Below are 144179 nucleotides of genomic sequence, written 5' to 3' on the forward strand. Positions count from 1 at the left end.
TGGTTATGGCAAAAAGTACAAAATATTATTTGTTTTTTTCAAAGTTGTCGCTCTTTTTATATATATATATATATATATATATATATATATATATATATATATATATATATATATATATATATATATATATATATATATATATATATATACACACACACACACACACACACACACACACACACACACACACACACACACACACACGTGATCAAATACCTCTAAAAGAAAGCTCTATTTGTGGGGGGGGGAAGACGTCAATTTTGTTTGGGTACAACATCGCACGGTCGCGCAACTGTCAATTAAAGTGCCGAATCGCAAAAAATGGCCTGGTCATTGAGCAGCCAAATCTTCCGGGGGTGAAGTGGCTAAACATTTGATAAGTTTTCTATTTTCTATTGTGAATAAAATACGGGTGTATGAGATTTACAGATCGCTGCATTCTGTTTTCATGTCGACTTTACACAGCGCCCCAAACTTTTATGGGGTTGTATACACACACACATTCTTTAACATCTCCAATCATTTGGAATGAACGAATTCAGGGTCACAGCTGTCCCTGCAATCCCGACCAGGGCGATGTAGATACTCTTCCCATTGATGAATTCCATTAGGGATATTAGACGGTCATGCATGTTTGGTGAATTTGTGATGGTCTAATAACTACTGTACATGTTTATAAACTATTAAAAAAAATAAAGAAAAATAAAAATCCTGGGCACATGTGCACTTCAATGGTTTAGTAGAAGGACTTTATTTAAAACTCTTAAGAATACAGCTCAGTTTTAGCAGCTTTTTAGGACTCATTTTTTTTCAAAAGTTAAGACACGGTAAAGACAGACATGGTAAAAGGAAAAAAAAATAAAAATAAAATTTAAAACAGTACAGTAAAATGAAAATATAAAGTAGAGTATTGATTCAGTTTGGAATTCCAGACACATTAAAGTGGTTTTCAAAGGATAATTTTTTTTTTTTTTTACCTTAAAGCGGAGTTCCACCCAAAAATGGACCTTACGCTTTAAGTGATGGTGACCCCGACGTGCCAGTTTTGGCATGCAATTTTTTTTTTTTGGGGATACCCTCTTTTTTTGCGTCATCCAGCTCCCACTTCCTCCTGGGGCTCCACGGCGCCGGAAAGAATTTCACCTCTCCCTGTAATCTTCTGGGACAAGTCAAAGGTCCCAGAAGATTGCCTCTGCCGTTCACAGCGCGCAGAGTGGCTCGCACACGCGCAGTTACAAATTTCCGGCGCTGTGGAGAGGAGCGGGACCGTGAGCGGTGGGACAGGTGAGTGTCTGATTGTTAAAAGTCTCCACTTTTTGTAGCTGCCGACTTTTAAATGGGTAGAACTCCACTTTAATGCAGTCCCTGCATTAAGGAACGACACACTCCACTGCTACTCTGTAGATCCAACGTGGTCTCACCTGTGGCACCTCTGCACCCCTCCACCCACAGGAGACTCCTGCTGCCGTCAGTTAAATCCTGTGAAGATGGAGTGGGAGGGGGGGTGTAGTTGAGCGGCGCTGTCTGTTTCTAGGGACACACACTGCCCGGCTCAGGAATGCCCCCGCATGGATCCACCTCAGCACACGGCTTGCTGAGGGGGCACTTGGAGGAGGAGAGAGCATTGCTCCGAGCAGGTAAGCATGTTTATTATTTTAATTCAGAAATATTTTTGGCCTTTAGAATCACTTTAAATACATTTTTCCAAATTAGAATTTTTTGTTTGCACTTTATGCTGATGAAGGAGTGGAGAATGCCAGTGGGGGACTCCAGAAGAGGAGGATCCAGACTGCCCTCTATACAATACCTTGCAAACTGATCACGCCAGCATGGATTTTCTTCCTCGCATGGCAGGATTTACAGGGGCATAGCATGGGTTGGCAGCGTCCAGGACAAGGCAAGAAAAAGTCCTAACCTGTGGACTTTTGAGGGAGGGAGAGAAGAGGAGAGGGAGAGAAGAGGAGAGGAAGAGGAGAGGGAGAGAAGAGGAGAGGGAGAGGGAGAGAAGAGGAGAGGGAGAGAAGAGGAGAGGGAGAGGGAGAGAAGACAGAAGGGGTGGATAGAGGGCGATTAGCAGTGCAGGTCGGTAATGGGGACTCACCTCAGTATTGGGGGTATCCAATGCAGCTCTACACCCTGGGGATCAGATTCCTCTCCATACTCCCCCCATTTTTGAGGTTTGTCACTTTACAAGGAAGACTGACAAATTATGAGGTCAATCCGATGAAAAGAAAAGATTACATTTAGAAACATCCACATGGACACATACGTCAAACATTTTAGGGTAACGGACACTAGTAAGGGGGTGTATTTATAATAAAATTGTGCTATTCGTACTTTCAAACTGCATGTACATCTGTGCAAATAGTGGCAAAAAAAAAAAGCGAACGTTATCAGAAACGCACAATTATAGTAAAAAAGCATTTACTTCCTAAAATCATCAGCACCATCTAGTGCCCATAATGTGGCATTTCCCCCGATTGAGCCTTTTATGAAACATTTAACTACTTCCCAACCGGGGCACGCCGATGTACGTCGGCAGAATGGCATGGGCAGGCAAATTGGCGTTCAGGTATGTCCATTTGCATTTGCCGCCCTGCCATCGCGTGCCGGTCGGTACCCCCGTGAGTCCGGTTTTGGGTCCCACGGACTTGATCGCCGCAGGGATACCCGCGATCGTCTCATGGGGAGATGCCGATGTAAATAGCATCTCCCCGTTCTGCCTAGCAACAAGTGACTCTGATCTCTGCTCCATGTGATTGGAGCAGAGATCAATGTTCACTAAAACACAGCCCAGCCCCCCACAGTTAGTAACACGTCCCTAGGAACACTTAACTCCTACACTGTCACCCCCTGGTTAACTCCTTCACTGCCAGTGTCATTTACACAGGAATCGGTGCATTTAAATAGCACTGATTGCTGTATAAATGACAATGGTCCCAAAAATGTGTCAAAAATGTCCAATGTGTCCGGCATAATGTCTCAGTCAAAATAAATAAAAATCGCTGATCACCGCCATTAGTAAAAAAAAAATAAAAATTATTAACAAAAATGCCATTAAACTATCCCATATTTTGTAAACACTATAAATTTTGCACAAACCAAATCAATAATCGCATTTTTTTTTTACCAAAAATATGTAAAAGAATACGTATCGGCCTAAACTGAGGTTAAAAAAAAAATTTTATTTTTTTTTTTTAGATATTTTTGGGGATATTCATTATAACAAAAAGTAGAAAATAATGTGTTTTTTTCAAAATTGTCGCTCTACTTTTGTTTATAGCGCAAAAAAATAAAAACCGCAGGGGTGATAAAATACCACCAAAAGAAAGCTCTATTTGTGAGAAAAAAGAGACGTCAATTTTATTTGAGAGCCACGTCGCATGACCGCGCAATTGTCAGTTAAAGCGACGCAGTGCCGAATCCCAAAAAGTGGTCTGGTCTTAAACCAGCAAAATGGTCCGGGGCTGAAAGTGGTTAATCTGGAGAGAAAATAAAACAAACTTTTGTTTTTGCTCCCATTCAATTGTACACATAGTTTCAAAGGATGAATAGCTCCGTGAATTATTTTTTTTTTTTATATACATATAAAAATAAACCCCTTAGTGTGAATTTTCCTTTAATGGACAGTCCTTGAACCCTGTGAGGTAGGCTTGCAGTGAACTGTCCTGACAATAGGATCCATATCCAATACAGGTGGTATATTCCGGGCACATCACAAGGCCAGCATGGCCCGTACAGAACAGTAACAATAAGGCAGTAAACGGCTCCTCAGCACCAAACGTCCTGTACATAGCGCTTCTGATCTCTTAGCGAGGCCAGCGTCTTCATCGCCTCTAATTTGTCCACACCAAGCTCCGCACATATAATGTTCATTAATGTATCATTGACGTCTCTGGCCATATTTTTTGCATCTCTGAAAGATAAAAAACAAAAACAAAGAAATGATCACAATCTATTAGTCACAAAGATAAATATATTATAGATATTTCTTGTCAATCATTTTATTTGAGGTTTTTCGAGGTGTCAAAAAGTGTTTTTTTTTTGTTTTTTTTTAACTAATTGTCATAATGCAACACGCTGTATACTCACCCGCACACATAAAGGATTCCATTTAATTCAGTCAGTAATTTAATTATTTCTTTGGAATAAATCTTCAGATAGTCCTGAACATATTTCGGGTGATTCTCCTCTGTACCACCGGGTGCCTCTCTTGAGAAGCTGACCTTTAGATGCGTTAAAGTGCCATTTTCAACAAAACTGCTCAGTTCCTCTCTAAACCACAGGGAGAGAAAAATGTTGAAATATCTCAGACACTTGCTTTACCATCTTTTTTTATTTTATTTATTTATTTTTTTGCGGATCCTCCATGAAAAATGAAAGGTCTACTTTCCTGACAGCCCCTCATTGCCCAAACAGTAAAAGAAAAAAAAAAAAAGAAAAAATGATATATAGATTATAATATTATATATATATATATATATATATATATATATATATATATATATATATATACATACATACACACACACACACACACACACACACACACACACACACACACACACACACACACACACACACACACACACACACACACACACACACACAAATAAAAATAAATAAAATACTTAAAGAGGGATTCCACCTACAAAAAAAATATTAAATGCCAGCAGCTATAAATACTACAGCTGCTGACATTTAATAAATGGACACTCACCTGTCCCGGGGTCCAGCGATGCCAGCAGCCGAGGCCAATCGATCGCTCGGCTCTCGGCTGCTGCCGCCACCATTCTAGGTGAGGGAATCAGGAAGTGAAGCGAATCGGCTTCACTTCCCGGTTCCCTACTGCGCATGCGCGAGTCGCGCAGCACAATAGGAATTGTCCGCGCTGTCACTGGGACCCGTGTGTGTCCCAGCAGACAGCGCGGCAGGGCAGGAAATGGCATAGACTCCCACGGGAGTCTATGCCCGGAAGTGGGTGAAAATACCTGTCTTTGACAGGTATCTCCACCCCCCTCCCCCCTGAAAGGTGCTAATTGTGACACGAGAGGGGGGGGGGAGGGTTATGATCAGCGGAAGTTCCACTTTAGGGTGGAACCCCGCTTTAATTTCGGCTTCCAGGAGGCAAGCGTGACATTATGCACTTACCACTGCCTGCTGGGATAGCTGGTCAATGAAAAATCCCATGGGGATGCACCCCAGTCCATTCTTGCTGGATTCTAAGTGCCCTGAAGGCATCAGTGAGGTGAGGTCAATACAAAACAAGTGGCCGCTGCCCCCACCTATAACTGGCCTTTGCAGCAAGGAGCACTGGAAGGGCAATGTATGTCAAATAAAATAAAAAAAAACTAAGAAATTTCCAAGCTCAACTTACCGACTAGCCAAATTGACCTGTCTAAACCAGGGTTACATCTACATATATTTTCAAATACATGCGTAAGTTACAGAGCCCCATCAAGGCACCCCCATTTTCTCTAGTCCCCAACTCTAACTTCTAAGAGTCTCCACAGGGGGCGCACATACATTTTAACGGATAGGCAGAGGGCAGGTGAAGCCCACCCCTCCTTCAATGACGGATTAAGAGCATCATGGGCCCTGGTGATGAGGATTTTGGAGGGCCGTTTTTAAGGTTAATAAATAAAATTAAACACTATTTTTTTTTAAAATTAAAACAAATTAGCGTATTTATCGGCGTATAAAGCGCACTTTTTTCCCCCCTTAAAATCATGGGAAAATCGTGGGTGTGTGTTATACGCCGATCTCCCGCTGATTCTCAAGAAACGGAGCCGAGATACAGAAGGCCGTGTACTTCGGCTAGTTTTGGCTCCTCTCGCAGTCCCGCCCACCTCCACTGATTGTGAGAGGAGCCGAGACTAGCCGAAGTACACTCGGCTTTCTGTATGTTGTCGGTGCTCGCTCCTCTCCGCTCAGTCGGCACCAATTTTAAATCTAGAAATGTTGCAAAGGCACTGGGCAAGGCTGCAAAGGCACTGGGCAAGGCTGCGTTGATAGGCATTTAAATGTTTTTTTCCTTAATATTCCCTCCTAAACTTGGGGTGCATGTTATATAGCGATAAATACGGTAGGTATTTTAACCACTTAAGGACCAAGCCCCCAAACATTATACTTTTTTTTTCTCTAACACCCTAGAGAATAAAATGGCGGTCGTTGTCACACTGTATTTGCGCAGAGGTCTTATAAGCGCACTTTTTTTGGGGAAAAAACTACACAAGTAAATTGATACCCAACATGTCACACTTCAAAATGGCACCCACTCGTGGAATGGCGACAAACTTTTACCCTTAAAAAAAATCTTCATAGGCAACGTTTAAAAAAAATTCTACAGGTTGCATGTTTTAAGTTACAGAGGAGGTCTAGGGCTAGAATTATTGCTCACCGTGATACCGTGTGGTTTGAACACCATTTTCATATGCGGGTGCTAGTCACATATGCGCTCGCTTCTGCGCGCGAGCTCGTCAGGAAGGGGTACGTTTAAAAAAAATATATAAAAATTATATTCTAAATTATATATATATATATATATATATATTTTTTTTTTTTTTCTTATTTATTTTACCTTTTTAATTTACATTTTTACACAGTTTAAAAAAATAAAATAAAATTGTGTTACTTTTATTCCTATTACAAGAAATGTAAACATCATTGTCAAAAAGACCTCAGATCTTATATTTACATTAAAATGCAATAAAAATAATAAATAATAATAATTTTGTCATTAAAAAAAAATAAATAAAAAATAAAAAAAATGACCCTTTAAGAGCTATGGGCGGAAGTGACGTTTTGACGTCGCGTCCACACCCTGCAATAATATGGAGATGGGTGGGCCCCATCTTCCCCTCACTCGTCTCCATACCCAGGCAGGGGACAGACGCGATCCCCTCCACCGCTGCCAACGATCCCGGTAAACTGCTTATGAACACTCCACTCTATGTGCAAGAACCTGTGTGCATGAGCCCAAATTTTCTGTATACTTTCTTTACATTTTTTTTTAATATTTGTTGCAATTCTTATTTTTTTACAATTTCACGGTATTATTATTTTTTTCCACAATGCTTTTTTGGGGGGGGGGGGGGGGGGGAGTGGACGGTGTCAGTAGTTTTTTACAATTTCATTTTTTATTTTTTCAAAATGAATTTGGGGCTGGGTTTCTGGCAGTGAACGGCATCAGTGGGGCAATGGCAGAGCCCAAATGGTCAGTCCAACCCTGCTGGGCCTATACTAAAAAGGTAGGGGCTTGGAGCTACGTTAATCTGGCCCTGCCCTCAAAGTTGCCCTGAACACCCAGCACACAGCACTAGGCAAAGGTCGTAGACTGGTTGGTAAGTTGAGCTTGAAAATTTCTTTGGTTTTATTCAGCAGGTGTGGGGGGAAAAAAAAAACACCTTGGTTCTGGCTTTCAGGAAGTGCGGGTGACCTCACGTCACCCGCACCTCCTGAAAGGCAGAACCAAGATTCTTTTTTTTTTTTGTTAGCTCTTTATTGATAAAGTTTTATTTGTAGCTTGATTATTTGGACGGAGGGGAAGGAGCTGTCAGGGAAGTGCAAATTCCATTTGCATAGAAGGTCCGTTTTAAGTCAAAACAGAACTTGCATTAAAAAGGTCAAGGTCTTCCTTTTACATCCTCCAGAATCCTGGACCTGACAAGGGGATGCTCCAGCACAGCAGAGGTGCGTCTTCTTGTTGGGATTTGGGATCTTCAGCTTTTCCAGGATCTCACCCAAATAAAAGACCTTCTATTTCCACCCAGGCCCAGAGCTACAGCACTCGTTTTTTGGACGGCCTCCATTCATACCATCATATATGTTTTATTATTCAATGTGGAGGGCACAATCTCTTAATAATGGACGTGCTAGCTTCTTGAGGAAGCAAAGTCATCTTTCCCCAAGTGGGACAATGTGACAGTGTGTCTGCAAAGGGTCCACCCCACCCTCCAACCCCCTTGTACTTCCTATACTCCCTTGCTCCTCCACATGTCATGTGACAAGTGCTCTAGCTTAGTGATTGGCTGCACGGTCACGGGAGAGCAGGTCACATAGAAGTGCCGGCTGCAGAGGAGCTGCAATAAAGCCCAAGAAAGGAAGAGTATAAGAGGTTTGGGTCGGCACGGGGGTTGGGTGTGTGTGTGTGGGGGGGGGGGGGTTCTCTGCAGAAACACTGACACTCTGCCCTGCATGGAAAAGGTGACATTGTCTCTAACCACTTAAACCCCGGACCATTTTCCAGCTAAAGGACCAGACCCCTTTTTGGGATTCGGCACTGCGTCGCTTTAACTGACAATTGCGCGGTGGTGCGACGTGGCTCCCAAACAAAATTGGCGTCCTTTTTTCCCCACAAATAGAGCTTTCTTTTGGTGGTATTTGATGACCTCTGCAGTTTTTATTTTTTGCGCTATAAACAAAAAAAAAAAAAAAAAAAAAAAAAAAAAAAAAAGCAATTTACTACCTTTTTGCTATAATACATATTCCCCCAAAAAATATCTAAAAAAAAAAAAAAAAAAAAAAAAAAAAAAATTTTTTTTTTCCCTCCGTTTCAGGCGATACATATTCTTCTACATTTTTTACCAAAAATATTGCAATAAGCGTTTATCAATTGGTTTGCGCAATAGTTATAGCATCTACAAAATAGGGGATAGATTTATGGTATTTTTTTTTTTTTTTTTATTAACTAGTAAAGGTGGCAATCAGCGATTTTTATTTTGACTGACATTACGGTGGACACGTCAGACAATTTTGCTGCTATTTTGGGACCGTTTACCTTTATACAGCAATCAGTGCAATTCAAAATGCATTGATTACTGTGTAAATGTGACTGGCAGTGAAGGGATTAACCAGGAGCGGGAGCTGCAGGGGTTAAGTGTGTCCTAAGGATGTGTTCTAACTGTGGGGGGGGGGGGGGGGGCTATGTGTGACACTACACTGATCACCGCCCCCGATTACAGGGAGCTGTGATCAGTGTCCTGTCACTAGGCAGAATGGGGAGATGTTCGTTTACATCAGAATTTCCCTGTCCTTCCTCTCCGTGAGACGATCGCGGGTATCCCCGTGGACATCGGGTCCACGGGACCTGCGGTCGGACTCACGGAGATCACATAACATAACGTAATTTCGCGCAGCGGAGCCAACCTGCCGCACTAAAACTGCGGCGGGTGGTACGCAACTGGTTAAGAAACTTGCACCGCAATGAAGAATAAAATAAATTATGGTATAATAGCACGTGAACGTTAAACATGGAAGTCGCCCCCAAAAATATGCGTTGTAGCTCTGAGCCAGGAGTGACTGAAACTTGAGTCACTCTCCTTCATACCCCCTCTGTGGCACGGGGGTTCAAAAACATAGGACTATTGCTGCAGGACTGAGACACACTCAGAGATCCTCTGTGGCGCCATCACATACAATGCAGAACCAGCAGTCCTGTATTGTAGGCTGCCGAGGGCCAAACCCACAATGTGGAGTATCAGAGAAGAGGAGAGTGCAGACTGCAGGGGGAGAGAGGAATAAGGCAAGTAAAATGGCTCTTTAATGGTATCCTAGACCAGTGGGGTCTTCAAACTGTGGCCACTTGCTTGTCTTTATCCAACTCTTGGGGCACCATTCCTCCCACTGACACCAATAAAGGGTCACTCTTCCTTTCACGAACACCAACCAGTGGGGCATAAATACTTCCACCGACACCAGCAATAGAGCACTTTTCCTTCAAATTACATGAAAGCTGAGACATTAGTCATCCCACTGACACCAACGGTGGGGCACTATTCCTTCAACTGACGGTGGGGCACTATTCCTTCAACTGACGGTGGGGCACTATTCCTTCAACTGACACATCAACGGTGGGGCACTATTCCTTCAACTGACACATCAACGGTGGGGCACTATTCCTTCAACTGACGCATCAACGGTGGGGCACTATTCCTTCAACTGACGCATCAACGGTGGGGCACTATTCCTTCAACTGACGCATCAACGGTGGGGCACTATTCCTTCAACTGACACATCAACGGTGGGGCACTATTCCTTCAACTGACATCAACGGTGGGGCACTATTCCTTCAACTGACACATCAACGGTGGGGCACTATTCCTTCAACTGACGGTGGGGCACTATTCCTTCAACTGACGATGGGGCACTATTCCTTCAACTGACGGTGGGGCACTATTCCTTCAACTGACGGTGGGGCACTATTCCTTCAACTGACGGTGGGGCACTATTCCTTCAACTGACGGTGGGGCACTATTCCTTCAACTGACGGTGGGGCACTATTCCTTCAACTGACGGTGGGGCACTATTCCTTCAACTGACGGTGGGGCACTATTCCTTCAACTGACGGTGGGGCACTATTCCTTCAACTGACGGTGGGGCACTATTCCTTCAACTGACGGTGGGGCACTATTCCTTCAACTGAAGGTGGGGCACTATTCCTTCAACTGAAGGTGGGGCACTATTCCTTCAACTGACGGTGGGGCACTATTCCTTCAACTGACGGTGGGGCACTATTCCTTCAACTGACGGTGGGGCACTATTCCTTCAACTGACGGTGGGGCACTATTCCTTCAACTGACGGTGGGGCACTATTCCTTCAACTGACGGTGGGGCACTATTCCTTCAACTGACTGTGGGACACTATTCCTTCAACTGACGGTGGGGCACTATTCCTTCAACTGACGGTGGGGCACTATTCCTTCAACTGACGGTGGGGCACTATTCCTTCAACTGACGGTGGGGCACTATTCCTTCAACTGACACATCAACAGTGGGGCACTATTCCTTCAACTGACACCAATGATGGGGCACTTACCCTCCCAATGACACCAACAGCTAGGTATAATTGCTTCCACTGATACCAACAAAGGGTCATTATTCCTCCCACTAATACCCATGATGAGGCACTATTCCTCTTCCAACTGACCACAGGCACCATGTAAATTTTACTCCCACTGACCACCAAGCTTAGGGCACTGATTACTCCCACTGACCCCCTAAAGTCTAAAGTCTAAAGAGCAGTAAGCTGGCTTTTTTGTTTAGAAAATCTGGGGACCCCTACACTAGCAAAAAATATAACCTTTGCAGTTCTAGGGGAGCCCCACTACAAAGCTAGTCCTGGAAACCACCCCCAGTACAGCTTTTATATGCAGTCTATGGGGCAGGAGGTTTAGAGGCGTCATTAAAAAAATAAAAATAAACTGGACAAACTGAACAGACGGTCATCAACATAAGAAAATGAATGCTGCAACAATTTACCGAAACAGATAATCTTTCTCATGACTGCGACAACCAAAGAACAGCCAGGACTCTCCAAACGGCCCGTCCCCGTTCTGCTGCCGGAGTTTCTCTCTGTGTGAAGACAATGGGACGAATTAAACAGGATCAACAGAAAACAAATGGTGTGCTGTAGGGCAGAGTGATCAATTTTACAAAACTTTTTCTGCATTTTTCTTTATTTTTTTGACCCCAACAGTTGTGTTTTTACTTTCTCTAAACCACTGACAGACATATGAAAGATTTATTTCTCACAGGCATATACTGTACACCAATCAGCCATAACATTAGGACCACCCACCATGGACTCCACTAGACCTCAGAAGGTACGCTTTGTTATCTGGCACCAAGCTGTCAGCAGATCCTTTAAGTCCTGCAAATTGGGAGGCGGAGAATCCATGGATCTGACTCGTTTTTTCCAGAACATCCCACAGATGCTGATTGGATTGAGAATTGGAGGAGAAATTGGAAGCCAAGTCAACACCCTGAACTCACTGTGGTCCTTAAACCATGGCCACCACGTGCCCATTGCAGGTGCTTTTGGCTGTAGACATGGGTCAGCATGGGCACCCTGACCGGTCTGCAGCTACACAGCCCCATACACAACAAACTGATGCTCAGTGTGTTCTGACAACTTTCTATTAGAACCAGTGTTCACTTTTTCAGCAATGAGCCTTCCTTCCCCTTGCCCATCAATAAGCCACCCCACTCACCTCCATCAAGGAGCCTCCCCCTTCCTCTCCCCCCCCCCAACAATAAGCCCCCCCCACCTCCACCAATGAGCCGTCCCTCCCAACCTCTATCAATGAGCCGTCCCTCCCAACCTCAATCAATGAGCCTTGGCCGCCCAAGACTGTCTTTGGTTGGCCGATTCTCCTTCATTGGCCCATTTTTGGTTGGTCCTGACAATTTATTCAGCCCTTTAGGCCCGGTTCACACCGCTGCGGGGGGAGATCCGGATGTGATTCGCACAGCAAATTACATCCGATCTCCGTAGCGATGCGAGTTCAGCCATACAGATAGTATGGCTGAATTTGCAGCGCTCCCACAGCAAACTCGCACGGGACCCTTTTTTGGGTCCGCAACAGAATCGGATCGCATGGGGGTTCACACCATGCGATCCGATTCCTGTGCGAGTCGGCAGATCGCACTGCGATATGCCGACGGATCTGGGGGTGTCATTAACATAACATTGACACTCCCAGCCGTCCGCATAGGGCAGTGTGAACTGCCGGCGGGAGGTGTGCGATGCGGGAAAACGCCGCGGATTCGCGGCGTTCCCGCATCGCTATAGTGTGAACCCGGCCTTATGGTGTTCATTTACATCAATCCCTGCCCCCAAGGAGATTATGATCTAAGGTCCCTAGCTTGGAAGGATGCATACAAATACTAGCCACTTAAAGTGGAGGGCCACCCTGAAAAAAAAAATACATTAAAAATTAGAAAAAAATAAAAAAATTTTTTTTTTTTTAACTTACCAGAAATGCCTGTTGCTAGGCACATCGTCCTAATCTGCCTCTTCCTCCTCCGCGGAGATCTTCTGTCTACTCTCCTCCGTGCGGCGCCTTCTGGGTAATGGGTCGCGCTGTGTTCTGGGAACTGCGTGTCCCAGAACACAGCGCATCCCATTCACAAAGCGCTGCGCGACTCGCGCATGCGCAGTAGGAAACGGGCAGTGAAGCCGCAAGGCTCCACTGCCTGTTTCCCTTAGCCAAAATGGCGGCGTCGGGAACCAAGAGCCGAGGGATGGGTCAGCCTTGGGCGGCCGACATCGCGGGCGCCCTGGACAGGTAAGTGTGCTTATTAAAAGTCAGCAGCTACAGTGTTTGCAGCTACTGACTTTTAATTTATTTATTTTTTTTAAACCGGCCCTCCTCTTTAAAGACCAGGCCGATTCCGACAAGATTGTTTACAAGTAAAAAAAACAGCATTTTTTGCTAGAAGATGAGTTAGAACCCCCACATTTTAATTTTTATTTTATTTTTTTTAAGCAGAGACCCTAGGGAATAAAATGGTGGTCAATGCAATTTTATGCCACACGGTATATGCCCAGCGTTTTTTGGTAAAAAAATAAATAAATAAAAAAAATTTAACTTTAAAGCGAAGTTCCACCCAAAAGTGGAACTTCCGCTTATTCGTCTCCTCCCCCCACTTCGGTACCACATTTGGCACCTTTCAGGGGGGAGGGGGGGAACGGGGACCCGTTTCTGACAGGTCCCCTTCCCCACTTCCGGAGATGGTGAAGCTCAGATACCCCCCCCCCACCTGCTGGGCCAATTAGAAAGTGCAGCACGCTTCACGCATGCGCAGTAGGGTTCCCTTACCGGCAATGGATTCCTCCCCAGCCTGACTGTCCCTGGCCTACCCACTTTCATTCATTGCATTTCAGTTCCTTTAAATAGGTAGGGTCAGCATCACATATGGGCAATTTGTATGCAAATACCAATGAAAACCCACTCCCCCAGACTGACACCCACCCATTAACGTATTTTAATATTTGCATAACTCCTCCCACTGCTTGCATCAGGACTAATGGCTCTTGAGAGTACTGGGGCAGGGTGCTGTGATGTGTTCAGGAAGCTATGTACAGCACCCTGCTGGTCCCTCCCACCAACCAAGACCTGCCTGCACTGCATGGAGAAACACAGAGACCAAGCCATGCCATCACTTGGTCTAAAACAAAATATGTAATTTAAATTAAGGCTTTATTTCATAAATTTCTTTAGCATATTGATGAAATGGGGTAAAAGATGAATCAAGGAAGGTAGAGTATTAGCAAACTGACCAAGTTTTAAGCAAAAATTTGCATGTAGCACCCTCTAGTTTGCTAGAAGTGTAGTGGTTAGGTTTTGTTAGGATAGGCAGATTTACAGGCTTGGCTGGGTGTGTTTTGATCTGGGTTGGGAATGACTCAGAGCAGAGCTGGTGACTCACAGACAGCGTCACCAAGACCTCCCAATTCTTTCCAGAGCCTTCTAGAATATTCCAGAAAGGGAAGAGGGGAGGAGCGGTGAAGCTGCTTGGGGTGTTCCAAGGAGCCTTGACCAATCCCCAACTTGGATTGGCAGGGTGCAGGCCTCCTTAACCACTTTCAGACCGGACCAATTTGCTGGTCAAAGACCAGACCACTTTTTGCGATTCGGCACTGCGTCGCTTTAACTGACAATTGCGCGGTCGTGCGACGTGGCTCTCAAACAAAATTAACGTCCTTTTTTTCCCACAAATAGAGCTTTCTTTTGGTGGTATTTGATCACCCCTGCGGTTTTTATTTTTTGCGCTATAAACAAAAATAGAGCGACAATTTTGAAAAAAACGCATTATTTTTTACTTTTTGTTATAATAAATATCCCCCAAAAATATATAAAAAAACATTTTTTTCCCTCAATTTAGGCCGATACGTATTCTTCTACATATTTTTGGTAAAAAAAAATCGCAATAAGCGATTATTGATTGGTTTGCGCAAAAGTTATAGCGTTTACAAAATAGGGATAGTTTTATAGCATTTTTATTAATAATTTTTTATTATTTTTTTTTTTTACTAGTAATGGCGGCGATCTGCGATTTTTATTGTGACTGCGACATTGTCGGGGACCCATCGGACATTTTTGACACATTTTTGGGACCATTGTCATTTATACAGTAATCACTGCTATATAAATGCAGTGATTCCTGTGTAAATGACACTGGCAGTGAAAGGGTTAACCTGTGGGTGGCAGTGTAGGGGTTAAGTGTTCCTAGGGGAGTGTTACTAACTGTGGGGGGGTTGGGCTTTCATTTAGTGTACACTGATCTCTGCTCCAATCACATGGAGCAGAGATCAGCGTCACTAGTTGCTAGGCAGAATGAGCAAATGTTGTTTATACAGCATTTGCTCACTTCCGCCGCTCCGTGAGACGATCGCGGGGATGCCCGCGGCGATCGAGTCCGCGGGTCCCGCGACCGGACTCACGGGGGTCCCGACCAGCGCGGGAGCGCGCCGCCGGCGGCGCGCTCCCGACGGCACGGCGGCAGCGAATATTGGACGTACATGTACGCCAATATGCCTGCCCGTGCCATGCTGTCGACGTACATCGTCGTGCGCTGGTCGGGAAGTGGTTAAATACCCAGGGTCAGCCAAGCTGGGGGAGGAGTTGTTCGGTGTGGAAGCTCGATATCCAAGTTTGTTTCCCTCAAAAATACAAAAACAAAGTGCAAGGACTGTCTTATGCCTCTGGATGCTCGAAAATTGTGTGCCTGGCTGGGCAGGGTGACAGGCGGACTACAATACTCAGCAGCCCTTACAGGGGTACCGCTATAAGCATTTGGAATTTTCTACACTTACCTGTGCTGTAAAAATCCAATAAACGGTGCAAGTCCAGTTCCTGGCCCCACCATCACAATAGGGATGGATGTATCAGAGGGCAAATGGAAAGAGGAAGAGGAAGACGGTCGGCTGAAAATGCAGATCTGAAACATAATAAAAACGAGAATAACCAAAAATGTACATAAAAAAGGAGAAGTCATCCTATCAGCTACAGACTCCCCAGAGATGTCCAATTCATCTGTCCCAGGTGGGTTCCTATGGAGATGGGAGGTCCCTGGTATTATACCCGCCTCAATGTAAAATCATAATTGGCATCAAAGTAACAACTGCATATCATTATATATTGTACAGGAGGACGCACCCAGAACATTAGAATGCTCAGAGTGTCATTTACCTTAGAGCCCGGGGAAAGGGGTGTTATACACTGATCAGCCATAATATTATGGCCACCCTTCAAATACTGGGTAGGTGTTCCCCTCTCTGCCACCAAAACAGCCCTGGCCCATCCAGCCATGGACTCCACTAGACCTCTCAAATTATGCTGCGGCGTTTGGTATCAAGCCATCAGTACCAGATCCTTTAAGTCACAAGGTGGGGCCTCCATGGATTAGACATGTTTTCTCAGCACATCCCACAGATTGCTTGATAGGTTGTGATCTGGAGAATGTGAAGGCCAAATCAACACCTCATACTAATTGTGTTCTTCCATCCATTCTTGAATTCATCAGACCAGGCCACCTTCTTCCATTGCTCCATGGTCCAGTTCTGAGGCTCACATACCCATTGTAGATGCTTTTGGCTGTGGACACGGGTCAGTACGGGTACTCAGACCAGACTGCGGCTACACAGCCCCATACACAACAAACTGCGATGCTCTGTGCTCCGACACCTTTCTAGCAGAACCGGCATTCACTTTTTTCAGCAATATGAGCTCCAGTAGCTCTTCTATTGGATGGGACTACACGGGACAGCCTTCCCTCCCCACACCTCCACCAACGAGCCTTCCCTCCCCACACCTCCACCAACAAGCCTTCCCTCCCCCCACACCTCCACCAACGAGCCTTCCCTCCCCCCACACCTCCACCAACGAGCCTTCCCTCCCCACACCTCCACCAACGAGCCTTCCCTCCCCACACCTCCAACGAGCCTTCCCTCCCCACACCTCCACCAATGAGCCTTCCCTCCCCACACCTCCACCAACGAGCCTTCCCTCCCCACACCTCCACCAACGAGCCTTCCCTCCCCACACCTCCACCAACGAGCCTTCCCCCCCACACCTCCATTAACGAGCCTTCCTTCCCCACACCTCCATCAACGAGCCTTGGCCACCCATGACCCTGTCGTCATTTTGTTGGTTTTCCTTCCTTGGCCCACTTTTGGTCGTTACTGACCAATGCAGACCGGGAACATCCCCGAAAGAGTTGCAGTTTTGGAGTTGCTTTGACCCAGTTGTCTAGACATTACAATTTGGTCCCTGTCAAAATCCCTCAAATCCTTACACTTGCTTCTGCTTTCAACACATCAACTTCATGGACAACATGTTCACTTTCTGTTGAATATATCCCACCCACTTTCTTTTTTTTTTTTTTTTTTTTTTTGGTGGAGAATGCGGGCAACGATCCATCCCACCCACTTTCAGGTGCTATTGTAACAAGATAATCAATGTTATTACCTTTACCTCTCAGTGGTCATAATGTTATGACTGATCGGTAAAAGCTGAAATTGCCTCAACAACCTTCCTGATGAAACCCCTTTTAACCCCAGGTCCCAACAGCAGCTGCATAGGCTGCTGTGGCTATTGTTACACCACCGGGTCTGATGGATAATGAGATATGCAGCGTTGTTTTCGCTCACAGGTCACAAAAAGTGGAGTTCTGCATAGAGGACATACCTGAGGTGTGGCAGGGTCCTCGCTGGAATTCTGCATTGTAGATAGTTTGGCGAGCCAGCCGGTGCACACTCCTCTTCTGGGCACCGGTCTTTCTACACAAGGTGCAAACTCCACAATGTTGAAAACAAAATGCAGTTTTCCAGGATGAAATAATCTGGAGCTGGAAGATAGAAGAAGAGTTGGGCTAAGGTATAGGGAGAAGAGGCAGCCATCTTGGGTGCTTCAGCAAGAGGAAGGAACAAAGGAAAGAATCTGAAAACCCAACTAATTCAAAGCTTATGGGAAGGGGGGGGGAGGGGCACACTTTGTCTTTGATGCTAATATGACCTCTTCCCAGCACTGGTCACAATAATTAACAATATTCTTGCATGTAATAGCCAACATTTTCTTCTCATTCTGAACAGTAAATAAGGGGGACACCAGGAATCGGGCTCTGGACAACATGTGTTATAGTGCCCAATCAGAGTGGCATCATCTGGGGGGTAGAGGATGTTGGTGGCAGGTAAGCAGTAACAAAATTGTTGGCACCACAATGGGAAAGTGGTACCAGGTCAAATCTAGGTTCGGATACAGTCAGTCTTTCAACTAGGGTTCCTCCAGAGATTTCTTAAACAATGAACAAGACTCTCAGATAAATAACCACTGACACCAAATGATTCATTCAGCTATCTGTAAGGGGGAATTATTCCCACTGACCACTGTAAGCCGTTGTACACAAGGTCAGAGATTCTGACGGAATGTGTCCTATGGGACCGGTTTGTTGGATATTCAGACTGTGTATGGTCTGCATCGGACTGTTTCCGTCGGAATATCCGACGGACCAAGTTTTCCAACTTGCCAGTAAAATTTTCAGACAAAATGCTCCTATCGGACATACTCCAATCATGTGTAGCCTATTCCGACGGACAAAGTGCCACGCATGCTCAGATCAAATTCCTAGACCAAAGCTATTGGCTACCAGCCTGAACGTAGTCCCGTTGTAACGAAATAACATCACGTTATGTACAATCGGATTTTCCGCCAATTTAGTCCGGACCTTTTCTGGAATTAATCCGTCGGAATTACTCCGACGGATTTGGTTGTCGGAATCTCCGACTGTGTGTACAAGGGTTTAGAGGCATTCTTCCTTCTGACTTCCAATGTAAGGAGCATTCTTCCTACTGACCACCAACGTAAGGAGCATTCTTCCTACTGACCACCAATGTAAGGAGCATTCTTCCTTCAGACCTCCAATGTAAGGGACATTCTTCCTACTGATCACTAATGTAAGGAGCATTCTTCCTACTGACCACCAATGTAATAGGGTCCTTCTCATCTGACAACCAGTGCAGGGCACTACACTGACCACCAATGCAGGAGGGTCCATCCCCACTGACCACAAAGCTAAAAATCCCTTCTCCAAAGCGCTACCACTCTCAACATGTTTCACTCATTAGACTTTCTTCAGTAGATTGGTGGTGCAGCTTTATATACACATGTCTGAATAATGCATGTATCCTATATTCTGGATGTATTAATGTTCTCTTTATGTCTTATTTTGTAAAATAATAAAATGAATTTTTTTTAGATTTGTATTTTGGAATGTCCTGACCTAATCAGTTCGATACACACCCCCCCCCCCCCCCCCTTCCTTCCTTCGAGTAAATTTATGTGGGATGTGGTTGTTAGAAAAGATTTAAATGTTTATTGTGTGACTGTTAAAAAAAAACAAAAAAACACAAAACAAACAATAACCCTAAAGGGCCGGTTCACACTGGGGGCGATGCGAGGCGACACGACTTGCCTCGCCACGACCTGACAAGTCGCCCCCGTTCTGTACAATGGAACCGTTCTGAGAGGAGCGACTCGAGTCGCTCCGACTCAGAAAAAAGGTTCCTGTACTACTTTTGGGCGACCTCGGGGCGACTTGCATTGACTTCTATACAGAAGTCATTTGCAAGTCGCCGCTGAGGTCGCGGCAGGTCGCGGCGAGGCAAGTCGGTGTCGCCTCGCATCGCCCCCTGTGTGAACCGGCCCTGAGACACCATACTGTATCGTTTTGTTTTAACTAACTCCATAGTAAGTTGTAGGATGATTAGGCTTAACCATATATGGTAGCATAAGATTGTACAGGAAACCCCAATTAGCCAAAATAAAGTATCACCGTGTACCAGGCACACTATCTATGTTTCCTCAGCCAATAGAAGCGTAGAGGCTGTATTATTGTAGATATTAGGAGGGGCAATATACATTCCTTTTTGTGAGTTTTACTAGATCTTGTGCCCTGTAAGCTTCATCCTTTTGTGTGACACATCAGAAATAAATGGTCTGCTTCTCAATACACCTGGAGTTTGACTGGTCACAAGAGAAGAATATTCCTAACATTTTTGGTCCTTCGATGCCGCAAACAACTTGTTGGTTTTCAGATGGCCCCGACAAAACTTCGGTGAGTATTGGACTTTGAAGCTCACTGAGAATTAAAAGTCCCCCGACTCAACATTAGTGGTGAAATAGGGGCGGGGCCTAAGATCCGGATCCACTGTCTGTTTTCGAACTTGCGTGATCCAGTCCTCTGGTGTTTATGAGGTAAGATAATTTAAATTATTCTTAATTCTTTCTAAGTCTTTTCTGTTTGATTCTGGTTCAATGTGTTGTAATTGCCGACATTGGTATGGATTGTATAATATCTAGATGATCCAGTGCTCGTAGACAGACACTTAGGGACTTTGTTTAAGGTAAAAAATTACGTCACCCACTGTCCAGGACAGATAAAAAAAAAAAAGATTTGAGGTATACCGAACGTCAGAGGTTGTTTGCCTGACGCCGGAGGTTGAATGCCCGACGATTTAAGCGCCATTTAGTTAAGTGATCTAGAAAGATCGCAAGGCTAACTTTTTTCTGTGTGTTTACTTTCTCCTTTCTCATGTTTAACCTTTCTGTTGATGTTGCAAGCTCATTGAACAACAGTACTGCAGAGATACGTTTTTTTCTGATTCTCCCTATAGTGTGGGGAGTGCTGACGTTTATATTCTTCTTGTATTCCTTTTGTAACCGTGAACCGAGGGTCACTATCCCAGTGTTTTATAGGTTAATGAGAGACCCGACTAACGCTGACAATGGGGGATAGTCTCTGTAAAGGAATGTCTTGTGCTTGTTTATGCTGCTGCTGTATCCCTAATGTGCCATTAGAAGGAGATAAGAAATCATTCTTCATGTTATGTTCTGTGTGTCTGTAAAACTTGCAAGTTAGACACTGGACTCGCTCTCCCCCTCCCCCTCCCCCTCGTATTGTAGCCTGCTTGCCTATCAGTGAGATTGGGAGCTGGCAGAGAAGCAGGAAACGTTGCAAAAGCTTAAAGAGATACTTGGTTGAATTGTCTTATGGCTTCACTCTGTAGGGCTGGATTTGCGCCTGTGCATTTTTGGTGCTTTTGCGTTTTGCGCTACAGTCCATTTAACATGGTTTCCTGTGGGATGCATTATGTGGTGCGAAACTGCAGGATGCGGGGGGCGCTGGGGGTGCATGGGTGTGAATCCAGCCTATGGCAGCCAACACCTTGCTAGTCAATGTATTAAGCAGGTAAATATGTAAAATACCTGGTGGCATTGCACTATGGCCTATGGGGACTGGACTGGAGCCGGCGTCTTGGATTACGGCACCGTCTCAGGTACCACTGGACAACTTTGTCTGGGAGACCGTGCTACATCTGGGCTGCCTGCTCGGGGACAACCCTCGGCTCGACTCATAGGAATCAAACGGTTGGAGATGCAACTTCAGGTAAAGGTGATCCAATAGTAATATCACTGATGGGTTTAGCAAGAGAGAATTAGACCAGACGCAAGTTTTATCCAAATGTTTAAAAAATATTTGAGAAGCAGAAAAATAGCCAAGTATGGTTGAGAGAAAATAAATAAATGTGTGAGAAATTATCACAGGGGAGGAAAGTCTGCAGTTTTCCCTCACCCCCTCCCTGTAAGGGAGAGAATTGCTCCTCAAATTCCTGTGTGAAAGATTGTGTCTGTAAAAAAGTTAAAGTGGGGTACCCCCTAAAAAAAAAAAAAAAAATTAAAAGTCAGCAGCTACAAATACTGCAGCTGCTGGCTTTTAATAATCGGACACTTACCTGTCCCAGGGTCCAGCGATGCGGGGGAACGAAGCCCCCCCTCGTTCCCCGCTCCGCTCGCGGCGCCGTCATGCATACTGTGGGCACCCAGCTGTGGCTTCACAGCCGGGCACCCACTGCGCATGCGCGAGCGGCGCAGGGCGCTGTGATACGCCGTACAGTCACCTGGGACACGTGACAGGTCCCAGGTGAATGTGCGGCGCGAGGGGAAGTGATGTCACCAGCCCGGGCAACGAAGAAGGCAGACTACGAGGGACCCCCTAGCAACCGGTATTTAGAGGTGAGTAAAATTTTTTTTTTTTGCCAATTATTTTTTTTTTCTTTTTTTTACGAATTTTAAGCCGCTTTAAATTTTTTGGTGGCAACACCACTTTAACTCTTGACCAGCTATGACAATACAGAAGGGTTATATTGTAAATATTGAAAAAAAAAAAAAAAAAGTACACACGGATAACACCAGGTTGCTTTATTATTTTAGCATGCCATGGTGTTAAAGGAAGCACATGGCAGAAACTGTTGATGGTTTGGAGGTAGATGGGAGACATGAAGGTGGATTGCACCGTCGAGTGAATAGAATGTTGTAGAATTATTATCAGGTGGCTTGATGAATGTGAGAAAAGAAAAGGCTGAGGATGTTTTGATTACTTTAAATGTTTCCAGTCCAGAGACAGTATGTGACCGAGTGCTAATTTTACTGCCATAAGGAAACGAGGATTTGAATGGGCTTTGCTAAGAGAAGTGTGCAGTAGTATTGCCCAGAGAGAGGAGAGAAGGGAATACAACAGACTTGATGCCCTTATAGCACAAAAATGATGGTCAAGAAGGTGTTTCTCGGAAACAAGAAAATGTAGATTGCCTGACAGAGGTAGCAGAAGAGAGGGAGATGATGATGGGTGGCTAGTAGGGCAGCATTAACCCTTTGAGCACACAGAGGTTAAATTGTGCATCTGTAAAAATATTAGGACTTTCGGTGGGAAAGAAAGTCTGAATAATAGTCTTAAAGTAAATATTTCTTGGATGTGTTACTTTTAGAATTCACAGACTTTCAACTGTGACGTGTTAATGATGCAATGCTGTTTATATTTGGGTACATTTATAAAAGTTAAAAGGCTAAGTTCTGGATCAGAATATTAAAGAGGGATTCCACCTACAAAAAAAATATTAAAAGCCAGCAGCTATAAATACTACAGCTGCTGACTTTTAATAAATGGACACTAACCTGTCCCGGGGTCCAGCGATGCCGGCAGCCGAGGCCGATCGATCGCTTGGCTCTCGGCTGCTGCAGTCACCATTCTAGGTGAGGGAATCAGGAAGTGAAGCGAATCGGCTTCACTTCCCGGTTCCCTACTGCGCATGCGCGAGACGCGCATCGCAATAGGAGTTGTCCGCGCTGTCTCTGGGACCCGTGTGTGTCCCAGCAGACAGCGCAGCAGGACAGGAAGAGGCATAGACTCCCACGGGAGTCTATGCCCGGAAGTGGGTGTAAATATCTGTCTTTGACAGGTATCTCCACCCCCTCCCCCCTGAAAGGTGCCAATTGTGACACCGGAGGGGGGGAGGGTTCCGATCAGCGGAAGTTCCACTTTAGGGTGGAACCCCGCTTTAAATATTAATTAAAAAGAAAGAAAGTTCTGTTTTGAAACCCTGTGGATTTCACTTGGGACCAGAGAATAAGGGGATCTATACAAAAGGGGGTTCAAGTTTTCTTAAATTCTGCTAAAATATTGGGGGTCTGAGGAAAAATATTCAGAGATGTGTGTAATGTATATATATATATATATATATATATATATATATATATATATATATATATATATATATATATATATATATATTTTTTTTTTTTTTTTTTTTTTTTATTTTGATAAATGAAAGAATATTGTTTTTGTTTTTAACAACTTCAAGGTAAGGAAGGCGCTTGGTAGTTTGATCTGTGATCATGTGCGCATTCATGCTAGATAAAGAGTATCCATTTTCCCAGCCCCAATTTAAAGTGGTTTGGTACCTAAAAATGAAAGTTCATGTTATTAAAATCAACAGATAGCATACTTACCTAAACGAACCCTGAAAAAAAAAAATATTATTTACTTACCTTTTATTTCTGATGTTTCAGCTGACTTCCGGGTTGTCCTCCCGTGGGAGTAGGTGTGGCTATCGTCCTCGCAATGGTCCCTGGGAAATTTCCCAAGAATTTAGACGTCATCATATACCAGGAAGTAAATGCCTGTGGGCTTCAGACGCCCACAGTTAAAATGGAAAACGCTAGAGCAGGTTTTTATAAGTCATCCTGAGGAAAAGATTTGTCGCGCCGGGGGTCAAATAAACGCCGGACGTGGATGCCAATCGAAGGTAGTACTCGCCCACCAGTGAGACAGGTAAGAAAAAAAAAAAAAAAAAAGCGGAATCCCGCTTTAAGTGCTGATATGACACCCCCTCCTTCTACACAACTGAAGAATGAGGCAAGTTCCTTTTTATGGGGTGGGTGTCTACTGATTACATGAATGAGTACAAAATTGAACCTTTAGGAGGCATTTTAGAGTTTAGAACATTAAATGAAGGTATGAAATAATGTAAACTACACAGTCCTTAGAGACAAAGACAAATGATGTCCTTCCTGGGTATGACAAATTTTTGTAGAGCCTGGATTCCCAGGTATTCCATGCTGACGGCCCCATTGGTTCAGGCAATACATGGGAGCCCTATGGCCCCCCAGGGTGCTATAAAATGGAGTGAGGAAACAGACGGCTTTTACTGACCTAAAATAAGTCCTTTCTAGTTCATCAGTACTAGCCTTACCAACCAACGACAAACCTTTCGAACAAACAGTAGACTAAAAGGAAGGTCACATGACATCAGTACTTACACAGTCACAGGGTGGGCACCAGAGGCCCATTGCTTACTACTCTACAAAATTAGACAGTGTAACTAGAGCACTTCCACCCTGTGTACAGGTAGTGGTAGCTACAGCTGAAGCAGTTAAGGCCTCGGCATCTATAGTGCTATATCACTCGCTGACACTTAAAGTACCACATGCAGTATCTGTTATCCTTTTACAACAAAAGATATCCCATTTGAGCTCAGCACGACAATACTTTTGATACCTCACCTAACAATACAGAGATGTACTACATTAAACCTGTACACACCAATACCACTTCCTTGTGATGAGCATAAACATGACTGTACTGTTGCCATCACTGAAAAGGTACTGCCACAAAGTGATTTGAAAGATGTACCGTTATCTAATCCTGACATGACACTTTTTTTGTTGATGGCTCCAGTATGAAAAATCCAGATGGCACACATGCAGCTGGATATGCAGTAGCAACACAGGATGAGATTTTGGAAGCTAGGACATTATCAAAACATTATTCAGCACAAGTAGCAGAAGTTGTAGCGCTGACAAGAGCATGCATACTATCAGAAGGAAAATCCTTAACCATATACACTGACCGTCGATATGCCTTTTCAACAGTACATGTTTTTGCACAACAATGGAAAAACAGGGGGATGGTCACCTCCAGTGGTAAACCAATTTCACATACGGACTTCATTCTAGAATTCCTAGATACAATACAGTTACCAAAAGAGTTTGTAATCTGCAAATGTCAAGCACACACACAAAATATACAGACCACATCTCAAAGGGAAATAAAAGGGCAGATGAGGCAGCCAAAATAGCGGCACAAGAAACACAAATAATGACAGAACGAGAAATCCATAGAGATAGATCATACAGTCCTAACTGATATGTAGCAGAATGCACCCCCCGGGGAGAAACAATATTGGAAAACAAAAGGTTGTACAATAATAGATAACATCTACATGTCACCTGATTGAAGAACAGTATTGTCAAAATCCCTATTTAGGTATGCAGCAGTATTGACACATGGAGTAACTCGTGTCAAACAGGGGGATGGCTGAGATGTTTATTTAAAGGTATGTACAGTCTATGTAAGGCGGGAGGAAGTTGTCATTATACCCTCTTCCTGATTGTGCTTGTTTTTGCAATTAAAATGTGAGAGTCTTTACTGCTTTTTAATAAATTTACCTGCCGTTTTTTAACTACTACACTATGGAAGTCTCCTGTTTCTCTCTCTCCCCCTCCTCTCTCTTATTTTGAGCCACACACTGTGAAATAGAAGTGAAGATCCATTTCACCTATTCTGGAAGCTGGGACTGGCCCTCTAGTGGCGGAATTGTATCATTACATCCCTCCTTTGGATTTCCTGATGGCTATTATTTATTATTTATGAATGAAATAAGAGAATCCTGGAGTTTGTTTGATTTGCTTATTCACTTTGTTTAAAGGTGAGAGTTCTGGGAGCCTTGAGTAGCGGACATTTTATTATTGTTCTATCATTAAACCTTTTTTCCATTTTTTATATATTTTTTATATATTATTATGCGTGCTGTTTTTTGGACTATATTTTTTTTCACGGCATTGTATGTATGCACATATTTATATTATTTTGAATTTGTGTATTTTATTTGAGTGGCACGATTTGCGCAGGACCCACCCCTTTATATTCATGTACAGTCTATGGCTTCACTAACTACTAAAAAAATAAACTTTTTGCTCTCAATGCATTATATGTTCAAGATACAATGCTCAGGGAGGCATAAGACCCCAAAAAGAGAAGTTCCCTACACCACAATATCCATTCCAACACATTTGCATGGATTTTATTGAATTAGACAAATGTGAAAGGAAGAAATATTGTTTGATAACCAGACACCCTGACCAAGTGGGTGGAGATATTCCCGACAGAAGTGAAGATGCACAAACAGTGATAATGGACCCCATTTTGTAAATAAAACTATACAACATTTGACAGAAGTGATGAGAATTAAAGTGAAATACCATTGTGCCTATCATCCCCAATCAGCTGGATTGGTGGAAAGACATAATGGCATTCTAAAAAGCAAACGGAGAAAAGCTATGGAAGAAACGGGTAAAAATTAGATGTACTGCCTACTAGTAGCTGTGACCAGTATGCATATCACACCCACAAAAGAAGGTTTAAGCACATTTGAAATGATACATGGAAGGCCATATAAGATACCCTTAGGCCGCGTACACACGGGCGGACTGTTCGCCCAACCTTGTCCGCTGAACAGTGTTTGGGCGGACAGTCCGCTCGTGTGTGGGTTTTCAGCGGACAGTTTCAGCGGACAGTTGGACGGACAAGGTCTTTCGGAAATTCCGAAAAACTGTCCGCTGAAACTGTGTTTGAGCGAACAGTCCGCCCGTGTGTGGGCCTGTCCGCTGTACTTTCGAAATGAGCGGACTGTTCCCGCTCGGAAAGTCCGCCCATTTCGAGCGCGTGTACAGGTAGGCGGGGCCCGCGAAGGAAACGTCGCGGGCTCCGCCGCCTGGAATGGGCTTAAAGGGGAACCCCAACGCCGAAAAAAATCGGCGTGGGGGTCCCCCCCAAGTCCACACCAGACCCTTGTCCGAGCACGCTACCCGGCCAGCCAGGAAAGGGGGGCGAGCGAGCGCGCCCCCCCTCCTGAGCCGTACCAGGCCGCGTGCCCTCAACATGGGGGGGTGCCTTGGGGAAGGGGGGGGCCGCGCGGCCCCCCCACCCCAAAGCACCTTGTCCCCATGTTGATGAGGACAAGGGCCTCTTCCCGACAACCCTGGCCGTTGGTTGTCGGGGTCTGCGGGCGGGGGGCTTATCGGAATCCGGGAGCCCCCTTTAAGAAGGGGGCCCCCGGATACCGGCCCCCCACCCTATGTGAATGAGTATGGGGTACAATGTACCCCTACCCATTCACCTGTGAAATAAAGTACAATAAAACACACAACACAGAGAAAAAGTATTTTATTGCACAGCCGGGGGTCTTCCGTCTTCGGGGGTCTTCTCGCCGGACTCCTCCGCTATGTGTGTGTAGCTCTTTTGCCAGCGGAGGAGTCCGGCTTTCTTCCTCCCCGCCGCCGGCCTCTTCTCCCGACTTCGGGGGTCTTGTCCCCCTCTTCGGTTCTTCTGCCGGGCCACCGCGCCTGGTCCGGTGGCCCGGTCTTCTGTCGCCGTCTTCCGTTCTTCTGTCGCCGCCTTCGGTTCTTCTGCCGGGCCACCGCGCCTTCTTGTAGCTCTTTTACAGGCGGTGGCCCGGTCTTCTGTCGCCGCTGTCGCCGCTGTCGCCTTCCGTTCTTCTTCTTGTTCTTCTTGTTCTTCTCCAGGAGATGTTGACACGTCGCTCCCTCCGGCCGGAATGCCAGAGCCGCCCTGCGCTGTGACTTATATAGTGACAATGGGGCGGGGTCACATGGTATATGTCACATGGGTTGGTCACATGGTGACCCCGCCCCCTTACGATGTCATAGTCCCCATGTGACATCAACCCATGTGACCAACCCATGTGACATATACCATGTGACATATACCATGTGACCCCGCCCCATTGTCACTATATAAGTGACCGCAGAGCGCGTCCCTGGCATTCCGGCCGGAGAGCTCGTCGAGTCAACATCTCCAGGAGAAGGAGAAGAAGAAGAACAAGAACAAGAAGAAGAACGGAAGGCGACAGCGGCGACAGAAGACCGGGCCACCGCCTGTAAAAGAGCTACAAGAAGGCGCGGTGGCCCGGCAGAAGAACCGAAGGCGGCGACAGAAGAACGGAAGACGGCGACAGAAGACCGGGCCACCGGACCAGGCGCGGTGGCCCGGCAGAAGAACCGAAGAGGGGGACAAGACCCCCGAAGTCGGGAGAAGAGGCCGGCGGCGGGGAGGAAGAAAGCCGGACTCCTCCGCTGGCAAAAGAGCTACACACACATAGCGGAGGAGTCCGGCGAGAAGACCCCCGAAGACGGAAGACCCCCGGCTGTGCAATAAAATACTTTTTCTCTGTGTTGTGTGTTTTATTGTACTTTATTTCACAGGTGAATGGGTAGGGGTACATTGTACCCCATACTCATTCACATAGGGTGGGGGGCCGGTATCCGGGGGCCCCCTTCTTAAAGGGGGCTCCCGGATTCCGATAAGCCCCCCGCCCGCAGACCCCGACAACCAACGGCCAGGGTTGTCGGGAAGAGGCCCTTGTCCTCATCAACATGGGGACAAGGTGCTTTGGGGTGGGGGGGCCGCGCGGCCCCCCCTTCCCCAAGGCACCCCCCATGTTGAGGGCACGCGGCCTGGTACGGCTCAGGAGGGGGGGCGCGCTCGCTCGCCCCCCTTTCCTGGCCGGCCGGGTAGCGTGCTCGGACAAGGGTCTGGTGTGGACTTGGGGGGGACCCCCACGCCGATTTTTTTCGGCGTTGGGGTTCCCCTTTAAGCCCATTCCAGGCGGCGGAGCCCGCGACGTCTCCTTCGCGGGCCCCGCCTACCTGTACACGCGCTTGAAATGGGCGGATTTGCCTCCTCCTTACGTGGGCGAGTCCGTTCATTTCAAAAGTTGAGCGAACTGTTTGCCCAACCTTGTTCGTCAAACAGTCCGCTCGTGTGTGGGCAAGTCCGCTCATGCAAATTTTGAGCGGACTGTTTGACAAACTGTTTGCCGAACAAGGTTGGGCGAACAGTCCGCGCGTGTGTACGCGGCCTTACAATCAAATGAAACACCTACTGAGCAGAATACTAGCAGAATACATGTCTAGGTTGTTAAGACAAAGACGTACTAATGATTTTGTCCTAGAAGAACCAAATCAAGAAGAAAAGGTGCATGTGGGAGATTGGGTCTTAACAAAAAGTAATAAGAAAAAGGCAGTGGTACTCCCCCAGGTGAGATGGTCCTTTCAAAGTCCTCTTAACTACCCCTACTGCGATAAGGATTGCAGAGATGTCTACCTGGATTCACCAGTCCCATTACAAAAAGGTTTTACAGGCAGAATAGGGCCAGTTGGCTACAAGAGGTTCAGAAAATTTGGCTACAAAGGGAGGTCTCACACAAGGTGGGACTTGTCTCAAACCGGTGAAGTCTCCCTCCCCTTCCCGCTGGAACTCTGTAGCTGGTTAGGATGAAAGGGACAGTAAACTACCCTTGTGTTACTGGTGACTCTTGGAGAGGCATCCATAAAAGGGGTTATATGTTATGGAAGAACAGAGGAACCTTTGGATTGGGAAAGAACAGGAAAAGCATTAAATCTAACCTTTATAGAGGGAATAACTATCACTATACTGGTAGACTTCTGTCAGATTGCAGATTGTGGGGATACAACTGGGGCTAGAGGACTTCTATGTGCAGATAAATATATCTGCTGGCTCTGGAATAGGGCAGGATGTCAAACATGGGATCAGGCCCTGTGGACCACAGCGCATCAAGATTGGGGGTATAATCAACCAGGGGCTAAAAAGAGTGGAAAAAAGGAAAGACTCATAATTACAAAAGCGGCCAACTCCCCCTGCATACATAGTAAGAACTGTAACCAACTATTAACATTAAAAGGAGCCGAGGAAGGAAGATCAGCGGTTGTGTGCTATGGGAGCATGGGTGTCAGGAACTGACCCCTCAGGCAAATTTTTCCTTGAGGTATTGCCAACTAATAAAACTAGACAACAGGAAAAGGTAGACTCAGAAGGGAAAGAAGAAGGCCATACTAAATAGAAGTTCTGAGTAAAACTATAAGATTTACTAACCTAACAATAGAAGATGCCATAGCTTTGGAGACAGGCTACCAAGAAAAAAAAATGAGTGGTTAGAATGGTTGAGGTACATGGTTAAAACTTAAAAAAAAAAAAAAAAAAAAAAAAAGGGAAAGCTGTTTAGTGTATGCCGGAGCCAGAACACATTTAGCAACAGTTCCTTTTCCTCTAGATCACAATACAGATCCAGAAGGTTTCAAATGTATGTTGCAATTATATAATAAGAGCTATGAACCTGAAACTAATTCTACCTGTCACACATTGAGTTTGTTGTTTCCCCCAGTACAGAGACCTCAGATACCTCCAGCGGTTACCGCTTATCCGGGGAACTTTACTTATTTTGCACTCCCAGGGAACCGTAGCGCGGTGGATCTTGGGTCACTACCTGATGACTACTGTGTGGCGAGGATTAACACGGACAATGGTGACTGGGTTGGACATGACATTCAGAGAGCTGATGTCTGGTGGATGTGTGGGGATAAGAAACTGTGAGCTGGGCTACCAGCCAATGCCCAAGGGGATTGCACTATGGTCGAGCTGGCTATGCCCCTGAGAATACTGTCAGAACACCCGTGGACTAAGAGTATCGGAGGGACACCTCTCCCATGGGGTTATTTGACTCTCAGATCTACATAAATGAGATTGGGGTTCCTTGCGGGGTGCCGGATGAGTTTAAGGCCAGGAATAAGGTGACAGCAGGTTTTGAGTCTCTTCTCTGGTGGGTGACTATAGATAAAAAAAAAAAAAAAAAAAAAAAAACACACACACACACACACACACACACACACACACGAGGGTCCTTCCTCCACTGACCACCAATCTAAGGAGCCCTTCTCAATAGATTCCAGTCTATAATGACCACCAGTTCAAGAGGGTCCTTTCTCACGGACCACAAATCTAGGAGGGCCTTCTCCATGGACCACCAGTGTAAGGGGGCACTAAACTGACCACCAATGCAAGAGGGCCCTTTCCTTCGGACCACAAATCTAAGAAGCCCTTCTTCATGGCACACCAAAGAGAAAGGCCACTACAATGAACGCAAATGCAAGAGGGACCTTTCCTTCTGACTACAAATCTAAGAAGCCCTTCTTCATGGCTCCCCAAAGAAAAAGGCCATTACAATGAACGCAAATGCAAGAGGGACCTTCCTCCACTGACCACCAATCTAAAAAGCCTATTTCCAAGGACCACTTTCATTGTCGTATAGAGCAGGTTGTCAAATATGGCAAGTACATTGCTTATTCTACTATTTATTCTTATTTATTAGAGGTCGACCGATATGGGTTTTTCTCTGGCCGATGCCGATGCTGATATTTAGAAATCATGGCGGCCGATAGCCGATATATGATGCCGATATGTTAGGCCGATTTTATTTTATTTATTTATTTTTAATCCCCCTTGATCTAACACACCTTTCCTACTGGGGCATTTTTCAGGTGCTTTTGGGCTAAAAATAGCGCCTGTAAAGTGCCTGCAAAATGGCTCCCCTGCAGTCTATGTGAAAGACAGAGTGCTTTCACACTGAGGCGATGCGCTGGCAGGATCTTAAAAAAAAAAAAAGTCCTGCAAGCAGCACGTTTGGAGTGGTGTATATCGCTCCTCCACCACTCCTGCCCATTGATATGAATGGGCACCACTGCCGAAGCGCATGCAATGCGATTTGGCAGCGGTGCTTCATGGGCGCATTTAACCTCTTCCTTGGCCGCTAGCTGGGTTATATGTGCCCCACTAGCAGCCAAATAGCACCGCTAAAATTATGGTAAAGAGCCGCTAAAACTTGCGTTTTACCATCAACGTCTGCCCGCTCCAGTGTGAAAGCAGCCTTCATAAGTGATACAGAAAATTTCTTACACTTAAAGCGGAGGTCCACCCTAAAATGGACCTTCCGCTCATCGGAACCCTCCCCCCCTCCGGCGCCACAATTGGCACCTTTCAGGGGGGAGGGGGGTGCAGTTACCTGGATAATCCAGGTAACTGCACCCACTTCCGGGCTAGCTCTCTGCGGAAAGGGGCGTACATTACGCCCCCTTCCGCAAGTGCCCGCCCCCTTCCGCAAGTGCCCCGCTGCCTGCTGGGAAACACACAGATCCCAGAGGCAGCGGGGACCGTCCTCATTGCGCAGCGCGGCTCACGCATGCGCAGTAGGGAACCGGGAAATTAAGCCAAAAGGCTCCATTTCCTGATTCCCATACCCAAGATGGCGGCGGCGGCAGCACTCGAGTGTCGATCTAGAGATCGGCTTCGGGTGCCGACATCGCGGGCGCGCTGGACAGGTAAGTGTCATTATTTTAAGAGTCAGCAGCTGCAGTATTTGTAGCTGCTGGCTTTTAAAAAAAAAAAAAAAATGCGGAGTCCCGGCAGACTCCCGCTTAAAACATTTATTAAACAAAACAAACCTCCAATCAGTTTACTTGTATGTATGATTTAGATTTAAAAAAAAACAAAAAACCTATATATTAAATAAAAACGGGTAGTCAAAACTTTTGGACAAAAAAAAAAAAAAAAAAAAAAAATGGGCTAACTTTACTGTTTTTATTTTATTTTTTAAATGGTGTATTTTTTTCCCAAAAAAATGCATTTGAAAGACCTCTGTGCAAATGCCGTGTGACATAAAATATTGCAACAACCGCTATTTTATTCCCTAGGATCTCTGCTAAAAAAATATATATATTTTTTGGGGGGTCTAAGTGATTTTCTGGCAGAAAATACAGGATTTTTACTTGTAAGCAACAAGTGTCAGAAAAGATTTAGTCTTTAAATGGTTAAACTGAGAACTTCTACACACAGAGATGAGTTCATTCATTGAAGTGTAAACATTGTATCATTTAGTTCTTTTCTTGGCAGTCTGCCCAGAGAGGAGGAAAGTGTTGCTATGACGACTCAGCAACTCACACTGACTTCTTACAGAACTCATTTCAAAGTCCCTGTAGAATTGGCTTTTTATTAACACAATCAGCCGATGCCGATTATTTAAAAAACGGCAAATATCGGCCGATATATCGGTCGACCTCTATTATTTATTATTATATCTGCAACATACTGATCACAGTGATGGATTCTGAGCTGTAGATAGAATTATTAACCGGGGATCCTGAGATCAGAAAGTCAATTAAAGGGTTCCTCCGTATTAAAAAGGTTGAGAAAACCTAATAACGTTATCAGGTTCATGGAATGGTCTTTTTTCTAAGTTTTTACTTTCAAATGACAGCTTTATTTTTTTATAAAATGTGACCGTAATAGTGGAATCAAACGAAACATTCAAAGACAGACAGGGAAAGCAGCAGAAGACAATATGATTTTACTCGCTGTAAAGATGCACGGCGCACTTCTCACCTGGCAGCTGAGTACGGCCGGGCCTGTAGCTTAGGAAGATGTTCTAGGAGAAAACCAAAAAATAAAATAAATCAAACCTATGAATAGTCAAGGAAATCCAACATGTTCTACTATTTCAAATGGAGATTCCTACAAACCCCTTATCTGGCCGCCACGGACAACTTCGGTTCCGCTAATGATCAGGAACCAATCAGAGTTGTCCCTGACCTTGGGAGCACTAAGTAAGCTATGACATAGCGATCACATGCAAGCTAAAGCCTTCATTCAAAAAATAACAATTTTAACTTCCTGAAGCAACTACAGCCTGTAGATGTCAGAGTGCCTGTGTTTAATATGGTAATTGTAGGATATGGATATAGTGTTAAAAAAATAACACTATAAAAAAAGGTTTTAATAATGTCTAGATTTTGTACACATTTCTATACACTACATTTTTGTCCACTTGTCAGCCTGTGGTAGAAAAAAAATAAAAAATAAAATAAAATCCACAGCAAGGATTTCATTAAAAGAATGTAACAAAAGAAATCCTTGTAGGTCTTATTTGTAACAAAGTTAAAGCAGTAGTAAAGTCTTTTTATCCCTTGTATGGGCGGCTGACCATCCACTTTTTCTCCCCTATATGGGCAGCTTTTTAATACCGTGTACTAAGTGAGATTATTGTAAAGTATCTATATTTATGAATACTTAGTGCTTTCAGTCTATACTATTTTGCTTCAAATAAACTTTCTCTAATCATTCATGCATTACACCACACGCCTTCCTTTTATGTTTTCTACACATTACCGTTTCAAGATTTTTTATAATTGACTGTTGTGCATGGACAGGAAGAGCTTGCACATTATGTAATGGAAGGTGAAGTTGCTTATAGTTTGTGGAGAGGAGTCTGTACAACTGAAAGACTGAAGGGAAGGTTGGAGTTCAGCCTTAAACTCAGTAAAGCAAGCAAAGACCGTGTATCCCAGTACTCTCCATATAACAATTCCTACAAGTCATCATCACTGAATGGGGGCTTTGAGGCTTCTGCCTTTTTTTTGGGATAACACAGGACACGTACCTATCAGTAACTCTATTGGAGGCCTGCAGCTTGGAAAGACGTTGAGGAGGTCAAGGATGCCAACTGAGAGATCCCGGACGAAGTGGTTATAATCCGATCCACCTTGCTTGCTACACAGTTCTTGGAGCCTTCGCCGCTCCCCGGCATCAGAGGTGTGCTCAACCAAAGCTCGGATCATGGCCTGCAGAATACAAAAGAAGAATCCGATAAGAAATCTGAGGATCTCCCTAAACATGGGAGGAGGGCCAACAGAACTGCAGAAAAACCCGCAAGGGGCACCCTGCGTCATTCCTTGGTATTGCACACAGCGGTTCAGTAAGATGGTCACAAAGTAAACCCAACTGTGATCAGACAGCTATTCCCAGCCACATAAATTATACAAGAGCAAAATAGTTTCACATTCAAAATTGTGTAAAGTTAAATATCTGCGCTAACCCAATAGTAACAGGTAATGACGAAACAGGTGCTGCTGCTTAACCACTTACAGACCGGACCATTTTGCTGGTCAAAGACCAGACCACTTTTTGCGATTCGGCACTGCGTCGCTTTAACTGACAATTGCGCGGTCGTGCGACGTGGCTCCCAAACAAAATTGACGTCCTTTTTTTCCTACAAATAGAGCTTTCTTTTGGTGGTATTTGATCACCCCTGCGGTTTTTATTTTTTGCGCTATAAACAAAAATAGAGCGACAATTTTGAAAAAAAACGCATCATTTTTTACTTTTTTTGTTATAATAAATATCCCCCAAAAATATATAAAAAACATTTTTTTCCCCTCAGTTTAGGCCGATACGTATTCTTCTACATATTTTTGGTAAAAAAAAAAAAAAAACAAACAAAAAAAAAAAAAAAAAATCGCAATAAGCGATTATTGATTGGTTTGCGCAAAAGTTATAGCGTTTACAAAATAGGGATAGTTTTATAGCATTTTTATTAATAATTTTTTATTATTTTTTTTTTTTACTAGTAATGGCAGCGATCAGCGATTTTTATTATGACTGCGACATTGTGGGGGACCCATCGGACATTTTTGACACATTTTTGGAACCATTGTCATTTATACAGTAATCACTGCTCTATAAATGCAGTAATTCCTGTGTAAATGACACTGGCAGTGAAGGGGTTAACCAGTGGGTGGCAGTGTAGGGGTTAAGTGTTCCTAGGGGTGTGTTACTAACTGTGGGGGGGTTGGGCTTTCATTTAGTGAACACTGATCTCTGCTCCAATCACATGGAGCAGAGATCAGCGTCACTAGTTGCTAGGCAGAATGGAGAAATGCTGTTTATACGGCGACCGGACTCACGGACTCACGGAGGTCCCGACCAGCATGGGAGCGCACCGCCGGCGGCGCGCTCCCGATGGCAGGGCGGCATTGAAGATTGGACATACATGTACGCCAATATGCCTGCCTGTGCCATTCTGTCAACGTACATCGTTGTGCGCTGGTCGGGAACCGGTTAAGATAGCCTGAATGATCAGCTAATGGTAAATGTATATAAGAAAAAAAAAGCACGCATCCAATATTAAATATAGCCTTGATAAAAAATAAATAAATATAAATAAAAAAGGTGAAAATTGCAAACTCAATCAATAATTGATCGAATAATGTTGAAAAAATGACCAAAAAAAGAAAAAGAAAAAAAAAAAATCAAATTTTGCGCCAAAGAGTGCAAATTGATAAATGGATACAGTATGTTCACCCGGTGCTCCTGCTCACACAGAAATCAATCAGCGCCGCTTACCAGAACGGTTGAATCGCAAGTTCTAGAGATCGTACACGCTCACACAAGAATCAGCCAGCAGGGATAATCTCCTCCTCGGGCTCCTTCAAGGGAAAGATCATCTCCAGTGCAGCGGGTTGTCCAGGTTTATGAAAGTCTCAGAGACGCGAAACAACCTTCTCCAGGTGATCTCCAACATCATAGGATAAAAAGGAAGAGGCTTTATGGTGTAGTATTCCAAAAATATTTATTAAAAAGAGCCCCCAGTCCCAGTCGATGTCTTGTATATGGAAACGCGTTGGGCGGAGCAGTATTCCTTGAAGTCACCACGTACCAGCCTGCTGTTTTGAGCCGCGGCTCTGATTTTTCACTTTCTACCGTTACCTTGGATGTAAGTGCTACATTTATTTATTTTTTATAAATATTTTTGGAATATTACACCATGAAGCCTCTTCCTTTGATGTTGGAGATTACCTGGAGATGGTTGTTTCGTGTCTGAGACTTTCACATAACCGGACAGCTGCTGTCAAAAAATAACTGTTGATCCTGCCAGAAATCCAGTGCTATCCTGTGCTCTAAACCTTTATTTTAAGCAGCCCTGACCAGCTCTGTGGACTACAGAAGACCCCCAACTCATCTTATGGAGAGGAGGAGAGGGTGCGGTGTCCAAAGTTCTGAAACACTTCCTGTCCCTGGGTGACAACATTGCCTCTTCCATTGAAACGGTGAGTGAGCTTTGTCACCTTAGAAGTTAAAACAGAAAACTAAGGCAGCCACCACATATAAGGAAGCTTCAATATAAGAAATGTTCTTGCTTTTTCAATATGCTTAAGAGAAAGCTGCGTACCTTCTTGGGAGTCGCTCTTATTTCGAGGCACCACGTCAGCATAAACTCCACAGAACATTTCTCTGGAATATAATTCGGTATGGAGGCGCCTAATGGGAAAAAAAAAGAGAAAAGAAATAAAATATTGCTATTAATCTGGAGGACAGTGTGCAAAAAAAAAAAAAAAAAAAGCAGGATGTTTTTGTTTTTTTCACTTCCTTTGTAGCAAACTTTGTTGAAGCACTGAGGATGTGTTCATTGAAACCCTCAAATCCTGAGTAGATCCAAAGACACAAAACGCTGAAGTTAAATGCGACGCTCAGTCTGAATCAGTGGTGGCTGGTGCTCAAAATTTCGCTGGGGACTTGAAACGGACAGCTGGATAACTTCCACCAGTGCCCTGGGGACACGTTTTTGACCTCATCTCGTGTGTGAGTCATTGGATGTCCCCAGGGCCCTGTCGGGAAGTTATCCAGCTATCCGGTTAAAGCCCCCGACAGAAGGGCCACCCAGCCAGTAACCCCCACCCCCAGGGGAGACCAGCGGTGATCACCCAGCCAGCAACCCCCACCCACGGGGGAGACCAGCGGTGATCACCCAGCCAGTAACCCCCACCCCCAGGGGAGACCAGCGGTAATCACCCAGCTAGCAACCCCCACCCCCAGGGGAGACCAGCGGTGATCACCCAGCCAGTAACCCCCACCCCCAGGGGAGACCAGCGGTAATCACCCAGCTAGCAACCCCCACCCCCAGGGGAGACCAGCGGTGATCACCCAGCCAGCAACCCCCACCCCCAGGGGAGACCAGCGGTGATCACCCAGCCAGCAACCCCCACCCCCAGGGGAGACCAGCGGTGATCACCCAGCCAGCAACCCCCACCCCCAGGGGAGACCAGCGGTGATCACCCAGCCAGCAACCCCCACCCCCAGGGGAGACCAGCGGTGATCACCCAGCCAGCAACCCCCACCCCCAGGGGAGACCAGCGGTGATCACCCAGCCAGCAACCCCCACCCCCAAGGGAGACCAGCGGTGATCACCCAGGCAGCAACCCCCACCCCCGGGGGAGACCAGCGGTGATCACCCAGCCAGCAACCCCCACCCCCGGGGGAGACCAGCGGTGATCACCCAGCCAGCAACCCCCACCCCCGGGGGAGACCAGCGGTGATCACCCAGCCAGCAACCCCCACCCCCGGAGGAGACCAGCGGTGATCACCCAGCCAGCAACCCCCACCCCCGGGGGAGACCAGCGGGGATCACCCAGCCAGCAACCCCCACCCCCGGAGGAGACCAGCGGGGATCACCCAGCCAGCAACCCCCACCCCCGGAGGAGACCAGCGGTGATCACCCAGCCAGCAACCCCCACCCCCGGGGGAGACCAGCGGTGATCACCCAGCCAGCAACCCCCACCCCCGGGGGAGACCAGCGGTGATCACCCAGCCAGCAACCCCCACCCCCGGGGGAGACCAGCGGTGATCACCCAGCCAGCAAACCCCCACCCCCGGGGGAGACCAGCGGTGATCACCCAGCCAGCAACCCCCATCCCCGGAGGAGACCAGCGGTGATCACCCAGCCAGCAACCCCCACCCCCGGAGGAGACCAGCGGTGATCACCCAGCCAGCAACCCCCACCCCCGGGGAAGACCAGCGGTGATCACCCAGCCAGCAACCCCCACCCCCGGGGGAGACCAGCGGTGATCACCCAGCCAGCAACCCCCACCCCCGAGGGAGACCAGTGGTGGCAAGAGTCCTAAGACTCCCTGGCCAATTGGGGCTTCCTGTGTCAATAGCGAATAGTCATTCGGTATTGCCACACAAGTGGGTGTGCTTGGGGTGCAGAGCCCACCCTTTTTTGAAGCCTATTAGAGCCTCAGGCTGTAATCACATGCTTCCAAAAAATAAATAAAAACACCCCCCCCCCGTTGGAATCCATGGTCTAGCACCCTTTATGCAGATCAGGGGGCAGGACGAACGGATGGGGGGGCGGAGCCCCCTTATGAAGCGTCCCCCACTGGTCTGACTAGTCTAGGTCTATATATGACAGGTCCACTTCATGCCACATCATATTATACTTAAAGCGGTTGTAAACCCGCTGAAGTTTTTTTTTTTCCTGACCTGCAAAGGAAAAAGGCATAATGAGCTAGTATGGAGGTAGTATGGAGTATACTAGCTCATTAAAAAAATACTTACCTTAGAACGAGGCCCCAACATCTGGCCCGATCCACGCCGAGGGAGCTGACATGTTCCCTCGGCGTTACTCAGGGGTATCGCGGCTCCGGCCACTCCCACACGGGAGATTTCTTTCTGGACTTTCAGCCGAGAATCCCCTGTGCACATGCACCGCTGCAGTCAGTGTCGCATTGCGAGGGGAATATCTCCTAAAACCGTACAGGTTTAGGAGATTTTTTTTTTACCTACAGGTAAGTCTTATTATAGGCTTTCCTGTAGGTAAAAGTCATAAAAATGACTATACAACCATTTTAAGCCTTGATAAAAAGAAAGTTTACACTGCTCATCATTCAATAAAATATCCTCCTGGACCCTTGGTGTGGCTCCCTTCCTACGTTTTACACATCTGGATCCTTCTCAGGACTCCCTCCCTTGTTCCGGGGGGGGCGACAGTGTCACACGGGAGCAGCCTCATCAACACCATTCAGCTTAGTTAAGGGGACCCACACTCACTTTTTTTAAATAAAGAGCTGCATTCCAACTCCAAGATATGAAACAAGGAAGTGAGGGAAATCCCCTTAGACCCCTGGTGCCTAACCTGTGGCCCTTTGGTATCTGATGTGCGGCCCTCGGACCCCAGCAGTCTGTAGTGGGGACATTGATGAGGGTAATTGCATTGATCTCTACCAGCCTCATGAAACATCGTCCCAGTTTTGTATTGTCTTCTGCAGCATCTCCCCACCAACAATCCTGTCCTCACTCTCTGACCCTCATCTCCTCTATTGGGTCTGCAGTCTCTGACACGCCTCTCCAGCATTAAATGTTAGACATGTGCACTGCCAAAAAATTAGTTTGTTTTAGTTATATTTGTTTTGTTTTTTGTTTCCCGTTTCGGGTCATTCATTATGATAAAATTTCAGATAATTCAAAAGAGCAATCATTTACCATCATCACCAAGTGAAAACAAAAGAAAATCCCCAAATTTTAGGTTGTCCCCAGAAGAGGAATAGAGGGGAAATCTTCAAATGGGGACACCAATTCTAGTGACAACCAGGGATTTCCTCACTTTCCTGGATTTCCCCTCACTTCCTGTTTTGTACATGGGACAGGAAGTGAAGGGAAATCTCCCCAATGGGAAAAAAAAAAAAAAAAAAAAATCAATGATAGTCTATCAAAAAAAAAAAAAAAATGCAAAAAAAAAAAAAAAAAAAAAATTGCCTTTAGTTCTAGATTACTGTCCACACGACACAACCGCGTCCTCCTGTTCGCAGAGTATCTCACCTCTTTTCTTTGTTCCAGATTTAACAGTCAAGCAGGTCTGATATTTCCTCTTCTCGGCCAGTCCAATTTTATTAATGAGATCGCTCACCTCTTCGGGGGGATTCGGGCAAATAACACAGAAGGCATCGCCTGGCTGGAGGTCCATATCTGTATGCTGCAAAGAAAATGCCGTCCAAGATTTAAGCAGATAACTCAACCTGTAATATTTGTACCGGCAGCAGCCCAGAATTAAGCCCGTACACACATGCCGAATGCCGGGCAACACCGGCCAGTTCAATAACAGCTGGCCAACATTCAACCAGTATGTATGGCAGCCGTCCCGACAGAACCTGGGGGGCCGCCCCCCTGTCATTATTACCTATAAACGTTAGTGTCAATGGCTATTGTGTGCATTTAGGAATGCATCCAGTGATCATATCCCCCCTTATGTATTTATATATGGTGATAACATCCCCCCTTATGTATATTCTCCTCTTCTCAAGAGTGAATACATTCAGTTCCTCTAATCTTCCCTCACAGTTGAGCTCCTCCATGCCTCTTATCAGTTTGGTTGCCCTTCTCTGCACTTTCTCCAGTTCCCCGATATCCTTTTTGAGAACTGGTGCACAAAACTGAACTGCATATTCCAGATGAGGTCTTACTAATGATTTGTACAGGGGGGCAAAATGATATCTCTCTCTCTCTGGAGTCCATACCTCTCCTAATACAGGAAAGGACTTTGCTCACGTTGGAAATTGCAGCTTGCCATTTCATGCTATTATTGAGCTTACGATCTACCAAAACCCCCAGATCCTTCTCCACTATGGATCCCCCCAGTTGTACTCCCCCTAGTATGTATGATGCATATTCTTAGCCCCCAAGTGCATAACTTTACATTTATCAACATTAAACCTCATCTGCCCCATAGTTGCCCAATTAGGCAGAGCATTGAGGTTGGCTTGCAAATTGGAGACATCCTGCAAGGACGTTATTCCACTGCATAGCTTGGCGTCATCTGCAAAGAAATCCCAGAGCTTATATAGTTTATAAATATATTAAAAAGTAAGGGTCCCAGCACTGAACCTTGGGGTACACCACTGATAACCTTAGAACCTTCAGAGTAAGAATAATTAACCACGACTCTCTGAATTCTGTCTTTTAGCCAGTTTTCTATCCATTTACAAACCGATATTTCCAAACCTGTAGACTTTACCTTACACATAAGCTGTGTGTGGGGAACTGTATCGAACGATTTTACAAAATCCAAGTATACCACGTCCACCGCCACCCCTCTGTCCAAGTATACCACCACCCCTCTGTCCAAGTATACCATGTCCACCGCCACCCCTCTGTCCAAGTATATCACATCCACCACCACCACCCCTCTGTCCAAGTATACCACATCCTGAGTCAAGCATTTGCGTCCATAGACGCAGAATGTAGGACTCACCCAGACCTTGCGTCATTGGATTTGATTGATAGCCTAACAGCCATTGGCTCCCGCTGCTGTCAATCTATCCAATCAAGAGCCGAGAACCCCCGGGCAGAGAGTTATAGCACATCTCTGCCGAGGGATCGAAGGGGGTCAGGTGAGTAAAACTGGGTGGCCGGTTAATGTCAGACGTTTTTCCTATGCATTAAGGTGAAAAAACACGGGGGTTTACAACACCTTTAAACAGATCTATAGTTACTTGGTAAAGACTTTGACCCCTTTTTAAATATAGGCACAGCATTGGCCCTATGCCAATCCAGTGGTACTATATCTCGTCATTAAAGAGAAACAATGGCTTAGAACAGAGTTCAGCTCTTTGAGAACCCTTGGGTGTAAGCCATTTGGTCCAGGTGCTTTGATCTTGTGGATTTCATTTGTATGATAAAACCAGCAAATAAACTACATCTGTACCATTAAGACATTTTATCTCCTCGCATAATGTATCTTCTGTGATTTGTTAAAAAGTAAGGGCCCCAACACATGCTGTCTGTTGCTTAGAATATTTATTTATTTGTAAAGCAAAAACGCATCTATGTGGCCTTTTATTACACTATATTCAGGAAGATACTGAAGAGTTTAACATCTAACAGGTTTATGGTTACTTGGTAAAGACTGACAAAATAAATTTAAAAAAGGCAAATAGTGGCGCTAAATGTTGTAATAAACAAGAGAAAGTAAATTACACAACCAAAGAGTGGTATAGTGCAAACAACAATAATAAAGAGTCGCCCATATGTTGTAAAAACGGTGATGTTAAATGGTATATCCGTGATAGATATTCAGTTCACAGACTGATCTGACACCACGTGAACAGCAACGTGTCTCCATTACCCCAGTCGGATTTAAACTCACCAGCATGAGTTGCCTCACACTCTTGTGTTTTGGCAACAGCAGTGAACCCCTCGGGGTTTATGGATATCACTCATGTGGGTCAGTACAGTAGGAGGAAAAGCCATCCCTGCATTTACAGTTTTTAAAAGGATTTCTGTAAAAATGTACAAAGGATGTGATAAGCAAGGATTTTCTAGGATCAGAAAACCCGTCTGAAAGCACCACCCAAGCATCGATAGGAAAAGACAGCTTTCGGAGTCCCACATTCGGAGCAGAACACGCAGTTAGAACTCAGCCCCTGTAGACCGGGACCACAAAAGGGTCCCCCTTAGAAATAATCTGAAGAAGTTTCATGAAGCGTTCCTGCCTTCACCGGATGGTCTGAGAGACATATTTATTGATGAAGTAGAACCCCGGAACACAGCACTGTGCGGCACAGTGGTGTAGTGGTTAGCACTCTCACCTAGCAGTAAGAAGGGTCGCTGGTTCAAATCCCAACCACGACACTACCTGCCTGGAGTTTGCATGTTCTCCCTGTGCCTGCGTGGGTTTCCTCCGGGTACTCCGGTTTCCTCCCACAATCCAAAGACATGCAGGTAGGTAAATTGGCTTCTGTTCAAAATTGGCCCTAGGAATTGGGGACCTTGGATTGTGGGCTCCTTGAGGGTAGGGACCAACATGAGTGTGCAATGTACAGGGATGGGGACAATTGTAGACACTCACAGGTTGAACTGGATGGACTGGTGTCTTTATTCAACCTAACTAACTATGAAACTATGAAGCACTGAATGGTGATGTGGTGGTTGTAAAGCTGCTCCCTCAGGATAAATGGAAGCAGATACCTTGGAATGTTTGATGGAATGTCCATAAACCCTGAGAGGTTCACTGCTGTTTATGCCAAAAACACGAGTGTGGGAGGCAACTAGTGCTGGTGAGTTAATTCCCCAGTTGGATGTCCGATTACAATCCGATTGTAAAATCTACCATCAACCTTGTAGTGCAAGGGCCCGCCTGATTTGATATAAATTTCATGCATTTTTGGTTTTGTCCTCATATTATATAGTTTAGTTTTGGAAAATCTAAAAGCAGATTGTATTGTGCATGGCCAACTTTACAGAGGTCCCCCACCTCACTTCCTGTCATGGTGACAACAGTTTCAAAAGACAAGTGAGGGAAATGTGCAAGAGTGAGACACAGATGGAAATAAAAAAGGAAGTCTTTCCTTTAAAGCGGGGTTCCAACCTAAAGTGGAACTTCCGCTGATCTGAACCCTCCCCCCCTCCGGTGTCACAATTGGCACCTTTCAGGGGGGAGGGGGGTGCAGATACCTGTCAAAGACAGGTATTTACACCCACTTCCGGGCATAGACTCCCACGGGAGTCTATGCCTCTTCCTGCCCCTGCGCGCTGTCTGCTGGGACACACACGGGTCCCAGAGACAGCGCGAACAATTCCTATTGCGCTGCGCGACTCACGCATGCGCAGTAGGTAACCAGGAAGTGAAGCCGCAGCGCTTCACTTCCTGATTCCCTCACCTAGAATGGTAGCGGCAGCAGCCGAGAGCCGAGCGATCGATCCGTCTCGGCTGCCAGCATCGCTGGACCCCGGGACAGGTGAGTGTCCATTTATTAAAAGTCAGCAGCTGCAGTATTTGTAGCTGCTGGCTTTTAATATTTTTTTCCACAGTGCAGTCCCGCTTTAATCTACAAAAAAAAAAAAAAATGTATATAGAGATGGGTGTTCTGTTTTTATTATCTTCTATGACCCCCCAGGGAAGATTTTCCCTCACTTCCTGTGCCAGTAATACCCTGGCATACAATGGGACGTCTCAACATGCCCCATATCCAGATGTTTAAAGAGGACAAAATTCTGTCCCTGCACTATAGTCTGCATTAGACGTTGAACGATTGATCGTTACTGATCATTGTAAGATAAAAGAATAATAAACTCACCGCTATGTCCAGCTCCAGCATCAAAGCGGTCTTCACAGCGCCCTCTGCAGTCAGACGCTTCGTCTGAGTGATCGGAACTCTGTAAACAGTTTCACCCGGATAAAGCGAGGAGAGATCAGCTTCCTGCAATCAGAGCAAATAGTACATCATCCTATGGTGGGATCACATGTACAGAAAACACGGAGGAAGCTCAACACAAGTGAAAAACAAACATAAAACATCCATTGCAATAGAAAAAATAAATATGATATCTGGGGGGTCAAAGAGTCCTCACATCTCATATTTACACTAAAAACGCAAAAAAAAAAAAAAAAATGGCCCTTTAAGAGCCATGGGCGGAAGTGACGTTTTGACGTCACCCCTCCCTGCAATGACTTGGAGATGGATGGGGTCCGCAAAGACGCAGCGGGAGGGGGCGGCCTCTCCCGCCTCCGATAAAAGTGATCTTGCGGCGAATCTGCCCCAGAGACCACTTTTATCTTGTAGCGGACCGCCGGCTGAATAAGAGGATACCGGGGTTATGGTAGCTAGCTGCTGCCATAACAATGATATCCTCCTTCAAAGTAAGGATGTATATTGTTTTCGGCGGTCCGGAAGCGGTTAAGTAACCTTTAGGCCTAAATTGATTTTTTTATTTATTTTTTTTAAATGTGTGCATAAAATTTTTCTGCTAAAGTTTTTTTTGAAAGCTGTAGCCCGAAAAGAAAGAAATTTAACTTGAAAAACAGTAAATTCCCCACGTCGCATGTCTGTGACAGAGCCATGTTCGCTTGACCAGCCATTTGTCAAATCAGCGTGCAAGTGGGCGTGGTCAAACAGCACATTGGCCACAGCCCATACTGAAAAAAAATTTCTGTGTTCTAGATCTGTGCTGTTTGCCATGGTTGGTGAGGCCCAGCCAGGATGGTTGTCAAAAATATGGCAGAGATGAAGGTTAGACAGCTGAAGATTCAGGAAGCACACACCCAGAAACCCTTTGAGGAGCACTCTGAAATCTGGCTGCGGTGAAATAATTGGAGAACTACCTTTGAGGTGTGTACACACCTCCACTTATAGAGCATGTAAACCCCGAATCTATTGTTTTGTAAGATTGGCATCATAATTCATTGTATAGAGTTAAGGCATAGTCTATGTTTTATTACGCGTTTCAGATCACAATTTAGGGTGTAACATGAAACCATCCCCAAAACCCAACTCCCCTTTATCTAAATCATGGGGTACTATGTATGAAAGAATCCTCCCCCCACCCCCCCAACTGTGTGAGTAGCTCCGCCCATACAGCCAATTATCCAGGCCACCGATGTTTTAACAACAATTGCCATTGCGGCAAATGGGACTTGCGATAGCAGCAAAACCTCCTTCCTAACCACTCTGGAGTTCAGGCATGGACTGCAAGTAAACATTGATGGAGCTTTGTGCATTGCACCTGATGCGCTGATCACTGTTGCAATGCTCTGCAGGCCTCAATGTAAAGAATTTAGTAAATGCACATTATGGTGTTATATCAGCATTGGAGCATTTACAAAAAAGGTGGATTAGGTCTTCGAGCAAATCCCTGTTTTGCAAAATTTCTTACTTTGGGATCCAACCAGTAACAGCACAATGCTAAAAAGCCACTATAAAGGCTATAAATGCCTCCTGCAATTAGCTCAGTGCTGCCTGCCTGCCATACACTCCCTTCCTCTTCATCCTTTAAGCTGTCTATCAGGTCTGCAGAAGGTGTGCGTGCACAGAACCAAAATCAAGGAGCTTACATAAGCTGACAATGTTGCTGCTAATTACAGAGCAGCAGTTTAGCACTCTCAGCCTGAAACAGGAAGTGCTGTTACTGGCAGAGTCTCCCGGTGGGTCAAGATAGCCAGAGAGAGCCACAGAAGGCCACTCCATTACTTGTAAAAGTAATGGAATGGCTAGTTAGCCACTCCGGTTGCTGTTATGGGAGCTGACCACCGGCTCTAAAAAAATGGTGCTGCCTATCACCCCGGTACAACCGCCAGAAGACAAATGACATACCAGGTACGTGATTTGGTGACAAGTAGTTAACTTAAGGGATTAAAGAACTTTTGACCGCTTACTGATCATGCTTTTTACCATACATGTAGATACATTTTTAGCAGGAGGGGTTCTTGGAGACCTCAAAATTATTTTGAGGGTACCTCCAGGGTAAAAAATGTTTTTTGTATATCACAATTTGTAATAATTTTTTTGATATATGACATTTTCTTTCCTTCTGTATTTTTTCTGTAGCCAATATATGCCTTACTGCTCCTGAAGAAGCAATTAGCGAAACATTGAATTGAGCCTGTTCACATGTTTCGCTAATTGCTTCCTTTAAATAGCTTTACATGCACTATATTGTTCGTTATCATGCTGCGATAATTTTTCTACACGTTTGTCTGTTTATGAGAGTCAACATTTGTTCACTCTTTTTAAATATTTTCATATATTAATACAATATTTTTTATTTTGACAAACCTTGGTCATATTTGTGGTACCATTAAAATTCACTTCTGCAGTTCTTCCAATAAATTCTCTATTTGGGATGTGGGTGCCTTTGATCTCCTGAATTAGTGTGATTAGTTTACTAAATAAAATATGTATTTTAGATACATTTTAGGTGTATGTGGAAATTCGAGTGGCCAACACAATGAAACCATGAGTAAGTTGAAAGTAAGAATAAAAAAAAATAAAAAATAAAAAAAGTTACCTTCCCAAGGCAGTCCAGAATCTGTACATCCAAGTACGGGGCGGGCAGGCTGGGCACGGTGAGGCTGCACTGGCAGAGAGGAGGCACCGAGCGGGCGAGCGATGGCACAGCTTCTGTAGATGCATCATCTTTCGGCAACGTTGTGCTCGGTGTCGGCGAGACGTTCAGATTTATCTCCTTCATCCGCAGGTCCAGATTTTCGGGAACATTTTGCACATTCTGATCACCGACCGTACTCTTCATCTCCTCAGTCTTCTTCGGATCGTCCGTCCTCTTCATGAACTCTCTATTTAGCGCAGCCCAAAGTCCTTCTATCCAAGGGTCCACAACCAGCTCCAAGCTGAAGCACAAAAAAAAAAAAAAAAAATAAGATAGTTGGGCCATTTATGTCGAATCACAAAAAAAAAAAAAAAAATTGCTCTCTCTATCCAGTTGGGCTCCAGGGCAATTTTTTTTTTTTTCCATTGACTCATACATGTAAAAATCCTAATTTTTTGGCAATAGAGTTACATATACCCCCAGAAGTTAAAAAATCCTCCAGGATTTCTCCAGAGCTTCTCCCATCCTTTGGAACTCCCTACCCCAATCTGTCCGACTGTCCCCTAATCTATCCATCTTTAGGCGATCCCTGAAAACCCTTCTCTTCAAAGAAGCCTATCCTGCTTCTAACTTATACGCGGTTTTACTTCCTCCATCAGCTCATCCATTACCTTTTGTATCAATTGACCCTTCCTTTTTAGATTGTAAGCTCTAACGAGCAGGGCCCTCTGATTCCTCTTCTACCAAATTGTAATGTAACTGAAATGTCTGCCCTTGTGTTGTAAAGCTCTGCGCAAACTGTTGGCGTTATATAAAACCTGTATAATATAATAATAATTTTCTGAAAGCAGAGGTCCTGTAGAATAAAAAGTTGATAGTCGCAAACTTTTTTGTTTCACACGATATTAAAATGCAAAATTTACCGGAAAAAAAATAATAAAATAAATTTTAGTGCACAACCACACCATCTCATAGTTTTTGGTTCAAATATAAAAGTATGAGGTTGCATTGAGAAAATAGATACTTATTGTGACAGGAATCACTTTGGGTGGGGGGGGTTTGTGGAACTCCACTTACCTTGGAAAGCTTTGGAGATATTAAAGAATCTTTAAAATTGTGTGCACCCGCGATATCGCCCAAAAACTATGGTGCCCACCGGGACAAAACTTCAATCCAGATGGTTTTACTGGAATCAGTTTAGTTTCTCTGATGAATATTCTCAATACTTATGAACCATCTTATGTTGATCTTAGATCGAATGGTGTGTGGCCACCTGGGCACTACCTGCATCCTCTCCACCTACTTTCCCCACCCCCCCCCCCCCCACACACTTTTACTTTCCCTTCCCCTCCCTATTCACCCTTCTGCTTTTTTTTAACCACTAGAGATCCGCGCTATAGCCAAATGACGGCTACAGCGCGGACCTCCTTTGCCTGGACGACGTCTATTGACGTCGTCCCGTGCACGAGTGGCCTGCGCGCCCCGAGGGGCGCGCGCGCCGCGCTCTGTAATCGGCGAGTCTATGAGTCTCGCCTGATCACGGATCCGAGCAAGGGGTCGATCCCCACCCCTTACCACGTGATCAGCTGTCAGCCAATGACAGCTGATCATGTGATACAACGGAGCCGGTAATCGGCTATTTTTCCTCCTCGCATTGACAGCGCACACCTGCCCCCTGCCAGTGCCACCTCAGGAATAAATAAGTGCCCCCCGTCAGTGCCCACAATCTGCCTCAACAACGGTGCTGCACCCCAGTGCCACATATCCGTGCCCAGCAGTGTTATCTACCAGTGCCCATCAGTGCCACCTATCAGTGCCCATCAGTGGTACCTATCAGTGCCCCTTAGTGCCACCCATCCGTGCCATCTTATCTGTGCCCATCTTTGCCACCTTATCTGTGCCTATAAGTGCAGCCTTATCTGTACCCATCAGTGCAGCCTATCAGTGCCGCTGCCTCAGCGCACTTCAATGAAGGAGAAAAATGACCTGTTTGCAAAATTTTATAACAAACTATTAAACATGATTTATTTTATTTTTTTTGCATTTTTTTTGTTTGTTTAGCAAAAAATAAAACTCCCAGCTGTAATTAAATACCACCAAAAGAAAGCTCCATTTGTGGGGGAAAAAAATGATAAAAATTTCATTTGGGTACAGTGTTGTATGACCGCGCAATTGTCAAAATGCATCAGCGCTGAAAGCTGAAAATTGGTCTGGGCAGGAGGGGGGGTTTAAGTGCCCAGTAAGCAAGTGGTTAATAATCTTTTTAAGATCAAAAATTGATGTAAATCGACACGGCTTGGTGCCGATCATCATAAATCGTTCATCGATAGACTGTATATTGACAGATGTTTCATAATCTTTATTGACTTCACATGCCAACCTTTTCCAGTCCTATGCGCAGGTACTATTGGACTTTGGTATTTACGATGAATGTTTACCCTGCTGACTGTATTTTTTCTTGGCACACCAACCACTTGTCATTTACTTTTAAATTGTCATCTTTCACGCAACTTTAAATAAAAAAAATAGAATAAAAAACGATGGTGCCCAAAAATCACCATAAGTAACACTTTAAAAGCCATTACAGCTCATCAGTTTAGAGTTAACTAGGAGGTCTTGCGCTAGGATTATTTTTCTCACTCCGACGTTCGCGGCGAAAGGTCACATGTGTGGTACGACCACGGCTTGCATACACGTACGCACCCTGGGCTTGCATTTGTGCAATTTTTTTTAACTTTTAACCACTTCACCCCCCCCGGAAGGGATTTACCCCCTTCCTGTCCAAGCCATTCTTTGCGGTACAGCACTGCGTCGCTTTAACTGACAATTGCGCGGTCCTACGACTTTGTACCTAAACAAAATTTATGTCCTTTTTTTCCCCAGAAATTGAGCTTTCTTTCGGTGGTATTTGATCACCTCTGCGTTTTTACATTTTTGCACTATAAACAAAAGAATGGCGACAATTTTGAAAAAAAAAAAAAAAAAAATTATATTTTGTACTTTTTGCTATAATAAATATCCCATTTAAAAAAATAAAATAAAATAAAAAAAAACACAAATTTCTTCATCAGTTTAAGCCAGGAATCTTCAAACTACGGCCCTCCAGCTGCTGCGAAACTACACATCCCATGAGGCATTGTAAAAGACATACACAGACATGACTGGGCATGATGGGAATTGTAGATTCTGAACAACTGGAGGGCCGTAGTTTGAAGACCCCTGGTTTAGGTCGATATGTATTATTCTACATATTTTTGGTAAAAAATAAATAAATAAAAAATTGCAACAAGTGTATATTGATTGGTTTGCGCAAAAGTTATAGCGTCTATAAAATAGGGGATCTGCGATTTTTATTGGGACTGCGACATTGCGGCGGACAGATCGGACACTTCTGACACATTTTTGGGCCATTGACATTTATACAGCAATCACTGCTATAAAAATGCATTGATTACTGTGTAAATGTCCCTAGCAGGGAAGGGCTTAACAGTAGGGGGCGATCAAGGGGTCAAATGTGTTCCCTCACTGTGTGTTCTAACTGTGGAGGGATGGGACTGACTTGGGGAGGAGGACCGATCGGTGTCCCTATAAACTAGGAATACACGATCTGTCTCCTCACCCCTGACAGAATGTGGATTTATGCGTTTATACACACAAATCCCCGTTCTCGCTGTCAGGAGTGATCATGGGTCGCGGCCACTGGGCACATGCATCGGCTCCTTAGGGAAAATGGCGGTAGCGTGCCCCCTATACTAAAAGTGTACGCCATTCAGCTACGGCGATTTATTACATTAGGGATAAAACTGAAGGGAGTTTAACAAAACTCGTGGCCACTCATTAAAATGAGAAGAAAAGAGGTTTAACCTTAAACTATGTAAAGGGTTCTTTACTGTAAGATCGGCAAGGATGTGGAATTCCCTTCCACAGGCGGTGGTCTCAGTGGGGGGGGGCATCGATAGTTTTAAAAAAAATATTAGATAAGCACCTGAATGACCGCAACATACAGGGATATACAATGTAATACAGACATATAATCACACACAGAGGTTGGACTTGATGGACTCTTGCCTTTTTTCAACCTCACCTACTGTGCAACTATTATTTGCCCGGAAGTGCCATTCTGCCGCCGTCAAATCGATGGCGGGCAGTTAATTTATAGTTTTATCGTCATTTTATAATTTTTTTTTATGCAATTGCTATAACAAGGGCAGGTGACAGGTACTCTTTTTGGGGACATTAGGGGTCTAATAGACCCCAATATCTCCCCTGCCCTTCACATCATCTAACCAATCACAGATCGGCTTGATTAGAGGTGTCCCCTGGCTGTACTGGCCAGGAAAGGGTGCATCTGAAACCGGAAGTTATACAACTTTCGGTATTACCGTTTGCACGTGAGATCAAGGCATGAATTTGGCCGGCGGATGTGTTCCCGGGCTCTGGTTAGCACGGGACAGTCCGGGTACCACAGGAGGAGGCGGGCCGCCGGCGGGACAAACTATTTCTTTGTGAAAGTAGTCGGCCGCCACATCACTTTCACTTTGAAGCCGGTCACCGGCTGCACGAGACCCCCTACTGCCGCCATCGGCTTGTGATCGAAGGTTCACTCTTTGGACGTAGATAATAAGCCCGAAGAGCTGAACTGGTTACTGCTCAATGAGGTAATTTTCCTAAAAGCAGATGGAAACTCAATCCCTATAAAAATCCTAATATATAATAGTTCTTCAGTTCATGACTGAGAGGGGTAAGACATTTTGATTAATATGCTGATATGGAATAATATAGTGTTGAATAAATTAGTCTTAAAGCGGAGTTCCACCCATTTTATACACTTCCTCTCTATGGTATCCCCTGTGAGTATCCTTTTTGTAATGTAAATTCTGTCTTTTTTTTTTTTTTTTTTTTTAAAAGAAAGGAAATACCTTTAATTATCTTCTTTCTCCTGCACTTCCAGCAGTCCCTGCCTAGGCGATTTCCTCACTAGGCTATTTGCAAAGGCTCCTGGGATAGCGGCGTCATGCATCCCAGGAGTCCTTGCGAATCGCCTAACGACAAAAACCTCACGATGATTGACAAGAACGTCCACCGGCACCGCTATGGCGACAGGTTAGGACTCGGGAGGAAGGAGCCCCGTGCAGTAAGGGGGGTGCATGCTGGGTAGCCAGCTGCACCAATTCCCAGAAATCAATAGAAGAAGGCTTCAGATGCCCACAGTGAAGATGGACACCGTCAGCTTCCCAAGATTCAGGTACTTTTATTAAATTCAAACATAAACAAAAAGGACTCCATGAATAACACTACTAAAGATTGCATATAGAGTGTCAAGTAAGGCCCCTTTCACACTGGGGCGGGAGCGGCATCGGCGCCGCTTTACCGTTGTTTTAGCGGCGGTATGCGGCCGCTAGCGGGGCAGTTTTAACCCTCGATAGCGGCTGAAAAGGGGTTAAAATCACCCGCAAAGAGCCGCTGCAGTGGCGCTTTGCCGGCGGTATAGCCACGCTGCCCCACTGATTTCAATGGGTAGGAGCGGTGAATACAATGCTCCAAAGATGCGGCTCCGGCTTTCAAACTGGAACGAAAGGGGCCAGATTTTTTTCCAGGCGCTATAGCGAATGAAAACGCCCCAGTGTGAAAGGGGCCTTAGAGTGGAGTCTTAAAAAAAAAAAAAACAACAACAAAAAAAAAAAAAATCGATTGGGGGAAGATATAAATTTGTTGTTATCGAATTCTGAGATCATTACTATTCAGCCCCTCTGTATTTCTCTTCAATAAAAGGATAAAAAAAGTAAAAAAATAAAAATAAATTATAAAATCCTATATCAGCTTTAGGTCCCCGTCACACTGAGGAGTTTTTCAACCGCCTTTGCACTTTGGGGAGCAAAAATAAAAAAAAATAAAAAAAAGCACCAAAAACGCACCTATTCATTAAAAGCAATAGATACCATGGCAAAAACACACCCGTGATGCGTTTTTTGGTGCAGTTTTTGAGTCACATGTCCTTTAGGCTCTAGTCACATCTAGGCATTGCTATTTTACAGACTTTTTTCGGGTGTTTTTTTTTTTTTCGGGCAGTTTTGCGACAGAACGCTCAGATGTGAACAGGGGCCATTGAAATGAATGGGATTTGTCCTGTTGGGTGTATTTAGAGCCAAGGCTTAGACTCCTTTCACACTGGGGCAAGGGTGGCATTGGTGGTAAAAGGGCGCTATTGTTAGCGCCAATTTTCCGTTGTTTTAGCGGTGGTATTTGGCCACTAGCGGGGGTGGTTTTACCCCCCACTAGCAGCCGAGAAAAAGTTAAAACCACAGCAAAGCGCTGCTGCAGCAGTGCTTTGCCAGCGGTATAGCCGCACTGCCCCATTGATTTCAATGGGCAGGAGCGGTGTATACACCGCTTCTTCACCACTCCAAAGATGCTGCCTGCAGGACTTTTTTTTTTTTTTACTGTCCTGCCAGCACACCGCTCCAGTGTGAAACCTTTTACATTGGAGACACAGCAGCGGAACTTTCAGGGTGCTTTGCAGGCGCCTGCAATGTGAAAGGTGTCTTAGAGCAGAAAAACGCCCAAAAAAGCCTAGGTGTGAACAGAGCCTTACAAACCGCACCACAAACACGGTCAAAATCAAATGCATTTTTGCCTTGGATCAGTGCGAAAGTGCCCTTAAAGCGGACTTAGCAGTCTCAAAAATATTAAATATATTCCTCAATAACCACAAGAAATCTAAATCCACTTTGTGCATACCAAATGCCTTTGCAAACCCAGATATTACCACGTAAAAGTAACATTATTATGCTGTTCTCAAATATAGGGACTTGGGTATAGCTGTCAAGGGCCCCTAATTATAGAATTATTCAAATTACCCAATAGAAATCAGGCCATGGAGCCAATTATAAATCATTCCGCTTGCACAATAGAATCATCTACATGTTAGGGGCCCCTGAGCTTTAATGATTCAGCTCACCCAATAGAAATCACCCATGTGTCAGGGGTCCCCCAGTTATAAATGATTCTGCTTACCGAATAGGATCAGCTACATGTTAGTGGCCCCCTATTTATAAAGGATCCCACTCACCCGATAGAATCATCGGCGCATCCGGTGTCATAGAAGCGTTTTGCGCCCAGTTCTTGGAGCCTTCTGTCCACAATTTTTCCACCGTTGCAAAAGAAGGTAAATTCAGAGTCGCCGAGGGCTGCAACCAAAAAAAAATAGCCAAAAACACTTATTCTCCAACATAAACCAGAAGACCTGTAAGTAGCTTCAGACTATCAGTTCCTTGAAATGAATCAGACAAACATTAATGAATACTTTTCTTTAAAAATGTTCCAATGGGGGCGGGGGGGGGGGGATTTTTGATTTCATTACCATAAACCTGTATGGTTTACGGCCTTGTTCTCAGCCCTAGACCATAGAAGTCATGGTTTCATACAGTGCACTGATGAGGGCCAACAGGATGAAACAGCTGTGTGCAGTTGGAATAAATGGCCGTATAGCAAGGTTTCTGAACCAGGTTCCATGGATCCCTAGGGTTCTTCCAGAAGTTACTAGGGGTTCCTTGAGCAATTTCTGCCTCTCAGATAGGATCCCACTGACACCATTCATCTTTTAAGTTATCTGTAAGGGACATTCTGCCCACTGACCTCCAAAGCAAGGGACATTCTGCCCACTGACCTCCAAAGCAAGGGACATTCTGCCCACTGACCTCCAAAGCAAGGGACATTCTGCCCACTGACCTCCAATGCAAGGGACATTCTGCCCACTGACCTCCAATGCAAGGGACATTCTGCCCACTGACCTCCAATGCAAGGGACATTCTGCCCACTGACCTCCAATGCAAGGGACATTCTGCCCACTGACCTCCAATGCAAGGGAAATTCTTCCCACTGACCTCCAATGCAAGGGAAATTCTTCCCACTGACCTCCAATGCAAGGGAAATTCTTCCCACTGACCTCCAATGCAAGGGAAATTCTTCCCACTGACCTCCAATGCAAGGGACATTCTTCCCACTGACCTCCAATGCAAGGGAAATTCTTCCCACTGACCTCCAATGCAAGGGAAATTCTTCCCACTGACCTCCAATGCAAGGGAAATTCTTCCCACTGACCTCCAATGCAAGGGAAATTCTTCCCACTGACCATCACAAAAATGTATTATGAGTTGTAGATATAGTCATTTTTAGTAGGGGTTCCCCTGAGACCAGAAAGTTATTGCAAGGGTTTATCTGTGTTGAAAAGTTTGAGAAAGGCTGCTTTATGATGGGTTATCCATTCTGGATGTGCGGTTGGCTGATGGGGCGTAAGACAATGATTTTCATGGCTCCACCCACTGTCTTGAAATGAGGATAATCAATTTTTTTTTTATCATTTATGGAATGCAACATGTGTGAATATCTTCTGTTTTACTCACTGATTGGGTTAGAGGGCTATTTGATTCCTTTAGTCTCTTGTTACCAATACCTTTATGGTTATACTGGTCTTGTTAGGTTCCAAACCCTACTTCATAGAAGCCATGGTATACATACACTGCACTGATGATGGGCAACAAGCCTGAAGAACGAACTCTATATTGGCCCCTAGGCTTTGTCAAGCCCTGGCCTAAGTTGCCTAGGCAACCAAAAATTGGGTCCCAAGCTCCTGCCAGTCCATTCACAGCTGGCAATGGCACCAGGCACGAGCAACTCCTTGGGCAGCCGCTCACCAAGCTCCTTACCTTCTTCTCCTCCAATGACAGCATAACACATGCCTACCTTGCATGGGGGGGGGGGGGGCAATGATTGGGCAGTCTGCTAGCTTCACCCCTCTCCATTGGTCAGAGCTTCCCACCCCTTTTTAACCCTACCCACAATCAGGAGGCGAACTGGGGATGGTGGCTTTTCAAATTGGCTGGCTGGAATGATGGCAAGGACAGTGCACGGGGGATCTAACTGGAAGCCCTGGCTCTGCCTGATGGCTCAGAGTGACCTGGTCAAGCCCTGAAGGGAGGGCATCCCAAGGTGGGGCCCAGGAGCTGGCAGAACTCTACTCCCTAGGTGAGAGGAGGCACCCCAGGGACTCCACCAACAGGAACAGAGGAGGGGGAGGGGGTCACTGTGTGAGAGGAGTGGGGACACCGTGTGAGAGAGGAATGTATGAGGAGTGGAAAGACACCATGTCAGAGGAATGTATGAGGAGTGGGGGGCATTTTGTGACAGGAATGTATGACTGACCACATTGTCCCAGCAATAGATGTTTCCTATTCCTAAAGTGTCCTGGAATTTAAGGACAGCCATCATAGAGATCCCCCCAATAGATCAGAGTCCCTTTATATTAGTACCCCTCCATTAGAGACTCCCCCATCCAGCTTTAAACAGGACACCGTGTGAGGGGAATGTATGAGGAGTGGGGGGCAGTGTGAGGGGAATGTATGAGGAGTGAGGGGAAAGTATGAGCAGCGGGGACACCGTGTGAGGGGAATGTATGAGGAGTGGGGGGCAGTGTGAGGGGAATGTATGAGGAGTGAGGGGAAAGTATGAGCAGTGGGGACACCGTGTGAGGGGAATGTATGAGGAGTGGGGGGCAGTGTGAGGGGAATGTATGAGGAGTGTGGGGAAAGTATGAGCAGTGGGGACACCGTGTGAGGGGAATGTATGAGGAGTGGGGACACCGTGTGAGGGGAATGCATGAGGAGGGGAGGGGGCATTTTGTGACAGGAACGTAGGACTGACCACATTGTCCCAGCAATAGGTGTTTCCTGCCTGATGTGCCCTGGAATTTAAGGACAGGCAGCATACAGACACACCCCCCCCCCCCCCAATAGATCAGAGTCCCTTTATATTAGCACCCCTCCATTAGAGACTCCCCCATTCAGCTTTAAACAGGACAGACAGGTTTTTATGCGGTCAGATGTTGTGTGTGTGACACGTACCCAATATTCCATATCGTAGATGCGCCAAGTGGTCAGCTGGCAGCTCTTTGTATTGGATTCCTCTTACAAATTTCGCTGCAGGCTCCGGGGGTTCTCCGGTTCCGGTGGTGGAGATCACGATGACCACAGGGTCCTTCTCCTCCTCCAAGCAGAACTGAAAACACAAAACATAAGCAGTGTCAAACTGAGTAAATGTACTGCGGGCGAGCAGGCGGCGCAGCGAGGCTGGATCACGCAACCGGTAGGTCACCCAGCCTGTTCCGGGATCGGGGAGTGCAGCGTGCCGCTCCTGTGGACACAGCGGATCAAAATTACAGGTAACCGGGGATCAGGCGATCGCCATCATTGGTGTTAGCGATCACATGACACCAATGTAAACAAACTGTCATGAATGGATTTCATTCATGAATAGGTTGCTTACAGTTGTGATATGTGATTGGCCCACAGCAATCACATGGTAACTGGCTACCTGTACCATTTGGTTAGCTGTAGCCAATCACAGATCAAAAGCAAGCCGTTCATTATTATTATTATACAGCATTTTATATAGCACCAACAGTTTGTGAAGCGCTTTAAAATGTTAGTGTTCATCACTGTATAAGCCACAAAGCTTATTGCATTAGGGCGTCCACCCCAAAGCATATATGTAGGGCGATGGACAGTGTCAGTAGAGCAGTGGATGTGGTCAGTACAGCAATGGACGGTGTGAAAAAAATCATATACATATAATTTGGGTACAGTGTTGCAGTAAAGTAGCGCAGTGCCGAATAGAAAAAAAAAATGCCAACAGCTGGCCATACATTATTCAATTATTTTCTTTTAGATTTATCTTCAACTATATAGTACAAAGGCCTGCCTGATTGCATACAAATTGAAAGTGTTTAGGTTTGACCTCGTATTATATGGTTTTGGTAAATCTAAAAAAGGAAAAAAAATTATATTAGTACAATGTTTGGCCAGCCTTAGTCATGAAGGGGGTAAAACCTTCCAGAGGTCAAGTGGTATACTTTATATACACTATAAACTCCTACATTACCAAACTAGAATAGTCCTTATTTGAGGACCCCATCTACTTGAGTTCAGGTAAACACCCGGACATGCTCAGTCAACAATTCATATTTGTTTAGAATCCTTTCATAGATAAACTGCAAACACTTAAAGAGTAAAGCAATGATTTAGAGCAGCCATTCTCAACCAAGGTTCCATAGAAGTCTAAGGTTCTTCCAGTTTGCTGGGGATTCCTGGGGCTGTGGGCAATTGTCCTCCCAGTTCATGGTGCCTCCATTAGTTTCGGGGCCAAAATCTGCATGACTCAGATAATCTTTTTTTTAATTAAAAGGTCATTTTGAAACCGATGGCAGCAACACGTCTTGAAAAATGTGGGGGTGGGGCCAGGTTTAGCGCGGTGCAGTGTCCCCTATTTTACCAACACTCTGGAAACATCTGGTAGCTGCGGAGACCAATTACTGGAGTTTTTGGAGGGGAACGTTGTTCTATTCTTGCCCAATATAGGGCTCTAACTGCTCAACAGTCCTGGGTCTTCTTTGTTGCAATTTTCGTTTCAAAATGTGCCAAATATTTTCAGTTGGTGAAAGGTCTGGACTGCAGGCTGGTCAGTTAAACCCCCGGACTCTTCTACTAGGAGGCCATGCTGTTGTCATAGATGCAGTATGTGGTCTAGCATTGTCTTGCTAAAATATGCAAGGCCTTCCCTGACAAGGATGTCGTCTGGATGGGAGCATATGCTGCTTTAAGACCAGTATATATCTTTCAGCATTGACGGTGCCTTTCCAGATGTACAAGCTGGCCATTCCATACGCACTAATGGCCCCCCCCCCCCATATACCCCCATCAGAGGTGCCGGCTTTTGAACTGAGCGATGACAAGCCGCAAGGTCCCTCTCCTCTTTAGTCTGGAGGATGCAATGTCCATGCTTGCCAAAAAGAATGTCAAATTTCGATTCGTCTGACCACAGAACAGTTTTCCACTTTGCAACAGACTATTTAAAATGAGCTTTGGCCCAGAGAAGATGGTGGCGTTTCTGGATCATGTTCAGATATGGCTTCTTCTTTCGATAATGGAGCTTTACCTTGTATTTCTGGATGGCACGGCGAGCTGTGTTCACGGTAGGGGTGCAACGGATCGTCACCGATCCGCACGGGTCCCCCCGTTTGGATCGGCACACGCCGCGATCCACGGAGCGCTCCGCAACCTCAGCCTTAGGAAAGGCCGTGGCTTTGGCCTAGCTCCAAAGCGGCGGCCATCTTTGTACACCCGGCGGCCGTTTGCAATGTGATCGATCCGTCAAATGACAAAGCGATCACTTGTAAACAAACCAGCGTCATGTCATGATGCCGGTTCCTCTCTCCCCTCTCTGTACTGATCTGTCCAGTGGAGGGGAGAGATCGGATGGCAGCGGCGATGTGGACTGGATCTGTAGTGCCCAACAGCGCTGCTCTGTGACAATTGCAATCACAGCCATCCCGCAATACTCAGACAATATTACAGTGGGGGAGATGTCCATTACAGTGGGGACTATATGGTGGTGGCATTTTCACAGGTTTTCGCAAATTCAATTATTATTTGCTGATCTGAAAAATAATCCGATCTGTGACTCTGATCCGAGGAACGATCCGATCCGTGAGTTTTTTGATCCATTGCACCCCTAGTTCACAGATAGTGATTTTTATAAATATTCCTGAGCTATATTTTGTACTTTTTGCTATAATAAATATTCCCCCCCCCCTTTTTTTTTTTTTTTTAAAAGGCACTTTTTTTTTTCTCAGTTTAGGCAGATATGTATTCTTTTACATTTTTTTTTTTATTTTTATTTTTTTAACCAAAAATAAACACACACCCCAATAAGCGTATATTAATTGGTTTGCAAAAAGTTAAAGCGTCCACAAAATAGGGGATAGATTCATAGCATGTTTATTATTATTATTATTTTTTTTACTAGTAATGGAGGCGATCTGTGATTTATATTGTGAATGCGACATTATGCACAATTTTGACACATTTTTTGGGACCATTGGCATTAATACAGCGATCAGTGCTATAAAAAACAAAAACAAAAAAAAAATGCATTGATTACTGTAAAAATATCAGTGAAGGGGTTTACATTAGGGGGTGATCAAGGGGTTGTGTTCCCTAGTGTGTGTTCTAACAGAAGGGGGGGGGGGGGGTGGGACTGACTAGGGGAGATGACAGATCGCTGTTCATACTCTGTATAAACAGACGATTTATCTCTTCTCCCTTCAGAGAACTGGGGAATCTCGTGTTTACCCAGAGATCCCGGATCTCGACGTGTTACGAATGATCGCGGGAGCCCGTCGGTCATCGAGCCCCTAGCGGCCACCAGAGGGAGCGACGCAACATGACGGCGGTTTGCGCAGCCGAGCCATGTTGAGCGCGGTACAACTGCGGAGGCTGGTCTTTGCAATTTTATGTTGAGGAACATTATTCTGAAATTCTTTGGCAATTTTTAGATGCAGCTTTTAACTGAAGATTGATTGGCAAATCGCTGCCCATCTTTACTTCCAAAACACTCTGACTCTCTAAGATACTCTTTTTATACCCAATCATGTGACTGGCCTGTTGCCAATTAACCTAATTAGTTGCAAAATGCTCTTTTAGCTCTTTGTTATTGTCACTTACTTTGCCCTGTCCCAACTTTTTTTGAGACGTGTTGCTGCCGTCAATTTCAAAATGACCTGATTTCTTTCTGAAAATTGTCCCTTTTCTCAGTTTAAACATTTGAGATGTTTTCTATTGTGAATAAAATATGAGGAGTTTATGAGATTTGCAAATCATTGCATTCTGTTATGTAAAATTTACACAGACCTCACTTTTTTGTGAATTGGGGTTGTGCACTGTATCATTGCAGATTCTAACACACCCCCCACCACCCCCCCGCCGATCCTTGTCTGCCGTACCAGCACCGTGACTTCTATCTTCTCATGAAATATAGGCTTTTCCTGACATCCTCTTATGACACGACAGGTACACTTCAAAAATGACCAATGCTACAAACCAAACACTTCATCTGCAAGGGGGGGGGAAAAAAAAAAAAAAAAAAAAAACACACACAACAGGGGGGGGGGGGGGGGAGAAGAACATCCCCCTTCTTTAAACCACTTGCCGCCCGCCATATACCAAAATGATGGTGGCAAAGTGGTTCCAATATCCTGACCATATGTCTTCAGGATATTGAGCCGCTGCACGCCCCCGGGGGCACGCATCGTGGCGATCGTTGCTGCGAGGTGTCAGTCTGACACCCCGCAACACCGATCTAGGTAAAGAGTCTCTGACGGAGACTCTTTACACTGTGATCAGCCATGATTGGACACAGCTGATCACGTGGTAAATAGGAAGCGCCGGTGATTGGCTTTTCCTCACTCGCTTCTGTTGGACGCGAGTAGAGGAGAGCCGATTGGCTGCTCCTCTGATGGGGGGGGGGGGGTCTCGGTCATCAGTGCAGCCCCCCCGAAGATGCCCACACTGGACCACCAGGGATGCCAATCAGTGCCCACAATGGATGCCAATCAGTGCTTACAATGGGCATCACCGATTGGCAGGCATTGTTTGGCAATGATTGGCATCCATCAGTGACACATTACAGTACATCTGTGCCACCTATCAGTGCCGCCTATCAGTGCAGCCCCATCAGTGAAGGAGAAAACTTATTTATAACGTTTTTTAAATGGAAAAAAAAACGTTCAGCCTTTTTTTTTGTTTGTTTAGCAAAAAATAAATAAAAAAAAACAAACATCGCAGAGGTTATCAAATACCACCAAAATAAAGCTCTATTTGTGGGAACAAAATGCTAAAAATTTTGTTTGGGTACAGTGTAGCACGACCGCACAATTGTCATGCAAAGTGCGACAGCACTGAAAGCTGAAAGTTGGTCTGGGCAGGAAGATGTATAAGTGCCCCCCGGTATTGAAGTGGTTGAACTCAATTCGACCAAATTCAGAAAATTCTAACTGATTTGAATTCCAGTGAATTTTGAAAGATGGTTATACTCTATCCTATCCTATTTGAAATTCTAATTTCGGAAGATGGTTATATTGTTAGATTCTTTCTATTCCATTGTTTTGCTATTTTATTCTATTAAAAAAATTATTCTATTTGAATTTCAGAAGAAGGTTATATTCTATTTTCTTCTGTTCTTTCATTTTCTATTCTATTTTGTTCTGTCTTACTCTATTCTTTGCTCTTTTTAGTTTCCATTCTATCCCTTTATTTTCTATTCTTTTATTTTGCATTAGGTTCTGTTTTACTCTATTATATTCTTTTCTATTATATTTTATTCCTGACTTTGATTTGAAAACTATTCGAATTTTGGCCAAAATGTTGTTTCATTATTTTGGATTTGTTTAAATTCGTTACCATTGTAACGCAGAAATTTGGATATATCTGAATAACGAAAAGTTTGTCCAAATTTCAATTCCGAATGCAACGAACTGCACATTTTAGGTCTTACATGGGTAAATTCAACATAGGAAGACCGGCAAGTAAAAAACGAACTCCCGCAGTGTTGGGACTGACATGACCTCCCCACCTTTTGGTGTCTATTTTTGGAGTCCCAAATGCCACATGGACATCTGAGACTTCGTACAACCCAACATACCACCTGCCGATAACGATCTCTCCATTTATTCTTTATGCCACACTTCTCAACACTATGTCCACCCGCTCATTGTACAGCGCCACAGACTATGCAGGCGATTTGAAGGCCAGATACATGAGACCAGGTTGCACATACTGTAGCATGCTGTGTGGTTTGCAGCGCCACCATCCTTAACCGGTTCCCGACCAGCGCACGACGATGTACGTCGACAGAATGGCACGGGCAGGCATATTGGCGTACATGTACGTCCAATATTCAATGCCACCCTGCCATCGGGAGCGCGCCATCGGGGGGGCGCTCCCGCGCTGGTCGGGACCCCCGTGAGTCCGGTCGCGGGACCCGATCGCCGCGGGCATCCCCGCGATCGTCTCAAGGGACGGCTGAATGGAGGAAATGCCGTGTAAACAGCATTTCTCCATTCTGCCTAGCAACTAGTGACGCTGATGTCTGCTCCATGTGATTGGAGCAGAGATCAGCGTTCACTAAATGAAAGCCCAACCCCCGCACAGTTAGTAACACACCCCTACACTGCCACCCACTGGTTAACCCCTTCACTGCCAGTGTCATTTACACAGGAATCACTGCATTTATATAGCAGTGATTACTGTATAAATGACAATGGTCCCAAAAATGTGTGAAAAATGTCCGATGGGTCCCCCACAATGTCGCAGTCACAATAAAAATTGCTGATCGCCGCCATTACTAGTAAAAAAAAAAAAATAATAATAAAAAATTATTAATAAAAATGCTATAAAACTATCCCCTATTTTGTAAACGCTATAACTTTTGCGCAAACCAATCAATAAATCGCTTATTGCGATTTTTTTTAACCAAAAATATGTAGAAGAATACGTATCGGCCTAAACTGAGGGAAAAAAAATGTTTTTTTATATATTTTTGGGGGATATTTATTATAACAAAAAGTAAAAAATAATGAATTTTTTTCAAAATTGTCGCTCTATTTTTGTTTATAGCGCAAAAAATAAAAACCGCAGGGGTGATCAAATACCACCAAAAGAAAGCCCTATTTGTGGGGAAAAAAGGACGTCAATTTTGTTTGGGAGCCACGTCGCACCACCGCGCAATTGTCAGTTAAAGCGACGCAGTGCCGAATCGCAAAAAGTGGTCTGGTCTTTCACCAGCAAAATGGTCCGGGGCTGAAAGTGGTTAACCAGCGATATGGATTTGGCTGGACGGAACACAGACCAAAGCCAGGGCAGATGGCGGCTCACCTACCTTATCCAGATCCTGTAGGGAGAAAATGTCGGCGATGAAGCCGTGGCTGTCTGCCTGCTGGCCAATTTCCTCAGCGATAGCCTGCGCCTGTCCCTTCTGCGTCCCGTAGAGCAGCAGGAATCTCTTCTTACGCACGACGCACATGGCGAAGCTCCACCTGTCCAGCACAAAGGAAAAGGAAAAGCTTTAAAACCTGACCTCCGACCTTTCTTTTCAGTCTTGCCCAATTGTACCGCCTCCTCTCCTGAACTATGTAGAATCCTCTGATTCACAGCACACTGTGAGCTGCTCACAATGTGCATTAGAAGCTGTAGCAACTCAGATAGATCCCACCTCCCTTTGCTGGCTGGAGGACATCCAGCATCATCTAGCACTTTCCTCCCCAGCCTTACTGTCCCTGGTTAACGATAACCGTGAAAAGAGAGCTCCAACTTAGGAGTCCATTCAGTGGGTATCCAGGGGGGACCCCTAACGAGAACTTTCCTAAACTATCCAATCAATCCGTAACCAGACGGGCTCTTACACTACAATGTTGGCAGAAGATCTAAAGGGGATTGCACACTTAAAGCGGGAGTCCGCCGTTTTTTTTTTTTTTTTTTTTTTTAAAGCCAGCAGCTACAAATACAGCAGCTGCTGACTTTTAAAATAGTGACACTTGCCTGTCCAGCGCGCCCGCGATGTCGGCACCTGAAGCCGATCTCTCGATCGTCGCTCGGGTGCTGCCGCCGCCGCCATCTTGGGTATGGGAATCAGGAAGTGGAGCCTTTCGGCTTCATTTCCCGGTTCCCTACTGCGCATGCGCGAGTCGCGCTGCGCAATAAGGACGGTCCCCGCTGCCTCTGGGATCTGTGTGTTTCCCAGCAGGCAGCGGGGGACTTTCGGAAAGGGGCGTAATCTACGCCCCTTTCCGCAGAGAGCTATCCCGGAAGTGGGTGCAGATACCTGTACTGTACAGGTACCTGCACCCCCCTCCCCCCTGAAAGGTGCCAATTGTGGCGCCGGAGGGGGGGGGGGGGAGGGTTCCGATGAGCGGAAGGTCCACTTTAGGGTGGACCTCCGCTTTAACCACTTCAGGGCCCGGAAGGATTTACCCCCTTAACCACTTCAGCCCCCGGAAGGATTTACCCCCTTAACCACTTCAGCCGCCGGAAGGATTTACCCCCTTAACCACCGGAAGGATTTACCCCCTTAACCACTTCAGCCCCGAGACTTTTTTTTTTGCTAGAAAAATTACTCAGAACCCCCAAACATTATATCTTTTTTTTTTCCCTAACACCCTAGAGAATAAAATGGCGGCCGTTGCAATAGTTTTTGTCACACCGTATTTGCACAGCGGTCTTATAAGAGCACTGACAACAGTAAAGTTATATATTGTGAAAGATGGCGTTACGCTGAGTAAATTGATACCCCAACATGTCACGTTTCAAAATTGCGCCCGCTCGTGGAATGGCGACAAACTTTTACCCTTAAAAATTTACATAGGCGACGTTTATATAAGTCTACAGGTTACCAGTTTAGAGATACAGAGGAGGACTAGGGCTAGAATTATTGCTCTATCGATCGAGGCGATACCTCACATTGTTTTCATATGCGGGCGCTACTCACGTATGCGATCGCTTCTGCTCGTGAGCTCGGGATGGGGCACGTTGTAAAAATAAAAAGGTAAAATAGAATTTTTTTTTTTAATTGTTCTTTTAAATAGATAGGCAGGAAGTTGGAAGTTGAGTGAGGGCCATCTGTGCCCTTGGAGGACTGAAGCGATGTCAAACATCACTCCCAACCTCCGGTCCTTAACCACTTGCTTACTGGGCACTTAAACACCCTTCCTGCCCAGACCAATTTTCAGCTTTCGGTGCTCTCACACTTTGAATGACAATTACTCAGTCATGCAACACTGTACCCAAATGAATTTTGTGTCCTTTTTTTCCCACAAATAGAGCTTTCTTTTGGTGGTATTTGATCACCTCTGGGGTTTTTATTTTTTGCGCTATAAATGAAAAAAGACCGAAAATTTTGAAAAAAAACACATATTTCTTTGTTTCTGTGATAAAATTTTGCAAATTATAATTTTTTTTTCATAAATTTTGGCCACAATTTATACTGCTACATATCTTTGGTAAAAATAACCCAAATTATTGGATATTATTTGGTCTTTGTGAAAGTTAGAGAGTCTACAAGCTGTGGTGCGAATCGCACAAAATTGATCACATCTGATGTACTGGAGGCCGATCTCGCTTCTTGTGACCCAAACAAGTCAGGAAAGTACAAATACCCCCCAAATGACCCCTTTTTGGAAAGTAGACATTCCAAGGTATTTAGTAAGAGGCATGGTGAGCTTTTTGATGTTGTCATTTTTTTCCCACAATTCTTTGCAAAATGAAGATTTTTCATTTTCTTTATTTTTCTCCACAAAATTGTCATTGTAATAGGTTATTTCTCTCACGTGGCATGTGTATACCACAAATGACACCCCCCAAAAAATTCTGCTACTCCTCCTGAGTATTACAATACCACATGTGTGGGACTTTTTCGCAGCCTGGCCACATAGAGAGGCCCAACATGCAGGGAGCGCCATCACGTGTTCTAGGAGCATAAATTACACATCTAACTTGTTGACTACTTATTACACTTTTGAAATACCAGGACAATGACACGTGACACTGATGACAGATGGCACTGATACGTGGCAATGATGACACTTATACGTGGCACTGATGACACGTGGCACTGATGACAGATGACACTAATATGTGGCACTGATGACACGTGGCACTAATACGTGGCACTGATGACACGTGGCACTAATATGTGGCACTGATGACACGTGGCACTAATATGTGGCACTGATGACACGTGGCACTAATACGTGGCACTGATGACATGTGGCACTAATACGTGGCACTAATACGTGCCACCGGTGACAGATGGCACTAATACGTGGCACCAATGACACGTGACACTGATGACAGATGGCACTGATAAGTGGCATTGATGACACGTGACACTGACAACAGATGGCACGTGACACTGACACGTGGCACTGATGACAAATGGCACTGATACGTGGCACTGATGACAGATGGCACTAATACGTGGCACTGATGACAGATGGCACTATGTGGCACTAATAACACGTGGCACTGATGACAGATGCCACTTATACGTGGCACTGATGACAGATGGCACTGGGGACAAATGGCACTGACAACAGGTGGCACTGGGGACAGATAGCACTGCGGGCAGGTGGCACTGGGGTGGGGTGGATTGCACTGGGGTGGATGGCACTGGGGTGGATGGCACTGGGGCGGATGGCACTGGGGCGGATGGCACTGGGGCGGATGGCACTGGGGCAGGATGGCACTGGGGCGGATGGCACTGGGGCAGGATGGCACTGGGGCAGGATGGCACTGGGGCAGGATGGCACTGGGGGGGGGGGGCATGGCACTGGGGGGGGTGGCACTGGGGGAGGATGGCACTTTTTATTAAACTTTTTTTTTACTTTTTTTTTCTTTTTTACACTGACGGCTGCTGCAGCCGTTCTTCTCTCCCCTCTCACACGCTGTCTGTGTGAGGAGGGAGAGCGGCGCTGAGAGATGATCTCATATGTTTACATATGAGATCATCTCCCATTGGACACGCCGATCACGCTGTAAACGGCCGCTGTGATTGGCCGTTTACAGCGATCTGTGTTTGCCTGTCCCCGGGGGACACGGCAAACACAGAACTTCCGCGATGCGCGCCCGCGGCGGCGCGCATTGCGGAAGTAAACACCAGGCCGTCCAGGGACGGCCAGGCGTAGGAAGCCGCCCGCCCTAAGGCCGGCATTCGGCTATAGGGCGGGCAGGAAGCGGTTAAAGAGCCTTTTTTTTGTGTAAGAGTAAAATTACTTTTTTTTTGCTTTTAAAAGGGTTGTAAACCCTCTTTTTTTGGATAACATACATATCATACTTTCCTCTACTGTGCAGTTTGTTTTGCACAGTGTGGCGCCGATCATCGTCTTCTGGGGTCCCCCAGCAGTGATCGCAGTTCCTACTCGCATTGCTAAACCCCCTGGGAGAAGCGCTCTCCCTTGGGGTTACCAAGCGGCCCTTGGGGACTCCAGCATTTGCGTGCATAGATACTGAATGGCGGACTCGGCCCCGCCCCCCCACATCATTGGATTTGATTGACAGCAGCAGGAGCCAATGGCTGCTCTGCTATCTATCCAATCAAGAGCCGTGAACCCTGGCCAGAGAGGTAGAGCTCACCGGCGTGGGAATGAACGGGCTCCGGTGAGTGAAACAGGGGAGCTGGGGGGGGGGCGGTCAGTGAAAGAAGATTTTTATAACCTTACTGCATAGGATGCATTAAGGTGAAAAAACACGAACATTTACAACCCCTTTAAGCGTAAATGTGAGATTTGATGTCTTTTTTGACCCCCAGATCTCACATTAAAGAGACCCTGTCCTGCTTATTTCTATTACAAGGGATATTTACATTCCTTGTAATGGGAATAACAAGAATCAAAAAAATAAAATAAAAATTAAAAGAAACGTTTTTTGTTTTTTAAGTGCCCCGTCCCTCCAAGCTCGTGCGCAGAAGTGAACGCATACGCAAGTCGCACACACGTATGTAAACGGTGTTCAAACCACACATGTGAGGTATCGCTGCGAACGTCAGAGTGAGAGCAATAATTCTAGTGCTAGACCTCCTTTGTAACTCTAAACTGGTAACCTGTAAAAAAAATAAAAACGGCATCTATGGAGATTTTTTTAAGTACAGTAGTTTGACGCCATTACACGAGCGTGCGCAATGTTAAAGCATAGCATGTTAGGTATTTACTCGGCGTTCTCTAGGGTTTCTGCAAAAAAAAAAAAAAAATGTAAATTTTTATATATATTTTTATTATTAAAATTTAAAATATTAAGCGCATCGGCTCCCCCACCGTGCTACAGCTGTCAAGCGAGCCGACGTACAGCCATGGTGATTCGCGGGAACGAGCCGACCTGCAGCACTATAATGACGGTGGCTGGTTGGCAAGCGGTTAAGGGAGTGCCAAAAACAAAAATCGCATGAAGCTTGTCACCCCAAAAAGGAGCAGGAGCTTCTCTTTTTGGAGGGGGGGCGACAACCGCGCATAGGGCAGCCCATTGAAAGGAATGGGCCACCCCACTAGGGATGAGCCCAGGTGGGTTCGCATGGACCACGTGCAGAGCCCAGCAGGAAGTCGGCGCAGCGCTGCGCTAATCACAGGCAGTGAGACATTTCCCCGATCTCTGCAGCCGCACATCGGGGCAATGTCTCACTGCCTGTGCGGGCTCTGCACGTAAACCAATGCGAAAACATGCCTGAGCTCATCCTTAGTCCCTGCTACACAAAAATGTGAACGCAGCCTAAGCCCATCGTTCACACTGGAGTGAATTGAGAGGTCGAATCGCATGACAAGTCGCAGCCCATTGTCGGCAATGGCACCGTTGCAATCAGTGCGACACCGCACCGGATTTGCTAAAGTACTTCCTGCACTACTTTTGGCGATTTCAATAGACATCTGTGCATGAAGCCGCACGGATGTCTTTCAAGTCGCTCCCAGAAAAAAAAAATATATATATATGTCACACTTAAAACGTGCGATTTCAAAGCCACGTTCACTGCAAATGAGGGTTCGGGGGGGGGGGGGGGGGGCTACAAGCTTCACGTGATTGTTCAAAGGTGTGTTTTGATGCGGAATTTTGTCACGCTGCAAAAATCGCACAACTCCCAAATGCATGCATTTTGCAGCGACGGCTGAGCGATTTTGGAATCGGAGCGATTCCAAATCGCCAAGTGCGACTGGGGTCTAAACGATTTTACACGTGTTTTGTCAAGCTGCAAAATCACATACTGTTTAAAGATGAATAGGATCCAAACGCTTGCTGTTCTGTGATTTTAGATCGACCATATGTGACCTGTACTAGCAGAGCACGGACAGCGATTGCTCACAATAAAAACTTCAAAAAAAAAAAATGTATTTATTTTTTTCCTTTCGCCTGCACAAAAACGATCGCTAAACGTTCACCTAACATGACAAACCTCAAGCAAAGGCGAGAAAACACGACGACTCCAGCAAATATTGTGATTATTATTATACAGGATTTATACAGCACCAACAGTTCGTGCAGAACTTTACAAAAGAGAAGAAATACAATACAGAAGGAGCAGGAAGGCCTTGCTCATGGAGCTTACAATCTAATAATCAGAACACTCACCTGCAGCATGGACGGTCTTATGCAACCTGCAATCAATCTGCAGGAAATACACAACACATGCTGCATTCCTGAGGGGGGAGGGACTCAGGAAGCCATCCTGGTCATGTGACCGCCCACATGGGTGATGTGGTGGTGCCGTGGTCACATGACCAGCAGGGGGCGTCACCTGACCTCTTCATCTCTGACAGCCGAACGTCTTATATGGAGCAGAGCGATTGCTACGATTGATTCGGCCATAACTTAGTCATTACTTATAGTAGCAATGTAATGCAGAGCTCTTGTTTTTGAGATATTCGGGCCTTTCTTTTGGTGATATTGTTTTGCTATTTTTTTTTTGCAAACATATACAGTGTGTGTGAATATATTGAGAAAAAAAAAAAATTATATATATATATATATATATATATATATATATATATATATATATATATATATATATATATATAAAATTCTCAAAAATAAAATTTGCAAACATATATATGTGTGTGTGTGTGTATTTTTTTTTTTTTGTAAAAGAAAAAAATAATATTTTGCAAACATATACAGTATATATATATATATATATATATATACATATTTTTTTCTCAAAAATAAAATTTTCTTCTTTTTGCAAAAAAAAAAACAACTTTTTTTTTGTAAAATTAAAAAAAATTCTCTTTTGCAAACATACATTTGTGTGTGTAAATATATAGATTTATTTTGCAAAAATAGATATAATTTTTTTTTTCTTGCAAAAGTATTTATTTTTTTGTGAAAAGAAAAAATATTTTGCAAACATATATATGTGTGTACGTATGTATGTATGTATGTATGTATATATATATATATATATATATATATACTGTGGGAATGAGACAATTTTTTCTTGTGCTCTAGCAGCTTGGACAGCAAAATTTGCCTGTTCGGGGCAACAGCTGGTGGTGTGGTGCTGGCAGAATCAGAGCAAGGTTCCTACTTATGCCCTTTATACCCTGTCGGATAGTGTCCCCCATCGGATAGTGTCCGCTGTGTACTGTGCATGTGCAGTACACAGGACAAGCGCATTCCGAAAATAGCCGAAGATGACCGGCGCCTGCACCATGAGTCCAGGTTCTAGCCCCACCATCCAAGTGGACACAGAGTTAGAATAAAAAGAGCTGAGCGCAGCGAGGCCGTGCCCGAAGCGTGGCGAGCCTGCGAGGGACCCTCTAACATGTGCAGCCCTATGTCCACTTGGATGGTGGGGCTACCACCTTGACTCAAGGTGCAGGCGCCATTCATCTTCGGAGACTTTCTGAATCTCCTTCTGCTCAGTACTGCGCAATCGCTGCGCCTGCACAGTACGGGGCGGACACTTTTAGATGGCCGGACTCTGTATGTCAGAACACCCCTACTCCGCACTGCCCCATGTGGACATTCTTCCCCACTGGAAGAGCCATAGGATGGACCTTTGACAGCCCTTGCTAGACCATCATCTTTATCACTGGAGGCTGCTGAGAGGGCATGGTCTATAGTGGGGGTAGAGGTGGAACAGAAGGAGCTGGAAGGAGGAGAAGTGAGGCCATTTTTTATGATCTGTAGCTTTCTGGTGCTGTTCCCTGTGTGGTGAAAAATTGGATGTCTTTTCATGCATATGGTATGCAATTGGTTGATGCCATTGCCACATTTTATGTGCTTGAAGAAGAGGCTGCAAATAACTATGGTTAGGTTTGCAGTACACATGCTGAAAAAGGAGCGTACAGCTGAGCTCTGGGGAGTGGGCTGGGGGGAGGTAAGTGTGCCCTGAACCAGTGGAGCTCTGCCATCCAGTCCATTAGGGAAGCTGTTTCCTCCACATTTCTGCCAGCTGCCCCTGGATGACATCCTGTCCCTTTGAGATTGTGCCTCTTCCTCACTTTTCTTCTTTGTTCTATCAGGCACTTAGATACGTTTATGCCTCGTTTCCCCTGAGCGACTTGGTTTGGGTTGGTACAGTTTGTGTCAACGCCGGTCCTGGGGAGCTGCAGGCAGGAGTTTTCAGCCGAGGCCGCTGCTTCGGCATAGTCCGCGGCATCCAGCCTCATGGACTAGGCCAAAGCCGCAGCCTCGCCTAAAAACTTCTGCCCGCACCACCTCAGGACCGGTGCGGTGGTGAAAAGAAAAATTGATTTGTTTAAATTTTGAATCCATTTGACCTCTCAACTCGATTCAAAATTTAAATAGATTTTTTTCCCCCAGCCCTACGTGAGCATTGCCGTTTTTCTGTCCGCCAATGAGTGGAGCGTATCGTGTGAAACCAGTAGCTCCGCCCTAACCGTACCGTAACATTTTCTATGGCCCCACATCTGAAGCAGGACCCTGAATGGTGCGGTATGGTTTGGTTGTATGGGTCGCTTTCATAATGGAAACACTCAAAATAGCATACTGTACCGATCCAACCCGAACCGATCCGCTCAGTGGAAACGAGGCATTAGAGACCTCATCAGCATCCTCCCTCTCATCGCTGGAGACAGCTTGACCATATGCTGTGAGAACATCACTGCCAATTGGTTGTCCATGACTGGTGTTTCCTCCCTCTAGGGTCCCATTACTCCTAACCAGGAGCGAACTGACCATTGGGCCATTCGAGCACTGCCCGAGGGCCAAATGCCACTAGGGGGCCCCATCAGGGTTGCCAGCCTCAGTAAACCAGAGACAGTATGTTAAAAAATTGTGCTGTTTTTTTTATTTTGTTTTTTTTACATCTGTCTCTGAAATGTCCCTTACCGACATCCTTTTGGTCTAAAAATCCTGAGATTATAGCTGCCCCACCTCTCCAGTACCTTCTCAGCCAATAGAAACGTGTCTGTGTATGCTATGTGATTGTATACTGTGTGTGTGTGTTTGTGTCTACTGTGTGGCCCCATAATCTCTGATTTCCTGGGGGCCCCATAATCTCCTATTGCCCGGGGGCCCCATGAGAGCCAACATCATAGCCAATTAATTTCTCTGCATCCTTTTGCACCAAGTGGCTGACACTATGCCCAAATAACTCAGCAGGCTCCTTTATGCCAGTTGGCTGGGAAACAGTGGTGGTAGTTGTGAATAAAGAGCTAGATTGAGAATATTCTATTATGGCACTTGGCAATGGCTGTGAGATAGTCTGACCCTGGGTGAGAGAAGGAGGAGGAAGACAGCTTAGTTAGCTGCTCAATCACCACCACGGGCTATGGCTGTAAAGCTCACCAAAAAAAAGGGGCAATGTGCCCATCCAGCAGATGATGGATCATATCCATGACATGACTTTGGCTTGGGTGCAAAGAGGCTACTTGCCCCCTCAAAGTTCACAGTGGGAATCATTTTTGGAAGGGATAAAAGTGTTGGGCTAAATTGAGAAGTAGGGAACCAGAAGAGGCAACATGGGGAGTAGAAGAGGCAACAGAATGAGCTTGAGAAGAAGAAAGTAGGGAGAGGAGGCCGAGATAAACAAAATATTGAGGGGAGGCAGAATTATGGAGGAGATAGGGAGAGAAATCAGAGAGATGGCATTTTGAGCAAGGTGATGGGAGAAGGCAGTAAAACTGGATTGTAGAGGAGGTAGAGAAAAAAAAAGTCAATGAGATTTGATTGTGGAGGAGATAGGGAGACGAGGCAGCTGGACCATATAATGATAGAGAAGGTATTGAGACCTGACTGCTAAAGTGGATGGGAGAGGAAGCAGGGTGACCAGATTATGGAGAATGTAGGGAGAGGAGGAAGCATTATCAAATTATTGGGGTAGTAGGGAGAGGAGGCAATGAGACCAGATTATGGAGAAGGTAGGAAGAGGAGACAGTCAAATTTGATCATGGAGGAGTTAGAGATTGAAGGCAGTGATAACAGATTTATGGAAGAAGAAGTATGAGGATGTAGAAGTAGGAACGGATTATGGTGGAGGTAAGAATAGGAGGCTGTGGGACCAGATAATGGAGAAGGAAGTGAGAGAAGACAGCGAGACCAGATTACCGAGGAGATAAGGAGGGGTGACAACAAGACCAGATTTTGGAGCTGGGAGGGAGAGAAGACAGAGAGACCAGATAATGGAGGAGGTAGGGAGAGGAGGCAGCAAGACTAGATTTGGGGGGAGATAGAGAGAGGAGGCATTGATAACAGATTGTAGAATAAGCAGGAAGAGGGGAAAGTGGGATTATGGAGGAGGTAGTAACAGAAACACTGAAGTGAGATTATGAAAGAGGCAGTGTGATTGGATTATGGAGGAGGTATAGTTTCTCACAGAACACATTTTATTTTGTAGTTAGATTTCTTTTGTGGAACTCACACTTTGCAATCCAATACATTTCAGAAGCAATGGCTCACTGAGGAAATGCTAACACCGGCCCAGTCCACCCCTGAAGAGTATCTTTCCAATCTCCAACCACTATTGTTTTTGCTGAAAACCCTCTTGTCCAGAACTACACTACAATCAAAATTTTTTTTTTTAAAAGAACAGAAAGTACCTCAAAACCGCTGAAAGGACCGTGTTTGCCTATCACTGCCCCTAAAAATAGAAAATACACTCCAAAATCTTTTCAATGGTGTTTTAATCAAATAAATTGCTGGCTCATAGGAAGATGTATACCCAAGAAACATGTGACCATGACTTAAAATATCAGCTAGAATTTGAAATTTTTTTATTTTTGTACTTACCATAAAATCCTTTTCTCTGAAGTTCTTTGACGGACACAGCAGCTCTTCTTGACTTTAGGGTTATATTGCCCCTTTAGGAGAGGACTAGGCAGAAAGTGTTAAAAACAGCAACACTTGCACAGTACTGCATGGGAGGATCCTACTGGCTATAACCTCTCACACTGCATCCAGCAGCTCAGTTCGTCAAAAGCAGTACAAACATAAATAGGAGGGGTGGGTACTGTGTCCGTCAATGAACGTCAGAGAAAAGGATTTTACGGTGAGTACAAAAATCCTATTTTCTCTATTGTTCATTGACAGACACAGCAGCTCTTCTTGACCTTAGAGATGTCCCCAAGCAGTGTCAAAGAAACAAGGGGGGGGGGACAGCAAAAAAAATAACTCCACCCATAACATACAGAGCTCCTCAACGGAGAAGTTGCAACCTTAAGCAGCCACCTGCAAAACCTTGCAGCTGGAGCAAACGTCCACTCACATCGACCTTGTAAAATTTTGTGAAAGTGTGAACGGATGTCCAGGTCGCCGCCTTACACACCTGGGAAGCAGATGCTTGATGTCGGAAAGCCCAAGAGGCACCAATTGCCCTGGTAGAATGTGCTGTTGCAGGAAAGGGAGGCACCCGTCTCCTTATGGCATAAGCCTTAACCACAATCTGTCTGATCCGCGAGAACTGGCGGCCGATGAGACCGCCAGTCCCTTCTTCGGACCAGCCACCGATACAACCAGCGAGTCCGAGCTTCCAAAAAGGAGCCGTAGCAGACAGATACACCCGCAGAGCCCGGTCCACGTCCAAGGAATGCAAAGCCACCTCTTTGGGGTGTGACGGCCGAGGACTTAAGGATGGAAGCACAATGTCCTCATTTAGATGAAAGGCCGAAACAACCTTTGGAGGAAACAAAGGCTGCGGACGCAGCACTGCCTTATCCTTGTGGAGGATCAAGTAGGGAGACTTGCAAAACAAGGCAGCCAACTCAGAAACCCTCCTGGCAGATGTAATAGCCACTAGAAAGATTACTTTCTGAGAGATTCAATGAAATAGAGAAAAGGGGCTATGGACTTTTTAGGCACTAATACAAGAGGGTTTTTTGATTAAAAAGGTATAATTTTATTTACAAGAGAACATGTTTACATAAATACATATTAAAAAAAGAAAGAAAGAGTCATATACACTCAAAAGTTTATCAGCAAAAGATGTTATCATCATTCATGTCATATTAACCAATGTAATTACTGAAGAATGACAAGATGATGTCTTCAAATGGTAGATAATCTCAGGTTTGTGTATAGATAACAAGATGGCAAGACATCAAAGGTGGCAAGATGCTGATACTGACTTCATGCCCGACATGTTTCGCGTACTTAAGATGCTTCCTCTGGGGCCCAATTATGAAAAATTCTTAAGGACAAAAGAACAAAATTTACTTATAGATAAAACACAATAATATCTATTGTGAAATCACCTGTTTTCACAAAAAAAGTCTAGACAAACTGGACTGAAGATGGTGTAGGGGCACATAGTGTGGAACAGCTTATAGAGGGCACTAAGGGGGCACACGTAATATAGTAAAAAAATAATTTTTATAGTAAGAATCTCATTACCCTTTTGAAGACATGAAACTAGACACCTATCAGAGCGCCAGAGATTGTGAGTCTATTCTATTTCTCCACCCGGGCCGGAAAGGCTCACAAACAAGACGTATGATTTAATGGGACCCATATATGTTTATAGCAGGTTGAAAGCAGGAACCCAGAAATTTGATACTTCCCTAAGTACGAAAATAAACTGTGAAATAGGCTTAAAGCACAGAATTTCAGTTTTTCAATGTTATATAAAAATTCCATATCAATTTATATTTTAATCCAACGCCAACATACACTCACCGCCAAAGGTCTATATGAAGGGGTAAAACCTCAGTTTGGCACGTCCTCCAAAGAGCGACAGCCATATATTAATAGAGAGATATTTGTGCCATTAATCAATAGAGCAGGAAAGCAGGGAGAGATAGTGGCAGTGGGGAACGGCCAAACCTGGAGGTTACCTTTAATAATAAGATGGTCTTTCCAAGGACTGCCGATCCATCTGTCACTGTGGTTTTAAAAAAGGATAGTGTCACGTACAGACAACGCCATAGAAGGCGTGCCTTAAATGCGTGCCTTAAATGCGTGTGTCCCGTCCGCCCAATCAGCGTATTGTCGGTGTGACGTCATTCGGATCGGCCAGAACTCCACTTTTGCATGCGCCCGCCACCACATCTTGCGCCTGCGCATGAAGACTGCACTGTACGCAATGGGGGATATAAATGCTGCGGAGCTGGAGAGGACCAGACGGAGGGGTGGGATGGAACACTGCCACTCAATGAAGTCTGTCCATCGCGTCACAACGGCATATATGCCTGTGACGCTGGGTGGCCGCAAAGTGCCCAAAGCTGTACCCATGTGACCCATTACATCAATCAGCCAGTTATATGTCCAGAAATCGCTTGCAACATAGTAACTCTACCAGTTATGATCTACTAGATTGGTTACATCATATGATTGTTATTTAAATTTAAATACGTCAATGGGCACAAAATGAGTTCTTAATTGAACTACTACAATTTGCTCTTAAAAACAATTATTTTCAATTTTCATCCAACTACATCAACAAATTAGAGGAACCTCCATGGGAGCAACATGGGCCCCAGCATACGCATGCCTACATTTGGGCAGCTGGGAGGAAAATTAAGTGTTCAATCATCCCATGTACCTCGGCCACGTACATACGTGGCTGAGGTACATAGATGACGTGATGGTCATCTGGGAGGGGGACCCCAACATCATACCTGAGTTTCTTGAACAGTTAAATGTAAATGAACGTAACATCCATCTTACATACGTTTACGACAAGTACGAACTGCCCTTCTTGGATCTAAAAATTTGATTGGAGGGCGGTAAAGTAAAAACATGTACATATCGGAAGGAAATAGCAGCAAATACGTTATGACAGGCAGGAAGCCACCATCCTTTATGGCAGAAAAATGGTAATCCAGTTGGGGAATTAATTCGTATTAAACGAAATTGCTCTGACGCTGCAGATCTGAGGAGGGAATCTAAAGAGTTATATGCAAGATTCCGTGAACGGGGATATTCCCATAAACAGATACGCAGTGCCAAATGCAAAGCTGCAATTCGCAGCAGAGAAAGTTTATTGTGTAGAGATGAGGACTCTAATCTTAAAAAACAGGCAGAATCAAATTCAATCAGATTAATTACAACATATGGGACCCAATGGGGCTCTGTGCATAAAACCCTGGAAAAACATTGGTGCATTCTAAGAAATAACAAAGATTTGGCAAATACAGTGGGAGAAAGACCTATGATGGTAGCACGAAGATCTAAAACTTGCATTCTGAGTATGTCAGACAGCAGAACCCCACATGGCTGTCTGAGTTTTCACGCTGTAGGGGAATGATGCCATGCACAAAATGCCAAATATGCCCATTTGTAGAAAGAACTACAACTTTCCAGGATGCTGAAGGTTACCAACAATTTGAGATAAGGGACCTAATTAACTGCTCAACTACGAAGTAATTTATATGATAACGTGTCCCTGTCCCAAAATGTATATAGGAAATCGAAAAGGGCACTGAAAGTACGCATTGAGAGATATCAAAAAGGAAAGGGAAAGACAGAGAGAAAATAAGGAGCAAAAGGAGGAGAGACCGGTGGCTAAACATTTTGCCCAATATCATAAGGGGAAGACAGATGGATTGAAAGTTAAAGGAATTTATGTCCTTAAATTACCAGCAAGAAGAGGGGATTTTGATCGTATCCTTTTACAAAAGGAAAAATGGTGGATCTTTACTTTGAAAAGTCTTGCACCATTGGGAATGAACACAGAATTAAATTTGCAATGTTTCTTAAATTAACATTAAATTGGAATAGGGACATGAAGCCATTATACATAAAATCCACCTGTCTCTCCTACCTCGTTAAAATGCTTCTTTATATATAAATTTTAAATATCTTGGAATATTCTTGTGTTTTCACTTTTCTCTCTTCATGCTCAGATATTGCTTGGTACCTCTAATTTCTATATAAAATCCTTCAGAGAATGGCCTATTTAACCATATTGTCCATTATGAAAAGAAAGATCGGGATAAAAATAATGAGGGTATTTTAGAACTGCCTTATGTCAGGTCACCTTAAGGCGAGGTGACAGATGCACACCGTAGGGATCAGGAGTGCACCGCAAGGTTGTGGACCCTACGGCTGACTGCTGCGGACGGGAGACAGGTCCCACTGGGGTTAGAGCATAAGATTCCCTGGGGCGCGGAGTCTAAGAGCCAGCAGGTGTTCACCAGAGCCTCGAGTGGTGAGGATGGACTTGGCTGCAACTGGCTCCAGGTCGTGACCCCCAGGGTCCCCCAGCTCACACCCACAGTAGGCAACAGGACGATAGGGATGGTGAGGGACAAAGCCAAGGTCGCGGCTACAAGCAGACGGGAAAAGTCAGGGACACGCCAAAAGGTCAGGATCACAGGCAAACAGGGATAGTCAAAGACACGTCAAAGTCGGTAACGGAACAACAGAAGAGCACACGGCAGGTAACAGGAAGCCAAACACACAAAGGAATACACAATGGTTAATCAGCACTGTTGGCATGCAGTGCACAGGTTAATATAAGGTTCCCTGATAGGGCCGGGGTGGAGCCATGCTTAGAGGAGAGGTTATAAAAACCACCAGGTGGAAGTGGCTGGCCTCTTAGTCTGAACACATGAGGGGAGGTAAGCAAACAGGAAGATCACTGCATAACCATGACACCTTAATGTCTATTACAGATAAAAAGCAATAATTTTGAAATGCATATTTTCCAATATACAAAAATACCTTACCTGTAATATAATAAATACGATTCTTTGTCTAGGGATAGGGAAATGAAGATCTTAATGTTTCCAACAACTTACAATATAATTGTTTTCCCTTCTTCCCTTTTCCATATGTATGTCTCATTCTGTGGGTCGCAGAAATAGGGGTACAATACAGATGTTAGACCCATATCTTGATCTGAGCATGAATAGGAGTGAGCGATTTATTAGAAATCTTGTATTTTTATTTTTATTCTTTCCCCTATAGTAATGGGATAGAGTTTTCATTCCTGTTCTTTCCTCTTTCTCTCTCTCTTTTTTGGTTCCAGTCTAGATGTATGATTTTGATAAATGTTTTTTCATATTTGATAATATGTCCGTCGTGTTTGTTTCTAATCCTGTGAAAAATGATGGTAGCAATAACAAAAATGACAATAATAATTTTTCCTTCCTCTCCAAAATAGCCCACCCTGTATATATATATATAAAAAAAGAGAAAAACTATAAAAGAACAGCATACAAATATCCTCTGTTTCACTTCACATTTGAAAGGGGTTAATCCAAGCTAATATGTAGCTTGCCCAGTTTTAAGTAAATGCAAAAAAACACATCATGGGAGGAATAATGACGTCTCATAGTACTATAAAGGGGAGACGGTAATTGAGGTCCTCCACGCCCAGTCGAAGCTATGTGACGCCATGTTGCAAAACGCGTTGATGTAAATGAGGATAGCAGGCCCTCGCAGAGCACTAATCAACTTGCTAGCGGCAGATCTATCACGGAACACGGAGTGTTTAAACAGGATAACAGTACAGCTAGTATCAAACACCCCGGGGTGAGAACGCATGACGGCAGAAATTATACAGTTCAGAAGTGAAGGTACAGGCGTATGAGGATTTTATATAATCTTGCTTAATTCAAAACTTAGATACTAGATGGTACATCGACAAGTGTATGGCCACAGAGGCGCCTCATCCGTTCATTGTTGCATGTATGTGATTTATGTGTCCTTGATGTTTGGTGTTGTCAGTGTGTATTATTTATGGTTGGTAGGGATGATCTAGTGTGATAACGGATCACATTGTGGAGCACTTAGGATTTTTTGTGATACTATCATATTGGGTCAAATTTTTATCTATATTTAATTTATTTAGAAATACATTTTTTTGATATAATATATTTTTCAAATGTCTTATGTGTCCGCCAACACCATAAGTATCTACTATTTTCCTTTCCTGGGCGTCCCTTCTCTTAGCGAGGCTCAAGAATAGGAAAAAATTCCTTTTATAATCTAGGTAAAGTTGTCCACATAGACCATCCCCCACACCACCATCAATGTCATCCCTTCCACGCTAGACATGTGCATTTAGTTTCGTTCTGAATTGAAATTCAGACGAATTTTCATTATTCAGACATTCAGATGCATCCGAATTACCAAATTACAATGCTAACAAATTCAACCAAATTCGTACGAAATTGGAATCAAATTCGAAAAATTACCTGAATTTGGGGCCACATATCTCGGGACCACTTATAGCCAAATTTGGTATGCAAACACAGTAGAACTAGCACTACAACATCTCCAAATTTGGGGTTTTTAGCTCTAAGTGACCCCGAGTTATGGGGCCTCAAATTCGGGTCGCAAAATGTCAAGCACTTTTCTGCAGCAGAAAATGACATTTTATGACCCGACTTTGGGGCCACGTATCTCGGGGTCACTTGGTGCTAGAAACCCCATGATTTTGTAGTGCTAGTTCTACTGTGTTTGCATACCAAATGTGGGGTTCCTAGCTACAAGTGGCCCCAAATTCGGGTTGCAAAATGCCATTCTCTTCTGCAGAAAAGTACTTGACATATTGGCCATATCTCGGGGGCACTTGGTGCTAGGAACCCCACAACTTGTGGCAAGTAGACAATCCACAACTTGGTCATGTGGCACTCGTGGCAGGTCACGTGGCACTCGTGGCAGGTGTCATGGCAAGTGGACAATACACAACTTGTGGCAGGTGATGTGGCAAGTGGACAATACACAACTTGTGGCAGGTGACGTGGCAAGTGGAGAATGACTTACAGCATATGTACTTGCCTTATAAAAAAAAGGGGGTGTTTTATGTGGCGCTAACTAAGCTATTCAAAACCATAAATATATAAATAAATATACAATAAATATATATAATGTGTAGTTAGCACCACATAAAACACCCCCTTTTTTTTATATTACTCTGAGTGTAGAGAACACTTATATGTGTGTGCAGCTTTCTATATTATATATATATTTTTCACTACATTTTTTTGTAGTAAGGTTGTGCGCAACAGGAATCGCTTATATTTTTTACATATGTACTTGCCTTGCGATCGACATCCATGACTTCTTCAATCAGGCATGCTGACTAGTGATGGCCGAACGGTTCGCCCGGCGGTCGTTTCGCGGCGAATTTCCGACTTTCGCCGTCCGCGGGTTCGAACGCCTTTTTCCGTCGTTCGCCCCGGCGGACTTACGTGTTTAATGTATACAAGAACTTTAACCTTTCGTGACACGTTTATCATGTGTTACAGGACAACCAATTGAGACATGACAGCTCATGGACACTTGGACATTCCCCCTAACCTATAAATACACCCGATCCGGTGGCCATTTTACATTCTTTCTTCTGTCACTGTAGGGAAAGGATCCTGTGTGGAGTAGGGACAGAGAAAACGCTAGCTATTTGGTACACAAAAGTTCTTTTCAGGACTGGTATAGGTGTTAGGTCAGCAGCCTGAGTTTCTTTTGTCAGTTTAGATAAAGGGACAGAGCGCTGTATGCTGCTATTTTAGGGACAGCTCAGCCAGATTAGTCTTTCTTCATCATCATCATCATCATCATCATTAGCTGTTACTATCAGGTCCACAAAAGAGCTGTTCCAGCTAATCGTTCCAGCCTACTCTTTTTTGCCAATTTGTATAGGGACAGGCAGGAAGCAGTGTTGTCAGGCAGTGAGGATAATTTTAAAGACTTGCTGTTACTATTAGTTCCACAAAGGTTCTTTTCAGGACTGGTATCAGTGGTACGGTAATAGGCTTGTACACGTATAATATTCTTTCTTCCAAATATAGAAAGAATATTATACTTGACTGCTGCCCTTCTGCTGCAGTCTGCTAATCATTCACAACTCACTTGTTCCACAAAGCTCTTTATCAGGACTGGTAACTTGGTCTGTCTAGGGTGCTACGGTACATAGGCTTGGGTGCGGTACAGTCTGCTGTTCTGTAAGGACCGCTATCGGTCCACAATACATAGGGTTGCCGTGCACTACTGCTGACCGCTGCCCTATACTGCAGCAGTCCTTCATTGGTATAGGGACTGACGTACAGTCTGCTAATCACTAACACACAACCTGCTTGGTCCACAAAAGTTCTTATAAGGACTGGTAACTTGGTATAGGGTGCTACGGTACATAGGCCTGAGTGCAGTACAGTCTGCTGTTCTGTAAGGACCGCTATCGGTCCACAATACATAGGGTTGCCGTGCACTACTGCTGACCGCTGCCCTATACTGCAGCAGTCCTTCAGCGGTATAGGGACTGACGCACAGTCTGCTAAACACTAACACACAACCTGCTTGGTCCACAAAAGTTCTTATAAGGACTGGTAACTTGGTATAGGGTGCTACGGTACATAGGCCTGAGTGCAGTACAGTCTGCTGTTCTGTAAGGACCGCTATCGGTCCACAATACATAGGGTTGACGTGCACTACTGCTGACCGCTGCCCTATACTGCAGCAGTCCTTCAGCGGTATAGGGACTGACGCACAGTCTGCTAAACACTAACACACAACCTGCTTGGTCCACAAAAGTTCTTATAAGGACTGGTAACTTGGTATAGGGTGCTACGGTACATAGGCCTGAGTGCAGTACAGTCTGCTGTTCTGTAAGGACCGCTATCGGTCCACAATACATAGGGTTGCCGTGCACTACTGCTGACCGCTGCCCTATACTGCAGCAGTCCTTCATTGGTATAGGGACTGACGTACAGTCTGCTAATCACTAACACACAACCTGCTTGGTCCACAAAAGTTCTTATAAGGACTGGTAACTTGGTATAGGGTGCTACGGTACATAGGCCTGAGTGCGTTACAGTCTGCTGTTCTGTAAGGACCGCTATCGGTCCACAATACATAGGGTTGCCGTGCACTACTGCTGACCGCTGCCCTATACTGCAGCAGTCCTTCATTGGTATAGGGACTGACGTACAGTCTGCTAATCACTAACACACAACCTGCTTGGTCCACAAAAGTTCTTATAAGGACTGGTAACTTGGTATAGGGTGCTACGGTACATAGGCCTGAGTGCGTTACAGTCTGCTGTTCTGTAAGGACCGCTATCGGTCCACAATACATAGGGTTGCCGTGCACTACTGCTGACCGCTGCCCTATACTGCAGCAGTCCTTCATTGGTATAGGGACTGACGTACAGTCTGCTAATCACTAACACACAACCTGCTTGGTCCACAAAAGTTCTTATAAGGACTGGTAACTTGGTATAGGGTGCTACGGTACATAGGCCTGAGTGCAGTACAGTCTGCTGTTCTGTAAGGACCGCTATCGGTCCACAATACATAGGGTTGCCGTGCACTACTGCTGACCGCTGCCCTATACTGCAGCAGTCCTTCAGCGGTATAGGGACTGACGCACAGTCTGCTAAACACTAACACACAACCTGCTTGGTCCACAAAAGTTCTTATAAGGACTGGTAACTTGGTATAGGGTGCTACGGTACATAGGCCTGAGTGCAGTACAGTCTGCTGTTCTGTAAGGACCGCTATCGGTCCACAATACATAGGGTTGACGTGCACTACTGCTGACCGCTGCCCTATACTGCAGCAGTCCTTCAGCGGTATAGGGACTGACGCACAGTCTGCTAAACACTAACACACAACCTGCTTGGTCCACAAAAGTTCTTATAAGGACTGGTAACTTGGTATAGGGTGCTACGGTACATAGGCCTGAGTGCAGTACAGTCTGCTGTTCTGTAAGGACCGCTATCGGTCCACAATACATAGGGTTGCCGTGCACTACTGCTGACCGCTGCCCTATACTGCAGCAGTCCTTCATTGGTATAGGGACTGACGTACAGTCTGCTAATCACTAACACACAACCTGCTTGGTCCACAAAAGTTCTTATAAGGACTGGTAACTTGGTATAGGGTGCTACGGTACATAGGCCTGAGTGCGTTACAGTCTGCTGTTCTGTAAGGACCGCTATCGGTCCACAATACATAGGGTTGCCGTGCACTACTGCTGACCGCTGCCCTATACTGCAGCAGTCCTTCATTGGTATAGGGACTGACGTACAGTCTGCTAATCACTAACACACAACCTGCTTGGTCCACAAAAGTTCTTATAAGGACTGGTAACTTGGTATAGGGTGCTACGGTACATAGGCCTGAGTGCGTTACAGTCTGCTGTTCTGTAAGGACCGCTATCGGTCCACAATACATAGGGTTGCCGTGCACTACTGCTGACCGCTGCCCTATACTGCAGCAGTCCTTCATTGGTATAGGGACTGACGTACAGTCTGCTAATCACTAACACACAACCTGCTTGGTCCACAAAAGTTCTTATAAGGACTGGTAACTTGGTATAGGGTGCTACGGTACATAGGCCTGAGTGCAGTACAGTCTGCTGTTCTGTAAGGACCGCTATCGGTCCACAATACATAGGGTTGCCGTGCACTACTGCTGACCGCTGCCCTATACTGCAGCAGTCCTTCAGCGGTATAGGGACTGACGCACAGTCTGCTAAACACTAACACACAACCTGCTTGGTCCACAAAAGTTCTTATAAGGACTGGTAACTTGGTATAGGGTGCTACGGTACATAGGCCTGAGTGCAGTACAGTCTGCTGTTCTGTAAGGACCGCTATCGGTCCACAATACATAGGGTTGCCGTGCACTACTGCTGACCGCTGCCCTATACTGCAGCAGTCCTTCAGCGGTATAGGGACTGACGCACAGTCTGCTAAACACTAACACACAACCTGCTTGGTCCACAAAAGTTCTTATAAGGACTGGTAACTTGGTATAGGGTGCTACGGTACATAGGCCTGAGTGCAGTACAGTCTGCTGTTCTGTAAGGACCGCTATCGGTCCACAATACATAGGGTTGCCGTGCACTACTGCTGACCGCTGCCCTATACTGCAGCAGTCCTTCATTGGTATAGGGACTGACGTACAGTCTGCTAATCACTAACACACAACCTGCTTGGTCCACAAAAGTTCTTATAAGGACTGGTAACTTGGTATAGGGTGCTACGGTACATAGGCCTGAGTGCAGTACAGTCTGCTGTTCTGTAAGGACCGCTATCGGTCCACAATACATAGGGTTGCCGTGCACTACTGCTGACCGCTGCCCTATACTGCAGCAGTCCTTCAGCGGTATAGGGACTGACGCACAGTCTGCTAAACACTAACACACAACCTGCTTGGTCCACAAAAGTTCTTATAAGGACTGGTAACTTGGTATAGGGTGCTACGGTACATAGGCCTGAGTGCAGTACAGTCTGCTGTTCTGTAAGGACCGCTATCGGTCCACAATACATAGGGTTGCCGTGCACTACTGCTGACCGCTGCCCTATACTGCAGCAGTCCTTCATTGGTATAGGGACTGACGTACAGTCTGCTAATCACTAACACACAACCTGCTTGGTCCACAAAAGTTCTTATAAGGACTGGTAACTTGGTATAGGGTGCTACGGTACATAGGCCTGAGTGCGTTACAGTCTGCTGTTCTGTAAGGACCGCTATCGGTCCACAATACATAGGGTTGCCGTGCACTACTGCTGACCGCTGCCCTATACTGCAGCAGTCCTTCATTGGTATAGGGACTGACGTACAGTCTGCTAATCACTAACACACAACCTGCTTGGTCCACAAAAGTTTTTATAAGGACTGGTAACTTGGTATAGGGTGCTACGGTACATAGGCCTGAGTGCAGTACAGTCTGCTGTTCTGTAAGGACCGCTATCGGTCCACAATACATAGGGTTGCCGTGCACTACTGCTGACCGCTGCCCTATACTGCAGCAGTCCTTCATTGGTATAGGGACTGACGTACAGTCTGCTAATCACTAACACACAACCTGCTTGGTCCACAAAAGTTTTTATAAGGACTGGTAACTTGGTATAGGGTGCTACGGTACATAGGCCTGAGTGCAGTACAGTCTGCTGTTCTGTAAGGACCGCTATCGGTCCACAATACATAGGGTTGCCGTGCACTACTGCTGACCGCTGCCCTATACTGCAGCAGTCCTTCATTGGTATAGGGACTGACGTACAGTCTGCTAATCACTAACACACAACCTGCTTGGTCCACAAAAGTTTTTATAAGGACTGGTAACTTGGTATAGGGTGCTACGGTACATAGGCCTGAGTGCAGTACAGTCTGCTGTTCTGTAAGGACCGCTATCGGTCCACAATACATAGGGTTGCCGTGCACTACTGCTGACCGCTGCCCTATACTGCAGCAGTCCTTCATTGGTATAGGGACTGACGTACAGTCTGCTAATCACTAACACACAACCTGCTTGGTCCACAAAAGTTTTTATAAGGACTGGTAACTTGGTATAGGGTGCTACGGTACATAGGCCTGAGTGCAGTACAGTCTGCTGTTCTGTAAGGACCGCTATCGGTCCACAATACATAGGGTTGACGTGCACTACTGCTGACCGCTGCCCTATACTGCAGCAGTCCTTCAGCGGTATAGGGACTAAGAGTTTTGTCACAGGGTGATTTAAAAAATGACAGGCAGAGGAAGAGGCAGGCCCTTCCGCAGGGGTGGTAGGGGTAGGGCAGGAGCAACAGCCTTGAGCCAAAGTGGGAAGTTGCAGAAGGTGCGTTCAATTACTTTAAAGGACGCACCAGACTTGGTTGAGTGGCTCACTCAGCCTTATTCTTCTGCACCCTCCTCATCCTCTCGATCTGCACCCTCTTCTTCACTCTCTGCTATGTGCACCCCCAAAGACACTACCACCAACAACACGACCACCACCACCACCACCACATACCTTCCGCTTGAGTCACTGGAATTATTTTCCGATCCATATCAAGAGGACATTTCTGATGCGCAGCCACTCTTGGTATTGGATCAGGAAGAGGAGGTAGCAACAAGCGCTACTCAGCAGTCTGACGCCAGTACCCAGATCAGCCCAAGGAGGAGGTTGGTCCCCGGTGTTGCTGCCTACTCTACTTATAGCGGTGGGGAAGGTGACGTTGATGATGACGTGTCTAGTGATGTCACGTGGGTGCCCACAAGAGAGGAAGAGGAGGGGAGTTCAGAGGGAGATATGGACCAGCAGATAGGGAGGAGAAGCAGCAATGACTTACATTGCACAGCAGGGACAAAGCAGACTGCAAATGTATCAGGAGCGAGTCATCGACCATGTACGGTCACATCTGGCGCTCCCAGGACACCGGCACATGGCTCCGCAGTGTGGGCTTTTTTTAACGTGTCCGCTGCTGACAATAGCGTTGCCATCTGCAATCTTTGCAGTCAACGCGTTAGTCGCGGTAAGCCCAATACTCACCTAGGGACGACCGCCTTAAGAAGGCACATGAGCAGCCATCACCGAGCCCAGTGGGAGCAACGGAACACACAAAGCCACACTGCAGGCTCTCACCGTCCAGCCTCGTCTTCTACTTCTCCTTCTCCTCTCTCCTCACAATTGTCCTCCACTCCACCTTCCATCACGCCAAGCTCACATTTTTCTGCAAAAAGGCAGGCTTCCGTGGGCCTAATGTTTGAGCGTAAAAAAATGATGACGCCGGATAACCCTCTTGCCCAACGGTTGGCGGCTGGCTTGTCAGAACTCATAGCCCGCCAACTACTGCCATATAAACTGGTGGACTCGGAGGCCTTTCGCAAATTTGTGGCCATTGGAACACCACAATGGAAGGTCCCAGGAAGGAAGTATTTCTCAGAGAAGGGCATCCCAGAGCTATATGGCCATGTTCAGCGGCAAGTGAATGTATCTCTGGCACACAGTGTCGGTGCCAAGATACATCTGACCACAGACACGTGGTCTAGCAAACACGGGCAGGGAAGGTATATCAGTTTTACTGCCCACTGGGTGAACCTTCTGACGGCCGTCAAGCATGTAACCCGTGGCACCCGTGTAGATTTGGTTTTACCGCCACGGATTGCATGCAGGCCTGACTCTTCTTCTCCTCCTCCTACTCCATCCTCCTCCCTCTCCTCCTCAGCTGCCTCCTCCTTTTCCGCTGCTAGCGTCTCTTCCACTGCACCGCCCAAGCTCCCCAGAACCTATTCCACATGCCAGGTGAGACGTTGCCATGCCGTGCTGCGTCTGTTGTGCCTGGAAGCAAAGAGCCACACTGGCCCGGCACTCCTTTCAGCTTTGCGTTCACAGGCAGATGAGTGGCTAACACCGCTCAATTTGACAGTTGGTAAAGTGGTGTGTGACAACGGTGCCAATCTGCTTAGCGCATTGAAACAGGGCAAAATCACGCACGTGCCGTGCATGGCACACGTCTTAAACTTGGTCGTGCAGCGATTCCTTGTCAAATACCCTGGGGTCCAGGACATCTTGCGGCAGGCAAGGAAAATCTCGGCCCATTTCAGAAGATCTTACACGGCCATGGCTCGCCTTGCTGACATTCAGCGGCGACACCATCTGCCGGTCAGACGTCTTATTTGCGATTGCCCGACGCGATGGAACTCAACCTTCTATATGCTTGATAGGCTGCTCCAGCAGAAACGTGCAGTTAACGTCTACCTGTATGAACTCTGCGAAAGAAACGGTTCTGGGGAGCTGGGTTTTTTTTCACCGCGCCAGTGGCTGCTCATGCGCGACACATGCAGACTTCTGCGGCCATTTGAGGAGATCACCAAACTGGTCAGTCGCAGCCATGGCGCCATCAGTGACATGGTACCTTATGCCTTCTTTCTGGAGCGTGCATTGCGTCGTGTCATTGATCAGGCTGTGGAGGAGCAGGAGCGGGAAGATGAGGAAGTCGCAATGCTGGATGAATTCCCAGGGGGGGCTACTCTATCTGAGACAAGTCAACAACAGGAGTCTGATGAGGAGTCAGAGGAGGATGGTGCCGGGGCGGATGAGCAGGAGCAAGAAGAGCATGCTTTAAACCTTTCTGGGATCCCTGTTGTGCGAGGATGGGGAGAGGAGAATGAAGAGGACGACATTATCCTGGATGATGAGCAGGAGCCAGGCCACCACACCGCTTCCACTTTAGTGCAAATGGGGGCCTTCATGCTCCAGTGTTTTAATAGGGACCCCCGTATAAAAAGCATGAGGGTCAAGGACCAGTACTGGGTGGCAACGTACTTAGACCCCCGGTACAAACACAAAATGGCGGAAATGTTACCGCCGTCGCAGAGGGCTGTCAGAATGCAGCACTTCCAGGCCTTGCTTCGAGAAATGCTGCATTCTGCTTTTGCGTGCGCTGGCAGAGGAGCAATTCCCACTCCCAGAGAAGGATTTGCGGGTACCAATCCAACAGCGCCTGCAAGAAGAGGCCGGTTTGAAGATGTGTTGGTGACTTCGGATATGAGGTCATTCTTTCAGCCGACCCATCGACAGGTGTCATCCGGATCCAGCATCAGGGAACGCCTAGACCGTCAGGTGTCCGACTACATTGGGTTAACGGCCGATGTGGACGCTCTGAGGAGTGATGAACCCCTAGACTACTGGGTGGGCAGGCTTGACCTCTGGCCAGAGCTTGCCCAATTTGCAATCGAACTGTTGGCTTGCCCCTCATCCAGTGTCCTGTCCGAAAGGACGTTCAGCGCAGCAGGGGGGATTGTGACCGATAAGCGTACTCGCCTAGCTCACCACAGTGTTAACTACCTCACATTTCTAAAAATGAATGAGGCATGGATCTCGGAGGAATTCAACACATGTGATCAGTAGACCATGTATATGTCTATAAACAATTTTTGGAATCAAGCACAAAGACCTTCTTAATTCATTTGGCTCACTTCCCTGACCCAAAAAAGCACACCGTACTATATGCCCCTACCCTCCTCTTTGAAGAGGTTGAGCGGTGTCATATTTCTACTGGGGCTGCTTATTATGAGGGGTTCCCACCATCCCTGTGCTGTGCTGACTTCCTCCTGGGTGTTCTTATTATGAGGGGCTCCCACCATCCCTGTGCTGTGCTGACTTCCTCCTGGGGGTTCTTATTATGAGGGGATCACACCATCCCTGTGCTGTGCTGACTTCCTCCTGGGGGTTCTTATTATGAGGGGATCACACCATCCCTGTGCTGTGCTGACTTCCTCCTGGGGGTTCTTATTATGAGGGGATCACACCATCCCTGTGCTGTGCTGACTTCCTCCTGGGGCTGCTTACGGTGCTGCTGTCAGCGCTGTATGTCACGGAGCTGCTGTCAGCGCTGTATGTCACGGAGCTGCTGTCAGCGCTGTATGTCACGGAGCTGCTGTCAGCGCTGTATGTCACGGAGCTGCTGTCAGCGCTGTATGTCACGGAGCTGCTGTCAGCGCTGTATGTCACGGAGCTGCTGTCAGCGCTGTATGTCACGGAGCTGCTGTCAGCGCTGTATGTCACGGTGCTGCTGTCAGCGCTGTATGTCACGGAGCTGCTGTCAGCGCTGTATGTCACGGAGCTGCTGTCAGCGCTGTATGTCACGGAGCTGCTGTCAGCGCTGTATGTCACGGAGCTGCTGTCAGCGCTGTATGTCACGGAGCTGCTGTCAGCGCTGTATGTCACGGTGCTGCTGTCAGCGCTGTATGTCACGGAGCTGCTGTCAGCGCTGTATGTCACGGAGCTGCTGTCAGCGCTGTATGTCACGGAGCTGCTGTCAGCGCTGTATGTCACGGAGCTGCTGTCAGCGCTGTATGTCACGGAGCTGCTGTCAGCGCTGTATGTCACGGTGCTGCTGTCAGCGCTGTATGTCACGGAGCTGCTGTCAGCGCTGTATGTCACGGAGCTGCTGTCAGCGCTGTATGTCACGGTGCTGCTGTCAGCGCTGTATGTCACGGAGCTGCTGTCAGCGCTGTATGTCACGGTGCTGCTGTCAGCGCTGTATGTCACGGAGCTGCTGTCAGCGCTGTATGTCACGGAGCTGCTGTCAGTGCTGTATGTCACGGAGCTGCTGTCAGCGCTGTATGTCACGGAGCTGCTGTCAGCGCTGTATGTCACGGAGCTGCTGTCAGCGCTGTATGTCACGGTGCTGCTGTCAGCGCTGTATGTCACGGAGCTGCTGTCAGCGCTGTATGTCACGGAGCTGCTGTCAGTGCTGTATGTCACGGAGCTGCTGTCAGCGCTGTATGTCACGGAGCTGCTGTCAGCGCTGTATGTCACGGAGCTGCTGTCAGCGCTGTATGTCACGGTGCTGCTGTCAGCGCTGTATGTCACGGAGCTGCTGTCAGCGCTGTATGTCACGGAGCTGCTGTCAGCGCTGTATGTCACGGAGCTGCTGTCAGCGCTGTATGTCACGGAGCTGCTGTCAGCGCTGTATGTCACGGAGCTGCTGTCAGCGCTGTATGTCACGGTGCTGATGTCAGTGCTCTGTATTACGGTGCTGCTGTCAGTGCTCTGTATCTCCTGCACCCTCTTGTTTGCCTACCCTGGTCCCTGACCTTCCCTCTCCTCCATTGCCTTCATTAGCTCCATAGTCCTGAATTGTCAGAACAATTTCCCAAATAAAAAAAAAATGCTTGTAGTTATCGATCCCAAATTCACCTCATACATGTATTATGCTATTGTCCAGGTGGTGGGACTACGTGCTACCCCCTAATAATTACCCCGTGGCCGCAAATTCGACCTAAAGGTTTGCGAAATTCGCCTCCCATTGAAGTCAATGGAGCCCGCGGCGAACGGTCGTTTTCGCGAACGTTTGTGCCCGTTCGCGTTTCGCGTTCGCGAAACGTCCCGTCGGAAGTTCGTCCATCACTAATGCTGACAACTTCATTGATGTAATAAATATAATTCAAATAAGATGTGTGTGTTTTTTTGCACTGGCACACTGTAAGTTTGAGAAGTTGATGTGACAGATATATATAAGTAAGTAACTAACCATCTTCTAAAATTTCTAATTCAAATAGAAAAGATTAGAAAAAAATATAATTTAATAGAATAAAATAGAAAGAATATACAACCATCTTCTGAAATTCAAATTTCAAATAGAATAAATTAGAATTTTGAATAGTATGAATTCAATTTTTTAAATTAATTAATTTTAAATTTGGATAGAAAAGATTATAATAAAATAGAAAATAGACTAGAAAAACGATAGATTGTGTTTGCATACCAAATTTGGTGTTTCTAGCTATAAGTGACCCATAGATATGTGGCCCCAAAGTTGGGTCGCAAAATGTAATTCTCAGCTGCAGAAAAGTGCTTGACATTTTGCGACCCGACTTTGGGGCCTAGCAGTGCTTGTACCGGGCCTCTCCTCCTGGGGTCTACCACTGTTGGCACTGCTGGTAGCTGCCTGGTGCTCAGACCATCTTCTTTTATGATGGATTGCTTCCTCCTCCAATTCGGATCCCGATGTGCTGCCTTCAGGGGGCTCATATTCCGAAACAGAATCGGAACCAGAACTGAGCGGTGAGAGCTCCCTGTTGCTCTCATCGGTCAGGCTGAGTATTAGGTATGCTTCTTCTGGGGTGTACACCTTTCTGGACATAGTGGCTGTAGGTACTCTGGTGGCAGGTGGTGAGGTGGCGGGTGGTGAGGGGGAAGGTACTCTGGGGTAGACATGTGCAAAAGGAAAAAAAAATGTGTTTAGTTTCGTTTAGTTTTAATTCGTTAATTAATTTCATTTAGTTATATTAGTTAAATTCATTAAATTCGTTTTTTCGAATTCGGTAGAAAACAAAACGAAATACGAAAACGAATTTAACGAATTTAACTAATATAACTAAACAAAATTAATTAATTAATGAATTGAAATGAAACGAAACTAAACAAATTTTTTCCTTTTGCACATGTCTATTCCACGCTGAACTCCACGAGCGCTTCGAGCCTCGCCATCAGATCGCTCTACTGCAGGGTAGTCTTCCTGGTCACGATTGCAGACTGACAGCAGTGAGAGCCGGCGGTGCAGAGGACGGTCTATGTGGACAGCTTTACAAAGTTACATAGTAGGTGAGGTTGAAAAAGACACAAGTCCATCAAGTCCAACCTATGTGTGTGATTATATGTCAGTATTACATTGTATATCCCTGTATGTTGCGGTCATTCTGGTGCTTATTTAATAGTTTTTTTAAATTATCGATGCTACCCGCTGAGACCACCGCCTATGGAAGAGAATTCCACATCCTTGCCGCTCTTACAGTAAAGAACCCTCTACGCAGTTTAAGGTTAAACCTCTTTTCTTCTAATTTTAGTGAATGGCCGCATGTCTTATTAAATTACCTTACGCGGAAAATATTTATCCCTATTGTGGGGTCACCAGTACGGTATTTTTTTCCTTTGAAATCATATCCCCTCTCAAGCGTCTCTTCTCCAGAGTGAAATATGTTCAGAGCTCGCAACCTTTCCTCATAACTAATATCCTCCAGAACCTTTATTAGCTTTGTTGCCCTTCTCTGAACTTGCTCCTTTTCCAGTACATCCTTCCTGAGGACTGGTGCCCAGAACTGGACGGTATACTCCAGGTGCGGCCAGACCAGAGTCTTGTAGAGCGGGAGAATTATTGTTTTATCTCTGGAGTTGATCCCTTTTAATGCCGATATTCTGTTTGCTTTGTTAGCAGCAGCTTGGCATTGCATGCCTTTGCTCAGCCTATCATCTACTAGGACCCCCAGGTCCTTTTCCATCCTAGATCCCCCCAGAGGTTCTACCCCCAGTCTATAGATTGCATTCATATTTTTGCCACCCAAAAGCATTATTTTACATTTTTCTACATTGAACCTCATTTGCCATGTAGTTGCCCCACCCCTTCTTGCAATGTTTCCACATCCTGCAAAGAAGTTATTTCCCTGCTTAGCTTTGTGTCATCCCCAAATACAGAGATTGAACTGTTTACCCCATTCTCCAGGTCATTTATGGACAAATTAAATAGGATTGGTCCCAGCACAGAACCCCGGGGGGACCCCACTACCCACCCCCGAAAAAAAAAAAACTGAATCAGTTTTTTCTTTATGCCATAAAACAATCTTAAATCAATACAATGAAATTAGAAACAGCGATAACAAATATTATCCCCGATCATATTACAAAGTGATGCTTTACATGTGTTTTACACACGTTTTTAGCACCATTGACTTCTATTAGATCACATATTTTGCTGTGTTTTCTGAAAGCGCAAATGTGAGGTGGCATGCGGTACTTTTCAGAAAATGCGGCAAAAGCAAGAAATCCTAATAGAAATCAGTGGAACCGTGGCTAAAAACTTGTGTAAAATGCACGTAAACCGTGCACACACCTGCTCTGCTGCCGAAACTCAGAGCGCCAATGTGAACCCAGCCTAAGTCTCCCCCACATGTCTCTAAATCTAAAAATGGGTTATAGTTTTGGATAGAGGGGTGAAGGGCTAGAACCTCTGCCTGGGATTTTACCTCTGCATTTCTCCTGGTGGACCATTGGCCCCTGACACAGAATGTAACTGGAAGGCTTACCTTTTATGGCTGTCATTGAGACAGGAGATTAGGGGAAATCTTCCAGACATGTGCAATTCGTTTTGCTCCAAATTCGTTTTTCTTTAACGAATTTTGACAAATTGCTTAATTCGGAAGCATTCCAATTAACGAAAACCCAATTAACGAATTTCTGCTAATATTCTAAAATTCAAATATTCAAAAATCCAAAAAATCAAAAATTCTAAATCTGAAATAATGAACTATTAAATTATAGGTATTAGAATATCCTTTCAAGTTTGGCTGTTAGTGAACATAATGAATATGAATTTATTAAGAAATATCCAAAATAACGAATGCCGCATCTAAACAAATGGAATGGAACAAATGAATAATAATAAATAACAATAAAAAAACTTTTTTATTATTATTACTTATTATTAATTTGTTTAGTTCTATTTGTTTAGATGCGGCATTCGTCATTTCGTATATTTCGTAACTTCGGATAAATTCATATTTGTTGCGTTCACCAACAGCCAAAGGAAAGGATATTCCAATACCTATAATTTAAAGAGGAAGTAAACCCTGATGATTTTACTTCCTCTTTCATTCCCTGCAAAGGTAAAGCATAATGGACTACTGTGCATCGCATAGTAGTCCATTATGTGTCACTTACCTGACACAGGAACCAGCGAAGTCACCGCTGTCCCCTGTAGTACGGCGCATCCATCTTCTCGGTGGGTCTCGCCGCTCCGCCGCTGTTATTCGGCGAAGCCGTCGCTCCCGCACATGCGCACGGGAGCCGCCACTCGCGGCATATCGCCGTTGACCGCGGCATGCTCAGTGCGCCTGCGCACCGCTGTCTACGGCGCATGCGCCGTAGACAGCGGCGCCTGTCTTTCGGCAAATATCTCCTAAACCGTGTAGGTTTAGGAGATATTTCTTGGACCTACAAGTAAGCCTTAATCTAGGCTTACCTGTAGGTCAAAGTTGGTTGTAAGGGTTTACAACCAGTTTAATAGTTCATTATTAGTTAGTTACGATTGAGTTTTTGGATTTTCATTTTTATTTTAGAATTTCCGAATCTTCGAATGTACGAATTGCGATCATGACCCGAAAAACGGAAAAAAACAAAAAACAAAAAAACAATGAAACGAAGACGAAAACAAATGAATTTTTCGGCAGTGCACATGTCTAAAATCTTCCCATGGGGACATGTGTTCCCGGTGACAACGATCGAAGAGGAGAATTCCTCTGACCTTGGAGAGATTTCCTCTCACTTTTTGTGTCTCTAGGAGCTTTCTCTAGTCCCTTCTCTTCAACACTAAGAAAGGGCTTTATATACAATGTAGCACTGACCCCCGAAGGAGCTGCTGAATTTGTTTGGGCCTGCACTCTGCTATGAAACCCCCACTGACTTGGCTCAGTCCCCTTGACACAGCTGTGGTGCAATGTTGGTGTGAAGCTAATGGTGAAGGATAACCCCACAATACGCATTATAATAACAGTATACCTTTGTTATTACCTGGGTATCCAATGGCTCCACCTGTTGGGAAAGGAACAATAATCCACACCAATAGAACTTAACCAGAAACTTATCTTTACTGGGGTTTGTATTGAATAGCGTAAGATAGTAATTACATTTGCACCAACATAATGTGACAGCACAGTAGGAACACACAACAGTATGCACATGTACAGTTATCTTAAGTGATCCCTGAGAATGTGTCTCCAATTGGGACTAGTGCTCAGAGTGACTAGTGACTACACCTTACTCTGGGCATCTTCCCACTTTCAGCACAGAAATGTAGGGTTAATAATGAAACACAACACAATCACTAGGGAGCTCCCCCTACTTTAATAGGATGCAAGGCCTTGTGATGAGAGATGCAGTCTATTAGTCTTCTTTCTTCTGCTAGCTATTTGTATGGTAATCCAATTGTAATTCAACAGTGCAAAAACAAGGGTTAACGTGAGATGAATATTACAACTGTTCCTGTAGTGTGATACACTTGTAATTGCTTTAGAGTAACACAGTGCTAATAGTAAGGTGAAGGATAGGCTTGAGGCCCGCTTAACTCAGTCTGTCTATTAGTTAGACATGTGCAATTCGTTTAGTTCCAAATTCATTTTTTAACTAATGCCGCGTACACACGGGCGGACTGTATGGCGTACTTAGTCCGTCGAAACACATTTCAGCGGACAGTCCGCTCGTGTGTGGGCTTCAGCGGACTTTTTCAGCGTGCAGTCTGGCGTACTAAGTATTTCGGATTTTTCGAAATTCTGTCCGTCGTACTTTGGTTTCAGCGGACAATCCGCTCGTCAGTAGGCTAGTTCGACGGACTAAGAATGGCGCATGCCCAGAAAGGATTTACACGGCGGAAGGGTGCTTTGTTGTGTATTGGACTTCCTATTTCTAGTCCCGTCGTACGTGCTGTACACGTCATCGCGCAAGCTTTTCGACTGACTGTTTGGGTATCCGTGTGTGGTCAAGTCCGTTCAGTCGAAAGTATGACGGACTGTCCGTCGGATTGTACGACGGACTAAGTACGCCATACAGTCCGCCCGTGTGTACGCGGCATAATTTTGACAAATTCGTTAATTCCGAATTTCCGAATTTTTCAATTTCCAAAATTTCCGAATTTTTAAATTTGCGAAATCATGAATTTACAAAATTTCTAAATTTCCGAAAATTAAGAATTTTCGAATTTCCAATTTTCGGAAATTTGAAAATCAGAAAAAAATAAAGAAAATCAGTTTAATTCTAAATGATAACTATTAAACTATAGGTATTGGTATTCCCTTTAAAATTTGTCTGTTAGTAAACGTAACGAGTACGAATTTATCCAAAGTTATGAATGAAATAACGAATGCCACATCTAACCAAATGGAATGTAACAATCTAATAATCATAATAAAATCTTTTTATTATTATTAATTATTTATTATTAATTTGTTCCGTTCCATTTGTTTAGATGCGACATTTGTTATTTTAGATAATTCGTAACTTCGGATAAATTCGTACTCATTAATTTAATCGTTAGTTATTAATGAAACTGATTTTCTTTCTTTTTTTCATATTTTCAAATTTTTGGACTTGCAAATCTTTGAATTCCCGAATTCCGAAAATCTGAAAATTCTGAATTCCGAAAATCTGAAAATTTGGAATTCCGAAAATCTGAAAAATCGGAATTCCAAAAATCCGAAAATTAAATCCGAAAATTCGAAATTCGGAAATCCGAAAAATGGAAATGTGAAAATTCCCGAATTTGAAATTAATGAAATACGAATGAAACGAAAATTAATACATTTTTTGTCAGTGCACATGTCTATCTATTAGATTCTCCTCCATGGGACTACAGATCCCAGCAACACTGTGTTAAAGTCTAGGTGTATGCAAATGTATTAGGAAACTGTCGGCAACTGCCCTCTCACCAAACCGTGTCTGAAGAATAAGACAGCTCCGTTCCGCTGGTCTCAGTCTATTTGTTGCGGCCACGCCGTCACGCTGTTCAACTTCACAAGGTCACCAGGATCTCTCCGTTACCTCCATCAGGGTGTCTCTGGATCCTTCCCGATCCGACCACACTGCTATCCCAGCACACTGTGGTGTGAAGTCCTGCTCTGGCTCCAGATTGCTGCTCTGCACCGAGCAGGCTGCAGTGCTGTGGGACACACACACACCCACAGGTCCTTGCAGGCAGGCCATGCTTCCAGAAGAGAAAGAAAATGGGGCTCTTTTATAGCTTACCCAGCAAGCAGTTCAGTACAGGGTGATCATGGGTAGGTCACTTGGCATTCTGGGTAAGTAGGTCATAGCAGAATGTAAACAGAACAGTCCCTTCCTGTTCCTTGTTCAGTGCTCTGGAAAAGGAAAATCATCCAAGTCCATTTCCTGTTTTCATTGCTAGATGGCGCCAAATACTAAGCTAAACACTTCAAAATAATAAATTAGATCTAAAAGGCAAAACTTTTTCTCATTTTGAATAGAGTAAGTTTATAACCTCTGTCAGTTTTTTGCCTACTCTGTACTATTGGGGAGATTTTCCTTAATTTCCCGTCCCATAGCCATACAGGAAGGGAGAGGAAATCCCGGGATATCACCAGAACTAGTGTGCGCAATGGAAACATCTCCCCTCTATTCCCGTTCTAGTGACAACCCAAAATTTGTAATTTTCTTTTATTTTCTTTTTTTCTGTGATATCAATAAACACGACAAATAGAGAAGGTGAGTCTCCCTAACAGGGGATACAGACCGCAATAAAGGGGCTATAATTCCTTTCCACATGTTTGAAAATAAATTAAAAGTTCAGTTATACTTTAACCCGCTTATGCCGCGTACACACGACCGGACTTTTTGACATCAAAGGTCTGACGGAACGATTCCAGCAGACCATTCGATCGTGTGTGGGCTGCAGCGGACTTTTGATTTGCAAAAATCCGACAGACTTTAGAAATGGAACATGTTTCAAATTTTTCCGCCGGAACTCCGCCGGACCCAGTTCCTACCGAGAAATCCGCTCGTGTGTGTGCTAGTCCGACGGACAAAAACCGACGCGAGGGCAGCCATTGGCTACTGGCTATGAACTTCCTTATTCTAGTCCGGTCGTACGTCATCACATTCGAATCCGTCGGACTTTGGTGTGATTGTGTGTGGCCAAGTCCGTTCATTCGGAAAGTCCGTCAAAAAATTCGTCAGAACTCCGCCGAAAGTCCGTCGGACCTAGTCCCTCGAAAAGTCCGGTCGTGTGTACACAGCATTAAAGATCGGGCTTATTTTTAAAACTTCTTGTTTAAAGTTAAAATATTTTTTTTTTTTGCTAGAAAATTACTTTTAAACCCCAAACATTATTTATTTTATCTCTAACATCCTATAGAATAAAATGGTGGTTGTTTCAATACTTTTTGTCACACCGTATTTGCTCAGCGGTCTTACGGGCGCACTTTTTTTTTTTTTTTTTTTTTTAGAAAAAAATACACTTTTTTGAATTAAAAAATCAGACAACAGTAAAGCTAGCACAATGTTTTTTTATATTGTGAAAGATGATGTTACATCGAGTAAATTGATACCCTGCATGTCACGCTTAAAAATTGCGCCCACTTGTGGAATGGCGACAAACTTTTACCCTTAAAAAAGGAGGTCTAGGGCTAGAATTATTGCTCTCACTCCAAATATTGTGGCAATACCTCACGTGTGTTTTTTTTTTTTTGAATTCTTTATTTAGTTTTCTTTTTTTTTTCCTTACACATAGAATAAGACAAAAAATACAATGAAAATACATTCAATCCATATCTCATTCTTTTCTTAAAATCTTTTACAATCGTACAAACTTAACATTTCCTATCCCTCTTCCAACCCCCCCCCCCCCCCCCTCCCCGTCTTGCAGTGGGTTTGGAGATATATCCACCCTTGCCAACCCTATGTATATCATACCCGAATTTATTTTACCATTTCTTCTACATACCTCCATGATTTTTTAAATTCTATCCATGCTACCCATTTATCCTTACGCCCCTCTCTAGCTACCCATTCTTCCTCCTCTCCCTCTGAGCATTCCATATTCTGTCATCACATTCTAATCTGTCGGACTTTGGTGTGATTGTGTGTGGCCAAGTCCGTTCATTCAGAAAGTCCGTCAGAACTCCATCAGAACTCCGCCGAAAGTCCGTCGGACCTAGTCCCTCGAAAAGTCCAGTCGTGTGTACGCAGCATTAAAGATCGGGCTTAGTTTAAAACTTGTTGTTTAAAGTTAAAATATTTTTATTTTTGCTAGAAAATTACTTTTAAACCCCAAACATTATTTATTTTATCTCTAACATCCTATAGAATAAAATGGTGGTTGTTTCAATACTTTTTGTCACACCATATTTGCGCAGCGGTCTTACGGGCGCACTTTTTATTTTATTTTTTTAGAAAAAATACACTTTTTTGAATTAAAAAAATCAGACAACAGTAAAGCTAGCACAATGTTTTTTATATATTGTGAAAGATGATATTACATCGAGCAAACTGATACCCTGCATGTCACGCTTAAAAATTGCGCCCACTTGTGGAATGGCGACAAACTTTTACCCTTAAAAAAGGAGGTCTAGGGCTAGAATTATTGCTCTCACTCCAAATATTGTGGCGATACCTCACGTGTGTTTTGAACACCGTTTTAATAGGCGGGCGCTACTCACATATGTGTTCGCTTCTCCAAGCGAGCTCAGCGAGACGGGGCATGTTTAAAAAAAAATATATATATATATATATATATATATATGTATATGTATATATTTTCTTAGTAATTTTACCTTTTATTTTTTATTTTTTACACTTTACTTAAAAAAAAAAAAAAAAGAAAATGGTGTCACTTTTATTCCTATTACAAGGAATGTAAACATCCCTTGTAATAGAAAAAAAGCATGACGGGACCTCTTAAATATGAGATCTGGGGGTCAAAAAGACTTCAGATCTCATATTTACACTAAAATGCAATAAAAAAAATAAAAATGTTGCTTTAAGAGCTATTGACATCGCCCCCGCCCTGCAATGGCATGGAGACGGGTGGGGGCCATCTTCCCCTCACTCATCTCCATACCAAAAGCAGGGGAGCAGACACGAGGGCCTCCGCTGCTGCCGGTGGCTCCGGTAAGCGGCGGAGGGCCCCGGATCGCGGTTGGAGGCCCCCTTTCATTCTGCCGATAAATCTTGCCGCGAATCCATGACAGAGATCACTCTTATTTGTAAGCGGACCGCCCACTGAAGAAGAGGATAGCTGCTGCCATAACAACGATATTCCTCTTCAACCAGCTGATGTATAACTGCAGGGGGCGGTAAGTGGTTAAACACTTAAAATTAATATTAAACACCTTGTTCCTCAAATAGACTTCTTAAGTTTAACCTTAATCCCTAACATAACATAACCCTTAAAGTTGACCATACACTATACAATCCGATTGTACAATCTGGTTTAGCCCTTGTACACACGGTTGGTCATTCCGACAACCAAATCCATCAGATTTCGTCCGAAACTTGTGTTGCATACACACGGTCGGACAAAGTTTTTGGATAATCCGATTGTACATAACGTGATGACGTTATTTCGTTACAACGGGACTACGCTCAGGCTAGTAGCCAATAGCTTTGGTCTGGGAATTTGATCTGAGCATGCGTGGCACTTTGTTCGATCGGAATTCTCTACAAACGATCGGACAATGTCCGATCGGATCATGTTGTTGGAAAATTTTATAGCCCAGCTCTAAAACTTTGTTGGTCGGATATTCAGACGGAAAGAGTCCGATGGAGCCCACACACGGTCGGATTATCTGACAAAACGGTCCGATCGGACATTTTCCGTTGGAATGTCCAACCGTGTGTACAAGGGCTTAGATCTACTATCAACTATGTAGTGTAAGTACTTTCCTGGATACAATTTGAACAGATGATGTGTGTGTGTCCTTATATTTTTGGTAAATCTAAAGCTGACCATACACTACCAAATCTTTAGCTTTACCAAAACAATGTAATGTCAAATTAAACTTGAAAAGTCATTTGATTTAGTTAAAATCAGGCAGGCACATATCTACACAGCTGATGGTAGATCTAAAAGGAGATTGTACAATCAGATTGTATAAATAATAAACCCCCCAAATCCCCCCTTGTCTTATTGGGTGTGGAAGTGATGGAGGAGACTCTCCTGAGCTGAGATCTTCCAGATCCACCGATTGAAGAAATACGTTATCTGTACAAACTGTGTCATCCTATCAACCAGATTGACATTTCTCACCAGATTTCACCAGATTCAGCTCAGATTTCCTGTAATGTGATCATTTTACACGTCTCCTGACCCCCCAGAGATCTTTATACGACCTTTCCATACACATAACCCGGCATGGAGGGGCTCAGTGAAGGTGGTGGTGAAGGTGTGGAGGTGTCTGATCGGGTCACACAGATCATAAAAGGACAGCCGCCCGGCCTCATAATCCACATAGATCCTGACTCTGTTACTGGAGAGATCGGGAGATATGATGATCTGTTTATTGTCATGTATTAGAAAATACACACCGCTATACCTGCACAAACCCCAGGACTTGTTATTATATCCAATCCCTGACTGCATTCCTCTCCTCTCTATACTGGGATAACACATCCCTATCATGTAATATTCTGACTCACCGACATCCACTTCCCAGTAATGTCGCCCCGAGGAAAATCTCTGACTGCTTAATACCTGGGCCCAGTACTGAAATCTCTCCGGTGTTTCTGGACGATTCTGCTTTATATCTGCCCAGGATACAGTTTTCATGTCATCTGATATCTGTAGATTATTATGAGCTGTGTTCACATCCAGTAATATGTCTGAAGCTTCCGGTATACAGAAGAATACATTTCCCCCTTTTATCATATCAGATAACCCTGTGTGTAATGTGTGTGAGATTCCAGACACATCCAGATCCCCTCCATCATGGAGGAGTCTATCATGTCTCTCTCTGTCCTCATCGTCTCCCTCCTCAGTATCACACAAGTCCCCTGTGTCTGATTCCTGGAGGACAGTCAGTGGGTCAGTCATGTTACACAGCTCCTCAATGTCCTCCATCTTCCTGGACAGAACGTCCCTCTTTATTTCCAGCTGACCAATCAAATCAGACCATGACTGTGAGATCCGCTCTTCCTGGCTGGAGATGTTCCTCAGGACTCTCTTCTCCAGGTCCTCCAGATGTCTCCTGAGCTCTATGAACAGGGCAGTGACTCTCTCTGTTAGACCGGCTGATTTTTCTTGTACTTTTCCCTTAAGTTCCTGAAGACTCTGGACTCTTTGCTCAATCTCCTTTCTTTTAACAATCAGTTTCTGCAGAACATTTCTCAGTTCCTGTTTCTTCTTCTCAGAGGCCTCATCCAGAGTCTCCACCTTGTGTCCCCGATGTTCTCCATCCAGCCGGCAGGACACACAGATACAGGCAGAGTCCTCAGTGCAGTAATATTTAAGAAGTTCTCTATGGATGGAGCATTTTCTGTTCTCCATGGAAGTGGTGGGGTCAGTTAGGACATGTTCTGGTGCCTTGCTATGGACTCTCAGGTGATCATTACATAGAGAAGCTTCACACATCAGACAGGATTTTACAGCAGGTACAGGATAGTGAATACATTGTGTACAGAAGACTCCAGTCTTCTTCGGATCTGGCTGAGTAGATCGTAAAGTCTCCACTATATTACACAATGTTATGTTCCTCTGCAGTGTAGGACGACCCATAGACCTTTTTCTGCACTGAGGACATGAATAAGCTCCAGACCCGTCCTGTGCATCCAACACCCGATCAATACAGACCCGGCAGAAGTTGTGTCCACAGCTCAGCATTACAGGATCTGCATACATTTCCAGACATATGGAACAGTTCAGCTCTTGTCTCACATCAGCAGACGCCATTTCTGACAGCAGAAGAGAGAAATGAAAGTGAAAGTCTCCAACACTCAGAAACCAGAGGACACGTCTCACATTTCTTAGCACAGGGTGGGGCTGATCTTGTTTTGCAACTTATATCTGCAGGAAGTATTTGCATAAAGTGAATGTCTATAAGTTGAAGTGGTATTTTCATACACGGGAGTGTTCTGGTCACACAATGTAGTGACTGTTAGACCCCATACACACTATTAGATTTTCTGCAGATTTTTGTCTTCAGATTTACCAAAACCATATAAATATGAGGCCCAACCTTAAAGCCTTGTACACACGATCAGATTATTGGACGAATTTTTGACAGTTTTTTTGTTGGATTCTAGTCTCAAATCTAAAGTGAAGCGAAGAGGGTACGCACCATCAGAAAATTTTCAGACGACAGAATTCAACGTCAAAAGTGATGTAATGTGTTGAATTTTTTTGTACATGTTCTTTCATTTCTGAGCATGCCTAGTCTTGTTCTTTTTTGGTCAGAAAACCATATTAATGAAAAGAAAAATCGGACGTTGTGGTCACATCAGACAAAAATTTTGGAGCCTGCACATCCAGTTTTCATCTGACGAAAAATTCGTAATCAGCTGTCAAAAGCAGCATACTAACGATCAGAAAATCGCCAAATTGTTCATCGGACGAAATTTAACTTTAGATTTTCTGACCATGTGTTCCATTTGTATGCAATCAGGCAGGCCCTTGCAGTACATGGTTTTGGTAAATCTGAAAACAAAAATCTGCAGAAAATCTAATAGTGTGTATGGGGCTTTAGTTTGCATCTTTTGAAAAGAGAACTTCATACAATACAGAACCCTGAGAAAGTAAATGCAATTCTATTAACTGGTTACATCTTGCTATTTTTTTAGATGTTTTGTGTAAAAAAAAATTATTTTTCAGAGTCAATGTACAACTTTACTTTTACCCAACTCTGAGGTGCTTTTAAATCTAGCCATGCAGTGGGGTCCCCTCAAGCATGGGTAAAATGCTTATTTGGTTTGGGGGAGGAAATACATATTGATATAATGACATCAGAAAACTGTGACCTGTCGGCAAAGTGAAGTGGTTTCAAAGGACCGACTGCACAAAGAAGAGGAAGGCTATGGAATTTAGGTGTAAAGGAAGTACAGTATTTGTATTACCATTTTCAGCACCCCAAATACAGAAACCCCATTGACATAAAATAAAAAATCCACTTCTGGTTACGGCGCAACATGCGAGGACAATGGGACACAGCGGCTCCTTGCTAGCCCAGCTACATTCGGCCTAAAAAACCTGGTAACAGCCCATTTTTCTTTTCGGTCACAGACACTGTGGGCTGACCCCCACTAGCCACCTTACCAACTTACCGACTCCCTCCCGCTTTGCACCACCTAGTCTCCCCTCAAAGGGAAACAAGATGGCCGCTGGTCATAATCCAGAGCCAGAGAGGGTGGACATGCTCCCGCTGGAGCTACAAGGGACTGTACATTAAAAAAAAATTAGCTCAGGCAGTAGCATCCCACTATCACCATGGTGGTGGACACAGCTATGACATCTGGCATCACACAACTCTGCAAAGAACTGGAGGAGCAGGTATGCAGAATAACAGACACAGAATGCAGGATCTCAGCCCTGGAGGATGAGGTCTACCAAAACAATGGTACTCTCCAGCAACACTCCCAAATCCACACCATCATTCAAGAAGAAATGGAAGACCTTGAAAACAGATCTCGCAGAACCTCTGTGCTTCTCGTATACCAGAGGCCTCCCAGATCAAAGTGTAGCTGAACGAGCACACAGAATGGGAGTCTCCGCTTAAAACCGCAAGTCACCCAGGCCAGTGATAGTCAAATACCTAAATTTTTCTGATAGACTGACTATCCTTCAAAACATTCCGCAAGACATGCACAGTTAAAATTGATGGGCGCAGTCTTCAGATTTTCACCAACTACTCAGTGGTCTCCTGGAGGATAAAAGAATTCCAACCAGTATGTGCAGAACTTTTTAAACAGGGCTTCTGTTTCACTAGCATATCCTGCCGTGCTGCGACTACAAGCCCCAAATGGAGACCAACTAATGTTTCACACTGCAGCTGAAGTGGAATCCTATCTTCGCCTCCTGCTGCAACTCCCAGGGTGTTCTGCCCTTCTGCCCCACCTATGGAAAAATCAATAACAGAACCAAGGGAGCAACGCAGACCCAATAAAGACCCCCCCCCCCCCCACCAAGCGCGTGCGGGTTACACACTCCAACAGGGCAAACAGATTTGGGTGACTTTCATTACCTTCAACCTCTTGGTCCTATGAACTTTAGTCCACATGATTTTTGTTTTCCTCTCCCCGGCAGGACACTAATTATGTTCACAACCAAAAATGTAAATGTATTTTATTGGGATTTTATGTGATAGACCAACACAAAAGTGGCACATAATTGTGAAGTGGAAGGAAAATGATAAATTGTTTTCACTTTTTTTTTATATATATAATAAAAAAAATATATATGAAAAGTGTGGCGTGCATTTGTAATCAGCCCCCTTCACTCTGATACCCCCAACTAGAATGTAGTGGAACCAATTGCCTTCAGAAGTCACCTAATTAGTAAATAGAGTCCACCTGTGTGCAATTTAATCTCAGTATAAATACAGCTATTTTGTGAAGCCCTCAGTGAAGCAGCGAAGAGGCCCGTGGTAACTCTGGAGGAGCTGCAGAGATCCAAAGCTCAGGTGGGAGAATTTGTCCACAGGACAACTATTAGTTGAGCTCTCCACAAATCTGGCCTTTATGGAAGATTGGTAAGAAGAAAGCCATTGTTGAAAGAAAGCCATAAGAAGTTCCTGTTACAGTTTGTGAAAAGCCATGTGGGGGACACAGCAAACATATGGAAGAAGGTGGTCTGGTCAGATGACACCAAAATTGAACTTTTTGGCCTAAAAGCAAAACGCCATGTGTGGCGGAAAACTAGCACTGCACATCACCATGAACACACCATCACCACCGTGAAACATGGTAGTGGCAGCATCATGTTATGGGGATGATTTTCTTCAGCAGGAACAGTGAAGCTGGTCAGAGTTGATGCAAAGATGGATGGAACCAAATACAGGGTAATCTTAGAAGAAAACCTGTCTATAAAAGATTTGAGACTGGGGCAGAGGTTCACCTTCCAGCAGGACAACGACCCTGAACATACAGCCAGAGCTACAATGGAATGGTTTAGATCAAAGCATATTCATGTGTTAGAATGGTCCAGTCAAAGTCCAGACATGAGTCAAATCTAGAATCTGTGGCAATACTTGAAAATGGTTGTTCGCAGACGCTCTCCATCCAATCTGACAGAGCTTCAGATATTTTGCAAAGAATGAGCAAAATGTCACTCTCTAGATTTGCAAAGCCGGTAGAGACATCCCCAAAGAGACTTGCAGCTGTAACTGCAGCGGTAGGAGGTTCTACAAAGTATTGACTCAGGGGGGCTAAATACAAATGCATGCCACACTTTTCACATATGTATTTGTAAAAAATTTTGAAAATCATTTATAATTTTCCTTCCACTTCACAATTATGTGCCACTTTGTGTTGTTCTACCACATAAAATACATTTACATTTTTGGTTGTAACATGACAAAAATGTGGAAAATTCCAAGGGGTATGAATACTTTTTCAAGGCACTGTAGCCATTGTCACTTTAGATGCCGAAAAGGCTTTCGACAATGTCAGCTTTAAAAGGTTGGCCCTTGTCCTTGAAAGGTTTGGCTTCCTAGGCTCCTTTACACACTTAATAGATAGTCTCTACTCATCTCCCTATACCAGGGTAGTGGCGGCTGGACATATTTCAGACCCTATCCCCCTCCACAAGGGTACGCATCAGGGCTGATCACCATTACTTTTTAACCTCTTTGCAGATGACATTCTGATTTTAACTGCTAATCCCCAGGTAGCTATCCCTTTAATTCAACATACCTTCACTACTTTCCATTCCTAAAGTAAGGTGCTACCTCTCCACAAGAGTGGAAAAAGCCTCTGGATGACCTCTTCACCCTTCCACATCACATACTTAAGAGTTGACATAGGCAGAGAACCCTCATCTATCAGCTGAACTATCCTCCTCTCTTCTGATATCCAAAATAATCAGCAAACTGGAAACATGGATGGACAATCCATTATCGCTCTTCGGGAGAAGCCACCTCTATAAGATGGTCAGCTTCTCACGTCTGTTGTACCCAATGCAAACAAACAATGCCAATACTAATCAAGCATAAGATCAATAGAGCTCTTTTAGCCTTCCTGTGGCGCTGCAATAACAAAACTACATCTCCCGAAGAGCGAAGAAGAGGGTCTCCCTTTTATTACATTGTATAATTTATCTTGCTTACTTCTTCTAGGATTAGACTGATTAGTTCAGGGATCAAAGTTCACTAACTTTTGGGTGGAGTTGGCCATGGCACATCCATACCATCTATCATTCATAGCAACTTAAAATCACTACCATCTAACCTCTAACAGAATTTACTCATTCAGGACACCCACCATAAAGCATTCAACACATGGAAGCTAAAAGGCTTAACGAACGTTGTCTCTCTTTACGACACAGTCAATGGACGTCTTAAATCATACCAAACAAGTATCTGACTTCAATCTTCCGGACCAACACATCTTCCATGTCATGCAGCTTTCAACCTTTATCAACAAAATCTGTCCAAAATCACATCTCAGATAGCGATCTACTCTTATAGGCAAAATCATTGCAGCTCAGACTATTTCTACAGGGGAGGTACATAATCCTCTCATACCTTTCTAAACCAATTCACTGGCGTACACACCTTCAAAAGCCTGGGGAAGAGACATTCTTCTAGACAACCTTCCTCACCTACTACAGAGAGGATATAAAATGACTACGAACGCCACCAACGAATCCTGGAGGAAACAAACACCGATTAATCCTGGAGGGGAAACCCAAATTAAATTGCTCCATAGGGCATTTATACCCTGTTCCTTCCCAAACCACTATGTAAAGAAACCAGGCCAACACTGTTTTATCGTTTATTGACATGCCCATTTAAAGCTACATTCTGGAACCAAGTCCAATCTTATGTGTAAGGTGTGACCCAAGTCACAATAACAGATCCCATGACAAAATGTGGAAAATTTCAAGGGGTATGATTACTTTTTCAAGGCACTGTAGTTGCTTCTTATAGAGCAGTAGTTTCAACTCCCTCTTTACCTCCATGATGGAGGGAGGTTGAGGTAATATCCAGTGTTTAAGGATAATCCTTAGAGCCGTGAGTAGGCAAAATGAAGATCCATTGTGGGAGGTGCCAGGGTTGAAGGGAGGTGTGGGCCTCTGAGACTGAGGTGCTTAAAGTTGCAACCAAATAGCATAAGAATTTAATACCGGGGTTATGGCAACAGCTAGCTTTTTTTTTTTTTCTAAACAGCAGGCGAACCAACGTTCAATGAAAGTGGTTCCAGCTGCGGATTTGCCATAGAGTCACTTTTAGCCCTTGTACACACGGTCGGAGAATCCGTCGGAATGTGTCCTATCGGACCGTGTTGTCGGATAATCCGACTGTGTGTGGTATGCATCGGACTGATTCCGTCGGAATATCCGTCGGACCCAATTTTCCAACTTGTTGGAAATATTTTCCGACCAACTGGTTCGATCGGACATACTCCGATCATATGTAGAGAATTTTGATCGGACCAAGTGCTACGCCTGCTCAGATCAAATTCCTACATCAAAGCTATTGGCTACTAGCCTGAACGTAGTCCCGTCGTAACAAAATTACGTCATCACGTTCTGAATGATCGGATTTTTCGTCAACTTAGTCCGACCGTGTGTATGCAACAGTTTCGGACAAGATCCGACGTGCAAAATCCGACGGACAAAATCCGACGGATTTGGTTGTCGAAATCTCCGACCGTGTGTACAGGGGCTAAAAGGTAGCGGAAGAGGTACCCCCCCACCCAGTGTCAGAATTTTTTTCACCTTAATGCATCCTATGATATATGAAATATATAAACAAGAGGGTCTACAACCCCTTTAAGTGTAAATGTGAGATTTGAGGTCTTTTTTGACCCCAGATCTTGCATTAAAGAGACCCTGTCCTGCTTATTTCTATTACAATGATCAAAAACTTTATTTTTTTTTTAAATGGGAGAGTTTTAAAATAAAAAGCAAAATAAATAAGATTTTTTTTTTTTTTTTTAAGCACCCCATCCCTTCAAGCTCGTGCGCAGAAGCAAACGCATACGCAAGTCGCGCCACACATATGTAAACGGTGTTCAAACCACACATGTGAGGTATCACTGCGAATGTTAGAGTGATAGGAATAATTCTATTGCTAGACCTCCTCTGTAACTCTAAACTGGTAACCTGTAAAAATTTTTAAAGCGTAGCCTATGGAAGTTTTTAAGTACTGTCGTTGCCATTCCACGAGCGTGCGCAATTTTAAAGCATGACATGTTAGGTATCAATTTACTCGGCGTAATGTCATCTTTCATATTATACAAAAAAGTTTGGCTACTGTTACAGTTTTCTTCTTTTTTAAGGCAAGAAAAGTGTATTTTTTTCCAAAGAAAATGAAAATATATGTTTGGGGGTTCTAAGTAATTTTCTAGCAAAAAAAAATACTGATTTTAACTAAACAACAAATGTCAGAAACAGGCCTAGTACTTAAGTGATCAAAAACGCCTCCCCTCCCCCTTCCTCAAACTGCAATTTCAGGGGGCCAGGATGTTCACATGCTGTGGTTGCCATGCTTCTCTTCAGGTCCCTGGCAAAAATTAGGCCAGGCTTCTCCAGAAAAAAAAGAAATCCTCATGCAGACTGTTTGACAGGCCATGTGACACCTCGGATGCGACACCTCCTCACACCTGCTTTAACCCCAGAACTGCCTCTCAAAAAAGTGCCGCAGATTTATGCTTCGCACGCAGTTGTGGGGCATTTGCAGCGTTTCCTCGTTTGCTTGAACTGGTCGTGTTTGGTGGGTTTGCCACCTACCAAGTGCGACATGTCTGATAATTTTTGTTGTGGGTGCGAACGCATCATGTAAACACCCCCCATCTGCTGACATTGCAGCTTAACCACTTAAGGATTGGAGGATTTTCCCCCTTAGGCCGCGTACACACGGGCGGACTGTTCGCCCAACTTAGTCCGCTGAACAGTGTTTCAGCGGACAATCCGCTCGTGTGTGGGCTTCAGCGGACTGTTTCAGCGGACAGTCTGACGAACAAAGTCTTTCGGAATTTCCGTAAGACAGTCCGTCCAAACTTGGTTTCAGCGGACAGTCCGCTCGTGTGTAGGCTAGTTCGACAGACTAAGTTTCGCGCATGCTCAGAAAGGATTTACACGGCGAAGGTTGCATTGCAGTGTATTGGACGTCGAATTTCTCATCCCGTCGTACGTGCCGTTCACGTCATCGCGCACGCTTTCTTTTTTTTTAACAGAAACGTTTTTATTAATCAAAAAAAAAAAAGGGCAACAGTACAACTTATGCACAATTCTCAAACAAACATTTTTGACAGAGTTCGAACCTCAATCTTGATGTAAAACAGGTAAGGAAAGAAGGAAGGTGTTACATTCAGACAGTAAGAGAGTGGGCACTCAACCATGGATCCCAGATACCGCCAAATTTCTTGGGGCATTTCCGCCCCATATATGTAAGTTTATATAGTGGCAGCACTGAGTCCACCATCGAGTGCCACTGGGAAACTGTAGGGGGAGACGACTGCTTCCACATCTGCAGGAGTGCTTTTCTAGCATAGAAGCAGAGATAAAACAGTAGGAGACTTCCATAGGTAGTCTGAACTACACTATCCGTTATGCCAAGGAGAAGCACCTTAGGATCCATGTCCACCGAGAGACCAGTAACAGTATTGATATCAGCAAGTATGTGTTGCCAATACTCCTGGATAAGTGGACACTCCCAGGTGACGTGGTAGAATGTACCAGTCACCTGCTGGCACTTAGGGCAAAGTTCCGACTGGGTGGGATAAATCCTAGCCAACCGTTGGGGAGTATAATAGGCTCTATGTAAAAATTTTAGCTGAATAAACCTGTCTCTTGCGGAGATTACCCTTGGGAGGTAGTTTTGAATCGCTGAGTCCCATTCCTCCTCGGAGAGGGACGGGATGTCCCCTCTCCAGACCAGAAATAGGGGCGAGTCCTCACCGGGGTGCCCACAGGTGAGGCGTAGATATATAGAAGAGAGAATCCTGTCCACCCCACGGGAGGCAAGAAACCTCTCCACCCCGTGAGGTTCAACCAGGACCCTCCCGGGGAATTGGGCTTGCGAGGCATGCTTCAGCTGGAGGTATCGAAACAACATCCAGGAGGGAAGATCATAGGCCTCCCTAAGGTCTGGAAAGGGAATGAGAGTCCCCCGAGGCATGACATGCCCAAGGGTAAGTATTCCAAACCTGGACCACAGGCCAGGATCTGGGATAGAGGCAAAATGCCGAAGTTTGGGGTTGCCCCATAGCGGTGTATGAGGGGAAACAGAGTCATCAGCCTTAACAGTGGCGGCGACTCTGTCCCAAACTTGGATGGTAGTGCGCATCAGGACCGTTACATGGGGACTAGACTTAGGTCCACGGTAAACCAACCCCGCCAAAGCAGCGTAGGAGCCCAAAATCGCCGCCTCTAGCGCAACCGCCGGGTTGGATTTAGGAAGAGAGAACCACCATCGAACTGTGACTAACACCGCCGCCCAATAGTACCGTCGGAAACAAGGTAGTGACAGTCCCCCCAAGGACAATGGCATCTGCAACTTGGCCCTGGAGATCCTCGGAACCCTACCACCCCATACAAAGGAGGAAACCACCCCGTCCAACTTACGGAAGAAAGTGTTAGGTATCGGGACGGGGGTATTACGGAACACATATAAAAATTTAGGGAGAAACATCATTTTAAGTAAATTGACCCTCCCTACCGGTGTCAGGGGCAACGTCTTCCAAATTTGACATTTCGCCAATAAGGCATCCAGCACCGGGTATAAGTTATCCGCCAGGAACTGGGAGAGATCATCGCGCACGCTTTCAGCGGACTGTTCGTTCATCGTGTGTGGTCAAGTCCGTTCATGCAAATTTTGAACGGACTGTTTGACGGATTGTTTGACGAACTTAGTTGGGCAAACAGTCCGCCCGTGTGTACGCGGCCTTAATGACCAGGCCATTTTTTGTGATTCTGCACTGTGTCGCTTTAACTGACAATTGCGCGGTCGTGCAACGCTGTACATAAACAAAATTGATGGTTTTTTTCCCTACAAATAGAGCTTTCTTTTGGTGATGTTTGATCACCTCTGCGTTTTTTATTTTTTGCGCTATAAAACCAAAAAGAGCGTCAATTTTGAAAAAAAAACAATATTTTTTACTATAATGAATATCCCCCCCCCCCCCCCCCCAAAAAAAATGTCTTCATTAGTTTAGGTCACTATGTATTCATCTACATATTTTTGGTAAAAAAAAACAAAAAAACAGGTCGATGTATTATGGCATTTTTAGTATTATTATTTTTTTACTAGAAATGGCGGTGATCAGCGATTATTAGCAGCACTGCGACATTGTGGCGGATAGATCGGACACTTTTTTTTTTTTACAGGCAATAAGGTGTTTTTATTGAAATCAACAAGCACAGTTTACATAATAGACATTTCGAAGACAGCTGTACATATGACAATGCGGCAGAACAGATTACAACAGGGAAGCACAAAATACAACTTCATGGCAGTGTTACAGATTACAGTAGGGTATATAGTCCGGTTACACATAAGCAGCAGCTGGTTCATATGGTACAAAGGTGTATCACTTATCAGGGTTTATATTGGAGAGTATTGTCAGGGTATGTATTGCAGAGTATTGTCAGGGTATTTATTGCAGAGTATTGTCAGGGTATTTATTGCAGAGTATTGTCAGGGTATTTATTGCAGAGTATTGTCAGGGTATTTATTGCAGAGTATTGTCAGGGTATGTATTGCAGAGTATTGTCAGGGTATTTATTTCAGAGTATTGTCAGGGTATGTATTGCAGAGTATTGTCAGGGTATTTATTGCAGAGTATTGTCAGGGTATTTATTGCAGAGTAGTACTTGGCTCGTCACTCTCGATGTGGAGGCCCTCTACAACTCTATACCTAATGATCTTGGTTTAAGAGTTGTGGAGGGCTTCCTTTCCGAGACTGGCGAGGTACAAACCAACTATGATCAGTTGGTTTTAAAACTGCTTTCTTTCATTTTGAACAACAACATTTTCATTTTTGGCGGCTCCCACTACCTCCAGGTGCAGGGGGTGGCTATGGGGACCAAATGTGCCCCCTCTTATGCTAACCTGTACCTGGGGGGGTGGGAGCGCCACATCTTCCATCGTGAGGACTTAGCTGAATATCTCTGCCAGATTCCGGTCTGGCGTAGGTATATAGACGATATTTTCCTAATTTGGACAGGAACCGAAGTTGAGCTATCCAATTTTTTGGAAGCGCTTAAAATTAATACTTATAATTTGAATTTCACTATGGAAAAAAGCAAGACGTCTATTACCTTTTTGGATATTCAAATTTATGCCAATGAAAAAGGGGAAATTGGCTCCACTCTTTTCAGGAAACCCTCGGCTGCAAACACCGTCTTGCATGCTTCTAGCTCGCACCCAAAACCATTGGTGACCAGTATTCCCTACGGACAATACCTCCGTCTTAAACGTAATTGTAGCAGCGCAGCTGATTTTGAACATGAGGCCAAACAACTAAAAAAGCGTCTACAGCAGCGTGGTTATAGCAATAAGTGTTTGAAAAAAGCTTATGCGAGAGCTAACAAATATGATAGATTTTCTCTTTTACATGATAATAAACCTACTAAATCTAACGAAGGAGTGAGATTGATCACTCGCTATTGCACTCAGCATTTCCAGATACGTGAGATTCTAAGTAAATACTGGCATCTCTTACTGGGTGATCCAAAGACTTCAAAATTCTTAAAGGCCCATCCTGAAATAACCTTTAGGAAATCGCGATCAATTAGAGACACATTGGTCAGAAGCCATTATGTGCCTTCAACTACTGCACTTTCTAGATCAATTTTGGGATCTAGACCGTGTCATAAGTGTAGTTTTTGTCGGCACATCTTTTCCTCTGACTCAATTTTGTTGCCGAATGGTCGAGTGTATAAACCCAAATTTTCAGTCACTTGTGTATCGGTGGGCATCGTATATATTATGATGTGCGAATGTGGTGCCTACTATGTAGGTAAGACAAAGAGACCTTTCTTTCACCGCATCAGGGACCATGTTTCCCTGGTGCGTGGAAAGAAAATGGAGACCCCCATCAGTCGCCATATGGGCCTCTTCCACAATTTCGACGACACTAAAATGCATTTTTTTGCTCTGGAACACGTTGGCCCAGGTGACAGAGGGGGCAATTATAATCAGATTCTTCTGCAACGAGAGGCCCGCTGGATCTTTGACCTTAGGGCCACGGAAGCACCGGGCCTCAATGAAGCTTTCAGTTTTAAACCTTTTTTATAGTTTTTTTTTGTTTTTTGGTTTTTGTTTTGTTTTTTTGGTTTTGTTTTTGTTTTGGTTTTGTTTTTTGTTTTTGTTTTGTTTTTTGCTTTTTTCTATATTCATGTCTGTAAATCTCTCCGAATTTGCCAATAGCTCCACCCATTAAAAGACTTCTAAATCAAATTATTCCTTAACTCTACTTGTCACGTGAAGTTTGCCGTCCATATTTTGAACTGGGTTTCTGTATGGGCGCCCCGGGGAACTAGGAACATTTCTGTTGCGTCCTGTTAATCAATCTGCGGCCCAACCCCTTAGGTTCCCCTTATCAATGGGATTATGTTTGGGCTGTTTACTGTTCTCTTGCATTAATATCTGTTTTATTAAAATTACAGTTTTTAGGTTTACAATCTTTGCTGATTATCCATATGCTTCACTTATATCACTCCCAATAAGTATTTTTTGATACATGATATTTTTTGGCTTTGTTGCCAAGATACTAAAGGCGATTCAGTTCGCATTGTGCGCTATATAAGTATTTCATTCATTCACTAAATCAGTGTTTGCAAAGTGGCCTTTTTTTTTTTTTTGACTGCCTCTATCTACCGATTATTTCGGTGACCAGCCATAGGCAATGAATATGCACAATGCACTTTCTCATGTTTTATCTATGTGTTTGATTGATGCAGGCCCTTGGCCCCTTATTTAGAGTCCAAGAATAGATGCACTCCTTCGTGAGATATGTGCCCTTTTTGAGCAGACTATTTACCTCTTTGCAAATGGCCGCCATGGCTTCGCACGCCGTGCGGAGCGCTCGCTGTGTCTCCGTGCGAGCTTGTTGTTCTGCTCTGTAATTTCCAAAATGGCCACCGAAGCCTCAGCACGTATTGCGTCCTTGCGCGGAGCCGCGTCGTGACGTCCGCGCATGCGCATTTCCTTTTAATTACAAGAGGACCGGAACGCGCCCTTTCTTCCTCCTGTTTTGTTTCCGCCCACAGCTCGGCGGTGACGTCAGACGCCGCCGAGCTGGAGAGGCATAAAACCCTTCATTTCCATCAGTTGCCTCTTGGCAATTGATGGAATTGGATGTACAATATGCATACGTTAGACAGCCTAACCTTGGGTAAGCTGACTTTCTATATTTGTAGCCATAGCTCTACCAATGAACCGATCTATGTGGGCTCTATTGGATGCTTTTCATTTTTCATTTCTTTTCTTTGATTTATACAATGCTGGATTCCTTTGTCAATAGCATTCTTTTTACTATTTTTTCTTGATTTATTTTTCAGCTTTAACCATTACGTCTATTTTCATATAGACTATGTTGATTCTGATCCACCTGGTGAAATTTATGTAACCTCGGTTGCAAATTTTCATTGATTCAACGTCATTATTATGGTAATTTATTACATTCATGACTTATGGATTCTTAGTTTAATTTTCATAATTGGCCCTTTCTTCGCTAAAGGGTCCAATTGGAGTTTTTTCATTCGTTTTATTTTTTCCTGAATGTTTTATTTCTCTCTGCAGATTCCCCCCAGGTGCCAAACTTCACTTTGATTCGTGCGTTTTTTCGCTATAACATATATAGAGAGACTTTCTTGCTTTAACACTGCCCTATATTGACTGTTGTCTAAGACTTTGAATTCTTTGGAGCATTGGCAATTTTGGTGAGATACTAACTGATTGTAATTCATAACTCAACTATTCATAATATATTATGTATCTGTGTTTTCATAACTTGACTTATGTAATAGATCATTTATATCAATTTTGTCATTTATTTTATTGACTGTTATTATTCTATACACCAATTGATAGTAACATTCATTCTCTATTATCTATTACCTTAGCTTTGTTGGCTGTTCAATCAATTTTTTCCTGAAGAAGCTCATTCCGGGCGAAACATGTCGAGGATGATTGCAGCGTACCTTCTTTTCACTTTCCTTGTTTGGTGAAAAATGGGATCAAATATGAATATGCTTTTTCTGGCAAACTGATGTCAAATCATTGTTTTTATGAATGTCCAAATTTGTGTATAGCTTGAATAAAATTGTAAGATTTTATACATTAAGATTTTTTCTTTGCGAATACTTTTTGACTTGATACCGTTAAAGTCCCGGGGGTTGGTGATTCCCCAGCCCTCTTTTGGCCTCCCTTTTTTTCTTGTTGTATTCATTAATATGGGGACGTGGTATCCTTAATCTGTTAAGACTCCCCCTCTCTCAAAATCTTTTTCCCTTAATGTTTGCAGAGTAGTAGTAGATGTTGAACTTCAAGACCCCCCCCCCCCCCAAGCAAGCATACACCTCACCTGTGTAATTGTTAGCTGCCTTGGCCCCAGCAGAGATCACTTCCTCCCTGTTCTTGAGTGTCCACAGAGGCTAGGGTATGGGATGATCGGTGGCTGGAGAATAATTTTTTTTTTTTACATGAAAATTTACTTTGCTGTTCAGGTTGCCCGGGCCCCCCTGCTGGTCAGGCCCGGTGCAGCAGGGCCAGTTGTACTGGCCTATCAGCGGCCTTGTTCGCGTACGTCGTATAAAATTCGAGGGGAAGACCGTCTGACCCAGACGCCTTGGAGGGGTTGAGTAGGGACATTGCCTTTAATATCTTGTCAGTAGTAAGGGGGTCTCCAGCATCTCCACCTGGGATTGCACAAGGACTGGCAAGTCAATGCCACTTAACATTGTGGTTATTTCCCTGTCAGAGCCCCTGGCCACCAACGAGCACAAGGTTGCATAGAAGGACCGGAATTCTCCAGCCACCTCAGCGGGATCAGTTAGGGTGGCCCCGTTGGCGGAGCAGAGGGAGACCACCACTGGAGGCCTGTTGTCCAAGTGGGCCAAATAAGCAGATCGGACACTTTTGACACTTTTTTGGGACCAATGACATTTATACAGCGATCAGAGCTATAAAAATGCACTGATTACTATATAAATGACACTGGCAGGGAATGGGTTAACACTAGGGGGCGACCAAGGGGCTAAATGTGTTCGCTAAGGAGATATTTCTAATTCTGTGGGAATGGGAGTGACTAGGAGAGGAGACATATCGTTTTTCCTACTTCGTAGGAACAAACAATACCTTTCCTCTTCCCTGACAGCACAGGGATTTGTGTGTTTACACACACACACACACACACAAATCCCTGTGCTGGTGCTCATGCGCGCTATCAAACGTGGCTGGCGGCAATCATGCCCTGCTGGCCACACGCATCAGGTTCCTCGCCTTGCAGCGGCCGCACATGCCCTCTGGTGGCCAAAAAAGAGAGGGAAGTACCCATATGGGATTTCGCCCAGAGGAGCCACTCTGCCGCAGTATATCTGCGTGAGCCGGTCGGGAAGAGGTTAAAAAGTTGAATACAATACAATTATATATAAAAATATTTTTTTTTAAACTAATTAATTTTCGGTTTCGGCCTAATGCATCCTTCATTTTTGGTTTAGGCACCAACATTTCCATTCGGTGCACCCCTAGTTTGCAGTACACATGCTGAAAAAGGAGCCTACAGACCAGCTCTCTGGAGTGGACTGGGGGGAGGTAAGTGTGCCCTGAACCCGTGGAGCTCTGCCATCCAGTCCATTAGGGCGGCTGTTTTCCTCCACTTTTCTGCCAGCTGCCCCTGGACGACATCCTGTCTTTTTGAGATTGTGCCTTTTCCTCACTTTTCTACTTTGTTCCATCAGGCACTTAGATACATTTAGAGACCTCATCATAGAGCTGAGCGATTAATCGTCAAGAAACGTTATCGCAATTTTTTTCCCATTGCAATCTTGACAAAGTATTTCCCGATTCTTTCTATGCAGAGAATTCTCTCTGCTCTGCTGAAGCCACAGCTGTAAAATCTGGGCAGTCGGCCAAGTATCACAACATTCTTTATCAGTGGAACTTAAGTCTAAACATTGTAACAATTTGTCCTTTACATCAAAGGAATAGATTTTGGTGTGTAAATGAGGAAAGTCTAACCACTTAAACACTAAACCTTATACTGACATTTGTTGGTTTCAAGTTAAGATATTTTTTTTTGCTAGAAAATTACTTAGAACCCCCAAACATATACATATATATATATATATATATATAAATTATTTTATTTTTTTAGAAGAGACTCTAGAGAATAAAATGGTGGTTGTTGCAATATTTTATATCGCACTGTATTTGCGCAGCGATCTTTCAAATGCAAAAATTACTTTAATTAAAAAAAACAAAAACTAACCAGTAAAGTTAGCCCAAATTTTTTTGTATAATGTGAAATATTTTACGCCGCGAGAATTGTGAGAGAATCGTGATCTTTATTCTAAGCAAAAAAAAATCACGATTCTCATTTTGGCCAGAATCGTGCCGCTCTACCTCATCAGCATCCTCTCATCACCGCAGCCAGCCTGACATTATGCTGTGGCTATATTACTCCCAATTGGTTGTTCCATGACTGGTGTTTCCTCCCTCTGAGGTCCCATTACTCCCAACCTCAGAGCCAACATCATAGCCAATTAATTGTTCTGCATCCATTTGCTGCAAGTGGCTGACACTATGCCCAAATAACTCAGCAGGCTCCTCTATGCCAGTTGGCAGGGCAACAGCGGTGGTAGTTGTGGATAAAGAGTTAGACTGAGAATATACCATTATGGCCCTTTGCGATGACTGTGAGCAGGGCAGGACTTAGGGTGGTGGGGGCCCCTGGGCTTGAGTCACTTTTGGGCCCTACCTTCTATACATTACCACATTTATCGGCGTATAACACGTGTCGGCGTATAACACGCACCCCAATTTTAAGAGGGAATTTTAAGGAAAAAAACTTTTAGGAGGGAAGTTTAAGGAAAAAAACTTACATTTAAATGCCCATCAATGCAGCCTTATTAGTGTCCAACTGCAGCCTTGCCCATCCATCTGCAGCCTTGTCCAGTGTCATTTGCAGCCTTGAAGTTTAAAAATGGCGCCACCGAGATACAGATTCCTGTGTATCTTGGCGGCTCTCGGGTCCTCTCGGTGGCTCTCGGGTCCTCTCGCAGTCCCAAGCGGAGCCGAGTGTACTCGGCTCGGCTCACAGTCATGCCCAGTCCCTGTTTTATGTCCATCATAGGGCGGGACTGGGAGTGACTGTGAGCGGAGCGGAGCTGAGTACACTCGGCTATGTATCTTGGCGGGGCCCCCTATTGGGCGGGGCCCATTGGGCTTGAGCCCAGTCAAGCCCAATGGTAAGTCCGGCCCTGACTGTGAGCTAGTCTGACCCCGGGTGACAGAAGAGGAGGAAGACAGCTTAGTTAGCCACTCAACCAGCACCACATGCTATGGAACCACCTATGTGAAAAGCACACCAATCACCTGAAAAAAAAAAGGGGAAATGTGTAGACATGTGCATGGATGAAAAAAAAATTTTATCTTTTTTTTATTCGGAAATCCAAAAATTCTAAATAACGAATAATAACTATTAAAATATAGGTATTTGAATTTCCTTTCACATTTGGCTGTTAGTGATCGCAACAAATATGAAATTATCTTAAGTTACGAATTATCCGAAATAACGAATGCCACATCGAAACAAAAGGAACATAACTAATAATAATAATAAAACTTTTTATTATTATTTATGATTGTTAACTACGTTACTTTCACTAACAGCCAAATTTGAAAGGAAATTCTAATACCTATAATTTAATAGTTCAATTATTAATTATTTCAGATTTTCGTTCTTTTGAATTTCTGAAATGTAAAATTGAAAAATTTTCTGATTTTCAAATTTTCTGATTTTCCGAACATTCCAAAAAAATTTGGATATTTACAAATCAATTAATTTGTTGAAATTGGTTAAAAACCAAGTTTCTGAACTAAACGAAATGCACATTTCTAGAAAGGCCTGCAGATGATGGATCATATCCATGACATTACTTTGGCTTGGGTGCAAAGAGGTTGCTTGCCCCCTCAAAGTTGACAGTTGGAATCATTTTTGGAGGGGATGAAAGAGAAAAGAGTTGGGCTACATTGTGAAGTAGGGAACCAGAAGAGGCAACATGACCGGAGAGTAAATAAGGGGAGTAGAAGAGGCAGCAGAATGAGCAGAATGAGAAGGATGTAGGGAGAGGAGGCTGAGAGAATGAAATATTGAGGTGAGGCAGAATTATGGAGGAGATAGGGAGAGGAATCAGAGAGATTGCATTTTGAACAAAGTGATGGGAGAAGACAGTAAAACTGGATTGTAGAGGAGGTAGAAAAAAAAGTCAATAAGATTTGATCGTGGAGGAGGTAGGGGGTAGGTCCTGCCTCTTGCAGCAGGACCACATAATGATAGATAAGGTAGTGAGACCTGACTGCTAAAGAGGATGGGAGAGGAAGCAGGGTGGCCGGATTATGGAGGATGTAGGGAGGGGAGAAAGCATTATCAAATTATTGGGGTAGTAGAGAGAGAAAGCCAGATTATGGAGGCAGTAGGAAGAGGAGGCAGTAAAATTTGATCATGGAGAAGTTAGAGATTGGAGGCAAATATTGAAATAATTACAGTGCCCTTAGGTTCCTAGGGGGCACCTAAACTACACATGTGCCACATACCGAAAACTACATGAACTGGGTTGAAGGAAAAATGAACGGACTTTAGAGGCACGTATAAAATTTATAAACAATTTATTAATCTTCATTAAAACTATATTTCACAATACAAAAAAAATTAAATAATAAAAGAACACATAGGACATCTAAAATTTAGGTAGGACTCCACGTGGTTCCCCTAGAGCAGGGGTGTCCAAACTTTTTTCAAAGAGGGTCAGATTTGATGAAGTGAACGTGCACGAGGGCTGACCATTTTGCCTGACATTCTTTAAACCATTAAAATTTGGTCTAAGTGTGTTCGTCTGAGCACTAATACACTGCCCAACAAGAATTATCTTGCATTTGTGGCTGTGTGTGGTGAAGAGATGAGCTTGGGCGTGTTATTTGGATATACCGTATTTATCGGCTTATAAAAACGCACCTTTACTTTAAAAAAGGAAGTTTCAGAAAAAAATGTAAATAAAGAATTGTGAAGCAAAATAAGGGTCAGTGCCCATCAATGCAGCCTAATCAGTGCCCATCTGCAGCCTCACAAGTGCCATGAATGCAGCAAACCCCGTTGCCATGAATGCAGAACCCCGTTGCCATGAATGCAGAACCCCGTTGCCATGAATGCAGAACCCCATTGACATGAATGCAGCACCCCCCGTTGACATGAATGCAGCACTCCATTGCCATAAATGCAGCACCCCCATTGACATGAATGCAGCACCCCCATTGACATGAATGCAGCACCCCATTGACATGAATGCAGCCTGATTCATGTCAATTGGCAGGGACGAGCACCAACAGACATACAGGCGAAAATCCTGTTTTCTGCCTCTTTAATAAAAAGTCCCGTCTTCTATGATGGACAGAACAGTCGTCCAATGGCAGCGCAGGAGGTGGGACTTCCTTTTACACAGGATGCCATGTAAACAGGAAATACTCCTCTCCTGTATGTACAGCACTCTTTCCATCCCTGCCAAGGTAGCCAGCATATATCTTTTGTGGCCCCCGGCGCTCAGGGAATCGTTGAGGGCCACAAAAGATATACATGTCAAAATTACCAGGCGGGACCAACACCGGAACACGGGCCATGATTGGCCTGTGGGCCAGACTTTGGACATGCCTGCCCTAGAGAGCATAATACCATATATTGTGCAACAAATATTTTACACAATATATGGTAATATACACTCTAGGCCAGGGGTAGGCAACTAGCTGTGGTTAAACTACAAATCCCATCATGCCTCTGCCTCTAGGAGTCATACCTGTCAAGGTCTTGCAATGTCTCATGGGACTTGTGATTTCAAAACAGCTGGAAGGCCAAGGTTTCCTACCCCTGCTCTAGAGGAACCTTGTGGCGTTCTACCTAAATTTTAGATGTCCTCAAGATTGAAGGCAGTGGGAACGGATTTTGGTGGAGGTAAGAATAGGAGGCAGTGGGACCAGATAATGGAGAAGGAAGTGAGAGAAGACAGCAAGACCAGAATACTGAGGCGATAAGGAGGGCAGACAATGAGACCAGATTATGGACCTGGTAGGGAGAGAAGACAGAGAGACTAGATAATGGAGGAGGGAGGGAGAGGAGGCAGTAAGACTAGATTTGGGGGGATAACAGATTGTAGAAGAAACAGGAAGAGGGGAAAGTGGGATTATGGAGGAGGTAGTAATAAACACTGAAGTGAGATTATGAAAGAGGTAGGGAGCAGAGGCAATGTGATTGGATTATGGAGGAGGTACAGTTTCCCACAGAACACTTTTTTTGCAATTGGATTTCTTTTGTAGAACTAATAACTCTGCAATCCAATCAACTTGAGGACATGCCAACACTGGCCCAGTCCACCCCTAAAGAGCACCTTTCCAATCTTCACCCACTGTTCCACTGTTGTTTTTGCTGAAGACCCTCCTGTCCAGAGCTACACTACAATCAAACTTTTTTTTAAATGAACAGAAAGTACCTTAGAGCTGCTGAAAGGACCACGTTTGCCTATCACTACCTCTAAAAATAGAAAATATGCTCCAAAATCTTTTCAATGGTGTTTTAATACAATAAATTGCTGGCTCATAGGAAGAAGAAGTATACCCAAGACTATGACTTAAAATTCCAGCTAGGATAGAATTTGAACAAAAATGTACTTATTTTTTCATATAACATGAATAGATTAAAACATAAAAATAAATACCCCTCATAAAATAAAATATTTCAAAATAGTTATTTGGTCATTTGCTTAAAAGCGGAGTTCCACCCAAAAGTGGAACTCTCGCTTATTCGTCTCGTCCTCCCCTCCGGTGCCACATTTGGCCCCTTTCAGAGTGGTGCGGGGAACCTGTTGACAGGTCCCCTTCCCCAGTTCTGGGAGAGCGGGCCACAGCCCGCTCTCCCAGAAGTTCGACCCCCCTCCTTCTCCCGCCGCCAAGCCAATTAGAAAGCGCATGCGAAAGTAGGGAACCCACTGTGAAGCCAAAAGGTTTCACTACCAGGTTCCCTTACCAGGAATGGCGGCAGCAGCACCTGGGAGACGATCCGAAGATCAGCTAGGGGTGCCGGCATCACAGGCTCCCTGGACAGGCAAGTGCCCCAATACTACAGTATTTGTAGCTGCTAACTTGATTTTTTTCATCCAGGCAAGAACACCTCTAAGTTTATTTCCCTTGCACTTTTGGTGTATTGTGTTAGGTTTTTTTGTCGATAGTATGAAAATCAAGGAAAAATAACTTAACAACTTCCCTACCAGCCTATTGCAGAATGACATCCGCAAGGTGGCTCAGTTATCCTGACTAGGCGTCATATGACATCCAGCAGGATAAGCCGCTCGTGCGCTCCGAGCGTGCAGAACAGTGATCGATGGTGCGGTGTGTCGCTCTGACACACTGCATCTCTGATCTTGGTAAAGAGCCTATGACATTGCTCAGAGACGAATCTATGATTAAACGTCTGTCCACCATATATAAAATAATTACTTCCTAATGTTCACACGGGACTAGAGGCCCTTAAAGCTAAGTGGTTGGGGGATTTCCAGCACTAGATATGGAAGATTGGGAAGAAATGGGGGAGTGCTCCTTCTCACAATTGGTCTCTGCTAGGGGCAAACTAGTACAGTTCAAAATTATGCATGAAGTGTATTTCACCCCCATGTTTTTACACAAAATGTATTCATCTATTCCGGTTACCTGCTGGAGGTGCACCTCACCCTCAGCCGACTTTTCCCATGTATTTTGGCGCTGTCCCCTGATAAAGTAAATGAATGAATGAGTAACTTATATAGCGCTATATAGGCAAACTAAAACGTTCTGGTTAGTTGACTGTAGGGGGCGATCTGGGGTGTAGTGCTTTATTTTGTCGCAGAGGTAATGCGGGGCTTTTCCTTGTGTACATTTGTGAGTGAGGCAGAGGGTCTTAAATGTAACCCGGTCCTTCACGGCTAGCCAATGGAGGGTCCTCACGGATGGGGTGATTGATTCTGTCAGGGAAATGTCCGTAGGAGAACTGGCTATAGTGTCAGTTGTCAGGGAGCCAACAGCAGAAGAAGGGCTCTAGGACCCAGAATCTCTGGCAGGAGAAGGACTTTAGGACCCAGTATCTCTACCAGCAGGTCACATGGTCCTATATAAGGAAGTCTGCTGGTGTCTGCAGTTGCTGGTTTGTCAGTCTTCCTGTGTTCCTGAACCTCTGTGAAAGCACTATTTGGATTCCTGTTGTGACCCGGCTTGATCCTGACCTGTCTGATCTGCTCTTCTGGTTTTGACCCCCTGGCTTGCTTTACCGACTTGCTGTCTTCTCCTATACCTGATCCCGGCTAGTATTACGGACTTCGCTACAGTTACCTGTTCCTGCCTGCTTCCTGATACCAGACCTTTGGTTTGTCCCGTTTCTGCAACCTGCCTCATCCTCCTGCTGGATCTACTGTGTTTGACCCCTGGCCTGGCTTCCACTACTGCTCCTTATGCACACCTTGCCAAGTATTACCGAGGATTCTTATAAACTTTAACTCTGCTGTGCTTCCTGCATTACCTGGTGTCCTTCAGGTGCCCACCAGCTCTTATCTCCGGAATCCATCTGGCAACCTGTGCTTCTCTGGGCACTACACCCTCTGTACCCAAATTCAGGGGTGTACTGCACTCAGCCGCAAGGGGAGCCCTCTTGGCATTTCGGCCTCCAACCAGGTACGTGACAGTACAAACCAGCCATGACCGAGGCCGACGGAGGTGCTTCCCCGCTCAAAATGATGTGTCAACAAGTCACCACCCTTACACAAGCTGTACAGAAGCTCCAGGACGGCTATTTCCAGTTGGAGGGTCGGCTGCAGCATTTGCCTGTTGCTCCAGCCTTGGTGGACTCTAGTTCATCCTCCTCTAATACGGTTCCAGTTTCCTTGCCTCCTCCTGAACCACGAATACCTACACCCGAACGATTCTCCGGTGACCGGAAAAAGTTCAGGGCCTTCAAGAATGCCTGCCTACTGTACCTGGCCCTCCAACCTAGAACTTTTGCTTCTGAGTTTGTGAAAGTAGGATTTGTCATTTCTTTATTATCTGAGGGACCCCAAACCTGGGCTCATAACCTGCTGGAACAAAAAAATTCTGCTTTGAATACTATGGACACTTTCTTTGAGGCCATGACTCTGTTGTACGATAACCCTCAGCGTGCGGCCTCCGCTGAATCTGCCTTAGTTGCTCTACGGCAAGGAAAACGCCCAGTGGAAGATTATACCGCTGATTTCTGCAGATGGTCCACTGACACTAACTGGAATGAGGCAGCACTCAGGTTCCAGTACCGCCAAGGACTGTCTGAGATCCTTAAGGATGAACTGGCTCGAGTTGCTATTCCTGACTCTCTTGATGGACTTATTCACCTAGCCATTCAGCTTGACAGGCGCCTGCGGGAGCGGCGGTCTGAACGTGCTCAATCCTTCCAGCCTACACAGATGCTACCCAAGTTTTCTCCTGCTGTTGCACCCACATCTGTTTGCCCTGCAATTTCTGGAAGGGAACCAAAGCAATTTGGCCTGGCCCGTTCCTCCCTTACTCTTGAGGAGAGACAACACCGCCAACAGGCCAATCTCTGCCTGTACTGCGGAGGGGCCGGACATTTTTTGCGCAGCTGCCCCATAAGACCCAGTAAGGTCCACCCACCAACTTCCACATATCTCCAAGTCTCTGGATCCTGCCATTCTTACCTTGTTCTCCCCATCTCCTTACAAGTGGCAGAAAGGGAGATTCGGCTACAAGCAATCATTGATTCTGGGGCATGTAGCTGTTTTATGGACTTGTCTCTGGCTAAGAAACTTGGTGTGCCTCTCTATGAAAAAAAGCAAAGACTTGAGGTTCTTTTGGCTGATGGTTCCCTGCCCAGTTCTGGAGTTGTCACCCAGGAAACCATGCCCATCTTCACTACCACAGATACCGGCCATCAAGAATTTGTCCGATTTGATGTCCTATGTTCCCCCATGTTTCCCATAATCTTGGGAATTCCATGGCTGCAGGCACATAACCCACAGATCAATTGGGCCAAGAAGGAAATCTCTCTTTCTTCAGTATATTGCCTGCAGCATTGCTTTACTCCCAGCTCCAGTAAGCCTGTTAGCTGTCTGGCGGTGCAACCTGCTCTCAGTAATCTCCAGTATGTTCCTCCAGCTTATCACGAGTTTATAGACATTTTCGACAAGAAAAAGGCCGATGTCCTCCCACCTCACCGGCCTTATGACTGTCCAATTGAACTACTCCCAGGGGCCGAGATCCCGTTTGGACGAATCTTCCCCCTATCTGAAAATGAGCTGGAGACTCTTCGAGTATATATTCACGAGAACCTTGAAAAGGGGTTTATCCGACCCTCTTCTTCTCCTGCTGGGGCAGGTATATTCTTCGTGGAGAAGAAGGATGGTACATTGCGGCCATGTGTAGATTACAGAGAAATCAATAAGATCACTGTAAAGAACAGATACCCACTCCCTCTCATTCCTGAACTCTTCCAAAGGTTCCGAACCGCCCGGATTTTCACTAAATTGGATTTGAGGGGCGCTTATAACCTTGTCCGCATACGCCAGGGTGATGAGTGGAAAACAGCATTTCGGACACGGTTCGGCCACTTTGAATACCTTGTGATGCCGTTCGGGTTATGCAACGCCCCAGCCACGTTCCAGCATCTAGTGAACGACATTTTTCGGGAATTCCTGGATTACTTTGTAATCGTATACCTCGATGATATCCTCATTTTTTCTGCCTCTTTGGAGCTTCATCGAATCCACGTAAAAAAGGTGCTCTCAACCTTGAGAAAACATGGACTATATGTTAAGGCAGACAAATGTGATTTTGAAAAAACATCTATTCAATTCCTGGGTCTCATTATCTCCACAGAAGGAATTTCAATGGACCCAAAGAAGGTGAAAGCAATACTAGACTGGCCAGCTCCTTCAGACAAGAAAGGTGTTCAGCGCTTTGTGGGGTTCTCCAACTTCTACAGGAGGTTTGTGAAGGATTTCTCCACCACCATAGCACCCATCACTCAGCTGACCCACCAGAAGGTCCGGTTCCAGTGGTCTCCAGCAGCCCAGACAGCCTTTGACAAATTAAAGAACCTGTTCACTTCCGCCCCAATCCTACGGCACCCAGATCCGACCCTGCCTTACGTATTGGAAGTGGACGCCTCTGAAGTTGCTACAGGGGCAATCCTGTCCCAACGGCAGGGACCTAAGGCTCTTCTTCACCCCGTAGCCTTTTTCTCTCGAAAGATGAGCCCACCAGAGAGAAATTATGATGTGGGAGATAGAGAACTTCTGGCCATTAAATCTGCCCTAGAAGAATGGAGGTACTTATTGGAGGGCGCAGCTCATCCCATTATGATTTTTACAGACCATAAGAACCTGGAGTACCTCAGGACAGCCAAGCGTTTAAGACCTCGGCAAGCCCGCTGGGCTCTGTTCTTCTCCAGGTTCAATTTCCATATTACATATAGGCCAGGTTCCAAGAATGGGAAGGCAGATGCACTCTCCCGAATGTTTCCGGACACCCCTGAAATGACAGAGCCAAGTACGATCCTATCTACCCAGAATTTTTTGCTTATCCAACCTGACTTAAAGACCTTAATCAAGCAAGCCTCAACCCAGTGCTCTGGATCAGAAGTTTCCTCACTGAGAAATCAAGATGGATTTTTGTGGCACCAGGATAACATTTTTGTTCCCCAGCCAGTCAGACTCCAGGTTCTAAAAATTTCACATGACCATAAACTTGCTGGGCATTTTGGGATACGAAGAACCACTAAACTCGTTCAGCGTTCATTTTGGTGGGCCAGCCTAAAACAGGACTGCAGAAAGTATGTGAACTCTTGCACCATATGCCAGCGCAGCAAGGGTTGCAATGCCAAGCCATGGGGACTTTTGAGGCCATTACCCATTCCTGAACAACCTTGGAAAGAAATATCCATGGACTTTATAGTAGACCTGCCCCCCTCTGGGGGATGCACCACCATCATGGTGGTGGTAGACCGCCTTTCCAAAATGGCACACTTCCTTCCGATGATTGGCACACCCTCCGCCTCAGACACAGCAAACATGTTCATTAAAGAGATTGTCAGATTACATGGATTACCAGATAGTATTGTCTCCGATAGAGGGGTACAGTTCACCTCCAGGTTCTGGAGAGATCTCTGCAAATCTCTATCAATAGAAGTGTGTCTTTCCTCAGCTTACCACCCTCAGAGCAATGGTCAAACAGAGAGGACTAACCAGACCTTAGAACAGTACCTTCGGTGTTTCTGTACTTGCTCGCAGGATGACTGGATCTCCCTTCTTCCCTGTGATGAGTTTGCATACAATAATTCTTTGCATGCAGCAATCAATCAGTCCCCTTTCTGGGCAAACTATGGATTCCATCCCTCCTTCCTTCCAAATACTATACCTGAAACTTCTGCTCCCGCTGTCCAGGATCGATTAAGGTTCATTCAATCCAACTATAGGTTGCTACAGGAGGCCATGCGAAAAGCCCAAGAGGACTATAAAAAGTTCCATGATAAGAGAAGAAGAAGGAATCCTGTCTTTAAGATTGGGGACAAGGTATGGCTTTCTTCAGTAAACCTTAAGCTCTCATGTCCCTCCCGGAAGCTCGGACCCAAATTCATCGGTCCCTTTGAAATCAAAAGAGAGATAAATCCGGTGGCTTTTGAGCTGGCACTACCCAATACTTACAAGATCCATCCAGTGTTCCACATATCCCTGCTTAAACCAGCTGTACCCAGTCCCTTCCCTGGAAGAGAAGAGCCACCTCCACCTCCAGTCTTGGTAGAAGGGGAAACAGAATTTGAGGTCGAAGCCATTATGGATTGCCGGAGGAGGGGTAGGCAGGTTCAGTACCTAATCAAATGGAAGGGGTACCCTCCCGAAGACAATTCCTGGGAGCCTGAAAACAATGTGCATGCTCCTAGACTTGTGCGAGACTTTCACAGAAGACATCCCGAAGCATTGGCCCGTTGGGGCATCCGGAGGCTGCCCCTTGGGGGGGGGGGCACTGTCAGGGAAATGTCCGTAGGAGAACTGGCTATAGTGTCAGTTGTCAGGGAGCCAACAGCAGAAGAAGGGCTCTAGGACCCAGAATCTCTGGCAGGAGAAGGACTTTAGGACCCAGTATCTCTACCAGCAGGTCACATGGTCCTATATAAGGAAGTCTGCTGGTGTCTGCAGTTGCTGGTTTGTCAGTCTTCCTGTGTTCCTGAACCTCTGTGAAAGCACTATTTGGATTCCTGTTGTGACCCGGCTTGTTCCTGACCTGTCTGATCTGCTCTTCTGGTTTTGACCCCCTGGCTTGCTTTACCGACTTGCTGTCTTCTCCTATACCTGATCCCGGCTAGTATTACGGACTTCGCTACAGTTACCTGTTCCTGCCTGCTTCCTGATACCAGACCTTTGGTTTGTCCCGTTTCTGCAACCTGCCTCATCCTCCTGCTGGATCTACTGTGTTTGACCCCTGGCCTGGCTTCCACTACTGCTCCTTATGCACACCTTGCCAAGTATTACCGAGGATTCTTATAAACTTTAACTCTGCTGTGCTTCCTGCATTACCTGGTGTCCTTCAGGTGCCCACCAGCTCTTATCTCCGGAATCCATCTGGCAACCTGTGCTTCTCTGGGCACTACACCCTCTGTACCCAAATTCAGGGGTGTACTGCACTCAGCCGCAAGGGGAGCCCTCTCGGCATTTCGGCCTCCAACCAGGTACGTGACAGATTCCCAGGGCTTTTTTCCAGTTGCCAGTCTGGCTGATGTGTTCTGGACGATTTGTAGATGTGAAATTTGGTATTTGGGAAGTCCTAGGTAGAGGGAATTTGTGTAGTCGAGTCGGGAATTGATGATTATTCCAACTACTGCTGCTGTATCTCCTTCCGGGATGAAGGGGATGAGTCTAAGCAATAAGCGAAGAAGGTAGTGGGATCCGCTGATTACTGATCCTATTTGTGCATCCTTTATCATGTCTGAGTCAAAGATGACTCCGAGGTTTTTGGCTTTAGTGCTGGGAGTGATGGGTTGTTCGAGGATGGTGAGTGGTTTGGACATTGTGCCAGGGTTTTTGGTAAAAGTAGTAACCTCATTCCAAACAGTTTTCATCTGTCACTACCATTCAGATCCCATTGACAGTGAAGGTGTGCTTGCTAGGACTTGTAGACCCATTGGTTTACCAGCCAGGGAGTCGGAACCCTACTGGGGCTATTACTGTATTATGCACTCAGGGCCATGGTCCTTAGGTGGAAAGCCTCTTCAGCACCCTCAATTAACTTTTGGAAATGGCTAGTTAAATTTAGCTCTGCCATTATACAAGGCCACTTACCTATCTCGAGGTTGTGGCAAAAAAAGTTCACCAAGTATGGGACATAGGGGTAGAATTCCCACATCCAAATGCAGACTCTCTGGATAATTAGTCAATACTTGATATGTATTTCAATGTAGCTCATGTAGTGGATTTTGTACGTATATGCTTCACTGTTTGTGGGAACAGAATATCCTTGTGAGTCCATCTGCACAGGTGGTCCAAACGTAGTTTGTTAGTGTTTTGTGTTTTTGTGTGTTTTTCTTTTTTATTGTGTATCCGAGCCTGGGTATGCCCAATAGGCTCTGTAATGTATTGTACTTCGCTTTTAAAAACTGCAATAAAAACTTTTTTTTTATTTTTTTGAAAATGAAGAGCCCATGACGTAGTCTCTTTACCATGTGCTCAGCTTTGACCAATCACAGGAAGTGCCAAGTAATCGGCTTTCCTCAGTTTGTGCCGACAAGGCGCAAGCAGAGGAGAGCCGAACGGTGGCTCTCTCCCGACGGGGGGGGGGGGGGGGGTTGTTCTGCTCTGAATATTAGCACAGCCCCCCTCATCAGAGGTGCCCATAACAGCTGTCAATCAGTGCCCATTAGTAATGCCTGCCAGTGCCCATCAGTGCCGTCTCATCAGTGATGGAGAAAACAATATTTTCTAAACAGAAAAACTTTTTTTTCAAAAATGTAAGTCTGTTATAATTTGTTTAGCAAAACATTAAAAACCCCAGTGGTGATTAAATACCACCAAAAGAAAGCTCTATGTGTGGGGGTAAAAAATGTATTTGAATTTGGTTACAGTGTTACATGGCCGCGCAATTATCATTCAACGCTGAAAGCTGAGAATTGGCCTGGGCAGGAAGGGGGTGAAAGTGCCCGATATTGAAGTAGTTAAAATTTAAAGAGACAGTACACACTTTTTTTTTTGCATTTTCCCCTTATCCTTTTGGTATATTTTATTGTAAGTTAAAACACATTAAAAATAATAAAAAGCTCCTAAAAATGATTTGGCACATTTTGCGGTTTGTATTCCTCCCCCCCCCCCCCACCTCGAATAAAATAAAAACAACACACAAAGGCAAAACAGACATAATAATAAAAGAGAACATCGACATGATCCCGCATATCCTTTGTCCAAGTTACCACAGAGAAAATGTACCTTTTTTTTTACCACCCTTAGCCCCCCAAACCTGTACAACCATCAACTCACACAACAACAAATATTGCTTCTAATATTTTTATTGGTGAATCTATACAGATATATTGACCATCACCGAGATTTACTGACATATTCTTTATAAGATAAGAAATAGGATATACAGTATAATACACCAAAAATAAAAAATATAAAGGATTCAGAAATCAAACTGAATCAGTTTTTCTTTATACCATAAAACAATCTTAAATCAATCAAGTAGAAACAGCGATAACAAATATTATCCAATAATAATAATAATAATAATAATAATAATAAATAATAATATTACAAAGAGATGGTTTACATGTGTTTTACACACGTTTTTAGCCAAAGTCCCATTGACTTCTATTCGATAACATGTTTTGCCGTGTTTTCTGAAAGCGCACCAAAGAATTGACATGCGGTACTTTTCAGAAAAATGCGGCAAAAGCAAGCGATCCCAATAGAAATCAATGGAACTGTAGCTAAAAACTCATGTAAAATGCACTTAAACCGCGCACACACCTGCTCTGCTGCCAAAACAGCCCGCCAATGTGAACCCGGCCTAAGTCTCTCCCCCCTCATGTCTCTGATCTCTAAAACTAAACTCAAAACTGTTTATAGTTTTGGATAGAGGGTTGAAGGGTTAGAACCACAGACACAGAACGTAACTGAAAGGCTTCGATTTTATGGCTTTCATTGGAACAAGAGATGAGGGGAAACCTTCCAATGGGGACATGTGTTCCGGTGACACCGATCTAAGAGGAGAATTCCTCTGACCTTGGAGAGATTTCTTCTCACTTCTTGTATCTCTGGGAGCTTACTCTTCACTAAGAAAAGGGCTTTATATACAAATTTAACCAAAGCGAAGGTTATAACCTCCATCAGTTTTTTTTTTTTGCCTTGTGTGTCCTATTGGGGAGATTTCCCTTCACTTCCTTTCCCATAGCCAAACAGGAAGTGAGAGGAAATCCTGGGTTATCTCCAGAACTAGTAAAAAAGAAGAAGTTCCCCGTGGGGTTTTTTCGGCAGCAATGAGGATGCAAAAGATTCATAAAAATGTATTTGGTTTTATTGGTCAAAAAACTAGTTATGCCATATACAATACATGCAGGAATTAAAATGTGAGCTCTGGTGTACAGCAGACAATAGATCCTACTGTGGTAAAGATACAAGGTACAGAGTACAAATATAATGCATGCATTCATTCTAAAAGAGTAAAAGAAAAGTATTCAAATCAATATCCATTTTGTAGTTTCAAAATGCTTGCTTGATACCCCAATGCATTTCAGCCTTGGACAATTTATGGCCTTCTTCAGGGGGTATTTTAATCATGTACCTTGTATCTTTACCACAGTAGGATCTATTGTCTGCTGTACACCAGAGCTCACATTTTAATTCCTGCATGTATTGTATATGGTATAACTAGTTTTTTGACCAATAAAACCAAGTCAATTTTTATGAATCTTTTGCATCCTCATTGCTGCCGAAAAACCCCACGGGGAACTTCTTCTTTTTTCAATGTTTGTTACGGGGTATGCAGCTAGCTCAGCTTGTCCTTTGGGCGCCCTCTTTCCCTTTTGGAAAAAAAATCTCCAGAACTAGTGTCCGCAATGGAAAAAAATGCCCCCCTTTATTCCTGTTCTGGTAACAACCAAAAATTTTTAATTTTCTTTCACTCTCTGTGATATCAATAAAACAGGACAAATAGAGAGGGGGGAGTCTCCCTAATGGGGGCACAGACAGCAATACAAATCTGACAGGGGCTTAAATTCCTTCCCACGTGTTGCAAAAAAAATTAAAGTTTAGTTGAATATTAATTTTTAAGTGTTTAAAGTATAACACCTTTTTCCTCAAATATAATGACTCCTTAAATTTAATCTTAACCCCTAACCTAACATAATCCTTAAAGCTGACCATATAATCTGATTGTACAATCTGTTTAAGATCTACAATCAACTATGTAGTATAAGTACTTTCCTGAATGCAATTTGAACGGATAACGTATGTGTGTCCTTATATTTTTGGTAAATCTAAAGCTGACTATACATAACCAAATCTCCTTTAGCCTTACCGAAAATATGTAATGTCAAGTTAAACTTGAAAATTCATTTGATTTAGTTAAAATCAGGCAGACACATATCTACACAGCTGATGGTAGATCTAAAAGGAGATTTTACAATCAGATTGTATAAATAATACACCTCCAATATCCCTCCTTGTCTTATTGGGTGTGGAAGTGATGGAGGAGACTCTCCTGTGCTGAGATCTTCCAGATCCACCGATTGAAGAAATACGTTATCTGTACAAACTGTGTCATCCTATCAACCAGATTGACATTTCTCACCAAATTTCACCAGATTCAGCTCAGATTTCCTGTAATGTGATCATTTTACACGTCTCCTGACCCCCCAGAGATCTTTATACGACCTTTTCTTACCCATAACCCGGCATGGAGGGGCTCAGTGAAGGTGGTGGTGAAGGTGTGGAGGTGTCTGATCGGGTCACACAGATCATAAAAGGACAGCCGCCCGGCCTCATAATCCACATAGATCCTGACTCTGTTACTGGAGAGAACGGGAGATATGATGATCCGTTTATTGTCATGTATTAGAAAACACCCACCGCTATACCTGCGCAAACCCCAGGACTTGTTATTATATCCAATCCATGACTGCATTCCTCCTCCTCCCCTCTCTATACTGGGATAACACATCCCTATAATGTAATCTTCTGACTCACTGACATCCACTTCCCAGTAATGTCGCCCCGAGGAAAATCTCTGACTGCTTAATACCTGGGGACATGACTGAAATCTCTCCGGTGTTTCTGGACGATTCTGCTTTATATATGACCAGGATACAGTTTTCATGTCATCTGATATCTGTAGAATATTCTGAGCTGTGTTCACATCCAGTAATATGTCTGAAGCTTCCTGTATACAGAAGAATACATTTCCCCCTTTTATCATATCAGATAACCCTGTGTGTAATGTGTGTGAGATTCCAGACACATCCAGATCCCCTCCATCATGGAGGAGTCTATCATGTCTCTCTCTGTCCTCATCATCTCCCTCCTCAGTATCACACAAGTCCCCTGTGTCTGATTCCTGGAGGACAGTCAGTGGGTCAGTCATGTTACACAGCTTCTCAATGTCCTCCATCTTCCTGGACAGATCCTTCTTCTTTATTTCCAGCTGACCAATCAAATCAGACAATGAGTGTGAGATCCGCTCTTCCTGGCTGGAGATGTTCCTCCGGACTCTCTTCTCCAGGTACTCCAGATGTCTCCTGAGCTCTATGAACAGGGCAGTGACTCTCTCTGTTAGACCGGCTGATTTTTCTTGTACTTTTCCCTTAAGTTCCTGAAGACTCTGGACTCTTTGCTCAATCTCCTTTCTTTTAACAATCAGTTTCTGCAGAACATTTCTCAGTTTCTGTTTTTTATTCTCGGAGGCCTCATCCAGAGTCTCCACCTTGTGTCCCCGGTGTTCTCCATCCAGCCGGCAGGACCCACAGATACAGGCAGAGTCCTCAGTGCAGTAATATTTAAGAAGTTCTCTATGGATGGAGCATTTTCTGTTCTCCATGGAAGTGGTGGGGTCAGTTAGGACATGTTCTGGTGCCTTGCTATGGACTCTCAGGTGATTATCACATAGAGAAGCTTCACACATCAGACAGGATTTAACAGCAGGTACAGGATAGTGAATACATTGTGTACAGAAGACTCCAGTCTTCTTCTGATCTGGATGAGTAGATCGTAAAGTCTCCACTATATTACACAATGTTATGTTCCTCTGCAGTGTAGGACGCCTCCTAGACCTTTTTCTGCACTGAGGACATGAATAAGCTCCAGACCCCTCCTGTGCATCCAACACACGATCAATACAGACCCGGCAGAAGTTGTGTCCACAGCTCAGCATTACAGGATCTGCATACATTTCCAGACAGATGGAACAGTCCAGCTCTTGTCTCACTTCAGCAGACGCCATTTCTGACAGCAGAAGAGAGAAATTAAACAAAGTCTCCAACACTCAGAAACCAGAGGACACGTCTCACATTTCTTAGCACATGGTGGGGCTGATCTTGTTTTGCAACTTATATCTGCAGGAAGTATTTGCATAAAGTGAATGTCTATAAGTTGAAGTGGTATTTTCATACACGGGAGTGTTCTGGTCACACAATGTAGTGACTGTTAGACCCCATACACACTATTAGATTTTCTGCAGATTTTTGTCTTCAGATTTACCAAAACCATATAAATATGAGGCCCAACATTAAAGCCTTGTACACACGATCAGATTATTGGACGAATTTTTGACAGTTTTTTCGTTGGATTCTAGTCTCAAATCTAAAGTGAAGCGAAGAGGGTACGCACCATCAGAAAATTTTCAGACGACAGAATTCAACGTCAAAAGTGATGTAATGTGTTGAATTTTTTTGTACATGTTCTTTCATATCTGAGCATGCCTAGTCTTGTTCTTTTTTGGTCAGAAAACCATATTAATGAAAAGAAAAATCGGACGTTGTGGTCACATCAGACAAAAATTTTGGAGCCGGCACATCCAGTTTTCATCTGACGAAAATTCGTAATCAGCTGTCAAAAGCAGCATACTAACGATCAGAAAATCGCCAAATTGTTCATCGGACGAAATTTAACTTCAGATTTTCTGACCATGTGTTCCATTTGTATGCAATCAGGCAGGCCCTTGCAGTACATGGTTTTGGTAAATCTGAAAACAAAAATATGCAGAAAATCTAATAGTGTGTATGGGGCTTTAGTTTGCATCTTTTGAAAAGAGAACTTCATACAATACAGAACCCTGAGAAAGTAAATGCAATTCTATTAACTGGTTACATCTTGCTATTTTTTTAGATGTTTTGTGTAAAAAAAAAATATTTTTCAGAGTCAATGTACAACTTTACTTTTACCCAACTCTGAGGTGCTTTTAAATCTAGCCATGCAGTGGGGTCCCCTCAAGCATGGGTTAAATGCTTATTTGGTTTGGGGGAGGGAATACATATTGATATAATGACATCAGAAAACTGTGACCTGTCGGCAAAGTGAAGTGGTTTCAAAGGACCGACTGCACAAAGAAGAGGAAGGCTGTGGAATTTAGGTGTAAAGGAAGTACAGTATTTGTATTACCATTTTCAGCACCCCAAATACAGAAACCCCATTGACATAAAATAAAAAATCCACTTCTGGTTACGGCGCAACATGCGAGGACAATGGGACACAGCGGCTCCTTGCTAGCCCAGCTACATTCGGCCTAAAAAACCTGGTAACAGCCCATTTTTTTTTTCGGTCACAGACACTGTGGGCCGACCCCCACTAGCTACTGAGCGGTACCTTACCAACTCACCCACTCCCTCCCGCTCTGCACCACCTAGTCTCCCCGGAGGCCTCCCAGATCAAAGTGTAGCTGAAGGAGCACACAGAATGGGAGCCTCCGCTTAAAACTGCAAGTCACCCAGGCCAGTGATAGTCAAATACCTACATTTTTCTGATAGACTGACTATCCTTCAAAACATTCCGCAAGACATGCACAGTTAAAATTGATGGGCGCAGTCTTCAGATTTTCACCAACTACTCAGTGGTCTCCTGGAGGATAAAAGAATTCCAACCAGTATGTGCAGAACTTTTTAAACAGGGCCTCTGTTTCACTAGCATATCCTGCCGTGCTACGACTACAAGCCCCAAATGGAGACCAACTAATGTTTCACACTCCTGCTGAAGTGGAATCTTATCTTTGCCTCATGCTGCAACTCCCAGGGTGTTCTGCCCCACCTATGGAAAAATCAATAACAGAACCAAGGGAGCAACGCAGACCCAATAAAGACCCCCCCCAAGCGCGTGCGGGTTACACACTCCAACAGGGCAAACAGATTTGGGTGATTTTCATTACCTTCAACCTCTTGGTCCTATGAACTTTAGTCCACATTATTTTTGTTTTCCTCTCCCTGGCAGGACACTACTTATGTTCACAACCAAAAATGTAAATGTATTTTATTGGGATTTTATGTGATAGACCAACACAAAAGTGGCATATAATTGTGAAGTGGAAGGAAAATGATAAATAGTTTTCACGTTTTTTTTACAAATAAATATATGAAAAGTGTGGTGTGCATTTGTAATCAGCCCCCTTTACTCTGATACCCCCAACTAGAATGTAGTGGAACCAATTGCCTTCAGAAGTCACCTAATTAGTAAATAGAGTCCACCTGTGTGCAATTTAATCTCAGTATAAATACAGCTGTTCTGTGAAGCCCTCAGTGAAGCAGCCAAAAGGCCCGTGGTAACTCTGGAGGAGCTGCAGAGATCCAAAGCTCAGGTGGGAGAATCTGTCCACAGGACAACTATTAGTTGTGCTCTCCACAAATCTGACCTTTATGGAAGATTGGTAAGAAGAAAGCCATTGTTGAAAGAAAGCCATAAGAAGTCCCTGTTGCAGTTTGTGAAAAGCCATGTGGGGGACACAGCAAACATGTGGAAGAAGGTGGTCTGGTCAGATGACACCAAAATTGAACTTTTTGGCCTAAAAGCAAAACGCCATGTGTGGCGGAAAACTAGCACTGCACATCACCATGAACACACCATCACCACCGTGAAACATGGTAGTGGCAGCATCATGTTATGGGGATGATTTTCTTCAGCAGGAACAGTGAAGCTGGTCAGAGTTGATGCAAAGATGGATGGAACCAAATACAGGGTAATCTTAGAAGAAATCCTGTCTATAAAAGATTTGAGACTGGGGCAGAGGTTCACCTTCCAGCAGGACAACGACCCTGAACATACAGCCAGAGCTACAATGGAATGGTTTAGATCAAAGCATATTCATGTGTTAGAATGGCCCAGTCAAAGTCCAGACATAAGTCAAATCTAGAATCTGTGGCAATACTTGAAAATGGTTGTTCGCAGACGCTCTCCATCCAATCTGACAGAGCTTGAGATATTTTGAAAAGAATGGGCAAAATGTCACTCTCTAGTATTGCAAAGCCGGTAGAGACATCCCCAAAGAGAGTTGCAGCTGTAACTGCAGCGGTAGAGGGTTCTACAAAGTATTGACTCAGGGGGGCTAAATACAAATGCCCCCCACTCTTTTCACATATTTATTTGTAAAAAATTTTGAAAATCATTTATCATTTTCCTTCCACTTCACAATTATGTGCCACTTTGTGTTGTTCTACCACATAAAATACATTTACATTTTTGGTTGTAACATGACAAAAATGTGGAAAATTCCAAGGGGTATGAATACTTTTTCAAGGCACTGTAGCCATTGTCACTTTAGATGCCGAAAAGGCTTACGACAATGTCAGCTTTAAAAGGTTGGCCCTTGTCCTTGAAAGGTTTGGCTTCCTAGGCTCCTTTACACACTTAATAGATAGTCTCTACTCATCTCCCTATACCAGGGTAGTGGCGGCAGGACATATTTCAGACCCTATCCCCCTCCACAAGGGTACGCATCAGGGCTGATCACCATTACTTTTTAACCCCTTTGCAGATGACATTCTGATTTTAACTGCTAATCCCCAGGTAGCTATCCCTTTAATTCAACATACCTTCACTACTTTCCATTCCTAAAGTAAGGTGCTACCTCTCCACAAGAGTGGAAAAAGCCTCTGGATGACCTCTTCACCCTTCCACATCACATACTTAAGAGTTGACATAGGCAGAGAACCCTCATCTATCAGCTGAACTATCCTCCTCTCTTCTGATATCCAAAATAATCAGCAAACTGGAAGCATGGATGGACAATCCATTATCGCTCTTCGGGAGAAGCCACCTCTATAAGATGGTCAGCTTCTCACGTCTGTTGTACCCAATGCAAACAAACAATGCCAATACTAATCAAGCATAAGATCAATAGAGCTCTTTTAGCCTTCCTGTGGCGCTGCAATAACAAAACTACATCTCCCGAAGAGCTAAGAAGAGGGTCTCCCTTTTATTACATTGTATAATTTATCTTGCTTACTTCTTCTAGGATTAGACTGATTAGTTCAGGGATCAAAGTTCACTAACTTTTGGGTGGAGTTGGCCATGGCACATCCATACCATCTATCATTCATAGCAACTTAAAATCACTACCATCTAACCTCTAACAGAATTTACTCATTCAGGACACCCACCATAAAGCATTCAACACATGGAAGCTAAAAGGCTTAACGAACGTTGTCTCTCTTTACGACACAGTCAATGGACGTCTTAAATCATACCAAACAAGTATCTGACTTCAATCTTCCAGACCAACACATCTTCCATGTCATGCAGCTTTCAACCTTTATCAACAAAATCTGTCCAAAATCACATCTCAGATAGCGATCTACTCTTATAGGCAAAATCATTGCAGCTCAGACTATTTCTACAGGGGAGGTACATAATCCTCTCATACCTTTCTAAACCAATTCACTGGCGTACACACCTTCAAAAGCCTGGGGAAGAGACATTCTTCTAGACAACCTTCCTCACCTACTACAGAGAGGATATAAAATGACTACGAACGCCACCAACAAATCCTGGAGGTAACAAACACCGATTAATCCTGGAGGGGAAACCCAAATTAAATTGCTCCATAGGGCATTTATACCCTGTTCCTTCCCAAACCACTATGTAAAGAAACCAGGCCAACACTGTTTTATCGTTTATTGACATGCCCATTTAAAGCTACATTCTGGAACCAAGTCCAATCTTATGTGTAAGGTGTGACCCAAGTCACAATAACAGATCCCATGACAAAATGTGGAAAATTTCAAGGGGTATGATTACTTTTTCAAGGCACTGTAGTTGCTTCTTATAGAGCAGTAGTTTCAACTCCCTCTTTACCTCCATGATGGAGGGAGGTTGAGGTAATATCCAGTGTTTAAGGATAATCCTTAGAGCCGTGAGTAGGCAAAATGAAGATCCATTGTGGGAGGTGCCAGGGTTGAAGGGAGGTGTGGGCCTCTGAGACTGAGGTGCTTAAAGTTGCAACCAAATAGCATAAGAATTTAATACCGGGGTTATGGCAACAGCTAGCTTTTTTTTTTTTTCTAAACAGCAGGCGAACCAACGTTCAATGAAAGTGGTTCCAGTTGCGGATTTTCCACAGAGTCACTTTTAGCCCTTGTACACACGGTCGGAGAATCCGTCGGAATGTGTCCTATCGGACCGTGTTGTCGGATAATCCGACTGTGTGTGGTATGCATCGGACTGATTCCGTCGGAATATCCGTCGGACCCAATTTTCCAACTTGTTGGAAATATTTTACGACCAACTGGTTCGATCGGACATACTCCGATCATATGTAGAGAATTTTGATCGGACCAAGTGCTACGCCTGCTCAGATCAAATTCCTACATCAAAGCTATTGGCTACTAGCCTGAACGTAGTCCCGTCGTAACAAAATTACGTCATCACGTTCTGAATGATCGGATTTTTCGTCAACTTAGTCCGACCGTGTGTATGCAACAGTTTCGGACAAGATCCGACGTGCAAAATCCGACGGACAAAATCCGACGGATTTGGTTGTCGAAATCTCCGACCGTGTGTACAGGGGCTAAGAGGTAGCGGAAGAGGTACCCCCCCACCCAGTGTCAGAATTTGTTTCACCTTAATGCATCCTATGATATATGAAATATATAAACAAGAGTGTCTACAACCCCTTTAAGTGTAAATGTGAGATTTGAGGTCTTTTTTGACCCCAGATCTCGCATTAAAGAGACCCTGTCCTGCTTATTTCTATTACAATGATCAAAAACTTTATTTTTTTTTTAAATGGGAGAGTTTTAAAATAAAAAGCAAAATAAATAAGAATTTTTTTTTTTTTTAAGCACCCCATCCCTTCAAGCTCGTGCGCAGAAGCAAACGCATACGCAAGTCGCGCCACACATATGTAAACGATGTTCAAACCACACATGTGAGGTATCACTGCGAATGTTAGAGTGATAGGAATAATTCTATTGCTAGACCTCCTCTGTAACTCTAAACTGGTAACCTGTAAAAAATTTTAAAGCGTAGCCTATGGAAGTTTTTAAGTACTGTCGTTGCCATTCCACGAGCGTGCGCAATTTTAAAGCATGACATGTTAGGTATCAATTTACTCGGCGTAATGTCATCTTTCATATTATACAAAAAAGTTTGGCTACTGTTACAGTTTTCTTCTTTTTTAAGGCAAGAAAAGTGTATTTTTTTCAAAAAGAAAATGAAAATATATGTTTGGGGGTTCTAAGTAATTTTCTAGCAAAAAAAAATACTGATTTTAACTA

At 44.5% G+C, this 144179-nt stretch overlaps 3 protein-coding genes across 3 annotated transcripts; all 3 read right to left on the bottom strand.

The window, feature by feature from the left end:
- Positions 1-732: 732 nt before the first annotated feature.
- Positions 733-70639, bottom strand: MTRR (5-methyltetrahydrofolate-homocysteine methyltransferase reductase). Its single transcript, XM_077493486.1, has 15 exons — positions 70527-70639; positions 64303-64459; positions 57435-57588; positions 54605-54722; positions 47497-47836; positions 44790-44912; positions 40537-40690; positions 37112-37200; positions 34544-34724; positions 33490-33532; positions 17472-17631; positions 15599-15723; positions 11260-11352; positions 4093-4275; positions 733-3916 (listed from the first exon to the last, which is right to left on the bottom strand). The coding sequence occupies exons 2-15, from the start codon at positions 64444-64446 to the stop codon at positions 3772-3774; spliced, it is 2052 nt and encodes a 683-aa protein (XP_077349612.1). The 5' UTR covers positions 64447-64459; positions 70527-70639; the 3' UTR covers positions 733-3771.
- Positions 70640-100559: 29920 nt separating this feature from the next.
- Positions 100560-105003, bottom strand: LOC143997707 (E3 ubiquitin-protein ligase TRIM39-like). The gene has a single exon (XM_077493487.1). It carries the CDS (start codon positions 104956-104958, stop codon positions 103366-103368), a length of 1593 nt encoding a protein of 530 aa, XP_077349613.1. The 5' UTR covers positions 104959-105003; the 3' UTR covers positions 100560-103365.
- Positions 105004-135402: 30399 nt separating this feature from the next.
- On the bottom strand, positions 135403-137954 carry LOC143997708 (E3 ubiquitin-protein ligase TRIM39-like). The gene has a single exon (XM_077493488.1). It carries the CDS (start codon positions 137921-137923, stop codon positions 136325-136327), a length of 1599 nt encoding a protein of 532 aa, XP_077349614.1. The 5' UTR covers positions 137924-137954; the 3' UTR covers positions 135403-136324.
- Positions 137955-144179: the final 6225 nt, after the last annotated feature.

Source organism: Lithobates pipiens, unplaced genomic scaffold (assembly GCF_037356315.1).
Source record: "Lithobates pipiens isolate NorthernLeopardFrog02 unplaced genomic scaffold, aLitPip1_a1.2 Scaffold_19, whole genome shotgun sequence".
Classification (NCBI taxonomy): Eukaryota; Metazoa; Chordata; class Amphibia; order Anura; family Ranidae; genus Lithobates; species Lithobates pipiens.

What these genes read in the sequence shown, in the direction of transcription:
- LOC143997707 (XM_077493487.1), bottom strand. Translation starts at nt 104,958, where the DNA reads ATGGCGTCTGCTGATGTGAGACAAGAGCTGAACTGTTCCATATGTCTG.
- MTRR (XM_077493486.1), bottom strand. Translation starts at nt 64,446, where the DNA reads ATGTGCGTCGTGCGTAAGAAGAGATTCCTGCTGCTCTACGGGACGCAG. An exon ending in ATCTGGAACAAAGAAAAGAG is followed by an intron (nt 37,201 to 40,536) that starts GTGAGATACTCT and finishes TTTTCCCATTAG; the next exon opens with GCGCCTCCATACCGAATTAT. An exon ending in CGGCCGTACTCAGCTGCCAG is followed by an intron (nt 17,632 to 33,489) that starts GTGAGAAGTGCG and finishes TCTATCTTCCAG; the next exon opens with CTCCAGATTATTTCATCCTG.
- LOC143997708 (XM_077493488.1), bottom strand. Translation starts at nt 137,923, where the DNA reads ATGGCGTCTGCTGAAGTGAGACAAGAGCTGGACTGTTCCATCTGTCTG.